The sequence below is a fragment of the Mobula birostris genome, chromosome 8, assembly GCF_030028105.1.
Source record: "Mobula birostris isolate sMobBir1 chromosome 8, sMobBir1.hap1, whole genome shotgun sequence".
NCBI classification, from domain to species: domain Eukaryota; kingdom Metazoa; phylum Chordata; class Chondrichthyes; order Myliobatiformes; family Myliobatidae; genus Mobula; species Mobula birostris.
The window spans coordinates 95343419-95487597 of NC_092377.1; the positions used below are offsets into that span (position 1 = coordinate 95343419).

The window sequence follows — 144179 nt, forward strand, 5'->3', positions numbered from 1 at the left end:
TATTTCTTGGCACTGAGATGTAACAGGGTAGCAAATTACACAGCATCCACACAAACTGGGGTTCGGGAAGCAGGGAGAGCTGTCTCAATCTCATGGGTTTGGCGGGACCGGAGCGCATGTTTCCAAGACTTACGCAGCCAAGGAAACCAGTGCGGTTTCACAAAGAAAATGGAACAGGCATGTCGACCCCTAAATCCCCCCTCCCCGCACAAAAACTATGAACAAAAATGGAGCAGGCACATCAATCCCCAAAACCCCACTCCGCACAAAAACCAAACAAAACAGAAAACGCCCATCAACCCATACACCCCTCCTCCCACACTAAAAAACAAACAAAACGGAACAGGCATGTTGACCCCCAAATCCCCCTCCCCGCACAAAAAATTGAATAAAAATGGATCAGGGACATCTACTCCCAAATCCCCTCCCTGCACAAAAACCAAACAAAACGGAACAGGCATGTCGACTTCTAAATCCCCCTCCCCGGACAAAGAAACCTATCAATATCCCTCTGCAGACTCTCCACATCCTCTGTACAATTTGCTTTTCCACTCAGTTTAGTGTCATCAGTAAATTTTGCTATGCTACACTCAGTCCCCTCTTCCAAATCATCAATGTAAATGGTAAACAGCTGCGGGCCCAGCACCGACCCCTGCAACACCCCACTCACCACCGACTGCCAACTGGAGAAACACCCATTTATACCAACTCTCTGCCTTCTATTGGTTAACCAATCCATTATTCATGCCAATACACTTCCTCTGACTCCATGCATCTGTATCTCATTTATAAGTCTCTTGTGTGACACCTTATCAAGCGCCTTCTGGAAATCCAAGTGTATGACATCCACCTGTTCCCCTCTATCCACTGCATTCATTATGTCCTCAAAGAACTCCAGTAAGTTTGTCAAACAGGACCTGCCGTTTCTGAATCCATGCTGTGTCTGTCTAATAGACCCACTCCTTCCTAAATGTTTCACTATTTCTTCCTTAATGACAGCTTCAAGCATTTTCCCGACTACAGATTATGAAAAGTTACGAAACCTTTCTTACCTGACATTAAGAAATTAAAACGTTAAGAAAAAATTCAATGAGGCTCGTAAGGCACGATCTGCCTTTGACAAAGCCATGCTGACTATTCCTAATCATATTGTGCCTCTCCAAATGTTCATAAATCCTGCCTCTCAGGATCTTCTCCATCAACTTACCAACCACTGAAGTAAGACTCACTGGTCTATAATTTCCTGGGCTATCTCTCCTCCCTTTCTTGAAAAAGGAAGCAGCGTCTGCAACCCTCCAATCCTCCGGAACCTCTCCCATCCCCATTGATGGTGCAAAGTTCATTGTCAGAGGCTCAGCAATCTCCTCCCTCACCTCCCACAGTTGCCTTGTGTACATCTCGTCCGGTCCCAGAGACTTATCCAACTTGATGCTTTCCAAAAGCTCCAGCACATCCTCTTTCTTAATGTCTATATACTCAAGCTTTTCAAACTGCTATAAGTCATCCCTACAATTGCCAAGGTCCTTTTCCATAGTGAATACTGAAGCAAAGTATTCATTAAGTACGTCTGCTATCTCCTCCGGTTGCATACACACTTTTCCACTGTCACACTTGATTGGTCCTATTCTGTTACGTCTTATCCTCTTGCTCTTCACATACTTGTAGAATGCCTTGGAGTTTTCTTTAATCCTGCTTGCCAAGGCCTTCGCATGGCCCCTTCTGGCTCTCCTAATTTCATTCTTAAGCTCCTTTCTGCTAGCCTCATAATCTTCTAGATCTCTATCATCACCTAGCTTCTTGAACCTTTCGTAAGCTTTTCTTTTCTTCTTGACTAGATTTTCAATGGCCTTTGTACACCACAGTTCCTGTACCCTACCATCCTTTCCCTGTCTCATTGGAACATACTTATGCAGAACACCATGCAAATATCCTCTGAACATTTGCCATATTTCTTCCGTATGTTTTCCTGAGAACATCTGTTTCCAATTTATGCTTCCAAGTTCCTGCCTGATAGCCTCATATTTCCTCTTACTCCAATTAAACACTTCCCTAACTTGACTGTTCCTATCCCACTCCAATGCTATGGTAAGGAAAATAGATAGATTTATGATCACTATCTCCAAAATGCTCTCGCACTGAGAGACCTGACACCTGACCAGGTTCATTTCCCAATACCAGATCAAATACAGCCTCTGCTCTTGTAGGCTTAACTACATATTGTATCAGGAAACTCCACCCCATCTAAACCACATCCTAATATGATTAGGAATAGTCAGCATGGCTTTGTCAAAGACAAGTTGTGCCTTATGAGCCTGATTGAATTTTTTGAGGATGTGACTAAACACATTGATGGAGGTAGAACAGTAGATGTAGTGTATATGGATTTCAGCAAAGTATTTGACAAAGTACTCCATGCAAAGCGTATTGAGAAAGTAAGGAGGCACGGGATCCAAGGGGACATTGCTTTGTGGATCCAGAACTGGCTTGCCCAGAGAAAGCAAAGAGTGGTTGTAGACGGGTCATATTCTGCATGGAGGTCAGTGACCAGTGGTGTGCCTCAGGGATCTGTTCTGGAACCCCTACTCTTTGTGATTTTTATAAATGACCTGGATGAAGAAGTGGAGGGGTGGGTTAATACATTTGCTGATGACACAAAGGTTGGAGGTGTTGTGGATAGTGTGGAGGGCTGTCAGAGGTTACAGCAGGACATCGATAGGATGCAAAACTGGGCTGAGAAGTGGTAGATGGAGTTCAACCCAGATCAGTGTGAGGTGGTTCATTTTGGTAGGTCAAATATGATGACAGAATATAGTATTAATGGTAAGACTCTTGGCAGTGTGGAGGATGAGAGGGATCTTGGGGTCCGAGTCCATAGGACACTCAAAGCAGCTGCGCAGGTTGACTCTGTGGTTAAGAAAGCATATGATAGAGATGTATAAGATGATGAGAGGCATTGATTGTGTGGATAGTCAGAGGCTTTTTCCCAGATCTGAAATGGCTAGCACGAGGGGGCACAGTTTTAAGGTGCTTGGAAGTAGGTACAGAGGAGATGTCAGAGGTAAGTTTTTTACACAGTGAGTGGTGAGTGCGTGGAGTGGGGCTGCCGGCAATGGTGGTGGAGGCGGATATGATACGGTCTTTTAAGAGACTCCTGGATAGGTACATGGAGCTCAGAAAAATAGAGGGCTATGAGAAACCTTAGATAATTTCTCAGGTAAGGACATGTTCGGCACAGCTTTGTAGGCCGAAGGGCCTGTATTGTGCTGTAGGTTTTCTATGTTCTATGTTCTATGTTATAGCAGGTGGTGTGCAGAAGAGTATCTATGTATGCAAAACACTTCGAACCCTGAAGTGGCAGCAGACTGCAGACAGACACTCAGTGGCCACTTTATTAGGTAGAGGAGGCACATTTATTATACAGGAGTAGTGATTATCTTTTTACAAAATCAAAAAGTGATGAAGGGTCTTGATCCAAAACATTAATTAACCCTTTTCTTCCACAGATGCTACCTGACTTGGATCCCTCCAGCAGCTTTTTATTTATTTACCTCATAAAGTGGTAGCTAATAAAGTGGTAACTAATAAAGTCATAATAATAAAGTCATAGCTAATAAAGTTGTCGCTCATAAAGTCCTAACTAGTAAAGTCGTAACTAATAAAATTGTAACTAATAAAATCATAGCTAATAAAGCGGTAACTAATAAAGTCATAACTAATAAAATCGTAACTAATAAAGTCGTAACTAATAAAATTGTAGCTGATAAAGTCGTAATTAATAAAGTCGTAACTAATAAAGTTATAACTAATAAAGTCGTAACTAATAAAGTCATAACAAATAAAGTTGTAGCTAATAAAGCCATAACTAATAAAGTTGTATGTAATAAAGTGGTAACTAATGAAATGGTAACTAATAAAGTCGTAACTAATAAAGTCGTAACTAATAAAATCGTAACTAATAAAGTTGTAACTAACAAAGTCGTAACTAATAAAATCGTAACTAATAAAGTTGTAACTAATAAAGTCGTAACTAATAAAATCGTAGCTGATAAAATCGTAGCTGCTAAAGCCATAACTAATAAAGTGGACACTGAGTTGATGTCATTTTCTTTCCTTTCTTTTTCTGTCTGCCATTGGCACCAACAGGAATAGGTTTGGTCCAGTGGTTTCTCACAGCACGCAAACACAAAACTATATGGAATGCAGAGATACCATTAACTCCCCTATCACAAGGGACTGAATGGAGTAATGGACACAGCCCAGTCTATCATGGGCACGGCCTTCCCCACCACTCACAGCATCCACAGGAGGTGCTGCCTCCGGAAGGCTCCACCCTACCATCCAATCATGCCCTCTTCTTGCTGTCGCACTCAGACAGAAAACACAGAAGCCTGAAGTCACCCAACACCAGGTTTCCTATAACCATCAACACAAGAGATTCTGCAGATGCTGGAATTCCAGGGTATTCAGAGTCCCAATGAAATGTTTTGGCCTGAATTATTGACTGTTTATTCCTCTCCATCGATGTTGCCTGGCCTGCTGAGTTCCTCCAGCATTCTGTGTTTCTTACAATCATCAGCTTCTTCAAGTGACCTGCACAACCCTTACCTTACCTGAGGAACAGAACACCAGGGATTGTGTCTCATTTTTAATTAATGTTCTGTTGTGCACAGACTTCTCTGCTTCACTGTGGTATATAATTTATGTTTAATTTATAATCTTGTGTGCTGTCTGAGCCTATGTGCCTGTGACGTATACATGTACCTCACTGTACTTTTGCACGTCACAATAAATTCAGCTTGACTTGACTGAAGTGAACTTGAACACTGGGAATTCCTCCCCAGGGTACTAGAAACTGAAAGACATGTTCTGATCTGTCTCTGGCTTCCCACTGTTTCTCCTCATGTACTGACTGACCTGACCCCTGCTTCTAAGCACCCGTGTACAGCTAGGAACTGACCATGGGGCCGAATGGTCACGCATTGTCAGCTTGCAATCTTCCACTCTGTGGGACTCCATCACTCTTTTCCGGGGGACAGGAACGTTGCAAATGGCACTTCACTCTTTAAGAAGGGAGGGAGGCAGAAGAAAGGAAATTATTGGGAGAATGGGCAAAGAAATGGCAGATGGAATTTAGTGCAGGTAAGTACATGATCATTCACTTTGGTAGAAGGGAAAAAGGCATAGACTATTTCCACAAAAGGAAGGACTCCTCTATAGCGATTAAATCTTTAGGCCTGAATGGGACAACCTCAAATTTACTACGCTGCAGGTGTCTATATAATAGTTGGACTATATAGTATATTGTGTATGTAAGATAACTAGACATCTATGTGACATAAACACCAAGCAAAGGGCATATAATGTAGCAAAAGTGAGTGGGACATTGGATGACAGGGAAGCTTTTAAAACCCAACAAAAGGCAATTAAAAGGCTATAAGAAGGGAAAAGATTAAATATGAGGGCAAACTAGCCAATAATATAAAGCAAGGTACTAAAAGTTTTTTCAGTTATATGAAGAGTAAAAGAAATGACAGATAAACTTAATGGGTACTTTGTATCAGTCTTCGCTGTGGAAGACACGAGCAGTGTGCCAGAGGTCCGTGAGTGTCAGGGAGCAGGAATGAGTGTCATTGCTATTACAAAGGAAAAAGTGTTTGGCAAAGTCAAAGGTCTTAAGGTGGATAAGTCACCTGGACCAGATGGCCTACACCCCAGAGTCCTGAGAGAGGTTGCTGAAGAGATAACAGATGCATTGGTCAAGATCTTTCAAGAATCACTTGATTCTGGCATAGTCCCCATGGAGGTGGAGGAGGGGTAGGCAGTGCTGAGGAAGCAATGTGATTGCAGCAGGACTTAGATAAATTGGAAGAATGGGCAAAAAAGTGGCAGATGGAATATAGTGTTGGGAAACTGTATAACAGACACCATGGTATTTCTATGTTATATTTGTTATCCTGTTGTACATAATATTTAATATAAATTACTATAAATTGCACATTGCACATTTAGATGGAGACATAACATAAAGATTTTTACTCCTGATGTTTATGAAGGACGTAAATAATAAAGTCAATTCAATTCAATTCAAAAGTATGATAATGCATTGTGGTGAAAGGAACAATAGTGCAGACTATTATCTAAATGGGGAGAAGGTTCAAACATCAGAGGTGCAGAGGGACTTAGGAGTCCTTGTACCAGACTCCCAGAAGGTTAACTTACAGCTTAAGTCTGTGGTAAAGAAGGCAAGTGCATTGTTGGCATTTATTTCAAGGGGAATAGAATATAAAAATAATGAGATAATGCTGAGGCTTTATAAGACACAAGTCAGGCCACGCTTGGAGTATTGTCAACAGTTTTGGGCCTCATATCTCAGAAAGGATGTGTTGTCGTTGGAGAGAGTCCAGAGGAGGTTCATGAGGATGATTCCGGTAATGAAGGGGTTAACATATGAGGAGTGTTTGGCAGCTTTGTGCCTGTACTCACTAGAATTTAGAAGAATGTAGGGGGGATCTCATTGAAGCCTACTGAATGTTGAAAGGACTAGATAGGGTGGATGTGGAGAGGATATGTCCTATGGTGGGGATATCCAGAACTAGAGGGCACAGCCTCAAAGTTGAGGGGCAATGTTTTGGAACAGAGGTAAGAAAGAGTTTTTTTCAGCCAGAGAGTAGCAAATCTGAGGAATGCTCTGCCACAGACTGAGGTGGAGGCCACGTAAGCGTGTATATTTATGGCAGAAGTTGATAGTTTCCTGATCGGTCAGAGCATCAAAGGATACAGTGAGAAGGCAGGTGTATGGGGTTGAGTGGGATCTGGGATCAGGCATAATGAAATGGTGGAGCAGACTCGATGGGCTGAATGGCCTAATTCTGCTCCTATGCCTTTTGGTATTATGGTCTTATGGTTTAATACATTACATATCTGAGTTGAGATGCATTCTCCATTCTATATTGGGTTGGAGTTTATAGCTGATCACGGAGGAGTGTAGTATTTTAATATTTGAGTAATATTGTAAATATATAGTTTAATTAAGCATTGTTTGTTTACATAATTTCTTATGGGTTATATGAAAGAAGTACATAAATGTCATGTGTTATTATGCTACCACATCATTTGCGCACATCTCACTCAAAGTAAAAACACAGTCCCTGGTTCCATGGTTTTCTTTTGATTAGTTTGATGTTTTGGAGTTAGAAAGCATAACAAAAATGATTGTGTTATGATTTTGAATTATAAGATTAGAGATCCATTAGAAACGATTAACTTTATTCAACTCTCCTTGCTGGCAAACAAGATCACAGGAATGATTGACCACACAGTTGGGAAGCTTTGTTAAAGTCCTGAGGTGTGCATACAGTACTTAGTCCATTGCCAAGTTAACTGTTCAGCATCAAACAATCTGCTGGAAGACTTGCTGGATCAACAAAGCATCCATAGGGAGGAAGAAGTAGTCAACATTTCGGGTTGAAACCCTGAATTGGGACAGAGATTGGGCAGTAGGCTGTACGAGGGGTGATTGATAAGTTTGTGGCCTAAGGTGGAAGGAGTCAATTTTAGAAAACCTAGCACATTTATTTTTCATCATAGTCCCCTCCTACATTTACACACTTAGTCCAGCGGTCAAGGAGCATACGGATCTTGGACCTCTCGGAAGTGTCCACAGCAGGGGTGATTGATAAGTTTGATGGCCTAGGGTAGAAGGAGATGAGTTATACAGCTCTTGTTAAATGCACATGCAGTTCAACTCTTTGAGTGATTATGCAGAAAGTTTGAAGTTAATAACTCATCAGTTAATAACTCATCTGGGGTGATTGATAAGTTTGTGGCCCAAAGCAGATGGAGATGAGTTATTAACTTCAAACTTTCTGCATAATCACTCAAAGAGTTGAACTGCATGTAACGAGAGCTGTATAACTCATCTCCTTCTATCTTAGGCCACAAACTTATCACTCACCCATCTGTGGACACTTTCTGGAGGTCCCAGATCCGTGTGCTCCACGACCGCTGGACTAAATGTGTAAATGTAGGAGGGGACTATGCTGAAAAATAAATGTGCTAGGCTTTCTGAAATTGACTCCTTCTACCTTAGGCCACAAACTTATCAATCACCCCTCGTATATGAATGAGAGGGGAGACCTGTGACAGGGGCCCTTAAGTGACAGGTGGGGTGATGGACAGTGGACTGATAGAGCCCAGGGCTGGGGGTGGGATGGGATGGGTGACAGAGACTGGTGGGGTATTACTGGAAGCAGACAAAGGCAAATCAAAGGGGCAGATGGAGCGAGGGGAGAGGAGGGGAGTGTGAAGGTTGGAGACAGCTGTTGGAGGAGATAAGCAGAAGCACAGAGACATTGGTCAGAGCAGGTTTGGTGTATTGTGAGTAGCTTTGGGCCTCTTATCTATGGTCTGGCATTGGAGAGCATTCAGAGAATGAAAGGGTAAGCATATGAGCAGTGCTTAATGGCGCAGGGCCTGTACTCACTGCAGTTCAGGCAATGAATGGGGATATCATTGAAACCTATCCAATATTGAAAGCCCCAGAGAGAGTGGATGTGGAAATGATGTTTCCTACAGTGGGGAAGTCTAGGACCAGAGGGCACTGTCTCAGAATAGAGGGACAACCTTCAGTTGGGATGAATTTTTTAGCTAGAGGATGGTGAATCTGTGGGAATCATTGCCACAAATAGCTGTGGATGTCAAGACATTGGGTATATGTAAAGTGGAAATTGATAGGTTCTTGATTAGTAAGGGTATCAAAGGTTATGGGGAGAAGTTGGGCAATAGTGTTGAAAAGGATAATAAATCCGCCATGATGGAATGGCAGAGCAGATTCAATGGGCCAAATGGCCTAAATCTGCTCCTATGTCTTATGGTCTGGAGGCTTTATGTTTGAGCTGGACTCTGATGAATAACGAAGGTGGAAATGGGAATGTTAGGGGAGAGAGAAAGGCAGATGGAATCAGATTTGGTGGGTGGCAGAATGGATGGGACCAGGAGGGGACAGGGAATGAAAATGGGTGTTGTGGGTGCTAGAAGAGGAGGGGATGAGAAAGGGGATGGGAATGAGAGTACTGCAGGTGGATCAGCGAGAAGGAGAGATGGGAAGATAGGAGGGAAGGGTTATCTGAAGTTGGAAAATTCAATGGATGGTGGTCTATCCAAGTGGAACATGAGCTGCTTGCTCTCTGGTTTCTCTTGGGCGTTGTCCTGGCGCTGGAGGAGCTGTGGTTGGGCAGCTCAGCATGAGAATGGGAAGGAGAATGGGGATGGAAAGCAACAGGGGGCTTGGGATGGCCGTGGTTAACCCCGCGTCAGTGATTGTCGAACAGTCTGCTCTCAGTCTGGCTGATGTCGAGGAGTCTACAGAGGGAGCTACTGTCCTGTGCGGGCGGGAGTGTGGATTATTCTATTTGTCAAAAGATGCTTCCGTTGTGATCGGTTAGCTCAGAAACTGCAGGTGCTCTTCCTGTTGGTTAGCAGCCTGGTTTCCAGTTTCAAATATCCCGGGTATAAGACACCACGTGAAAGAGGCTTGCTCTCTTCTTCCATTGTTTAAGGTAAGTGATGCACATAACCATTGGGGAGGTATGCTCTGCACGTTCTTTTAACTATGTAAGTATATTTATTGAATATTCAGCTTTATCATTTCTATAACCTGGGGAACATGAGAATTCAGTCAAATTTTTACTGCTTGTAAATATTTACACAGTATACGCAGGAGTAAGGAAAACCCCAAGGCATTCTACAATTATGTGAAGAGCAAGAGAATAAGACGTGAGAGAATAGGACCAATTAAGTGTGACAGTGGAAAAGTGTGTATGGAACTGGAGGAGATAGCAGAGGTACTTAATGAGTACTTTGCTTCAGTATTCACTATGGAAAAGAATCTTGGTGATTGAAGGGATGACTTACAGCGGATTGAAAAGCTTGAGGATGTAGATATTAAGAAAGAGGATGTTCTGGAGCTTTTGGAAAGCATCAAGTTGGATAATTCTCTGGGACCGGACGAGATGTACACAAGGCTACTGTGGGAGGCGAGGGAGAAGATTGCTGAGCATCTAGCAATGACCTTTGCATCATCAATGGGGACGGGAGAGGTTCCGAAGGATTGGAGGGTTGCAGATGTTGTTTCTTTATTCAAGAAAGGGAGTAGGGATAGTCCAGGAAATTATAGACCAGTGAGTCTTACTTCAGTGGTTGGTAAGTTGATGGAAAAGATCCTGAGAGGCAGGATTTATGAACATTTGAAGAGGCATAATATGATTAGGAATAGTCAGCATGGCTTTATCAAAGGTAGGTCGTGCCTTATGAGCCTGATTGAATTTTTTGAGGATGTGACTAAACACATAGAGCAGTAGATGTAGTGTATATGGATTTCAGCAAGGCATTTGATAAGATACCCCATGCAAGACTTAGTGAGAAAGTAAGGAGGCATGGGATCCAAGGGGACATTGCTTTGTGGATCCAGAACTGGCTTGCCCACTGAAAGCAAAGAGTGGTTGTAGATGGGTCATATTCTGCATGGAGGTCGGTGACCAGTGGTATGCCTCAGGGATCCGTTCTGGGACACCTTCTCTTTGTGATTTTTATAAATAACCCGGATGAGGAAGTGGAGGGATGGGTTAGTAAATTTGCTGATGACACAAAGGTTGGGGGTGTTGTGGATAGTGTGGAGGGCTGTCAGAGGTTACAGCGGGACATCAATAGGATGCAAAACCGGGCTGAGAAGTGGCAGATGGAGTTCAACCCAAATAAGTGTGAGGTGGTTCATTTTGGTAGGTCAAATACGATGGCAGAATATAGTATTAATGGTGAGACTCCTGGCGGTGTGGAGGATCAGAGGGATCTTCCGGTCTGTGTCCATAGACACTCAAAGCAGGTTGACTATGTGGTTAAGAAGGCATACAGTGCATTGGCCTTCATCAACCGTGAGATTGAGTTTAAGAGCCGAGAGGTAATGTTACAGCTATATAGGACCCAGGTCAGACCCCACTTGGAGTACTGTGCTCAGTTCTGGTCGCCTCACTACAGGAAGGATGTGGAAACTATAGAAAGGGTGCAGAGGAGATTTACAAGGATGTTGCCTGGATTGGGGAGCATGCCTTATGAGAATAGGTTGAGTGAACTCGACCTTTTTTCCTTGGAGTGACGGAGGATGAGAGGTGACCTGACAGAGATGTACAAGATGATGAGAGGCATTAATTGTATGGATAGTCAGAGGATTTACCCGAGGGCTGAAATGGCTAGCACGAGAGGGCACAATTTAAAGGTGCTTGGAAGTAGGCACAGAGGAGATATCAGGGGTAAGTTTTTTACACAGAGAGTGGTGAGTGCGTGGAATGGGCTGCCGGCAACGGTGGTGGAGGCGGATATGATAGGGTCTTTTAAGAGACTCCTAGATAGGTACATGGAGCTTACATAAATAGAGGGCTATGGATAACCAGAGGTAATTTCTAAAGTAAGTACATGTTTGGCACAGCATTGTGGGTGAAATGCCTGTATTGTGCTGTAGGTTTTCTATCTTTTTAAATAAATGCTTAATATACTTATTCGCAGCCAGTGATGTCTGTTCAGTGGCCAGACCGGTGAATCTGACAGGCACGAAACAGAACAGATGAGGTTAGAAGAGCTGCATGTGAATTTCGCGTCACTGGAAAGGCTTTTTTCAGAGAATACGCAGTGTGTATACCCAGTGACGCCCAGTGTTTGGTTCTATCGTAGTGCTGAACAGGTTTGCAATGTATGTTCAGATGGGGCTCTTTTGCCATTTCTGAATGTACAGATTTGCTTTTCCACTCAATTTAGTGTCATCAGCAAACTTAGATACACTACAGTCAGTCCTCACTTCCAGACCGTTAATGTATATTGTGAACAGTTGCAGGCCCAGCACAGACTCCTGTGGCACACCGCTCACCACTGATTGCCAACCAGAGTAGCACCCATGTATCCCAACCCTCTGCTTTCTATTAGTTAACCAATCCTCTGTCCATGCTAATACATCACCCCCAACTCTTTTATGTGGCATCCTTGTCTTATGGGTAAGTGTTTTATGTGGCACCTTATAGAATGCCTTCTGGAAATCCAAGCAAATAATGTCTATCTGTTTCCTTCTATCCACTTTGTGTGTTATATCCTCAAAAAACTCTAGTAAGTTTGTCAAACAGGACCTGCCTTTGCAGAATCCATGCTGCATCTGTCTGATGGATCCATTTCTTTCCAGATGCCTTGCTATTTCTTCTTTAATGATAGCTTCAAACATTTTCCCAACTATGGATGTTAAACCAACTGGCCTGTTGTTACCTGCCTTTCGCCTACACCTTTTTTGAATAGTTGTGTGACATTCGCCTTCTTCCAATCCAGAGGCACCCTCCTAAGTCCAAAGAATTTTGGTAAATCATCACCAAAGCCTCAACTATAACTTCTGCCACTTCTTTCAGTACCCTGGGACGCATTCCATCAGGACCAGGGGACTTGTCTATCTTCAGACCCACAAGTTCGCTCAGCACTACCTCTTCAGTAATAGTTATTGTATGGAGGTCCTCACCTCCCATTACACCCATAACATCTCTCTTTGGCATGTTAGATATGTCCTCCACCATGAAGACTGACACCAAATAGTCATTCAAAGCCTTGGCCATTTCCTCATTCCCAATATCAATTCCCCTTTCTCATCCTCCAAGGGACCTACGTTCACTTAAGCCACTCTTTTCCACTTTACAGTATATAATTATAAAACTTTTACTATCCATTTTTATATTTTGTGCTAGTTTATTTTCATAATCTATCTTCCCTTTCTTTATTGCCTACTTAGTGGTTCCTTGTTGCTTTTTAAAGTTTTCCCAATCTTCCAGTTTCCCACTACTCTTGGTGACTTTGTATGCATGAGCTTGTAGTTTGATGCCTTCTTTTATTTCCTTAGGTATCCAAGGCAAGCTCTCCTCACTCTCACTGTCCTTGCTTTTAACTGGAATATAGTTTCATTGAGCACTGTGAAAAATCTCTTTGAAAGCCTTCCACTGTTCCTCAACCATCCCACCATATAGCCTACGTGCCCAGTCTACACTAACCAAATCCTTCCTCATCCCCTTGTAGTCTCCATTGTTTAGGCATAATACGCTGGTTTTAGATTGAACTATTGCACCCTCCATTTGTATGAGAAATTCAATCACTCTTTCCAAGAGGATATTTTACCTGTCTCATTGCACAGGACCAGATCTAAGATAGCACGTTCCCTTGTAGGTTCAGTAACATGCTGTTCAAAAAGCCATCACAGATGCACTTTATGAAGTCCTCCTCAAGGCTGCCTCGACCAACTTGATTCACCTGATCTTTGGACAACTCTCTTGTATTTGCCTCCAGCACCACCACTGGCAATACATTCCAGGCACCCACCTCTCCCCGAGTAAAACTTGTCCTGCTCATTTCCTTTGAACTTGACCCCACTCATCCTGAGTACTCGTGCTCTAGTATTGGACATTTCAACCCTAGGGAATCGACACCAGCTGTCTACCAATCTGTGCCTCCTGTAAGATTATAAGCCTCTACCAGATCTCCCCTCAGCTTCCAACCCTCCAGTGAAAACTCATTTGTCCAATGTCTCCTTATAACACATGCCCTCTAATCCAGTCAGCATCCTGGCAAACCCCTTCTGCACCCTCTCCAAAGTCTCTACATCCTCCCTAAAATGGGGCACGAGAATGGAACTCCAGATGTGGCCTAACTAGGGGTTTATGATGCTCAAAGTCAAAATCAAAGTTATTTTCAAAGTATGTTCATATAACAATGGATTCCAGTTGATTGGGACACATTGGGACCAGTACATTTTGACCCAATTAAGCAGCTACCCCAATTTTCCAGTTTCATGGAAATAGTTACAAAAAATTAAAAAGTCAAAATACTGTTCAACTGAGTAACCATTTAAGTATTTCAATGAAATACAGAACAAATTTAAACATTACCAATACTACTACAGTACTATAAAACTGTGCATTAGTTCCTAATGTAATTAATGAATGAATTCATCCAGTTTGATTGAACAAAACCAGCACAGACACCTAGTGCAGATAATGGACCGCCTTCATACAATGATTTTGACAATTGCATCCTTCAAATCTTCATCTTCATTGTAACATTCAAGATGATTTTTGATACCTTCAAATTCTTTGTAGTCCCTAACTTGTTGAAATAGTGAAATTGTTTCATTTTCACTCCCAGCTCTTTCTATCACCTCTGAGTCTGAATGCTTGAAACCGCAGTGAGCGAAACAGTTCTGAATTGTCTTACTACTTATTTCTGAAGAGCTAGCAGTGAGAAAGTTCACTGTCTTTTGAACACAAACACACACAACTGACGCTATTTAAAAGTTGTTTGCTCTAAGCATGGTGTAGTATCTAACGGCCACTGAAGTGTAAGTGACTGAATATAATAGAGTTTAAGAAAAGGTATACGTAAACAAAACAGACAAACAGCCAATATGCAAAAGGCAAACTGTGCATATAAAAACTAAACAATACTGAGAACATAAGTTGTAGAGTCCATGAAAGTGGGTCTGTTGGTTGTGGAATCCATTCAGAGTTGTGGTGAGTGAAGTTATTCATGCTGCAACATAGCTTCCGGAGTTTTTCCAACTTAGTGCCTCATCTACAAAAGGGAAACATGGCACATGTTTTACAACTCTATTGGGCTGTGGGGTCACTTTCAGGGAGCTTTGGACTTAGACCCCAAGATACATCCACTGTTGCTGCTACAGTTTCTGCCATTAACTGTGTACTGTTCCTTTTGTTACGTAAACGGCAATAATGAATATCAATCGAGACAGGTTATATAAAAACAACCAAACATTTATTAAACACGGATAAACAACAAGGAAAAAAAAACAAACAAAAACTTTAACAGGAAGTTAACCGTTATGTAGCCGTTCAACAAATTGTCACTCGGCACTGGTTCTTAAAGCGTAAATGCGAAAACAGTTCTTAAAGCGATAAAGTCAGATATAGTTCTTAAAATGGTAAATTCGAAAGTCCAACAGATTTATACGTTCACTTGGGAGAGACTTCCCTGGAGAAGGATTTCTTCATAGACACGACTTTCCTGCTGGTTCTGTCCACAGGATTCATGATGCCGAAAATAAACAGTTTAAAACAACTGACCTTAAGTTCTTTTAGAGAGAGAGCAAACCTTTGCATGAACTCTTTGCTCTTTTTGGCAAGAGTTTTCTTCGATGCAGGTTGCTACTCCTCCAACGAAGACTCAATAAGGTTGATCCTTTATTAAACTGCCAAACGATGCCGACTCCTCTCGATCCTTCGATCCTGTACTTCGTTAAAGTCTTCACTCTCCCTTCTACTGTTGGAATTGAGTAAATCAGCACATCTAGCAAAAATTTCCAGTCCAATAATATTGTATCTTGCAATAGAACTCAACACTCCGTTTTAAAAATGAAACTGCGTCACAAAAATAAACACGCAACAGAAACGGAGACACGGCACATTCAACCCGGGAATCTACAAACTAAAAACCTACTGCGTCATCTGGGATCTTCCCTTATTCCCATGGTGCTCATGTCATCACGTGACCTCACATCGGCAGGAAAGTCACATCAGGTGACCTCCAAAAGACCATTACATCATTCTCACAAAAAAAAACACAGATCTCCTTGAGCATGTAACACTTTATATTTAATCTTTCTAAGCACAAACCTCACACTTGGCTGCATTAGATGCCCAGATTTCAGTGTCCCGGTGAGACAGCCGTTGATAATTGATAAGCCTGATGTGAAATGGTTAGCCCGAATGTGAAATACAGTTAGTTCTTTATCTATTAACTTCATTATTTGCTCAAACACTTTGAAGACCTTTGAGCCAGACTCACATCAGCTCCCCTTCTGTGTGGACAGCACACTCACTGGTAGCAAAAGGACTACAGGGCCGGGGAAATGGCCACCTTTGACGACCTCTTGGAGGAAGCTGGAGAATTTGGAGTCTTCCAGAAGACGGCCTTCACTCTGTCCTGCATAGCATCAGCAGTGTTCTCCTATTTGTACGTTGGGATTGTTTTCCTGGCCTTCACTCCTCGGCACTGGTGCAGAAGCCCAGGGGTATCGGAGCTGAGGGCTAACTGCGGCTGGTCCCAGGAAGAGGAGTGGAACTATACAGTGCCCCCTGCTGCTGGTGGGGTCCCATCACATAGCCACTGCCTCAGGTACGATGTGGAGTGGGAGTGGACCCCGTCAGGCCACTGTGAGACCCCGCTCTCGTTCCTGCCAAACACCTCGGCACAGGAGCTCCCCCTCACCCTCTGCCAGGGGGGGTGGGTTTTCGAGGAAGGCTCATATCCCAGCATTGTCACCGAGGTAGGTCACCCCTCGCGAGCCCGGCCCTCAGCAGGTAAGTGTCATCCAGTTGCCAAGCCAACACAAGTGAGGAGACCGCAGTCCCCCCCCCCCCCCCGTTAGAGGACCGCGCACCGTATGCGCGTAGGAGGGAAGGAAGAACAGGTCTTGTTTCACTGCTGTTGCTTTGTCGCTTGGTATGTTCCGTTCTGCTGCGTTCCGTGTGGCCCTGCTGAGCACAGTAGGCACGCTATGTTGGCGACACTAGCAGGCTGCCCCCAGCTCGTCCTTTGGTCCGGGGCATTTCACCACCTGTTTTAAAGTGACAAATGAACCTGAATCTGAATCCACGTCCTGACATCCAGCCCAGCGCACGGCGATGCCAGCACCCCGCTCCCTGGGTTTCACCAGATACTCAGCTTCGGTTTAAGCCAAGTAGCTGAATTTAACCGAGATCCTGACCTGAGCTTGCAGAACCTACTCATCAGATCAGTCAGAGCCCGAGGCCAAACAAGCAGCTAGCAGCCCAGCGACTCACCCTCACTGGAATCCAGGAAGAGCGGGAGCAGGTTCAGACACACGTGAGCTGGTGCTTCTAGACCAGATCTTATTGCTCTGATTCTATGCCTTGTAGAATGTGGAAGATATCCTTCGGCTCGGCACAGTGCTAAATTAAACTAATTCTCTTCTGCCCACATGCAATCCATATCGCCCCATGCCCTGCACTTTCATATCCCTAAAGAACAGCCTCTTAAATGCCACTGTCGTATCTTCTTTCACCTCTCCCACTGGCATGCTAGGCAGCTGCAACTCACTGTGTCAAATTCAATATCTTTCAATGTTTTAGTAAGTTTTTATTCCATTGTTTTTAGAAGGTGCAATGTTATTTGGAATCTGGCCCTCAACGGGGGAGCTTTTGACTTCCAAAGTAGAATGGATCCATGCATTAAACTGACATTTACCCTAACCACAGGGGCATTGGGATGGCTGATTCCTGGAATATTCCTGTCTCTGTTCTATTCACTTCCTTCCAGCCATCTTCCACCTCCCTTCATACCTAGAAACTGGATCTTCATCGTTTGATGTGTTAAGTGTGTGCTGCTTATAGTGTGAACATGGATTTAGATCACTATGATCATATAAGTGAGCAGCTCCCTGAAGTTCAAAGTTCAAAATAAACTTATTATCAACGTTACTGGATACTATCTTGAGATTTGTTTTCTTGCAGGCAATTTTCAAGAAATTTTCAATACTGAAACCTATCAAATATCGAAAGGCTAAGATAAAGTGAACGAGGAACACACATAAAAGTTGCTGGTGAACGCAGCAGGCCAGGCAGCATCTCTAGGAAGAGGTGCAGTCCACGTTTCAGGCCGAGACCCTTCGTCAGTTAGTCTTGACGAAGGGTCTCGGCCTGAAACGTCGACTGCACCTCTTCCTAGAGATGCTGCCTGGCCTGCTGCGTTCACCAGCAACTTTTATGTGTGTTGCTTGAATTTCCAGCATCTGCAGAATTCCTGTTGCTTGCGTTTAAAGTGAATGAGGAGATGTTTCCAATAGTAGGAGAATCTAGCACCAGCGGGCAAAGCCTCAGAATAGAAGGATGTCCCTTTAGAACAGAGATGAGGAGGAATTTCTTTAGCCGGGGGTGGTGAATCTGTGGAATTCATTGTCACAGACGGCTGTGGAGACCAAGTTATTAAAGCAGAGGTTGATAGGTTTTTGATTAGTTGGGGCATCAAAGGTTATGGAGAAAAGGCAGGAGAATGGGGGTTGAGAGGGATAATAAATCAGCCATGATGGAATGGCAGAGCAGACTCAATGGGCTGAATGGCCTATTTGCGATCAGTTATTCTTAAACGAGGGGTGATTGATAAGTTCATGGCCTAAGGTAGAAGAATTCAGTTTTAAAAAACGGCACATTTATTTTTCCTACATTTAGTCCAGCGGTTGTGGAGCATATGGATCCCTTCTTTGTAGAAGTCGGTGTCTTGGACCTCCAGAAGTGGTCCACAGCAGGGGTGATTGATAAGTTTGTGGCCTAAGATAGAAGGAAATGAGGAGAAACTTCAAACTTTCTGCATTTTCACTCAGAGTTGAACTGCATGTGCATGTAACGAGAGCCGTATAACTCATCTCCTTCTACCTTAGGCCACGAACTTATCAATCACCCCTGCTGTGGCCCACCTGGAGGTCCAAGACACTCTCATTACATGCACATGCAGATCAACTCGTTGAGTGATTCTGCAGAAAGTTTGAAGTTAATAACTCATCTCCTTCTACTTTAGGCCACAAATTTATCAATCACCCCTGCTGTGGACCCCTTCTACAAAGAAGGGATCCGTATGCTCCACGACTGCTGGACTAAGTGTGTAGATGTAGGAGGGGACTATGTTGAAAAATAAATGTGCTAGGTTTTCTAAAATGGACTCCTACCTTAGGCCACGAACTTATCAATCACCCCCCATGCCCCCGTATATAAACAACCAAGCAATGTACAAAAGACAAATTGTACAAAGGAAAAATGATCCTGAGAAAATGAATGGTAGAGAATCCCTGAACGGAAGTCTGTAGGCTGTGGGATCAGTTCAAAGTTGTGGTGAATAGAGTTATCCACACCAGTCAGGAGCCTGTAAGCTAATAACTGCTTCTGAACCTGGTGGTGTGGGACCTAAGACTCCTCTACCTCCTGTCTGATGGTAGCAATGAGAAGAGCGCACGGCCTGGATGGTAGGGAAACACTGACGATGGATGCTGCTTTCCTGTGGCAGTGCTGTGTGTAGATGTGCTGAACGGTGGGGAGGGCTCTGCCTGCGATGGACTGGACCGTGCCCAGCACAGACTGTGGAGGTGCGAAGGTGAGTTCTGCAGTTCGCCTTACAGCTGGAACACACTGAGCCAAGGCTGGTGGGGAGGGAAGTGGGGTGGGTTAGGGGAGGTTCAGTTTTTAGGGGAAGCTCATGAACTGGTCTGCCTTTTACTGGATGGTGTTGGGTCTGCACTCATCCAGGCAAGTGGAGACTGTTCCATCGCTCTCCTGACTTGTGCCTGACACCTAGTGGAGAGGCTCTGGGATGCCAGGAGCTGAGTCACTCACTGTAGACCATCCTACCTTGTTTCTGCCCTTGCAACGAGAGTGTGTCCATGGCAGGTCCAGTGCATTTTCCAGCCATTGATGACCGGCAGTATGGTGATGGTGGGGGTCTCAGTGATAGTGAGGATCTTGAACATATTGGGTAGGTGGCTACATACTCTCTTTGCTGGAGATCAGCGTTACCTGGCTCTTCCGTGGCACAAATATGTCCCTCCGGAGCAATGCACACAAAATGCTGGAGGAACTCTGCAGGTCAGTCAGCATCTGTGGAGAGGAATAGCCAGTAGACGTTTTGGACCAAGGCCCTTCATCAGAACTGGAAAGGAAGGGGCACAAGCCGGAATAAGAAGGTGGTGGGCGGAAGAAGTGGAAGGAGCATAAGCTAGTGTGACAGGTGAGACCAGGTGAGGGTGATGGTAAATTATAGAATCCATTGTTCTATTACAACAATAGATGCACGCTATAACATCATTTATGAAGTTCCTGAAACTTTTTGTGTCGTTGCTGTTGCATCCCATGTCTCTACTTTTGTCTCCGGTTCCCTGTCATCATATTTGGATACCAACAGTTACTTCAGGTATGTAAAGTGTAGGATCCCAAAAGTTTGTTCAGATACGTAAAGTGTAGGATACTAAAATATTCTTCAATACATAAAGTGTAAAAGAGAGGTGAGAGTGGATATTGGATTGCTGGAAAACAATGCTAGAGAGGTAGTAATTGGGGACAAGGAAATGGCAGATGAACTGAATAAGTATTTTTACTCAGTCTTCACTGTGGAAAACACTAGCAGTATGGTGGAAGTTCCAGGTGTCAGGGGTCATGAAGTGTGTGAAGTTACCATTACTGGGGCGAAGGATTGTGAGAAACTGAAAGGTCTGAAGGTAAATAAGTCACCTGGACCGGATGGTGTACACTCCCTGGGTTCTGAAAGAGGTGGATGAAGAGATAATGGAGGCATTATTAATGATTTTTCAAGAATCACTAGATTTTGGAATGGTTCCAGAAAACTGGAAAATTGCAGATGACACTCCACTCTTCAAGAATGGAGAGAGGCAGAAGAAAGAAAATTATAGACCAGTTAGTCTGACCTCAGTGGTTGGGAGGGTGTTGGAGTCCATTATTAAGGATGAGGTTTCAGGGTACTTGGAGGCACATGATAAAATCAGCCATAGTCAGCGTGGTTTCCTCAAAGGAAAATCTCGCCCTACAAATCTGTTGGGATTCTTTGAAAAAATGACAAACAGGATAGACAAAAGAGAACGGTTAATGTTGTGTACTTGGATTTTCAGAAGGCCTTTAATATGGTGCCTCACAAGAGTCTGCTTGACAAGCTACAAGCCCATGGTATTACAGGAAAGATTCTAGCATGGATAAAGCAATGGGTGATTGGCAGGAGGCAAAGAGTGGGAATAAAGAGACTGCTGGTGACTAGTGGTGTTTCACAGGGGTCTGTGTTGGGACCGATTCATCTTACTTTATATGTCAATGATTTGGATAACGGAGGTGATGGCTTTGTTGCAACGTTTGCAGGCAATACGAAGATAGATGGAGAACAGATAGTTTTGAGGAAGTAGAGAGATTACAGAAGGACTTAGATTAGGAGAATGGGCAAAGAAGTGGCAGATGGAATACAGTATCGTGAAGTGTATGGTCATGCACTTTGGTCAAAGAAATGAAAGGGTTGACTATTTTCTAAATGGAGAGAAAATACAAAAATCTGAAGCTCGAGGGGACTTGGGAGTCCTTGTGCAGGATTCCCTACAGGCCAATTTCAGGTTGAGTCTGTGGTGAGGAAGGCAAATGTGATGTTAGCACTCATTTTGAAAGGACTAGAACATAAAAGCAAGGATGTAACGTTGAGACTTTATAAACCACTGGTGAGGCCTCTCTTGGAGTATTTTGAGCAGGTTTGGACCCCTTATCTTAGAAAGGATGTGCTGAAACTGGAGAGGGTTTAAAGGCGGTTCACAAAAATGATTCCAGGATTGAATGGCCTGTCATATAAAGAGCATTTGATGGCTCTGGATCTGCACTCACTAAAATTCTGAAGAATGAGGAATGACCTAATTGAAACCTATCAAATGATGAAAGGTCCTGATAGAGTGGATGTGGAGAGGATGTTTCTTATGGTGGGAGAGTCTAAGACTAGATGACACAATCTCAGAATACAGGGGTGTCCTTTTAGAATGAAGATGAGGAGGAATTTTGTTAGCCAGAGAGTGGTGAATTTATGGAATCTGTTGCCACAGGAGGCTGTGGAGGCCAAGTCTTTATGTATATTTAAGGCAGAGGTTGATAGATTCTTGATTGGTCAGGGCATGAACGGAAATGGGAGAAGGTAGCAGAATGGGGCTGAGAGGAAAAACGGATTAGCCATGATGAAATGGCGGAGCAGACTCGATAGACCAAATGGCCTAATTTTGCTCCTATATCTTATGGTCTTATTAGCACAATCCACATCCCTGTTGACTAGGTATTTGCCCTCTCTATTCTTTCCCCTTCAACAGTTACAATGTTATAAGACAGAATATGAACAAAAAATAAAGAGGAGCCATGAGAACAAAGGAAAAGATGAAGGAAAAAGTAGTTGTGGTCATCTCATAATCACACTGGAGATAAAACGAATTCCCGTGGTAATAAGTAGAAAGCAGTCAGATTCCAGTCCTGTGACACCTGCTACTGAAAAATACAGAAGCAACAATACTGTAATTACTGGAAAATTTGCAGACAATTGCATGGATTACATTAAAATTCAAGAAAGTTAAACTACAAGAAAAATAACAGTTCTATATGCCAATACAACTTGGGCATGCAGTGAAACTCATAATTTATACCCAAGAGCTCTAATGAATGGTGGTAAGGATGCCTTGCACGACTGGTGGTATAATCTGTTGTTCCTCTGAGACGTGCTTTCAGCTGAATCTGATTGCCAGTGTAACCCAGTTAATGTTGATTCTGGATGTGTCTTGAATGTAATGAAAGGGTGTTAATTGTTCAGTGTCTGGGTGTTAATGTTATAATTCTCACTAAAATATTTGATGGACTCTGTCTTCAGCAGTGGCTTCACCACCACCAAATAAAATTCCTGTGTCAATATTTAAGTTACCAAATTCTTCGTGGCATTGTCTTAACTCTACGCTTTTTCACTGCCAGAGGATCAACTTCCCCTGTTATATTATTTCCCCCATTTTATTCCCCCAACTGCAGCTATATTACAGCTATATAGGATCCTGGTCAGACCCCACTTGGAGTACTGTGCTCAGTTCTGGTCGCCTCACTACAGGAAGGATGTGGAAACCATAGAAAGGGTGCAGAGGAGATTTACAAGGATGTTACCTGGATTGGGGAACATGCCTTATGAGAATAGGTTGAGTGAACTCGGCCTTTTCTCCTTGGAGCGACGGAGGATGAGAGGTGACCTGATAGAGGTGTACAAGATAATGAGAGGCATTGATCGTGTGGATAGTCAGAGGCTTTTTCCCAGGGCTGAAATGGCTAGCACGGGAGGGCACAGTTTTAAGGTGCTTGAAAGTAGGCACAGAGGAGATGTCAGGGGTAAGTTTTTTACACAGAGAGTGGTGAGTGCGTGGAATGCGCTGCTGGCAGCGGTGGCAGAGGCGAAAATGACAGGGTCTTTTAAGAGACTCCATGATGGCTATATGGAGCTTAGAAAAATAGAGGGCTATGGGTAAAGCCTAGGTAGTTCTAAGGTAGGGACATGTTTGGCACAGATTTGTGGGCCAAAGGGCCTGTATTGTGCTGTAGGTTTTCTATGTTTCTTTGTTTAACCTCTCCATGCTCTATCAGGTCTACTCTTAACAGACCTGAGAACAATACAAAAGGTCCCAGCAATTCTCAATAGTTGCCCCAACCCTGTTTTTCATGGTTATGTCCCAGTGAATGAAATTCAGAAAGAAAACTGCAGGTGAAATTCTCCAATAAAAGCAGAAAATGCAAGAGTCACTGAAAAGTGATGAAGGCTTTCAACACGAAATGTTCACTCTGTCCTCTCACAGATAAGGCTGAGTGCATCCAGCGTGTTATGTTTCGAGTTGAATCCCGTGAATCAATCGATGCTGTGCTTTTGGCTTTGCTTTGTCCTGGTGGAGGAAGGGCTTCAATGCGTTGCTACCATTACACCAACATGGATCTAATTAAGTGTGCATTAGTTCACCGTCACCTCTGATTGCAACCTTTGCCGCTGGCCCTACAGCCAACAAGTCAAGCCATCTTATAGGCTCATTGAGGGATAGAGCCTGGAAAAAAGGCCCTTTGGCCTACTGAGTCCATGCTGGCCAGCGACCGCCAATTACACCCCCCCCCCCCCCCCCCGGGCAGTACAGTCGCTTAGCGGCTAGCGCATAACTCGACCGCACTAGTGAGCCAGGTTTAAGTCACGCCACTGTCCGTAACCAGTTTGTAACTTATCTGCGTGACCAGAAGGGTTTCCTCTAGGTGCTCTGGCTTCCTCTCGTAGCAGTAGGTCACGTGGTGTGGCTGGGCAGCGTGGACTTGCTGAGTTGGAAGGACCTGTTACTGAGCTGGACTTCTAAGTGTTAAAATGTTCATTCGCCCCACTTTCCCATCGGGTCCCAGCACCCGCTGAACGTCAGGAACAAGTTACCGCAAAAGGTTAACCCATCAAGCTGTGTGCGTTTGGGATGTGGTGTTGGGGGTGGGGGCGTGGCTGCAGCCCTCTAAGAAATCGGTACAATCTCAGGGAGGATATGCAGACTCCACACAGAGAGCACCGGGAGTCAGGATTGAACCTGGGTCTCAGGTACTTTGACCACGGTAGAAGGAAAAACCCTCCTGATGAGGGGTTCTGGCCCGAAACATTGACTGATCATTTCCACAGATGCTGCCCGACCTGCTGAGTTCCTCCAGCATGTTGTGAGTGTTGCTTTGACCCCAGCATCTGCGGAGTATTTTGTGTTTATGATGGCTCTGAGCCTGTACTGTACTTGCTGGAGTTTAGAGGATTGAAGGGGGATCTGACTGAAACCCAATGGAAAGGGCTTGATAGAGTGGACATGGAGAGGATGTTTTCAATAGTGGAAAAGTCTAGGACTAGAAGGATGAACCTTTAGAACAGAGGTGTAGAGCAATTTCTTTCGCTGGTGGGTGGTGAATCTGAGGAATCCATTGCCATTGATGACATGGAGGCCAAGTCATTGGGTGTATTTAAAACGGAGGTTGGTAGATCCTCAATTAGTAAGGGTGTCAAAGGTTATGAGGAGAAGGCAACAGAATGGGGTTCAGGGAGAAAAATAAATTAGCCATGATCGAATGGCAGAGTAGACTCAACAGACTAAATGACCTGATTCTGCTCGTTTGTATTATGGTCTTCCCACTGCACCTGCTTTTCAATGCATTTGCTATTACCTGGTTTAATAACTGGCATTATCTACACACCATGGCCCCATTTCCCTCCACTTCTTGAAAAACTATTGACACTTTATTGTACTGTTCTCATTTTTACTTTGTGTATTATTTATCTGCAGTGAACAGCGACACACATTAGTAAGCTGAGCTACTTACTGTCTCCAGCACAATTTGATGATGGGCCTCTGGTTCTGTGCCAAAGTCGGGCCTTTTCCGCAATTTAGTTCCCCACATTCAGTCCCTCTCCTCACGATACTAGATTCCTTCCATGACATGCCTCCTTCATCTGTTCCCCCGAGGCCTCATCTCTGATATCTTATCAAAAGCATCAAAGACTATTTGGCTTTCGCTAATTGATGCTGTCTGACATAAACTGACCTTTACCTCAGTCTGCAACCACAGACACAGGACAAGATCCAACAACTGAACTAAGGCCAATGACGTCCCACCCCGCCCTACACGATGAACATAAGGGTATTTGGAACCTACCCAAATAATTTTTCTTTTATTATTTTAAGTCAAAGCTTCCGTTCAAGATGTCACTGAGCTGCAGTCTCTGCTTAAGTGGCTCAGTCTTGGTGTCTTTTTTTAGATAGGGGTCAGGTGAGCGTCTGGGGATGGGGCTGTTTGGGGAATCAGGGTTCAGACTGGAGCCTAGTTCAAAGATCAGCGGCATGGGCATGGGACATCCGCGGGTGGACGTTGGGATGGCAAGGACTGGTGCCATGCACCCCCCGACTCTGGATCGGCGAGTCAGCAAGTTACCAGTGGGTTCCAGGATTGGGGTTTTGCACGTGTCACTACCTGTGACACCACTTTTAGGGAATTTTGTATCTGTATTCCCAGATAGCTCTGTTCCACTGCACTCCTCAGTGCCTTACCATATACCCTGTATGTTCTACCTCGGTTTGTCCTTCCAAAGTGCAATACCTCACACTTGTCTGTATTAAACTCCATCTGCCATTTTTCAGCCCATTTTTTACAGCTGGTCCAAATCCTTCTGCAAGCTTTGAAAACCTTCCTCACTGTCTACTACACCTCCAATCTTTGTATCATCAGCAAACTTGCTGATCCAATTTACCACATTATCATCCAGATCATTGATATAGATAACAAATAACAATGGACCCAGCACTGATCCCTGTGGCACACCACTAGTCACAGGCCTCCACTCTGAGAAGCAATCCTCTACTACCACTCTTGGGCTTCTTCCATTGAGCCAATATCTAATCCAATTTACCACCTCTCCATGTATACCTAGCGACTGAATTTTCCTAATTAACCTCCCATGCGGGACCTTGTCAAAGGCCTTACTGAAGTCCATGTAGACAACATCCACTGCCTTCTCTTCATCCACTTTCCTGGTAACCTCCGCGAAGAACTCCAATAGATTGGTCAAACATGACCTACCACGCACAAAGCCATGTTGACTCTCCCTAATAAGTCCCTGTCTATCCAAATGCTTGTATATTCTGTCTCTTAGTACTCCCTCCAATAACTTACCCACTACCGACGTCAAACTTACCGATCTATAATTTCCTGGATTACTTTTCAATCCTTTTTTAAACAACGGAACAACATGAGCCACTCTCCAATCCTCCGACACCTCACCCGTAGACACCGACATTTTAAATATTTCTGCCAGGGCCCCCGCAATTTCAACACTAGTCTCCTTCAAGGTCCAAGGGAACACCCTGTCAGGTCCTGAGGATTTATCCACTTTAATTTTCCTCAAGGTAGCAAGCACCTCTTCCTTTTCAATCTGTACATTTTCCATGACCTCACTACTTGTTTCCCTTAATTCCATAGACTTCATGCCAGTTTCCTTAGTAAATACAGACACAAAAAACCCATTTAAGATCTCTCCCATTTCTTTTGGTTCCGCACATAGCCAACCACTCTGATCTTCAAGAGGACCAATTTTATCCCTTACAATTCTTTTACTCTTAATATATCTGTAAAAGCTCTTTGGATTATCCTTCACTTTGACTGCCAAGGCAACCTCATGTCTTCTTTTAGCCCTCCTGATTTCCTTCTTAAGTATTTTCTTGCACTTTTTATACTCCTCAAGCACCTTATTCACTCCGTTTCCTATACATGTCATACAACTCTCTCTTCTTCTTTATCAACTCTCTCTTCTTCTTTATCAGAGTTGCAATATCCCTTGAGAACCAAGGTTCCTTATTCCTATTCACTTTGCCTTTAATCCTGACAGGAACATACAAGCTCTGCACTCTCAAAATTTCTCCTTTGAAGGCTTCCCACTTACCGATCACATCCTTGCCAGAGAACAACCTGTCCCAATCCATGCTTTTTAGATCCTTTCTCATTTCTTCAAATTTGGCCTTCTTCCAGTTTAGAACCTTAACCCTAGGACCAGATCGATCTTTATCCATGATCAAGTTGAAACTAATGGTGTTATGATCACTGGAACCAAAGTGCTCCCCTACACAGACTTCCATCACTTGTCCTAACTCGTTTCCTAGCAGGAGATCTAATATTGCATCCTCTCTAGTTGGTACCTCTATATATTGATTTAGAAAACTTTCCTGAACACATTTTACAAACTCTAACTCATCTAGACCCCTAACAGTATGGGAGTCCCAATCAATATGTGGAAAATTAAAATCCCCTACCACCACAACTTTATGTTTCCTACAGTTGCCTGCTAGCTCTCTGCAGATTTGCTCCTCCAATTCTTGCCGACTATTGGGTGGTCTATAATACAACCCCACTAATGTGGCCATACCTTTCCTGTTTCTCAGCTCCACCTATAAGGACTCAGTAGACAAGCCCTCTAATCTGTCCTGCCTGAGCACTGCTGTAACATTTTCCCTGACGAGCAATGCCACTCCCCCACCTTTCATTCCTCTGCCTCTATCACATCTGAAACATCAGAACCCTGGAATATTAAGCTGATGAGGTAATGTTCTCTGTAGCAGCGTGTTTGGGTTATAATTAGTGATAACGGGACTTGTATTCATTTGCTAACCAATTGGGATAGATGTTATTCTTTCTGTCTGTGTGAAAGCTGTTAGTTTGCGCGGGCTTGGGGGAGAAGGCGCGAAGAGGATGAAGAGAGAAGATGTGGCTTGAGGAGATGGTGGCTGGACCCGTTGGTCCCGGGCTTGGGACAGGAGCCCAGGGATCGACAGCCAGCGAAGGACGATCAGTGAAAGTGAATCCGTGAGCTTCAACGTTTGTGCACTGGACATGTTTATGAGATTATTGGCGCCTTTTATTTGTTTTCCTTTTCTTTTGTTTCTCTACTAACCCCATACTTAGATATAAAATTTTAATCGTTTAACCGCACATTGTGGACTGAATGTTATTTTGGGGTACGGATGTTACACAAGGGACACAACATGTAGCATCCACCCAAAGAAGTGTGCTAAAGTTTGGCTGGGTAGGGGGTGCCACCCCCGAGATCATGCCACTAGGCAAAGTGAGTCTTACATAAACAAGGTATTTTCACCCACAGAAGTGCTGATCATTGGATTTTTTTTTTGTTTTTCACACCATTTTCTGTAAACTCTAGAGGCTGTTGTGTGTGAAAATCCCAGAGGATCATCAGTTTCTGAGATACTCAAACCAACCCGTCTGGCACCAACAATCATTCCACAGTCAAAATCATTTATATCACATTTCTCCCCATTCTGATGTTTGATCTGAACAGCAACTGAACCTCTTGACCATGTCTGTATGCTTTAATACATTGAGCTGCTGCCACGTGATTGGCTGATTAGATATTTTCCACTGAGCGTATATGCAATGGAAGAACAATATTGATATATTGCTATGTTTCTCTTCTTCCGCCAATGGTACAGTTTGGACTTGTGTGTACTGATGCCTGGAAGGTGGATTTGTCTCAAGCTTGCCTAAATTTGGGATTTATGATTGGAACTGTAATCCTGGGTTTTGTGGCAGACTTGTAAGTATCACTCCACGTCTACACTATGTGAAAAGTAACATTCAACAATGTTTACCAATTGCAAATCTGAGTGTTTTCCCTCCTCTTTTTGTAGATATGGTAGGAAACTCGGCTTCTTATTTTCCCAGTTTGTGACGACAGTGGCAGGGATTGCGGTGGCGCTTGCTCCGAATTACCTTTGGTTCCTCATCTTCCGCACACTGCAGGGAATACTGAGCAAAGGGGGCTGGATCAGTATCTATGTCTTAAGTAAGACACTCTTTTATTTCTGCTAAATAGTTAAGTGAGATATGTGTGCTCCTTCAGTCCTGGAATTTTGCATCTCCCAAGATTTAATCGCCTAAGACTTGTTACTCATTCCTAAACTCCCTGTAAACCCCTGTAATTCCCTGTAAACCCTCCCTTACCTTTCAACTTCTCTGCTTTTATGAATGAGTAAGTCCAATAAAGGTCCTAGTGTCTGCATATATAAATAAGTGTTTTTTATGTTGATAATAATGTCATAAAGGCACGGCTGGGAACGGACCCAAGTGCAAGACACAGACACTGAAGTACTAGGACGGGACTACAGGACTAGGATACAGGGCGATGGCAAAGACATGGACAGGAAAACCAGGAACCTGGAACAGGAACGGATAAGAGAGCTAGGAGCCTGGGCTTGGACTTCGAGCCAGAGACGGGACAAGGACCCAGTACCTGGGTTTTGCCTCTGGCTTGGACCCCAGAACTAGGCAAGGACGAGGCTTGGCAGGCAGGCAGGATGAGGCTGGAGTCTTCAGGCTAGAAGCTAGAGGCTAGAGACTAGGCTTGGCTTGGCAAGAGGCTAGAGACTTGGCTTGGCAAGAGGCTAGAGGCTAGAGGCTAGAGGCTAGAAGTTAGGCAAGAGACAAGGCGAGGCTTGGCAGGAGGCTGGAGACTTGAGACCAGAGGCAAGGCTGGAGGCTGGAGGCTGGAGACTTGAGGCAAGGCTTGGCAGGCTCCTCCTGGGCAGGGCGCAGATCACCCCCCGACAGAGGCAAGGGACAGGAAGGGACAGAATCAACCCCAGTTAACGGCAAGACGGCCTGGCTTACCTGGGCAGAGGCAAGGGACAGGAAGGGAGCTAGGTACGGGTTGGCTCCAGGACCAGACTGCAAGACTAGGCAAGGCTACAGGCAAAGCAAGGCAAGACAAGAACTTTAGGCAAGGCGAGAGTTACCGGCAAGACAAGGCAGGGCTTCAGGTGAGGAAACAGAAGGCAGAGGAAGCGATCCAAGGAGTAGAGACAAGAACAATCCAGCCACCACGCCCTGGTCTCTGGAGGTATTTATGCAGCCAGCCCCAACTAGCATCAGCTGACTCAATTAGCTCAACAAGGACAGAAACAGGGTAGATAGGAAAACCTGGAGCAAGGGTCGATGGACCGGACCGTGAACTGGAATATGGACTTCATGGATCGGACGATGACAGTATCCCCCCGCTCTACGGGAGCCTCCGGGCGACCAAACAGGGTTCCAGACTATGGACGACCTGGGAGGGTGAGAGGGTATGTAACAAAGGAACCCTGGGTGGCAAAAGGAAAACGACAGTGTCTGTGTCGCTGGGTGCATGGTTGGTTGGATCGTTCTGTCATAAGGGCACGGCTGGGAACGGACCCAAGTGCAAGACACAGACACTGAAGTACCAGGGATAGGACTAGGATACAGGGCGATGGCAAGGACATGGACAGGAAAACCAGGAACCTGGAACAGGACAGGACAAGAGAGCTAGGAGCCCGGGCTTGGACTCCAAGCCAGAGACTGGACAAGGACCCAGTACCTGGGTCTTGCCTCTGGCTTGGACCCCAGAACTAGGTAACGACGAGGCTGGAGTCTTCAGGCTAGAAGCTAGAGGCTTGGCTTGGCAAGAGGCTCGAAGCTAGAGACTTGGCTTGGGTTGGCAAGAGGCTAGAGGCTGGAGTCTACAGACTCAAGGCTAGGCAAGAGACGAGGTGAGGCATGGCAGGAGGCTGGAGACTTGAGACTAGAGGCGAGGCTGGAGGCTGGAGACTAGAGGCGAGGCTGGAGGCTGGAGACTAGAGGCGAGGCTGGAGGCTGGAGGCTGGAGATGAGACTAGAGGCGAGGCTGGAGGCTGGAGATGAGACTAGAGGCGAGGCTGGAGGCTGGAGATGAGACTAGAGGCGAGGCTGGAGGCTGGAGATGAGACTAGAGGCGAGGCTGGAGGCTGGAGATGAGACTAGAGGCGAGGCTGGAGGCTGGAGATGAGACTAGAGGCGAGGCTGGAGGCTGGAGATGAGACTAGAGGCGAGGCTGGAGGCTGGAGATGAGACTAGAGGCGAGGCTGGAGGCTGGAGATGAGACTAGAGGCGAGGCTGGAGGCTGGAGATGAGACTAGAGGCGAGGCTGGAGGCTGGAGATGAGACTAGAGGCGAGGCTGGAGGCTGGAGATGAGACTAGAGGCGAGGCTGGAGGCTGGAGATGAGACTAGAGGCGAGGCTGGAGGCTGGAGATGAGACTAGAGGCGAGGCTGGAGGCTGGAGATGAGACTAGAGGCGAGGCTGGAGGCTGGAGATGAGACTAGAGGCGAGGCTGGAGGCTGGAGATGAGACTAGAGGCGAGGCTGGAGGCTGGAGATGAGACTAGAGGCGAGGCTGGAGGCTGGAGATGAGACTAGAGGCGAGGCTGGAGGCTGGAGATGAGACTAGAGGCGAGGCTGGAGGCTGGAGATGAGACTAGAGGCGAGGTTGGAGGCTGGAGATGAGACTAGAGGCGAGGCTGGAGGCTGGAGATGAGACTAGAGGCGAGGCTGGAGGTGCGAGGCGAGACTAGAGGTGAGGCTGGAGGTGCGAGGCTGGAGACTTGAGGCGAGGCTGGAGACTGGAGACTAGAGGCGAGGCTGGAGACTTGAGGCGAGGCTGGAGACTAGAGACTAGAGGCGAGGCTGGAGGCTGGAGACTAGAGGCGAGGCTGGAGTCTAGAGGTGAGGCTGGAGACTTGAGGCGAGGCTGGAGACTAGAGGCGAGGCTGGAGACTAGAGACTAGAGGTGAGGCTGGAGGTGCGAGGCTGGAGATTTGAGGCGAGGTGAGGCTGGAGGCTGGAGACTAGAGGCGAGGCTGGAGACTAGAGACTAGAGGCGAGGCTGGAGACTAGAGGCGAGGCTGGAGACTAGAGACTAGAGGCGAGGCTGGAGACTAGAGACTAGAGGCGAGGCTGGAGACTAGAGACTAGAGGCGAGGCTGGAGACTAGAGACTAGAGGCGAGGCTGGAGGTGCGAGGCTGGAGATTTGAGGCGAGGTGAGGCTGGAGGCTGGAGACTAGAGGCGAGGCTGGAGTCTAGAGGTGAGGCTGGAGACTTGAGGCGAGGCTGGAGACTTGAGGCGAGGCTGGAGATTTGAGGCGAGGCTGGAGATTTGAGGCGAGGCTGGAGATTTGAGGCGAGGCTGGAGATTTGAGGCGAGGTGAGGCTGGAGGCTTGAGGCGAGGTGAGGCTGGAGGCTTGAGGCGAGGCTGGAGACTAGAGGCGAGGCTGGAGACTAGAGACTTGAGGTGAGGCTGGAGACTGGAGACTTGAGGCTAGAGCCGAGGCTGGAGGTGTGAGGCTGGAGACTAGAGGTGAGGCTGGAGACTAGAGGTGAGGCTGGAGACTTGAGGCGAGGCTGGAGACTAGAGACTTGAGGTGAGGCTGGAGACTAGAGACTTGAGGTGAGGCTGGAGGTGCGAGGCTGGAGACTAGAGGTGAGGCTGGAGACTTGAGGCGAGGCTGGAGACTTGAGGCGAGGCTGGAGACTTGAGACTTGAGGCTAGAGCCGAGGCTGGAGGTGCGAGGCTGGAGACTAGAGGTGAGGCTGGAGACTAGAGGTGAGGCTGGAGACTAGAGGTGAGGCTGGAGGCTGGAGGCGAGGCTGGAGGCTGGAGACTTGAGGTGAGGCTGGAGGCTGGAGACTTGAGGTGAGGCTGGAGGCTGGAGACTTGAGGTGAGGCTGGAGACTTGAGGCGAGGCTGGAGGCTGGAGGCTTGAGGCGAGGTGAGGCTGGAGACTGGAGACTTGAGGCGAGGCTGGAGACTAGAGGTGAGGCTGGAGACTTGAGGCGAGGCTGGAGACTTGAGGCGAGGCTGGAGGCTGGAGGATTGAGGCGAGACGAGGCTGGAGTCTTGAGGAGAGGCTGGAGGCTGGAGACTAGAGGTGAGGCTGGAGGCTGGAGACTAGAGGAGAGGCTGGAGGCTGGAGACTAGAGGCGAGGCTGGAGGCTGGAGACTGGAGGCGAGGCTGGAGGCTGGAGACTAGAGGTGAGGCTGGAGGCTGGAGACTAGAGGTGAGGCTGGAGGCTGGAGACTAGAGGCGAGGCTGGAGGCTGGAGGTGAGGCTGGAGACTTGAGGTGAGGCTGGAGACTTGAGGCGAGGCTGGAGGCTGGAGGCTTGAGGCGAGGTGAGGCTGGAGACTGGAGACTTGAGGCGAGGCTGGAGACTAGAGGTGAGGCTGGAGACTTGAGGCGAGGCTGGAGACTTGAGGCGAGGCTGGAGGCTGGAGGATTGAGGCGAGACGAGGCTGGAGTCTTGAGGAGAGGCTGGAGGCTGGAGACTAGAGGTGAGGCTGGAGGCTGGAGACTAGAGGCGAGGCTGGAGGCTGGAGACTGGAGGCGAGGCTGGAGGCTGGAGACTAGAGGTGAGGCTGGAGGCTGGAGACTGGAGGCGAGGCTGGAGGCTGGAGACTAGAGGTGAGGCTGGAGGCTGGAGACTAGAGGCGAGGCTGGAGGCTGGAGACTGGAGGCGAGGCTGGAGGCTGGAGACTAGAGGTGAGGCTGGAGGCTGGAGACTGGAGGCGAGGCTGGAGGCTGGAGACTTGAGGTGAGGCTGAAGGCTGGAGACTAGAGGCGAGGCTGGAGGCTGGAGGTGAGGCTGGAGACTTGAGGTGAGGCTGGAGACTTGAGGCGAGGTGAGGCTGGAGACTGGAGACTTGAGGCGAGGCTGGAGGTGAGGCTAGAGGCTGGAGGCGAGGCTGGAGACTTGAGGCGAGGCTGGAGACTTGAGGCGAGGTGAGGCTGGAGACTGGAGACTTGCGGTGAGGCTGGAGGCTGGAAACTGGAGGCTGGAGAGTAGAGGCGAGACTTGGCAGGCTCCTCCTGGGCAGGGTGCGGATCACTTGGGCAGGGCACGTATCACCTCCGCCCCCCGACAGAGGCAAGGGACAGGAAGGGACAGAATCAACCCCAGTTAACGGCAAGACGGCCTGACTTAACTGGGCAGAGGCAAGGGACAGGAAGGGAGCTAGGTACGGGTTGGCTCCAGGACCAGACAGCAAGACTAGGCAAGGCTACAGGCAAAGCAAGGCAAGACAAGAACTTTAGGCAAGGCGAGAGTTACCGGCAAGACAAGGCAGGGCTTCAGGTGAGGAAACAGAAGGCAGAGGAAGCGATCCAAGGAGTAAGGACAAGAACAATCCAGCAGCCACGCCCTGGTCTCTGAATGTATTTATGCAGCCAGCCCCAACGAGCATCAGCTGCCTCAATTAGCTCAACAAGGACAGAAACAGGGTAGATAGGAAAACCTGGAGCAAGGGTCGATGGACCGGACCGTGAACCGGAATATGGACTTCACGGACTGGACTATGACAAATAACCCTTAAATAATTCCGCTATTTTAAAGATACTGGATGTTGCTATGGAGATGTCTGCAAAACTCATTAACAATGGAAGAATTTGTTACTAATGCATGCTCCAGTTTCGGATGTCCTCATCAAACACACAAAAAAGACTTTCCCTTCTTCTCTCTGGTTCTAACTTATTATTGGTTTGGTGTCACTGGTTATTTGTAGACCTTACTTTTCAGAATTGGATTTATTTTCACTGACTTACCTGACGTGAAACTTGTCATTTTGCCACAACAGAGAATCGGTGTGTGAGCCTGTATGTGTGTGTGTGTGTGTGCGTGTGTGTGTGTGAGTGTATGCGTGTGTGTGTGAGTATGTATATGTGTGTGCATGTATGAGTATGTGTATATGTGTTTGTGTGTGTGCATGTGTATGTATGTGTGTGTGGTGTGTGTGTCTGTGTGATGCTTATGTAAGTGTATGTTTGTGTGTGTATGGCATTGTGTGGGTGTGAGTGAGTGTGTGTGAATGTGTGTATGTGAGTGTGTTTGCATGTGTGTTTGTGTGTTGTTTATGTGTGAGTATATGTGTGTGTTTGCATGTGTGTGTGTGAGTGCGTGTGTATGGTGTGTATGAGTGTGAGTGCATGTGTATATGAGTCTGTATGTGTGTGTGAGTGTGTATATGTGTGTGCATGTGTATGTATGGTGTGTGTGTGTCTGTGTGATGCTTATGTAGGAGTATGTTTGTGTGTGTGTGGTGCTGTGTGGGTGTGAGAGTATGTGTTATGTGTGTGAACGTGTGAATGTGATCATGTTTTTGTGTGAGTTTGTGTGTGTATATGAGTCTGTATGTGTGTGTGAGTGAGTGTGAGCGTGTATGAGTGTGTGTGTGAGTGTGGGTGTGAGTGTGTATGTCTGTGTATGTGTGTGGTGTATGCGCATGTGAGCATGTGTGGGTGGTGTGTATGAGTGTGTGTATGTGTGAGTGTGTGTATGTATATGAGTGTGTGTGATTGTGTGTGTTTATGTGTGAGTGTGTGTGTGAGTGTGTATGAGTGTGAGTTTGTGTGTAAGTATGTGAGTGTGTGTTTGATTGTGTATGTGTGTGTGAGTATGTGTGTGTATGTGTATGTATGAGTGTGTGTGTGAGAGTGTGTGTGTGTTTATGAGTGTGTGAGTGTGTGTCTGAGAGTGCGTGTGTTTATGAGTGTGTGTGTGAGTGTGTGTGTTTATGAGTGTGTGTGTTTATGAGTGTGTGTGTGTGAGAGTGTGTGTGAGTGTGTGTGTTTATGAGTGTGTGTGTGAGTGTGTGTGTGTTTATGTGTGTGTGTGTGAGAGAGTGCATGTGTTTATGAGTGTGTGTGTGAGTGTGTGTGTGTTTGTGAGTGTGTGTGTTTATGAGTGTGTGTGTGTGTGTGAGTGTGTGTGTGTGTTTGTGTGTGAGAGAGTGTGTGTGCTTATGAGTGTGTGTGAGTGTGTGTGTTTATGAGTGTGTGTGTGTGTGTGTGTGTGTGTGTGTGTGGTGTGTCAGCTGAGGGACCCTGCGCCATGCAGTAATGTTTGAGTGTGTTTGATGGGCACAGCTGCAATGTGCTTTATCTGGAGAACGCCGCAGCAGATGCTGCAATATCCCACAGCTGTCACAAGCTGCACCGTGACCCGCTCACCATGACAGGTGATGCACGCTAACTGGAGCAGCCTGGCAGTCCAATCAGGAACATGAACAAACTGGCGTTATACCAGTGTTGCCAGACTGTTGTCCGGGCTGGCAGAGAACACCATGAATTCCACCCAGTCATCAAGGCGCAGTGGCAGGTGGACAGGGGCAACGAGAATGTGCGAGTCAGAGTGAGCGGGACCTGAGAGGGTACTGGTCAGACCCTGTGGTGGGACACCTCTGTACTGTTGTCCCATGGCTGGGGCTCTCTGATCTCCACAACGTGACGGACTGGGAGGGGTTATGGCTCTTGCAGGGAGTGTCTGATTCAGGAAGTTGCCTTTGAAGGTCCTGTAAGATGTTTATTTTCACCCAACCCTAGTTTCTGAGCTAGTCGGAATGAAGCACAGAAGAACAGTGGGGATTGTAACCCAGACATGTTTCAGCTTTGGGATGATGTTGCTTTCTGCTATCGCTTACCTGGCGCCAGCCTGGAGGACCCTGCAGCTGGTGACTACCGTACCCAACTTCATTTTCATGACCTACTACTGGTAAAGTCAGTCAGAATAATCATTATTGCTTGCTCAAGAGTGTGGACACACAGCGTGGAGACAACAACGGCTGTTTTATAATTGCAGGCTGCTGCCAGAGTCTCCGAGGTGGTTACTGTCAAGAAATAAACAAAAAAAAGCCGTCGAAGTCCTTCAGAAAATAGCAAAAAGGAACAAGAAGTTTTTCTCGATAAATATTGAGGTAACTATGCCACAGTAACCCACACTTTGTACCCCTTTCAACACCCTTGCTCTCCTGATGTAAAAGGCTATAAAATCGATGTCCACCCTTAACCTTTGATGCCTTTACAAATCAAGAACCTATCAACCTCCACTTTAAATATACCCGATGACTTGGCCTCCACAGCTGCCTGTGGCAATGAATTCCACAGATTCACCACCCTCGGGGTGAAGGAGCTTCTCGTCATCTGGCTCTGCTACCGTGAGGCAGCACTGCTACCAAATGGGAGTCTGCTTCACTCGACATCGGTGCCCAGCCTCTCCTCAGACGTGGCCCATGGGCGCCAGAATCTGAGCTGACACCAGTCTGTATCCTTGAACTACCTCAGTTCACTGTTAAAATATCCATGTCCCTGTAACAAAAACAAAATTACGCGATCACAATGCCTGGACCAAAGAACCAAAGTTCTGAGCACCCTGGTAAAACATTTCCAGTATTTTGTGAGTTCCTTTTCAAAACCAATGCTTATTACGAGTTGTGCCCTGAAACTGCTGGGTCTGAAGTTCGTAACAATTGCTTTAGGTTAAGCCTGTTGCTTTCAGAATCAGACCATTAGACCATAAGACATAGGAGAAGAACTAGACCATTTGGCCCATCAAGTCTGCTCTGCCATTCCATCATGGCTGACTTATTGTCCCTTGAGGAAACCACACTGACTTCAACCTATTTTATCAGGCACCTCCAACTTCTTCAAAACCCCATCCTTAATAATGAATTCCAACATCTTCCGAACCACTGTAGTCAGGCTAACTGCCCTTTTATTTCCTGTCTTTTGCCTCACTCCCTTCTTAAAGAGCAGAGTGATGTTTCCAATTTTCCAATCTTCTGGAACCATTCCAGAGTCTACTGATCCTTGAAACATCATTACTAATACTTCCACAATCTCTTCAGCCACCTCTTTCAGAACCCTGGGTTGTAGTCCATCTGGTCCAGGTGACTTATCTGCCTTCAGACCCCTCAGCTTCCCAAGCACCTTCTCCTTAGTAATAGCAGCTACACTCACTTCTGCCCCTTGTCATTCTTGAATTTCTGACATACTGCTGGTGTCTTCCACAGTGAAGACTGACACAAAATACTTATTCAGTTCATCCGCCATTTCTTTCTGCCTCCATTACTATCTCTCCAGCCTCATTTTCCTTTGTTCCAATATCCACTCTCATCTCTCTTTTACTCTGAAAAGACTTTAGGCATCCTCTTTTATATTATTGGCTAGTTTACCTTCATATTTCATCCTTTCTCGCCTTGTTTTTCCAGTTGCCTTTTGCTGCTTTTTTAAAGTTTCCCAATCCTCTAGCTTCCCATTAATTTTTGCTTTTATGCTGCCTGTGACTTGCCTCGTCAGCCATGGTTTCCTCACCCTCCCTTTAGAATATTTCTTCATCTTTGGGATGAATCTATCCTGCTCCTTCTAAATTGCTCCCAGAAACTCCAGCCAATGCCATTCTGCTGTCAGCCCTGCTAGTGTTCCCTTGTAATCATCTATGGCCAGTACCTCTCCCTTGCCTCTGTAGTTCCATTAATTCCACTGTTTTTTTTCTTGGTGGCACAGTTGCAGTTGAATCAATCGAGGAGGCCTCGTGCAGGTCTGGGAGCGAAAGATTTAATAAAGGAGCTTTAGCGGGAGTTTGACTTTTTTGGCAGTGCATTCACAACTCATTAGCAAGAGAAAATAAAATCGAGGCAGGCAAAAGTGGAGCAGCCATTGTGTGAGTAGACCTGGGTTAGAGTGGGGAGGTTTTAGCTTATCAGGCTTATGCGAGAACAGACTTGGGTGAGGTACATATCTGATAAGTTTCTTCTTTCTTCTTCGCTCTTCATTCTTCATCTGTTAGCGCTTTAGTTAGCGCAGTGAGGACGGCTCCAGGGTCTGTTTTTCTGAGATGTTGGGATTCTGGGAGACCTCCAGCCTCCCTGATAACCACATCAGCACCGGATCAGAACTGCAGCGCCTCAGAGAACGTGTTAAGGAACTGGAGCTACAGCTCGATGACCTTCGTCTCGTACAGAAAGCTGAGGAGGTGATAGGTAGAAGCTACAGGAAAGTAGTCACCCCTAAGTTGTAGGGTGACTGTTTGGACAGGGAGCAGAAATGGGCAGCCAGTACAGAGTACCCCTGTGGCTGTTCCCCTACTGGGGGGGGGCGCACAGCCAGGTCTCTGGCCCCGACTTTGGCACTGTGGCTCAGAAAGGAAAAAAGGGAGAAGAGGACTGCAGTACTAATAGGGGCTTCCATAGTCAGGACTAGACAGGAGATTCTGTGGACACAATAGAGACACCTGGATGGGATGTTGCCTCCCAAGTGCCAGGATCAGGGATGTCTCACATCGGGTCCATGTCATTCTAAAGGGGGAGGGTGAGCAGCCAGAAGCCTTGGTACATTTTGGCACCAATGGCATAGGTAGGGAAGGTGAGCAGGTCATGCAGAGAGAATTTAAGGAGCTAGGTAGAAAGCTGAAAGGCAGGGCCTCCAGGGTAGCAATCTCTGGATTGCGACTGGTGCCATGCGCCAGCGAGGGTAAGAAGAGGATGATTTGGCAGATGAATGTGGTCTGAGGAACTGGTGCAGGGGGCAGGGGTTCAGATTTATGGATCATTGGGATCTTTTCTGGAGAAGGTATGACCTGTACAAAAGGAACGGGCTATCCTTACATGCAAGTTCGAAAGAACTGTTGGGGATGGTTTAAACTAACTTGGCAGGGGGATGGTTGCTGGAGTGATGGGGCTGTTGATAGAGAGTAGTGGACTGTCAGGGAGGACAGGCAGATGACAGAGCAAAATTGCAGTCAGTGGGATGAGATGCAGTGTAAAATGGGGACAAAATTGAAAAGGGTGACAGATACAGACTGAAAGTGAATGCACACAATATATGGAATAAGGTAGACGATCTTGTAGTGCAGAAAGAGATTGGCAGTTCTAATGTTGTGGGCATCACTGAATCGAGGCTGAAAGAAGATTATCGTTGGGACCTTAACATCTAGCAATATACCTTGTACCAAAAGGACAGGCAGGTAGGCAGTCAGACTGGTGAGGCTCTGTCGGTAAAAATTGAGACAAATCCTTAGAAAGAGGTGACATAGGATTGGAAGATGTAGAATCCCTTTGAGTGGATTTAAGAAACTGCAAGGGTAAAAAGACCCTGAAGGGAGTTATATTCAGGCTTCCAAACAGTAGCCAGGATGTGGGCTACAATTTACAGTGGGGGATAGAAAAGGGATGTCAAAAGGGCAATTTTACGATAGTCATGGGATTTCACTATGCAGATAGATTGGATACCAAGAGAGGGAATTTGCGGAATGCCTATGAGATGGGTTTTTAGAGCAGCTTGTGTTTGAGCCCACTGGGGAATCAGCTCTTCTGGATTGGGTGTTGTGTAATGAACTGGATTTGATTAGGGAGATTAAGGTAAAAGAACCCTTAGGAGACAGTGATCATTAAATGATATGAATTCACCCTGCAATTTGAGCGAGAGAAACTAAAGTCAGACGTATCAGTACTCAGTGGAGTAAAGGGAATTACGGAGGTGTGAGAGAGGAAGTGGCTAAAGTTGATTGGAAGGGGACACTAGCAGCAGAGGTGATGGCAGAGAAGCAGTGGCTGGAGCTTCTGCGAGCAATTTGGAAGGTGCAAGATAGATACATCCCAAAGAAGACCAAGTATTCTGTAGGCAGGATGATGCAAGAGAAGTCAAAACCAACATTAAAGCAAAAGAGAGGCCATATAATAAAGCAAAAATTAGTGGGAAGTTAGAGGATTGGGAAACTTTTTAAAACCTACAGAAGGCAACTTAAGAGCCATAAGGAAAAAGATTGAATATGAAGTAAGCTAGTGGATGATATGAAAAAGGATACCAAATACTTTTTCAGATATATAAGGAGTAAAAGAGGGGTGAGAATAGATGTCGGACCGCTGGAAAATGATGTTGGATAAGTAGTAATGGGGACAAGGAAATGGCAGATTAATTGAATAAATATTTTGCATCAGTTTTCACTGTGGAAGACACTAACAGAATGCCAGCAGTTCATGAGTGTCAGGAGGCAGAGGTGTGTGAAGTTGCCATTACTAGTGAGAAGGTGCTTGGGAAGCTAAAAGGTCTGAAGGTAGATAAGTCACCTGGACCAAATAGACTAGATCCCAGGGTCCTGAAAGAAGCAGGAGAAGAGATTGTGGAGACATTAGCAATGTTCTTTCAAGAATCAATGGATTCGGACATGGTCCTGGAGGATTGGAAAATTGCAAATGTCACTCCACTCTTCAGGAAGGGAGGGAGGCAGAAGAAAAGAAACTGTAGGCCAGTTAGTCTGACCTCAGTGGTTGGGAAAATGTTGGAGTTGATTGTTAAGGATGTGGTTTCGGGTACTTAGAGGCACATGATAAAATAGGCCAAAATCAACATGGTCTTCTTAAGGGAAAGTCTTGTCTGACAAATATGTTGGGATTCTTTGAGAAAATAACAAGCAGGATAGACAAAGAAGAATCGGTGGATGTCATGCACTTAAATTTTCAGATGGTCTTTGACAAGATCCTTAACAATATAAGAGCCCATGGTATTACAGGAAAGATACTAGTATGGATAGAGCACTGGCTGATTGGAAGGAGGCAAAGAGTGGAAGTAAAAGGAGCCTTTTCTGATTGGCTGCTTGTGAGTAGTGGTGTTCCACAGGAGTTTGGTGTTGGGAATCACTTTTTTTTATGTTATTTGCCAATGATTTGGATGACGGAATTGATGGCTTTGTGGTCAAATTCGTGGATGATACAAAGATAGGTGGAGGGCCAGGTATCGTTAAGGAAGCAGGGAGGCTTCAGAAGGACATAGACAGATTAGGAGAATGGGTGTAGAAGTGGCAGATAGAATACAGTGTTGGAAAATGTATTGGTAGATGGAATAAAAACAAAGACTATTTTCTAAATGGGGAGAAAATTCAGAACTCCGAGGTGCAAAGGGACTTGCGAGTCCTTGTGCAGAATTCCCTAAAGATTAATTTGCAGGTTAGGGTTAGGATGCTGAGGAAGGCAGCTGCAATTTTAACACTCATTTCCAAAGGACTAGAATATAAAAGCAATGATGTAATGCTGAGGCTTTATAAGGTACTTGTGAGCGGTTTTGGATCCCTTATTTATGAAAGGATGTGCTGTCATTGGAGAAGGTTCAGAGGAGGTTTACGAGAATTATTCCAGCAATGAAAGGCTTATCATATGAGGTTCTTGGCCTTTACTCACTGGAATTTAGAAGAGTGAGGAGGGAAAAAAGCATACAGTGCATTGGCCTTCATCAATCATGGGATTGAGTTTAGGAGCCGAGAGGTAATGTTGCAGCTATATCGGACCCTGGTCAGACCCCACTTGGAGTACTGTGCTCAGTTCTGGTCGCCTCACTATAGAAAGGATGTCGAAACTATAGAAAGGGTGCAGAGGAGATTTACAAGGATGTTGCCTGGATTGGGGAGCATGCCTTATGAGAATGGGTTGAGTGAACTCGGCCTTTTCTCCTTGGAGCGATGGAGGATGAGAGGTAACATGATAGAGGTGTACAAGATAATGAGAGGCATTGATCGTGTGGCTAGTCAGAGGCTTTTCCTCAGGGCTGAAATGGCTAGCATGCGAGGGCACAGTTTTAAGGTGCTTGGAAGTAGGTACAGAGGAGATATCAGGGGTAAGTTTTTTTACGCAGAGAGTGGTGAGTGCGTGGAATGGGCTACCGGGGATGGTGGTAGAGGTGGATACAATAGGGTCTTTTAAGAGACTCCTGGACAGGTACAAGGAGCTCAGAAAAATAGAGGGCTATGGGTAACCCTAGGTCATTTCTAAGGTAAGGACATGCTTGGCACAGCTTTGTGGGCCAAAGGGCCTGTATTGTGCTGTAGGTTTTCTATGTTTCTATAAAATCTCATTGAAACCTATCAACTGTTGAATAGTCTATATAGAGTGGATAGGGAGAAGATGTTTCCTCTGGTGGGAGAGTCTAGGATCAGATGGCAGAGACTCAGAACAAAGGAATGCTGTACGGCCTCTCTGACGGTAGCAATGAGAAGAGGGCATGTCCGAGGTGGAGGGGGTCCTCAATGATGGACGCTGCCCTTCTGAGGCACCACCTTTTGATTTCCTCGATACTGGGGAGCCTAATGGCTGAGTTTACAACCCTCTGCAGCTTTTTCTAATCCTGTGCAGTGGCCCCTCCACACCAGGCACTGAAGCAAATGGTCAGAATGCTCTCCACTGTATGTACGTCTGTTGAAATTTGCAGCAGTCTTTGGTGACATATCAAATCTCCTCAAACATCAAATGAGGTATAGCCACTGGTGTGCCATCTTCATAATTACATCAATATACTGGGTCCAGGATAGAGCTTCAGAGACGTTGACACCCAGGTGCTCAGCCTTTCCACTGCCGATCCCTCGAAGAGGACTGGTGTCCCTCGACTTCCCCTTCCTGAAATCCACAATCAATTCCCTGGTCCTACTGGTGTTGAGAGCAAGGTTGTTGTTGTGACACCACTCAAACAGCTGATCTATTTTTTTAATCTGCAATATTTGAATTGCAGTGACTTTTTGTACAGTTAATTAATAAGTAGATGGTTTTCTAGGTCATTTTGTCATTTTGGGATTCTCCTAACTGCAGACGGTCAAAATTGAAAATTCTGAAGATGAGCTAAGAAAGCCAGCTTTCACGGACCTGGTGAAAACACCACAGATAAGGAAGCACACTCTTATTCTGATGTACAGCTGGTAAGAGCTTTTTTATAATTCCTCTGTTTCAACATGAATTAGCTTTCGCGTCCAAGTGTTGCTGGGAAGTGTGCTGAGGACTCCGCTGTGCAAAGAGGCAACAAGACACAATGAAGATTGGGTTGCTACAGCATCCCCACCACCTTGCAGTCATTAGAATGAGGTCCAAGCCCAAAGCTTGCTCACCTCTGTAAGTTCAAATTTGTGCTTAGTGCTGACGTGACTTTCACCCGAAACCAATTGTGATTCTGTTAAAGATAAAGGTTAGCACTATTTGTCACATGGACACCGAAACATGCAGCAGAATGCGCTGTTTTTTGTTAAAATCGAATCAGCGAGGATTGTGTTGGGGACAACCTACAAGCCCGTTACTCACCAATCTTAATTGTACGTCTTTGGACTGTGGGAGGAAACTGGAGCACCCGGAGGAAACCCATGCAGTCAAGGGGAGAACGTTCAAAATCCTTACAGGCAGTGGCGGGTCCTGAACCCCGATCTGACAGCTGGTGTTATAAAGCATTGCACTTACTGCTGTGCTATCGTGCCACCCCTATCATTCATCATCTACCTTCTCATGTCCCTTGGGTTTTATTGTCTACCTGTACCACACTTTCTCTGCAACTGTAACACTATATTCTGCATTCTGTAATTGCTTTTTCCTTGTACTACCTCAATGCTTTGAAACGTTCCAGATAGAAAGCTTGCAAAACCTGTATCTCATTACGTGTGACAGCCCCCCTACCTTTACCGTCCCACACCTGCTGCTCATTAGGTGAGCTGGAAGAGGACAGAGGGTCAAGGGTTAGAGGTCAGTAGGGATATTAACTTTATATTGCCTACCGCCATCTCTGCCTTTAGCGATGGGCCCTTCTGCAACACCCTCAATACATTTCAAAAGATTAAACGAAAGGGATCTCCAGAATTTGACCAAAGCCTTTGCCCTAACAGGATTTTGGTGATGTCCCAAGTGCAGAGGGAGAGACACAGACCCGGAATGAACCGTTCACTGAGTTTTAATAAGAAATGCACAGAACAAAGGAAAATAACTCTCAGACAAAGCTAACACCGCCACTGTGGCTCGGAAGCAGTAACTTAATACTAAGTTAATGCAGCGCCTTTACAGTGTCTATCTAAATTATTAATTTCTTTTCCTGGAACGTGGCTTCAGGTAAGCAGGGCCCATAGTCATCACTGTGCTTTGATCAAGATTTAGCAAGACTGAATTGAAAGTAAGGGAGTTAAATACAGTTACTGAGAAATCCAAACTGGCTGGAATGTGCATTCTCACATGTGTGATAACCGATTTCTTCCACTGCCCACTTGTGAGAGTACCCAGATTCCACAGCAGTCTCCACAGCTGTGATTTGCCCCCAGTGAATTTGACTAGAGTCCTTTCCCCACACTCGAGACATCCCAGAACTTCACTCCGAAGGTATTTTAAGATTGTCTTTGTATGTCAGATGTACATCAGAACATACGGTGAAATGCATTGTTTGCATCAAATCCAATCAGTGGGATTGTGCTGGGCAGCCCACAAGTGTCACTACCCCTCCCCCCTCCCCCGGCACCAACTTAGCACGCTCACAACTTACCAACACTTGCGCCTTTGGTCTGTGGGAGGAAACCGGAGCACCTGGAGGAAACTCACGCGGTCACGGGATGTACGTACAGACTCCCCACAGACTGCGGCGGGAATCGAACCGCGATCTTACCGCTGGCGCTGTAAAGCGACGTGCTAACCACGATGCCGCCATGCCACCCGTTTCTTGTTCATGTGACAGTTTCTGGCCAGCAAGATCCAAGAGGTATCGAAAGGAAGCAAGGAGAAGGCCACAGTATCCTTCCACGTCTCCATGTACGGGACAGGGCCGGGCCCTGAATTAAGTGGTAATTGGCTCATTATTGTCCCGTGTACAGGGACACAGTGAAACAATTTTGTTTTTGTGTCAGCCAGCGAGACCACGGTTCACATAACTGCATCGAGGCAGTACAAAAGGAAACGAGATTGCAGAATAAAGTATTATAGTTCTAGAGGAAGTGCAGTGCAGGCAGACAATAAAGTACAGGAATCGCGAAGAGGTAGACTGAGAGATCAAGAAATCACCTCTATCACCTAAAAGGTTCACTCAAGGATCTGATAACAGTTATCCTTGAGCATGGTGGAATTGGCTCTCAAACTTGCTTATCTTCTACCCAACAGGAAGGGGGAGGGAAGAGAGAGCAGCCAGGGTAGGAGGGGATCTGAAATTACGTCGCCTACTTTCCTGAGGCAGCAGGAAGTGTAGTTGGGGTCCATGTAGGGGAAGCTGAGGGATTCAGAGATGGGATAGAAGTCTCTGTGGTTACTGAGCCAGCACATCGCCTCAACGGGAAGCTCCTTTGTTTCAGGTTTGTCAGTGCTATGGTGTATCTCGGCCTCGTGATGCGCCTGGGAGTTATAGGAGGGGACGTTTACCTCAACTTCTTCTTCTCTGGATTGATGGAAATCCCTTCGGCGATCTTCATTGTGCTGCTGGTCGATCGAGTCGGGCGCCGCTGGCCTTTTGCAGCCAGCTACCTGTTGGCAGGGGTAACCTGCCTGGTGACTGCCTTCATCCCTGATGGTAAGCTCAACATTGAACTGGGTCCAAGTCCAGAAGGTGCAGTCACATCAGTGTTGTGACCAAGGTGCAGCTTAACAGTCTAAATATTACTGCCCATCCTGGTGTTTTGCAGGAGAAAGATAAGGTGACCATGTTAATCTCTAGTCATCATCATCGTCATGTGCCTTGTCGTATGATGTAGGTGATCATGGTGACTGTGATCATTCTTGTCAAGTTTTTCTACAGAAGTAGCCTGCCTTTACAAGATGGGTGGCTCCAGCCATTATCAATACTCTTCAGAGATTGTCTGCCTGTGTCAGTGGTCGCATAACCAGGACTTGTGATCTGCACCAGCTGCTCATACAACCATCCACCACCTCCTCCCATAGCTTCATGTGACCCTGATCGGGGGCGGGGGGGCTAAACAGGGTGCTACACCTCACCCAAGGGTGACCTGCAGGCTTTTGGAGGGAAGGAGAACCCTGCAGCTCCTTTGGTAGAGATGCATCTCCACCCTGCCACCCAATAACTTCTAGTACCAGTTTAAAATAAGTTACATCTTCTCTCAAAGGTTAACATTATATTCACTTTTATGTGTGTTGCTTGAAATTCCAGCATCTGCAGTTTTCCTCATGTTTACATTATATTCACGTTTGGCTGAGATTGATATCGATGCAGGAATGTATAGAGTGATACAAACAAAACACTGGAGGAACTCAGTAGGTCAATTTCAAAAGTTCAAAGTAAATCTATTATCAGAGTATGTATATCTTACCATGTACTACTGAGAGATTCCTTTACTTGCAGGCTCTCACAATAGAACAAAGAAATACAACAGAATCAATGAAAGGCTATACACAAGCAAGGACTGACAAACAATCAATGTGCAAAAGAAGAAAAACTTCGCAAATACAAAAAAGAATAATAATAATAATAAACCGAGGCATTTTCCAGGGTAACTCTCTAAACTCACTATGGGTCTGTCTAGCTTTAATCCCGCTCTCTAATTTATTGAATTGGATGAAAACAGCATATCCAATCGGAGACAACCAAACGAATTATACCTTGACACACCTTCTACACCTGAACCATTTGAAATTATACGCTCCTTCATCAGTAAAGCTAAAGCAATTAGTTCAAATAGTAGAAAAAAATTCTATTAAGATATAAACATGAACTTTGTATTAGATAAGTGCAGGATGTTAAACATAAAGGAAGGTGCATTAGAGTTGGTAGAATATAAAACAGAGCATCAGGATACAATACAACTCGTGAATGAATATGAACATGTAAGTATCTAGGATATCAACAAGCAAAGAAAATAGTTGATAGTGTGATAAGGGGAAAGCTTTTGACAGAATTTACTCCAAGGCTTAAGAAAATGAGCTCATCAGTAAAAATATAACCAAGGAAATAAACAGTTTCACTCTACCTATATTAACGTATTCTTTTGACATAATATCTTGGTCTGTAAACAATCTAGAATAGAAAACCTACAGCACAATACAGGCCCTTCGGCCCACAATGTTGTGCTGAACATGTACTTACTGGAAAACATGTAAAACATATAAAATCTGGAAATTTTATAAAGAAAAATAAGAACTGAAATGACAAATTTTAGAAACCACTCTGTGTACTTGAATGTACTTACAGATCTAAGGATATACAGTACAGTATTTTCAGCAATGAAAACAGGATTCAGCCCTCTATGTGGGCAGATGCAATTTCAATAAGAAGTACGCACCACTAAGCTTAGATGAAAGCACCACCCAGAAAAATGTCAACACAACAGAAGAAAAAATTAACCAATGGAAGAGCATGGCCCTCCATGAAAGACGTCCCCACAATCTAAGCAGGCTAGATGTCGATAAGGAAGTGTCGAATGCCCAGCTCAGAGGTGTTTTGTATCCTTCTGAAGATTTACATAAATATTACAGTGTAGACTTAATAGTTTAAACTGAAGGATTTCCTTGTGGCAATGCAGAACCAGGAGGTTAACCAAAAAATTATCAAAAATACATAATTAAATGCCAACAAATTCAAACCAAAGAATGCAGAAACAATCCAACACATTACAGGATCCTGTAGCAGTTTAACTCAATCTGATTACTTACACAGGCACAATCAAGTGGCAAAGATCATTCAACAAGATCTTGCTTTAAAATACAAACTGATAAAAAAACACCATACCTTACTGTAAATACATGCCTGATCCAGTTTTAGAGTCAGAATCCTACAAATTATATTTCAACCGATCCACTATTACAGACAGGACAATCCATAGTAACCATCTGGATATAATATTACAGGATAAACAAGCAACTTATTTAAGAGATATAGCCATTTCAAACACACACAACTTATAGAAATCAATAAATGAAAAACATCAGAAATATGCTGAATCAAAAGAGGAAATTGAAAGACTATGGAACATGAACAGGGTATACATTGTCCCGACAGTAATATTTGTAACTGGTATCATTCCAAAGTCACTACACAATAACATTTACAATTAAGCCTCACAGGAATATCTATATAAATCATCATAAAGATACTAAACACCACTAGAATAGTCTGAAAGTCCCTAGCAATACTGGGTGGGCACAGGAGTACATTCAGCCAGAGACTCGTTCCACCGAGATGCAGCACAGAGCGTCATAGGAAGTCATTCCTGCCTGTGGCCATCAAACTTTACAACTCCTCCCTTGGAGGATCAGACACCCTGTGCTGATAGGCTGGTCCTGGACTTATTTCATAATTTACTGCCATAATTTACATATTACTATTTGACTATTTATGGTTCTATTACTATTTATTATTTATGGTGCAACTGTAATGAAAACCAATTTCCCCCTGGGATCAATAAACTATGACTATGACTTTGACAATGAGAAATGAGTGTGTTTAGCCATGCCCATACCGCAGAAAAATAAATAAATAAATAAATCTGAGAGCATGAGTTAAGAGTGAGTCCATAGGTTGTGGAGTCAGTTCAGAGTTGAGGTGAGTGAAGTTACCCAGACTGGTTCAGGAGCCTGATGGTAGAGGGGTAATAACTGTTCCTGAACCCGGTGGTGTGAGTTCCGATGCTCCTTTCCGATGGCAGCAGCAGTGGCCTGGATGGTTGGCGGGGGAGGGGGTCGTTGATAATGGATGCTGCTTTTTTGTGGCAGGGCAGTTCCCCTTGTAGATATGACAAATGGTGGGGAGGGCTTTACGTGTGACGGACTGGGCTGTATTCACCTCTTTTTGTAGGCTGCTTCGTTCTGGGGCATTAGTGTTTCCATACCAAACCACAGTACAGACAGTCAGGATCTTCTCCACGATCAGGCAGGCAGCGTCTACGGAGAGGAATGAGCGGTCAGCATTTCGGGCCGAGACCCTTCATCGGGAATGTATAGACGCAGTATTCCCGAAAAACTTCTCAGTGTTCCCTGCCTACCATCCAGTACATAATAAATGCTTTGTTTTTAAAAAAAAAAGTGCAACAGAGGTCTGTGAAAGTTTTAAATATTCACACAAGAAAAAGAGTTTGATGAGTACTTAACTAGGTGGTGCCTAACCAACCCAGGAGCTGGGTGGTCGTGAAGGGCAGTGGTGTGTCACTACAGAATCTGCCGGAGGAACCGAGCAGGTCATGTCGTATCTGTGGGAGGAACGGATGGAATGTTCGCCAGCACTGTAGTATGCTTCGGCTAGGAAACCTCGAGTGGATTGGACATTGTACACCTGCAGAGAACTGCTCCCTCTGACAGGGTTGTGAAGAGGGCACGTGGTACAGCCTCCTTCATAAGTCAGGGTCCCAAGTCCAGCAGTCAGGATGTCACATCACAGCGGTGAGAAGGGCACACTGGGATGGCTGTGCACAGTTCCGGTCACCCTGCTACAGGAAGGGTATCAATACACTGGCAAAGATCCAGTGGACCTGAGCAGTACCACAGACAGAGTTAGACCAACTTCCCCACATCATGGTAATTTCAAACCAATGTGTACAAACATGGAGTGACAAAGGAAACATCCTTTAATCTTTGCAAGTTTATAAAATTAACTCTTGGAAGTAAACAAATCTAAATATTCATTAATTCTTTGCATGCTTCAAATAACAGATGAATAGACGTTTTCCTCAATAGAAATAAAACTAAGATGACACTACAGAACTATGGATTGATAAAGTACAGGTAATAGTTTGGTGTCCCATTTTATTTTCAATTCCCATAGCTGCTGTCTGGCCTGCTGAGTTCCTCCAGCATTTTGTGTGTGTTGCTCGGATTTCCAGCATCTGCAGATTTTCTCTTGTTTACGAAAGTTAAAATGTTTGATTTTGTTTGAGAAAATTCTTATTTTTCTTTCGCAAATTGTACATCTAACCTATTTCTAATTCAGATATCTTCTGGCTGAAAACAGTAATCACATCTTTGGGCAAGCTAGGAATTACGACAGCCTTTTTAATGGTCTGTTTTGTAAACACTGAATTATACCCAACGTTTTCAAGGTGAGCACAGATTTTACTCATTGCAATGGACAACTTTTAGTTTATCTGTTCAATGTCAAATGGCAGAGAAGGTTCATTTAATGGTAACCCTTTCTCTTCACTGGTTAGAGTAATATAGAACAGGAAGTCAATTTTTGTAGGAGTCTCGACATTTAAAGCATTAATAAATAGTTTAACGAAATACTTAAGTAATTTTGGCAAATGGTAAGACTGGGTTTTTCTGTACAATATAGAAGGATCAACAACTAACCTGCTAGAGAAACTCAGTATCTGAGGGGACAAAGGAATTGTCAACATTTGGGGGTCAAGTCCTTCATCAGGACTGAGAATTGAGAAGGAAGATCACTGGTGTAAAGAGGACGGGGAGGGGGGATGAGACAGGGGCCAGTCATTGACAGATGAACAAGAACAGTGAGAGGTGAGGGGAAAGGTGGAGCCAGGTGAGGGGAAAGGTGGAACCAGGTGAGGGGGAAGGTGGAACCAACCTATTTTACCCTGCAGGTCTATGGCAGCACACAGACCAATCTGAACCCCTCACAGAGTTTCCCTGCAACGTTCTGGTCCGCTCTCCGGGATTCTACCTCTCACGCTCACACCTGGGGGGCAATTTAGGACAGCCGACCGACCTACCAGCCTGCACGTCTTTGGGAATGTCGGAGGGAACTGGAGCAGCCGGAGGAAAACAAGGGGGTACAGGGGGAACACTCCGCGCTACCAGCAGCCAAGGCCGGTATTGAACCAGGGCCTCAGGAGCTGAGTGGCAGCGGCTTTGCACGCTGTGCCACTGTGCTGTTGTCAAGAGTGAAAGACGGGGATCCCAATTAATCCAGAACTTTCCTCTTAATTAAATAAACAGTTAAAAAATCAGAATGTATTTTTAACCCTCACCCCACCCCCCACACACACACACACATTCTGCATACTTGCAATTAATTATAAATCCAAGCAAGACAATATCTCTATGGAGAGTCCATGTTATATAAAATTAAATGTTGCTCTTTGATTTGGAAAGAATTTCTGAAGCTAATTTATGATCCAAATAGAAAGTAAATGCTTGTTTCCTTCAACAGAAACTTTGCTGTTTCAATATGCTCAGCAACGTCTGACCTTGGAGGGGTGGTGGCTCCGTTCGCTTTGTACAGGTTGGCGGTGGTGTGGACAGAGTTGCCCCTTGTCGTGTTTGGTGAGTTGGCTGCCTTGACTTTGAATGACTTAAGCCTGCATTCAATGGAATATGTTTTTTTAATTCTTCGGGGGAACTGGACAGTTGAGCGACAGTATATTGTAAATGAAAACAAGCTGGAATGGCAAATGGATTACCAAGTGACCCATATTGGACAGTCAGACCAGGAGAGAAGGCAGGAGAATGAGGATGACAGGGATAATAAATCAGCCATGATAGAATGGCAGAGCAGACTCGATGGGCTGAGTGGCCTATATCTGTTCCTGTGTCTTATGGTCTTCCCTCCGCTGCCTGTAAAGGGTTTGTACTTTCTCCCCGTGATCGCGTGTGTTTGGGAGTGGGGTATCACCGCACTTGTGTTCAGATTCGAAATACAAGATTGTCATCATCGTCCATCTGTACGTGAGTGCAAAGGAGAACCAAACGATTGTTACTCCGGATCCAATGCAGCATTAATAAAAAGCACAATAAATACAAAAAAACTGAACAATAAAGGATCCCCAAAGAATACAATAGGTATAAAAGTAAACTCATGAAGCACAGTGTACAAGTAACTGAATGAGTGGGACTGAGGAGGGGAAAAAAGGTTCAGCCCTGATAGAATGTCAGAGCAGACTCGATGGGCCAAATGGCCTGATTCTGTTCCTATGTCTTATGGTCTTATATACATAAGATTATCTGATGTACAAAGACTGATCGTACGTACGTTAGGTGATGCTCGGTAGTCGTGGTTGGGGGGTGGTGGGGTGGATTAATGGGTGGAGGTGTTGATCAGCTTGTCAGCTTGGGTGAAGTAAACGTGTTTTTTAAGTGTAGTCCACACAGAATTGCACCGTTCAGATGGGGCCATCCGTTCAAGTTGAATTGTCATTCAGCTATACAGGAACACAGCCGGACAAAGCAGCGTTCCTCTGGGGCAAACGGCAGCGTGGTAGCGCAGGGGTTAGCACAAACGCTTCACAGTACCAATGACCTGGGTTCAATTCCCGCCACTGCCTGTAAGGAGATTGTACGTTCTCCTCGTGACCACGTGGGTTTCCTCCGGATGCTCTGGTTTCCTCCCACAGTCTGGATGTACTGGTTGGTCGGTTAATTGGCCATTGTAAATTGTCCCAGGATCAGGCTAGGATTAAATCAGAGGAATTGCGAGACGTTGTGGTTCGAAAGGCTGGAAGAGCCTGTTTCAAACTGTATTCCAATAAATTTAAAAAAGTCATACAAGTCATATACAGCACACATAATTATGATAGCAGTAAAAATAGTCACACAAAAAATATCAAATAGCCCAAGTCCCTGAGTGTCAAGATCTATAGCTAGATGTCGTCAGCAAGAAGAAGCCCTCAGCAGATCGATCATCACGCAGACTGGCACAGTTCAGCTTGTCTTCCACGAAGCGAACACTGGGAGGGGCCAGCTCCCACCCATCATGGAAGCCCGCCATCTCCGCCATCCTCTCACCTGGGCGACTGCGGCACGAGGGACTGGTCCGCGCTACAACCGAGGCCAGTCTCGCCAATGAACCAGTGAACCAAGCTTGCAGTATTTTACGTTGCCAGGGCCCAACCGGGCCTTGTGATCAAAGGATAAACGTCCAGGACAATCACTCACTCTATTTGTTAGACCATGCACTGCCTCCATCGTCTTCTTGTAACAGGCACCAGCATGGTGCAGCAACAAGACCAGCTCCTCCACTAATGAGATGGGGTAGACCTGCAGTACTTGGTGTTCAGAATAGCCAGCAGTGCCTAAAGTAGCAGCAGTAGTAGTAGTAGTCATACTTTATTGATCCCGGGGGAAATTGGTTTTTGTTACAGTTGCACCATAAATAATAAATAGTAATAGAACCATAAATAGTTAAATAGTAATATGTAAGTTATGAAATAAGTCCAGGACCAGCTTATTGGCTCAGGGTACATCTCGGTGGAATGAGTCTCTGGCTGAATGTACTCCTGTGCCCACCCAGAACATTATGTAGTGGGTGGGAGACATTGACCAAGATGGCATGCAACTTGGACAGCATCCTCTTTTCAGACACCACTGTGAGAGAGTCCAGTTCCATCCCCACAACATCACTGGCCTTACGAATGAGTTTGTTGATTCTGTTGGTGTCTGCTACCCTCAGCCTGCTGCCCCAGCACACAAAAGCAAACATGATAGCACTGGCCACCACAGACTCGTTCACCAAAGACCTAAAGGACCTTAATTACACAATGTGCACTGCTATCTTACCGGAAATGAGTGTAATCATCTTGTAATGGAGTGTAATGGATATAAGTCCCGCCAATAGTAATAGTGAATGTCCACTCTGGTAAACCTAATCTTGAGCTAACACGCCCTCACTGTCCCGATATGGTGCAGTTCCAGGGAGGTACCAGCAGATGGCAGTGTTGCTAACCGGGCCTGGCTGTAAGTTTGCCTGGTGAACAACAGCCCTTTCACAGCATGAGACAGGCCACTTGATGTTTGTCATCCGGGCTGCAGAATTTTTCAGCTAAGGCCTTCAGCACAGTGTGCTCTGGTGGAAAGAAGCACACCAACATGCCACTCTCGTCACAGCCTCTTTGCAACCCACTCATTGGGTATAGTCTACCATCACTGCAGGACTTCTATGTGTCCAGGGCAAAAAAGCGGGCAGGAAAAGCCACGGCGGAAACTCTACGCAGCCAGTAAATTGCCTTGTCCAAAAGCTCTCTTGTGGAAAGTGCTATAGAGCTATTAAAACTTCAAACCATTTAAAAAAAGTTTCTTGCCCCCTGGGGCAGTTAATGTGATCAACTATTCTAGTTAGCCACCCCACCCCACTCTATGTATTGCTTCAGTTACTGCGCTCCACCGTAAACACTTTGAACCACTTTATTATAAGGCTGTTTACATTCTAAGTAGGTGTTAGAGAATGTATTTATGCACATTTTATTCTAGCTATTTTTACATAATCCCTAATTCCATACATTTGTTGAAAGTTGTTGATTTTGTTGCCTGCTGCCTCCTGACCAACACGCCACAGCAATGCGTGTAAATGCAAATGGTGAATGAAGTTGACCCTTGATCTTTGATTCTTAATCAGGCTGGTTAATGGGAGAGACTCCAAACAGCCTTTACTAATTCAGTGGCCAATACAAATTCCCAAAGCTCACTTATTAAAGTCTGGATTGTCTTCTTCGCGAGCGAATGTGTCGTCCAGTCCTCACACACAGTGTGCCTGTTCACTTCCAGGGGTGATCGCGCTGCTCGCAGGGGGGCTTGTCTTGTACCTGCCTGAAACCAAGGGCATCCGATTACCAGAGACCATCGAAGAAGCGGAAACCCTTGGCCGGTAGGTACCCAGGGAACGGTGGGAGACTCACCTGAGGCAGAAGTCAATCTGAGCACAAAGCGTAAGGAACAAGGGCAGGATAGGCCACCTGGGCTGCTCCTGTACCACAGCGCCACCTACTGTCATTGAAGTCATAGAGTTATACAGCAGGGAAAAAGGTCCTTCAGCCCAAAAGGTCGATACTAACATTAGCATCTAAGTTAGTCCCATTTCCCCCCCTTTAGCCCATATCCCTCTAAACCTTTCCTGGGATTTTCATGCACAACCGTCTCTAGGATTTACAGAGAATGGTGTAAAAAAACAAAAAACCCCACCCAGTGAGCGACAGTTCTGTGGGTGAAAACGCCTTGTTAATGAGACAGGTCAGAGGAGAATGGCCAGACTGGTTCAAGCTGACAGGAGAGCGACAGTAACTCAAATAACCATGCATTACAACAGTGGTGTGCAGAAGAGCATCTCTGAATGCACAACACGTGGTATCATGAAGTGGATGGGCTAAAGCAGCAGATGTCACAAACGTACACTCAGTGGACTCTTTATCAGGTACAGGAGGTACCCTTAAATATCTCACCTTTCATCTTTAACCTATAACCTCTAGTTCTAGTCTAATCCAACCTTGGTGGTAAAAAGCCTGCTTGCATTTACCCTATCTGTACCCCTCATAATATAGTATATCTTTATCAGATCTCTCCTCATTCTCCTAAACTCCAGGGAATAAATTCCTAACCTATTTAACATTTCCCTAAAAGTCAGTCCTCAGCTCCTGGCAATATCTTTGTAAATTTTCTCTGCATTCTTTCAATCTTATTGATATATTTCATGCAGGTAGGTGACCAGAATTGCACAAACTACTCCAAATTAGGCTTCACCAGTCTTATACAACTTCAACATAACATCCCAACTCCTGTACAGAGTACTTTGATTTATGAAGGCCAATTTGCCACCTTTATGACTCCATCTACCTGTGGCACCATTTTCAAGGAATTATGGGTCTGTTTTCCCAGACTCCTCTGTCCTACCTCACTCCTCAGTGCGCTATCACAGTGTTAGTCCTACCCTGGTGTGTCCTTCCAAAGTGCAACACCTCAGTCATGCCTGCATTAAGTTCCATTTGCCGTATTCCAGCCCATTTTACCAGCTGGTCCAGATCCCACTGCAAAATTTGAAAGCCCTCCTTGCCCTCCCCCCCCCCCACCCCCAGTCTTGGTGCTGTCTGTCAATCTGCTGACCTATCTTCCAGATGATGGATATACTGTGGAGGACAAGCTACAATCAACTCAGCACTGATCCCTGCGGCACAGCCCTGTCCCTTCTAAGTAACCAGTGTCATGGTACCTAATCGAAGGTCAGTGACTATCCCTCGGAACAAAATACACAGGAAACTTTCTTGCCTGTTGTATCAGGCTCTCATCCCCTTGGAGATGAAGTTCCTCGAAGTGAAGACACCTTTTGCCGATATAGCCACCATGCATCGTGACTCCTGCAAACAACAGCTCCTATACACACGATCTGCTTTGCCCTTCTTCTCTTTTAAGTAATTTCTTTTTATTCAGAATTATTAATTTATTTACTTCTTTCGCCTTTATTCACCCAAGTCCCTGACTCACCAAGGCCCTCCCTCTGCCAGTCATCGTGGAAGGAACACGCTTGCGTTTTCGCTTCCTCCACGGATCAACTCCCTCTCTCGAATGACTAGAACCAGAGGTTATAGGTTTAGGGTGAAAGGTGGAATATTTAGGGGGGAGTATTGCCACTCATCATCACCCCAGGGTGCAGGAAGAGCCGCCAGAGGAAGTGGGGGATGCAGGTTCGAATGCAACATTTAAGAGAGGTACATGGATGAGAGAGGTGTGCAGGACTATGGGACAGGTGCATGTTGATGGGATTAGGCAGAGCACCAGGCAGGCACAGACTAGACGGGCCGAAAGGCTTGTTTCTGTGCCGTAGTGCTCTGTGATTCCATGACCTGACTCTCAGGCACCACTTTAAGTTGGTTTCCTAATTACCACGGGGAGTATCAGCTGCTTGTAACAGTATCACTTACACCACAAGGAGAAGAGAATCTGAATGTAAACCTTATACAAGACAAAATGCCTGGCATGCTTTGATAAAGTGGCTTCCTCGTGTTTCTCCAGAAAGAAGAAAGTCACCCCTCAGACGAGCTATCAGATGGCAGTACCACATTCCGCAGCAGAAACAAGTAACGAGAAGGAGCCTGCCTCAGAGATCATCATATGATGAGATTAAATCATCGAAAGCAAATACGGTGTATATTTACTGATCAATAATATTCGATGCTTTAAACTCTGCAGTGCCGAGAACTTTGAAAAGTGCTTAACTTTCAGTCTTTCTGTAATTATATATACTAATGACTTATGATTATGCCTTTTTCTATGTTATGCGGCATTTCGATGTACCCTTAATGTTTATATCCAAGGGATTTGCGTTCAATAGATTATTCATCAGAGTCTCTGGCAGAATGCACACCTTTGCGTACCCTTTTGGCATTTCAGGGCGGGTCCCTTGGCAGGTCCCTGGTCCACCGTTCCTTTCCTGCCCACCACTCCCCGCCCACATGCAGGTACAGGAGGTGCAGCATCTCTCTGCTCACCTCTTCCCTTCCCGCTGTCCAGGGACCCAGATGGGCGTGGCAGCCGTTCACATGCAGGTCTCATGAAGATAGGTTGAGTGAGCTAGTGTGACCATGAGAGGCTGGGCAAACTTGGGTTCCTTTCTCTGGAGTGGCGGAGGTTGAGGGAAGATCTGAAAGAGTAGACTGGGAGCATCTTTTCCCCAGGGTTGAAATGTCTAATACCAGAGGGCACGCGTTGAAGGTGACAGCGGGTAGGGATGTGAGGGGGATGCCTGGAGTGCACTGCCTGGTATGGTGGTAGAGGCAAACACATTAGATACTTCTAAGGACTTTTAGACAGGCTCATAAATATGAGGAAGATGGAGGGATATGGACATTGTGGGTAGGAGGAATTAGTTTTTTTGGGGTTCTTTGCTTTACTCTTTAGCTGGTTCAGCACAACATTGTGAGCTGAAGGGCTTGTTCCTGTGCTGCACTGTCCTATGTGTTTGAACACTGGCCTGAGGAGTGAACTAGGTCTGATCCAATTCACCTTCCACCACAACAATCAACAGCAAACATCCTTCCATTGGCTCTGGAGCAATTGGACAGTGGAAATGCACACATCAGAAAGCTCTTCACTGACTACAGCTCATCCCCTCGAAACCCAGTCCAAGACCTGGGCCTTGGCATCTCCCTGCACAGCCGGATCCTCACAAACAGAATCCTGTTAGTTTAGACTTGCAACAACATCTCCTCCCACGATCTCCATCAGCACTAGTGCACCATGTAGCTGTTGGGGCTAGATTCCTGCCGCTGTCTATACGGAGTTTGTACGTCCTCCCTGTGACCGTCCGTGTTTCCTCTGGGTGCCCCAGTTTTCTCCCCACAATCCAAAGACGTACGGGTAAGTGTGAATGAGCTGTGGTGCCGACACTTGTGGGCTGCCCCCAGCGCATCTTTGGTCCATGATGTTTGTTCGCCGCAAACGACGCCTTTCGCTGTACGTTTTGATGTACACATAATAAATAAAGCTAATCTAGTCTGTTTGGAGCCACTTGTCAAATCCAGTTGAGTCTTTTGTCATATGCACAACATCACAGGCACATAGCATCAGATAAGCAGCACTCACACAAAAACATAAATTACCCACAATTTTTCCAAGAAAGAACACAATTGGAGCAAGAACCAGCAGAGTCCATTTTAGTGCAAAGTGATTGAAGTGACCATAAAGTCATAGAAAAGATCAGCCTTTCAGTCTGTCTAGCCCATGTCAATCAATTTAAACTGCCTAGTCCCATCGACCTGCCCCGGGACCATAACCTTTCATACCCCTGTCATCCATGTACCAACCCAAACTTCTCTTAAATGTTGATATTGAGCTTGAATGTATGCACCACTTGTGCTGGCAGCTCATTCCACACAGTCACCACCCTATGAGTGAAGAAGAAGGGGAGGGAGGGAACGTCGACTCAGACCATGAGAGGCCTGCATTGGGCATTTTCATGCCTTACAAGACACAGATTGGAAGTCTGTGTGGGGCGCCACTCCTTGCACAGACACTAGAGCAACGTGTGATTAAGTGCCTTGCTCAAGGGCACAAACACGCTGCCACAGCTAAGGCTCGAACTAGCGACCTTCAGATCACTAGATGAACGCCTTAACCACTTGGCCACACGCCCAACACTTAAGTGAAGAAGCTTCCCCTTAAAACATTTTACCTCTCACCCTTAATCCATGACCTCTAGTTGTAGTCCCACACAACCTTAGTGGAAAAGGCCTGTTTGCATTTACCCTATCTATAACCCTCATAATTTTGTATACAGTACCTCTATCAAATTTCCTCTCAATTTTCTAAGTTCTAAAGAAAACAGTCCTGACCTGTTCAATCTTTCCTTATAACTCTAGTCCCAGTCACATCTTTGTAGATTTTCTCTGCACTCTTTCAACCTTATTTACATCTTTCCAGTTGGTATGTGACCAAAACTGCAGACAATACTCCAAATTAGGCCTCACCGATGTCTTATACAACTTCAACATAACGTCCCATCTCCTGTACTCAATACATTGATTTATGAAAGCCAATGTACCAAAAACTTTCTTTATGACCCTATCTACCTGTGACACCATTTTCAACAAATTATGGACCTGTATTCCCAGATCCCTTTGTTCTACCACACTCAATGCTCTACCGTTCACTGAGTAAGACCTACCTTGTTTGGTCCTACTGAAGTGCAACACCTGGCATTTATCTGCATTAAGTTCCATCTGCCATTTCTCAGCCCGTTTTTCCAGCTGGTCCCGAAGACCATAAGACATAAGTAAACAATTAGGCCATTTGGCCCATCGAGTCTGCTCTGTCATTTCATCATGACTGATCCATTTCCCTCTTAACCCCGTTCTCCTACCTTCTTGCCGTAACCTTACATACCCCAACTAATCAAGAACCTATCAATCTCTGCCTTGAATTCACTCAGTGACCTGGCCTCCCTAGCCAGTTATGGCAATGAATTCCAGACTTAGCACCCTCTGGCGAAAGAAATTCCTCCTCATCTCTGTTCTAAGTGGACGCCCCTCTATTTTGAGGCTGTGCCCTCTGGTCCCAGATTCCCCAATTATAGGAAACATCTTCTCCAAATCCATTCTATCGAGACCTTTCAACATTCAATAGGTTTCAATCAGATCCCTGTCATTCTTCTGAATTCCAGCGAGTACTAGCCCAGAGCCTTCAATCTCTGATCGTATGATAACCCTTTCATGATAAATATGAGGCGTTGCACATCAGCAAGGAGACGGTACACTGTTAAGGGCAAGATGCTTAACAGTGTTCCTGAGCAGAGAGATCTTGGGGTTAAGTTCACAGCTCCTTGAAAGTGGCCGCACAGGTCAATAGGGTGGTTAGGAAAGCTTATGGGCTGCTTGCTTTTATTAGTTGAAGCATGAGTTCAAAAGTCATGGAGGTTATGTCGCAACTTTATAAAACTCTTTTTAGGCCTCATCTCGGGTATTGCATGCTGTCTGATCGCCCACTGTAGGAAGGATGTTGAGGCTTCAGACAGGGTGTAGAAGAGGTTTACGTTTAGAGCAGGGGTCCCCAACCCTTTTTGCACTGCGGACCGGCCGATCGGCGGGGGGAGGGGTGGGGTAGGGTTGCCAACGGACAAAAGTAGCAGTCAAATACGTTGAGTTTACCCCGAGAGACTACAATGACCATGAAGCTTTGCGCGGGCACCAGTGCGCACGCGTGATTTGTGCATGCATGTACGTGCCGATTTTTCCTACAAATCATTTTTGGCATTCTGTTCGGGGCGGGGGGGTGTTAATCATGCCCGGAAATATAGGTGATAAGTGGCTAATACACTCAATTTCGTCTCTAAAAGGGTTTATCTAACGAATTTTATATTAAACACACAGCGCATATTTTCCTCGCATGAATATAGTGATAAGTCAATTATCAGGGGAGGACAGGGGAGCTTGAAGTAAGTGTTGAATGAACTTCCAGCAGAAGTGGTAGAGGTAGGTTCGATATTATCATTTAAAGAAAAATTGGATAGGTATATGGACCAGAAAGGAATGGAGGGCAGGTCGGTGGGACTAGGTGAGAATAGCGTTCGGCACGGTCTAGAAGGAGCGAGATCGCCTGTTTCCGTGCTGTAATTGTTATATGGTTATATAAGTCAATAGCATCATAACATTTTAACTAACGTTTGGATATTAAACACACAGCACATATTTTGCCCATATGATGATATAAAATCATTGCAACGCACCAATATCGCTGAATCAGTGGGAGCCCTGGGCTTGTTTTCCTGCAACAACGCGGTCCTATCGAGGGGTGATGGGAGACAGCGATACTCGAAGGGGGATCCTTATGTCCAGTCTATTCCGCAATTTAGTTTTCGTTGCATTCATTGCAGAGATATGTTGGAAATGGAAGCAATGTTTTCAGTGCTTTTATGGCTATCTCAGGATATTTAGCCTTGACCTTGATCCAGAATGCCGGCAGAGATGTTATGTCAAACATACTTTTCAGCCTGCCGTCATTTGCAAGCTCGAGGAGTTGATCTTCTTCCCGCGCTGACATGGATGACGCGTGAGTAATGACCTCGTGTGCATTCAACCTCAAATGTGGCCGTGACAGGGAATGAGGAAAGGTGCAGCTGACTCATATCGTCAAATCATATCGTTTCTTCGCGGCCCAGTAGCGCATGCTTTGCGGCCCGGTACCAGTCCGCGGCCTGCTGGTTGGGGACCACTGGTTTAGAGGGCATGTGCTGTCACGAGAGGCTCGACAGACTTGGGTTGTTTTCTCTGGAGTGGTGGAGGCTGACGGGAGATCTGACAGAAGTTTATCAGATTGTGAGAGGCATAGAGAGACGGGGAGCATCTATTTCCCAGAGTAGAGATGTCTAATACCAGAGGGCATGTATTGAAGGTGAGAGGGGGTAGGTTCAAAGATGATGTGAGGGTAAGGTTTTTACGCAGATTGTGGTAGATGCCTGGAATGCGTTGCCTGGTATGGTGGTGCAGGCAAATACATTAGAGGCTTTTAAGAGACATTTAGGTAGGCACATGGATGAGAAAGATGGAGGGATATGGAGATTGTGTAGGTAGGAGGGATTAGTTTTGGGGGGGTTTTGATTTACCTTTTAAGTGGTTCGGCACAGTATTGCAAGCCGAAGAGCCTGTTCCCAAACCGTACTGTTCTATGAAAGGGTTAACATATGAGGCATGTTTGATGGCTGGAGCTCAGAAGAATGAGGGGGTATCTCATTGAAGCCTATCAAATACTGAAAGGTTTAGACAGAATGGATGTTTCCCATAGTGGGGGAATCCAGCATCAGAGGACACAATCTCAGAATAGAGGAAAACCCATTTCTTTAGCCAGAGGGTGGTGAATCTGTGGAATTTGTTGCCACAGATGTCTGTGGACGCCAAGTCATTGGTTACGTTTAATGTGGAGGTTGATAGGTTCCTGATTACTAAGGGCGTCACAGGTTACAGGGAGAAGGCAGGAGAATGAGTTTGAGAGGAATAATAAATCAGCCATGATGAATTGATGGAACAAATTCAATGGGCCTAATTCAGCTCCTATGACTTATGGTCATGATCTTATAATATGATTGCTGTTTCTAATGCTTCCACTAGGGTTATGTAAACTGTAATTAAGAACTTCACAATAGAATTAGTTTTCACTCGAGCAGGAAATCTCAGTAGAGCAGGAAGAATGATTAACTGAGTAAATGTTTGTGGCAAAAGCTCTGAATGGAACACTGAGGCTGTTTCTACTGATTCACTCAAATGCAAATTCGATACATCAGCCAGGGAGTAACATGCTGCAACAACGTGAGTGGGAGGTTTCAGACATGACCGAATCAGAGCAGCTGGCTTGGGAGGAGCATTTGATACTGGAGCTTAAAGCCATTGAGCCATAGAGCTCTACAGTTTGGAAACAGGCCCTTCAGCCCATCTAGTCCATGCCAAATTCTGCATAGACCCATTGACCTGCATCTTGCCCCCTTACCCCTCTCAATCATGGACTTATCCAAATTTCTCTTAAATGTTGAAATTAGGGTTGCCAACTGTCCTGTATTAGCTGGGACATCCCGTATATTGGGCTAAATTGGTTTGTCCCATACGGGACCGCCTTTGTCCCGTATTTCCCCCACTAAGGTAAAGCGTTCCTATGAAACCTTTTGTGCTGAAATGACGTGAAGCAAAGAAGCAATTACCATTAATTTATATGGGAAAAATTTTTGAGCGTTCCCAGACCCAAAAAATAACCTACCAAATCATACCAAATAACATATAAAACCTAAAACAACACTAACATATAGTACAAGCAGGAATGATATGAGAAATACACAGCCCATATAAAGTAGAAATAATGTATGTACAGTGTAGTTGGGAAGATTAAACCAAAACCGATTTGTGGAAAAAAAATCAGCACGTACGCGCATGCGCACGCAGGTGCCCGCGCAAGGCTTCATGGTCATGGTAGTCTTTCTTGGGGTAAACACAAGTGTCCCATATTTGACTGTTACTTATGTCCCTTATTTGGGAGTTAGAAATTTGGCGACCCTAGTTGAAATTGAATCCACATGCACCATTTCTACTGACAGCTCAAAGCACACTCGCTCCACCTTCTGATTGAAGAGATTACACTTCCAATATTTTACCCGTCACCCTTAACCTCTGACCTCTAGTTCTAGTCTCACCTGACTTCAGTGGAGAAAGCCAGCTTGCGTTTACCCCTCATAATTTTGTATATCTCTATTAAATCTTCCCTCATCCTCCTCCAGGGAATAAACTCCTAACTCAGGTCCTCATTTCCAGCAACATCCTTGTAAATTTGCTCTAGACTCTCACAATCTCAGTGATAACTTTTCCTGTTGGTAGGTGACCAGAACTGCACATAATTCTCCAAATTAGGCTTCAGAATCAGAATCAGATTTATTATCACCGGCATGTGTCGTGAAGTTTGTTAACTCAGCAGCAGCAGCTCAGTGCAATGCATAACATAGAAGAAGAGGGAAAAAAAATAATAATAAATAAGTAAATCAATTACAGTATATGTATACTGAAAGGATTAAAAATCGTGCAAAAAAACAGAAATAATATATTTGTTAAAAAGTGAGGTAGTATTCAGAGGCTCAATGTCCATTTAGGAATCGGATGGCAGAGGGGAAGAAGCTGTTCCTGAATCGCTGAGTGTGTGCCATCAGGCTTCTGTACCTCCTACCAGATGGTAACAGTGAGAAAAGGGCATGCCCTGGGTGCTGGAGGTCCTGAATAATGGATGCTGCCTTTCTGAGACACCACTCCTTGAAGATGTCCTGGGAACTTTGCAGGCTATTAGCCAAGATGGAGCTGACTAAATTTACAACCCTCTGCAGCTTCTTTCGGTTCTGTGCAGAAGCTCCTCCCCCCCACCATAGCAGACTGATGCAACCTGTCAGAATGCTCTCCACTTCAATGCAACGTCCCAACAGCTGTATTCAATACTTTGACATATGAAGGGCAATGTGCCAAAAGCTCTCTTTTCTTCCTACTTACCTGTGATGCCACTTCTAAGGAATTGTGGACCTGTATTCTTGATCCCTCTGTTCTGCCACACTCCTCAGAGCCCCTCTGTTTACTATGTCCAGTCCTACTCTGGCTTGTCCTCCTAAACCTACACTTGTCTGCATTAAATCTAACCTGCCACTTTTTCAGCCTACTTTTCCAGCCGGTCCAAATCCCGCTTCAAGCTTTGATAGTCTTCCTCATGGTCTACTACAGCCCCCAATCTTGGTGTCGTTCGCAAACTTGCTGATCTATTTGACCATAGTCATAGTCATACTTTATTGATCCCGGGGGAAATTGGTTTTCGTTACAGTTGCACGATAAATAACTAAATAGTAATAAAACCATAAATAGTTAAATAGTAATATGTAAATATGTAAATTATGCCAGGAAATAAGTCCAGGACCAGCCTATTGGCTCAGGGTGTCTGACCCTCCAAGGGAGGAATTGTAAAGTTTGATGGCCACAGGCAGGAATGACTTCCTATGACGCTCTGTGTTGCATCTCGATGGAATGAGTCTCTGGTTGAATGTACTCCTGTGCCCACCCAGTACATTATGTAGTGGATGGGAGATATTGTCCAAGATGCAACTTGGACAGCATCCTCTTTTCAGACACCACCATCAGAAAGTCCAGTTCCATCCCCACAACATCATTGGACTTATGAATGAGTTTGTTGATTCTGTTGGTATCTGCTACCCTCAGCCTGCTGCCCCAGCGCACAACAGCAAACATGATCGCACTGGCCACCACAGACTTATAGAACATCTTCAGCATCGTCCGGCAGATGTTAAAGGACCTCAGTCTCCTCTGGAAATAGAGACAGCTCTGACCCTTCTTGTAGACAGCCTCAGTGTTCTTTGACCAGTCCAGTTTATTGTCAATTCGTATCCCCAGGTATCTGTAATCCTCCACCATTTCTACACTGACCCCCTGGAGGAAACAGGGGTCACCGGTGCCTTAGCTCTCCTCAGGTCTACCACCAGCTCCTTAGTCTTTTTCACATTAAGCTGCAGATAATTCTGCTCACACCATGTGACAAAGTTTCCTACCGTAGCCCTGTACTCAGCCTTATCTCCCTTGCTGATGCATCCAACTATGGCAGAGTCATCAGAAAACTTCTGAAGATGACAAGACTCTGTGCAGTAGTTGAAGTCCGAGGTGTAAATGGTGAAGAGAAAGGGAGACAAGACAGTCCCCTGTGGAGCCCCAGTGCTGCTGATCACTCTATTGGATACACAGTGTTGCAAGCACACGTACTGTGGTCTGCCTGTCAGGTAATCAAGAATCCATGACACCAGGAAAGCATCCACCTGCATCGCTGTCAGCTTCTCCCTCAGCAGAGCAGGGCGGATGGTGTTGAACGCACTGGAGAAGTCAAATTACCACATTATCATCCAGATTGTTGATATCGATAACAAACAACAACGGACCCAATACTGATTCCTGCGGCACACCGCTAGTCACAGGCCTCCAATGAGAGAGCCAATCATCTCTCGCTTCAATCGCTCTCTAGCTTCTCCCTTGAAGCCAGTGTCCAATCCAACTGGCTACCTCATCCTGAAAGACAAGCAGCTGAACCTTCATGACCAATCTCCCATGTGGGACCTTGTCCATGTAGACAACATCCACTGCTTTTCCTTTATCACCTTTGCTGTATGGATGCTGAATTTCCCCTCTCTGTGTTGTAATTTGATTGACAGATGATGACTATGATTTCAGTTCCATTATTGTCATCTCACTGAACCAGGTGGATAGTGTTTCATGTCACATGGCACTTCAATACTTCTCAGCTCTCCTACGCTCTCACTCTATTAGCCTTCTTGTCAATTTTATGGAAAAATGGTCTTCAAAATAAGATCATAAGATCGTTAGATATAGGGGCAGAATTAGGCCATTTGGCCCATCTAGTCTGTTCCACCACTTCATTTTGGCTGATCTAATTTTTCTCTCAGTCCCAGTCTCCTGTCTCCTCTCCATATCCCTTCATGCCCCCACCAATTAAGAATCTATCAACCATTGCCTTAAATATACACAAATATCTGGCCTCCCTCTGTGGCAAAGAATTCCACAGATTCACCACTCCCTGGCTAAAGAAATTTCTCCTCATCTCTGTTCTAAAAGGACGCCTCTTTATTCTCAGGCTGTGTCCTCTGGTCTTAGACTCTCCCACCACAGGAAACATCCTCTCCACATCCACTCTATCAAGACCTTTCACCATTCAATAGGTTTCAATGAGGTCAGTCCTCATTCTTCTGAATTCTAGTGAATACAGGCCCAGAGCCATCAAACGCTTCCCATATGACAAGCCGTTCAATCCTGGAATCATTTTTGTGAACCTCCTTTGAACTCTCTCGAGTTTCAGCTCATCCTAGATAAGATAAGGAGCCCAAAACTGCTCACAATAGTCCAAGTGAGGCCTCACCAGTGCTTTATAAAGTTTCAACATTACATCCTTGCTTTTATATTCTAGTCCTCTTGAAATGAATGCTAACTTCACATTTACCTTCCTCACCACAGACTCAACTTGCAAATTAACATTTAGGGAATCCTGCACAAGGACTCTCAAGTCCCTTTGTGCCTCAATTTTTTGTATTTTCTCTTCATTTAGAAAATAGTCAACCCTTCATTTCTTCTACCAAAGTACATGACCATATACTTCCCGACACTGTATTCCATCTGCCACTTCTTTGCCATTCTCCTAATCTGTCTAAGTCCTTCTGTAGCCTCTCTACTTCCTCAAAACTACCTGCCCTTCCACCTATCTTCATACCGCCTACAAACTTTGGAACAAAGCTATCAATTCCATTATCCAAATCATTGAAATATAATGTAAAAAAGTCAGTCTGAACACAGACCCCTGTGAAACACCACTAGTCGCTGGCAGCCAAGCAGAAAAGGCTCCATTTATTCCCACTCTTTGTCTCCTGTAAATATGATAGCCATTCTTAAATATTTTCTATTTATTAAAAACTGAACTTATAGACACAAGAGGTAACAGATGCTGGAATCTGGAGCAACAAAAAAAGATGCTGGAAGAACTCAGGAGGTCAGGCAGTATCTGCAGAGGGAAATGTATAGTCGACATTTCAGGATGACACCATTCATTGGATTACATGAATGAAAGGTTTCACTCCAAAATGTCTACTCTCCATTTCCCTCTACAGCTTCTGCATGACCCAGTATCATCCTCCAACATTTTGTCTGGACTTAACTTATACACTTACTCCTTAATCTCTGGGACATCCTGAAAGATGTTCTCAGGACAATACATGTACATATGACAATAATAAGCCAATTAAATAATTTATTTACTGATTTATTGTAAATTCATTGTTGCTGTGTCTAAATCCTGAAACACCCTTCACTACCAGCACTGAAGCAATTCACGCTATCTTCTCGAGGGCAGTTAGGAATGAGCACGAGGCATAGGCACTGGGGTGCGCTGGAACTGTGTGAGCTTTGTTTGATGAGTGGAAGCTGTTTGTGGAAACTTTGCAAGCCGCTATGCATATGAACTCTGGCCCAGCTCCACTCTGCACCAGTGAACCGCAAAGATTCAGAGGAAGGAACACGAGCCTGCGAGGTTGAAGATAAACCCGGCCCTGTCTTTCCACACAAGGCACAGTGTCAGGCAGCCAGGCAAGATGCTGACATTCGACAATCTCCTAAGGGACATCGGAGAGTTTGGAAGATGTCAGAAGTGGATTGTTCTGCTTTTGTCTTTGTGCGGGCTGACATTTTCCTTCATGGTCGCCGTGTTTGTTTTCCTGGGAGTGATTCCAATCCACTGGTGCCGGGCCCCGCTTGTCCTCATGGGACTGCGGGAGAAGTGTGGGTGGTCCGTGGAAGAGGAGCGGAATTTCACCGTACCTCCGGAGAAGCCTGGGAGCTTCACATACAGCCAGTGTGAAGGCTACGATACGGACTGGAACCTGACCTCACTCAGTTGCGAGTACCCAGAAGCATTAATCGCAAACAGCTCTGGCGAGGTACACCGTACGTCCTGTAAGAACGGCTGGTTCTTTGACAGTTCGCGTACAACAATCATAAGTGAGGTAAATGATATTTCACTAAGATATGCCAGGATTTACATTCTTATTTTAGTAATATTTTCACCGGTTTCTTTTGGTACGTAGTTGCTTAGTCATAAAAGTCTTCGTAAAATTGAACAGAATTTACGTGGAAGTTAAATTTCCTGGAACCACAGCATTGTAGATGCACAGGTTGAGGCCCCTCAGCTCATTGTGCCCGGGCCAGCCCTTTGAAAAGCTGCCTAACCTGTTCCCCATAGCCATGCACAATCATTTCCTTGAGAACTCAGCAGGTCAGGCAGCATCTACCGAGAGGAACAAGCATTTGACATTTTGGGTCAAGAGATTCCTCTCCATGGATGCTGCCTGACCTGCTGAATTCCTCCAGCGTTTTGTGTGTGTTGCTCTGGATTTCCAGCACCTGCAGAATCTTTTGAGCTTAAAGATATTTAGTGGATTCCAGATCTTTTAAATTTTTTATTAGTTTTCCAGGTTCTAATGATATTTAATTGGGTGACATAGTTTTCGAAGGCTGTTTTTTTCTTTTATCAAAGGAGTGGGTCCACTTAGCCAATGCTATTGAGCCAGAGCTCAAGTTCATTGTTGTCATAGGCATACAGACAATCAATTCCATAAACATTAGCTTTTTGATGAGTACAAACATGTTAATATAAACTCAGATTAGCATAAATTATAAATAATTTGCATGTTAACAAAGCAACACCGATGCAAGATTGAGAGAGAGAGAGAGAGAGAGAGAGAGAGAGTGAAGTAGTCCGAGGTAGTGTTAAGGTTTTTCAGGTGGGTTGAGTATCCTGTTGGCAATGGGGAAGAAGTCACTGAGAAGTGGGTCTTCAGGCTCCTGAACCCTCTGCCTGATGTTAGCGATGAGAAGAGGGCATGCCCTGCTTGGTGGGGGTCTCAGATGATGGATACTATCTTCCCGAGATGTTGCGTCTTGTAGAGGTCCTTTGGTAGGGGGAGCTGTACCCATGATGGATCTGGCTGGGTCCACCACTTCTGCTTTTCTGTGTGTAAAAGAATCCCAGGGTAGTACACGGTGACTTATACGTACGTTGATAATAAATTTACTTTGAACTTTGAACTTTATTAGAGTGTCACATATTCACTTTTCTTCTATTCACAATGCCCTGCGAAATTTCTAGAATTTTCCATACTCTATTTATAGCAGTTAATGCTTGTGATAACATTCAAAATCCTTCTAAACGCTGAACGATGGTTTTACTTCCCTCTGCTTGCCTCCTGCAAAGTATGAGCTCGTATGCAATGATGCCTGGAAGGTGGGCATGTCCCAAGGCTGCATTCAAGTCGGCTTTTTCCTTGGAGTACTAATCACGGGCTATGCTGCGGATAGGTATGTGGCACCTGCAATCTGAGCATTCATTTGTCCCCCCTGCCCCCACACCCCCGACCCCTTCCTTAACTAAGCAAAACAAATGCTTCTGTTTCAAGGTTTGGTCGCAAGCTCTGTTTACTGACCTGCCTGGGTGGGACAGGAGTCGCCGGGATCTTGGTCACCGTTGCACCCGTTTACCCGATGTTTGTGGTTTTCCGGCTCCTGCAAGGCTTGTTTGGAAGGGGGATATCTCTCATCATTGCCGTTATGGGTAAGCCTCAGAGCTGAGTGCAATTGACTAAAGTGAATGCTGTCAAAGAGATCACTGGTGTTTGTGACAAAATGCAATCTTAAAGCTAAGCTGAACATTCTCACTGATTCACAAAGACAACAGCCTTCAATCAACAAAGTTCACATATGTCACCATATACTACCCTAAGATTCATTTTCTTGCAGGCATTCCAGTAGATCAAAGAATAGGATCAATGGAAAACAACACACAAACCACAATAGAATCAACGGAAAATGACACACAAACACTGACAAACAACCAATGTGCAAAATAAGCAAATTAATAATATTGAGAACATGAGTTGTAGAGTCTTTGAGAGGGAGTCCATCTGTTTAGAATCAGTTCAGAGTTGAGGTGAGTAAAGTTATTCAAGCTGGTTTAGGAGCCTGATGATTGAGGGGTAATAACTGTTCCTGAACCTGGTGCTGTGGGACCTAAGGCTCTTGTACCTCCTTCCTGGTGAGAGCAGTGAGAAGAGAGCGTGGCCTGAATGGTGGGCGTTCTTGACGATGGACGCTGCTCTCCTGTTTCTGCGCTCGTTGACGATGTGCTCATTGGTGGGGAGGGCCTTTCCTGTGATGGGCTGGGCTGTATCCACTATGTTTTGTGGGCTTTTCCATTCCTGAGCATTGATGTTTCCACACCAGGCTGTCCTCCTACCAGTCAATATACTCTTCAGTATGCATCTATAGATGTTTGCCCAGGCTTTGCATGGCAAGCCGAACCTACACAAACTTCAAAGTCAGATGTCCTCTAAGTCAACTTCTAAGGCTGCTGTGCCTTCTTTGTGATGGCACTCGCATCCCAGCCCCAGGACAGAATCTCGGAAATGATAATGCTGGGGAATTGAACATTACTGACCTCTGATCCCCTGATGAGGACTGGCTCATGGACCTCTGCTTTCCTCTTCCTGCTGTTGATAATCAGCTTTTTGGTTTTGTGAACGTTGAGTGAGAGGTTGTTGTTGTGGCTCCGTTCCAGCAGATTTTCAGTCTCCCTCCTGCTGATCAACATATTGGTCATTCATTTTCCTAATCGGGTGTATTGATCGAGTTACAACCTAGACAGGGTAAAAACACAATGATGCGACGATGAGGTAGCAATTACCTGGCATGAAATTGGTTATTATCTTGTCTTTGTCATGACTCAAGCATTTGGGATACCATCAGGCAGGCTCAGGTCTCAGTTACCTTGTCCTATACTTGAGTTACCATTTCAATATTGATAAATCAATAATGAGCCATCTGAAGAATATAGCAATGTGTTTTGCTTTTCTGTGTGCACTATTTTATAACTTTGCTAAAAAGACAAATTGAACTTATTGTGATGTGCACAGCTATGGTGAGGTGATTGATGCAATGAAAAGCTTGCTTGCACCAGCGCCAGGCATGTAGGTACAGACAATACACTGAATGTGCATCATAACACGCTGAGAAAAAGACAATGAGAGACTACCCAGTTACAAGCCCTTAGTGGAAGAGAAAGCAAGTTCATGCTGGTGTAAGGGGTGCTTGTAGACTTTCATTGCTGAGGTGGTTAGGGTTGTGCAGGTTAGTTCAAGCAGCTGGTGGTTGCAGGAAAGGAGCAATTCCTGAAGCTGGTGGTGTGGGATTTTAGCTTCTGTATCCCTTGCCTGTTGGTAGCATCGAGAAGAGGGCATGACCTAGAGGGTGATGATAGGTGTCATTAGTCCTGATGAACGTTGACTGTTCATTCCTCTCCATAGATGCTGCCTGACCTGCTGAGTTCCTCCAGCATCTGCAGGATCTCTCGTGAATATATTGGATCTTCATTCACTTTTACCCCAATGACTAAATGGATATCAGTAGCACCTATGGCAAGCTACGGTCTCTGGCAAGGTTGTGGCTCAGAATTAGTTGTTATCTTAATTTCATAGGGATGGTTTTGAAGACAGAAAGAGGAGTTAGGGGTCAGGCAAGGATTTAGGGACAAGAATGTGGGGGAGTTAGAGGTCAGATTAGGGTTTAGGGATAGGGATGTGGAGGAGTTAGGCCTCCGCTCTGCGCTCTGCATTTGAAGCCTAGTGATATGGACATGGGGCAAAGGACATCCAGAGTCCAGGCCTCCACTCCATGCTCGAAGGCCAGAGATGTGGACATGCAATGGAAGGTTCACAGATGTCGGGCTGGCAAGCACTGTGGACGAGAATCAGTGAAGGCAATGGCTGGAGGCCCACTGGGTCAGCGAGCAAGACCCCCAGGTCAGTTGTCCCAAGAACGGATGTCCATGTGAGCAGGGAGCATGAGAGCCAGTACACATAACTTCAGACATCCCTTCCCCTCTCCCCGATACATGAGTCAGCAAGACCAGAGATTAAGGCCAGGAATTCGTGGTCCCGTAATCAGCTAGTCCTGGGGCTGATACCGAAGGTCAGTCAGAAATCTGGAAGTCAAGGTCTGGAGAAGCCAGAGGGCTGTTGTCTGAGTCCACTGGGGGGCCAGCGGCTGGCCTGTGCTGGGGTTGGAGGACTCAGGGGGTGGGTTTGTGCAGGGTGAGGAAAGAGGCTTGTTTTTGCTGTTGTTGTTTTGCTTCTTGTTAGATTCTGTTTTGTTGTGTTCTGTGAGCTTCTGCTGAACATTGTGAGCAGACTATGTTGGCCTGGCGGTGGTACTTGCCGGCTGCCCCCCAGCACATCTTTAGGCTGTGCTGGTCGTTAACGCAAATGACACAATTTGCTGTCTATTTGGATGTACACATGATAAATAAATTAATTTGAAATCCGAATCTGACTGAGTCATCTTCATACAGCTGCTTATAATAGTGGTGCTTCACGCTTTGTAGCTCCTGTAATTATTGCCATAGCAACACTAAATATTGTCACCTGGAAGACTTCGGGTAATCAATTGTTCTTTCTTCTGGAGTTGGCTTACTGTCTGAAGGAGGTTATTATATACATGATCAGCTTTTGGTGATTGGCTTTGGGATCCCAGGATCCAGCACATTCAGCACTGGGGACAATGTCAGAGACAGCAGAAGCTGGACAATCTCCTTCCCCCACCACCAGCTAAAGCAAATTCCACTGGGAGACCAGCAATGATGTCAAAACTGATATTCAGGCAGAGCAACAATCGGCATGGATTCAGGAATGATGTTCCCGGAACGCCAGGATAACACACCAGCCTGATAACCCCTTTGTGCCAATGTGACGTTGCAACAGGAGGCATCAACATCTCTACAGATCTACCCCAGGCCCAACATATTGATGCAACTACAAAGAGAGCACCACAACGGCTAAATTTCATTAGGAGTTTGGGGAGGTTTGTTATGTCACTAAGGACTCTAGCAAATTTCTACAGATGTACTATGGAGAACATTCTAGCTGGTCACATTACCATTTGGTACGGAGGGGCCACTGGACAGGATTGGAAAACACTGCAGAGGGATGTAAACAGGAGAAAGTCTGTGGATGCTGGAAATCCAAAGCAATGCAAACAAAACACTAGGGGAGCTCAGTAGGTCAGGCAGCAGCTCTAGACACGAATAAACAGTCGATGTTTCGGGCCGAGACCCATCTTCAGGACTAGAAAGGAAGATGGAAGGTGCCGGAATAAAAAAAGGAATAAAAGGAAGAGAAGGAGGATAGCTCGAAGGTGATGGGTGAAACCAGATGGGAAGGGAAGATAAAGGGCTGGAGAAGAAGGAATCTGACAGGAGAGGAGAGTGGACAATAGGAGAAAGGGAAGGAGGAGGGGCACCGGAGGGAGGTGATAGGCAGCTGAGAAGAGGTAAGAGGCCAGAGTGGGGAATAGAAGAAGAGGGGAGGGGGAGGGAAAACTTATTTTATCAGAAAGAGAAGTCAATGTTTATGCCATCAGGCTGGAGGCTACCCAGACCTCCTCCACCCTGAGGGTGGCCTCATCTTGGAACACGAGGAGACTATGGACCGACATGTCAGAACGGGAGTGGGGATGGGAATTAAAATGCTTGGCCAATGAAAAGTTCCACTTTTTGGCAGATGGAGTGGAGGTGCTTGACGAAGCTGTCTCCCAATTTACAATGGGTCTCACCAGTGTAGAGGAGCCCACGTTGGGAGCGCTGGACACAATGGACGACCCCAGCAGACTCACAAGTGAAGTGTTGCCTCACCTGGAAGGATTGTTTGGGGTCCTGAGTGAAGTTACGGACGAGGTGAAGGGGCTGATGTAATTTGCACGGGTAAGTGTTGGGAGGGAGATTAGTGGGGAGGGACAAATGGACAAGGGAATCATGGGTGGAGCAATCTTTGCAGACAGTGGGTGGGAGGAGGTAAAGATATGTTGGGTGGTAGGATCCCTTTGGAGATGGTGGAGGCAGCGGAGGATGATGTGTTGGATGAGGAACCTCGTGGGGTGGTAGGTAAGGACAGGAGGAATTCTGTCACTGCTAAGGTGGTGGGAAGATAGGGCAAGAGCGGATGGTTGGGAAGTGGAGGAGATGTGAGTGAGGGCAGCCTCAATGCTGGAGGAAGGAAACCGCTCGTTCTTTGAAGAAGGAAGCCTCCTTTGATGTCCTGGAATTGAAAGCTGTGTTCTGGGAACAAACGTGGCGAGGGTGGTAAACTCAGTTGGCTGCATCACGGGCGCTAGCCACCCAACTGTCAAGAACATCTTCAATAGGCGATGCCTCAGGAAGACGGCATTCATCATTAAAGACCCCCACCACCCAGGACATGCCCACAAACAAAACTTGACTATCTTGCTCTCTTTGTGCTACTTACAGTGTATATATACTCTGTATATTTCTTCTTGTAATTTATAGTATATTGTATGTTTTGCTCTGCACTGCTGATGCACATTTCAAGACACATGTTAGTGATAATAAGTCTGATTCTGATGTGACCCAAATTCAAAATTCTTTTCATGACCATCAAAAAAAAACTGGTCGTGGATGTGATAATCTCCTTCGAAGAGCCGAGCTGCAGCAAGCAAGCATACGCAAGACGGGGGAATTGATCAGAAACCTTCCGGATGACAAATCTGAGCACTTCATAACTTCCTGGTTCCTAACTTTCTCGGCTTGACTCCACATATCAGCAATCCCGATTGCGTGTGTTGCTCTGGATTTCCAGCATCTGCAGAACCTCTCGTGTTTATGTCAGTAATTCCATTTTGTTGGGGGTTGGTGGTAAAGTCATTCTGCTTCCTGGCCTTTAATGCTCTCCATGTCTTGTTCCAGAAAATGAACTTGTTGCTTTAATTCTTTATTCACTCTCTTCCCTTTTCATTGATCCTGGATTTAGTGCAATTATAATACAGCAATTCAACCAAATTCACTGCACGTCTTGCCGTCTGAAGATACCTGCTTTTTGTCCTTCATTCTATAGTTTTAGAGTCATAGGCTCCTCCAGTACAGACAGAGGTGCTTTGGCTCACTAAGCCCACACTGATCACCAACACATTTACACTAATCCACCCTTTAAAGCCATTTTATTCTTCCCACCCCCACATTCTCTCCAACTCCCAACCCCCAGATTCTACCACTCACCCACATGCTAGAGACAAGTTACTTTTCTCAATTTACCTACCTGCCTTTGGCATGTGGGTGAGAAACCAGAGCACCCAGAGGAAACCCACACACTCACGGGGAGAACTTGCAAACTCCACACTGACAGCTCCCGATGTCAGAATGGAACCTGGCTAGATGGAGTTGTGAGGTATCAGCACTACCTGATGTTCCACCCTACCAATGATTGATTGGCTGTCTGCACCAGTCTGCCTGTGATTGATTGGTTGTCTGCACCACTCTGCCTGTGATTGATTGGTTGTCTGCACCACTCTGCTTATGATTGATTGGTTGTCTGCACCACCTTGCCTATGATTGATTGGCTGTCTGTTTTATGGGGGTTTCTACAGTGGAAAAGCAATTGCATTGGGGCAGTCCCACTATCTCAACCTCGGATAACCAGGTCTAGTTGTACAAGCAGTTATCACAACAGGGGTCGTCCTCAGTTGCAGTGAATAATCATGACCTCTTCTGTTCCTTGTCATGCCCTTCGCTTTCCATGGAGTGCTGCAGAACTTCCTTCTTGACTGTCGAATCTCACTGTTGATCTCATCCTCCCAGTCTGCCAGAGACGGCTTCACTTGCTGGGCCCCTGTATTACTGGTGTACATAAGGCCCACCAGCTACCCTCAACCAGCTTAGCCCTCCTGTCGAAGCGGTGTTCCCCATGCAGCCGCTGTCACATGGAAACAGTTACCTGGAGCCACAGGTGAGAGCTGAGTGACCAGTGGGGACCAAAGGTGAGTGAGCTGCCCCAGAATGGGCACAACAAGCCCGTTGACTAGAGGTTCTCCCCCTCCCTCGGTACCCCGTACACCCCATCTGTCAGCTATACAGCCTTTGGATCAAGCATCAGTCGCTCATATAATCAATTCTGCTCTCAGCTTAAAACTGGAATGGTTCAATCTTGTATTTTTCCAGTATAAACTGGTCTGATTTCTTCAATTAGCTTGCGACTCACTGTGTTAAATATCTAGTTATTCTTTAGCCATACTGTTTAGCATTTTGCAAAAGGATGTCCAAGTGGCATTGATTACGCTCAAGGATCACTTGTCAAGTGTTCCCACGAATAAATAGAAAGTTTCTAGCAACAATCATTACTGGGCTTCCCAGGTTAATTGTGGGATAGAATGGCAAAACAAAATGCTTCATTGATTGTCAAGCTAATTGTAACATTGGTTGCTAGTTAAACAGAGCAAAAGGTTAAAAATGCGCTGATTCCAACATCAGGAAACTGTTATAAATTATTAATTTCTTTCTCCAATGCTGTCTTGCTTTGGTGGGGGAGGTGGGTAGATGGCGAGGGAGAGAGGCAGTTTAGATCACAACCAATGTTCCCTCTAAATTGTAATGACCAGTGTGCACAAAAATCTTGTGCTGTCAAACTTTTTGCCCAATGACAACAACATGTGCACACTGAATAATTTCTTCAATAAAAAGCAGCATAAATAAACCAGCTCTAAGACCTGCAGACAGATCATCACAAACTCCATGTTGTCAACACTGTCCGCATCAGAAACCGGAAAAGGAAGTGTGATTGTGTACGATCGTGAGATATACTTAACATGCTAACGTTTTGTGCACAGCTTAAATCCCTTCATGCGTTAGTAGCAAAAGATGTGTGCGTGCGCGCATACACACACACACACACGCACGCACACACGCTCACCTCGGAGGGAGCATTGATCACAAGTGTATGGAGTCATCGACTAACCGAGGCATGTGGTGAATATGAAGTGAGAAGAAAGGGTTCTTCTCAGATTCTGGGTTAACAAAAGGGTAATAGTAGCGTAGCGCTATACCGTGCCAGATGTAAGACTGGGTTTCCATTCCCAGTCTGTAATGAGATTCCCTTCCATGTCTGTAAGGACATTTGCATGTTCTCCCCGTGACCATGTTGGTCTCCTCCAGGTGCTCTGGTTTCCTCCCACATTCCAAAGACCTACGGGTAGTCTTAGCAGTCATGGGCAAGCTTTTTTAGTGTGGGGAGCTGGTGACACTTGCAGGCTGCCCCCAGCAAGTCCCGAGTGCGTTAGTCATTGACTTAAGTGATGTGTTTCGATGCACATGTGACAAATAAAAATAATCTTAAAAAGTCTTAGGAGTGAATTTCGGGGATGTCTCAAATGTGGGGAAAGGACACCAGTCAAATTCTGGATGTCTCAGGGTGCCAGTCAGCAGCTTGGAGCCATTTGCAGAAGGTTGTGTAGGGGACTTGAGAAGAGAGGTGCCCACGCAGTGGAGCGTTTCCATAGAGGGCTTCCAGACCGTTCGAGCTGACCGGAATTGCACTGAGAGCGGTAAGCGTAAAGGTGGGGGGCTGGCGGTTCCGGTAAAGAACAGATGGTGCAATCCTGGGCATATTACGATCAAGGAACATGTTTGTAGCCCGGATATTGAACTTTTTGCTGTTGGACTCCAGCCGTATTATTTACCAAGGGAAATATAGCATGCAATTGTGGTTGTTGTGTACATCCTTCCCTCTGCCAACCCGACGTCGGCGTGTAACATCATTTACACCGTCATAGCCAGATTACAAACCCAGCACCCGAGTGCCCTCATTACCATCTCGGGTGACTTCAACCAGGTTACCGTGGCTAGAACACTGCCCAACTTCACGCAGTATGTGAGCTGTACCACCAGAGGGGAGAGGACCCTGGATTTGATGTACGCTAACGCTAAGGATGCGTACAGCTCCTTTCCCCTCCCCCCACTGGGAAGGTCAGATCACAACCTGGTGCATCTAAAACCCTGCTACGTGCCTCTGGTGAAGAGTAAACCTGCAACCTCGAGGACAGTGAGGAAATGGTTGGAGGAGGCTTATGAGGCGCTCCAGGGTTGTTTTGAGGTGACAGACTGGCAGGCACTCTGAGCCACATGGAGAGGATATTGATGGGCTCACAGAGCGCATCACTGATTACATCAACTTCTGTGTGGACTGCAATGTTCTGACAAGAACTGTCCTTTGTTATTCAAATAACAAGCCATGGGTGACAAAGGACATTAAGGACATCCTGAACGCTAAAAAGAGGGCATTTAGAGATGGAAATAGGGAGGAGCTGAGGGCAATACAGAGGGACCTGAAAGCCAGGATCAGGGAGGCTAAAGACAGGTACAGGAGAAAGCTTGAGTGGAAACTCCAGCAGAACAACATGAGAGAGGTCTGGAGGGGGATGAGGACCATCACTGGGTTCCGGCAAACTAGCAACAGAGGAGCTGAAGCCAGTGTGGGCAGGGCCAATGAACTTAACCTGTTCTTTAACAGATTTGACATTGTGGCCCCTGCCCATCCCCCACATGAACCATCTGTTGTTGGCCCCCAACCAACACATATTCCACTCTCCCCTCCTACCCCTCCTCACAGTCCCCCACCCTGCTGTCATGACCATACCCCTTCCCCACACGAAACCACCATGGTGGGCTTCACAGCTGAACAGGTGAGAAGACAGCTGAAACGTCTCAACCCAAGCAGGGCGGATGGTGTCAGTACCAGGGTGCTCAAAGCCTGTTCCCCTCAGCTATGTGGATTACTTCGCCATGTATTCAACCTGAGCCTGAGGCTCCGGAGGGTTCCTGTTTTGTGGAAGACGTCCTGCCTCGTCCCTGTGCCGAAGACGCCACGCCCCAGCGGCCTCAATGACTACAGATCCGTGGCATTGACCTCCCACAACATGAAGACCCTGGAGAGACTTGCTCTGGAGCTGCTCCAGCCTATGGTCAGGCCACACTTAGATCCCCTCCAGTTCGCCTAACAGCCCCGACTAAGAGTTGAGGATGCCATCGTCTACCTGCTGAACTGTGTCTACGCCCACCGGGACAAGCCAGCGAGCACTGTGAGGGTCATGTTTTGTGACTTCTCCAGTGCATTCAACACCATCCGCCCTGCTCTGCTGGGGGAGAAGCTGACAGTGATGCAGGTGGATGCTTCCCTGGTATCATGGATTCTTGATCACCTGACTGGCAGACCACAGTACGTGTGCTTGCAACACTGTGTGTCTGACAGAGTGATCAGCAGCACTGGGGCTCCACAGGGGACTGTCTTGTCTCCCTTTCTCTTCATCATTTACACCTCGGACTTCAACTACTGCACAGAGTCTTGTCATCTTCAGAAGTTTTCTGATGACTCTGCCATAGTTGGATGCATCAGCAAGGGAGATGAGGCTGAGTACAGGGCTACGGTAGGAAACTTTGTCACATGGTGTGAGCAGAATTATCTGCAGCTTAATGTAAAAAAGACTAAGGAGCTGGTGGTAGACCTGAGGAGAGCTAAGGTACCGGTGACCCCTGTTTCCATCCAGGGGGTCAGTGTGGACATGGTGGAGGATTACAAATACCTGGGGATACGAATTGACAATAAACTGGACTGGTCAAGGAACACTGAGGCTGTCTACAAGAAGAGTCAGAGCCGTCTCTATTTCCTGAGAAGACTGAGGTCCTTTAACATCTAACGGACGATGCTGAGGATGTTCTACGAGTCTGTGGTGGCCAGCGCGATCATGTTTGCTGTTGTGTGCTGGGGCAGCAGGCTGGGGGTAGCAGACACCAACGGAATCAACAAACTCATTCGTAAGGCCAGTGATGTTGTGGGGATGGAACTGGACTCTCTGACGGTGGTGTCTGAAAAGAGGATGCTGTCTAAGTTGCATGCCATCTTGGTCAATGTCTCCCATCCACTACATAATGGACTGGGCGGACACAGGAGTACATTCAGCCAGAGACTCATTCCACCGAGATGCAGCACAGAACGTCATAGGAAGTCATTCCTGCCTGTGGCCATCAAACTTTACAACTCCTCCCTTGGAGGGTCAGACACCTTGAGCCAATAGGCTGGTCCTGAACATTTCATAATTTACTAGCATAATTTACATATTACTATTTAACTATTTATGGTTCTATTACTATTTATTATTTATGGTGCTACGGTAATGAAAACCAATTTCCCCCGGGACCAATAAAGTGTGACTATGACTGTGACTATTTGAGAGGTGTTTGTGTTTCTGTGGGAGAGTACTCTGCTGGGGATTACGACAAAGCACCACAATAAGTCTCTGCATTTATCACTTCACTCAGTCACTGCCTAGAGTTACTTCATCTGGGTTGAGTTAGCACCCTACGGCTGAGTTCTGTAGATTATGCTGAGTACACGCTGGATCTTTGACAACGAGGTCCTGAGCCTACTTGAGGTTTTTAGTGTGGTTTTTGCTTGTATATTTCCCGACAAATTAGTCACAAAGCTGCTTTCTTCAAGACCATAGGACATAGAAGCAGAATTAGGCCACTCAGCCCATCGAATCTGCTCTGCCATTCTATCATGGTTGATTTATTATCCCTCTCAACCGCATTCCCCTGCCTTCTCCACATAACCTTTGGGGGGGGGAACGTCAACTCAGACCATGAGAGGCCTGCATCAGGCATTTTCATGCCTTACAAGGCGCAGATTGGAAGTCTGTGTGGGGCGCCACTCCTCGCACAGACTAGAGCAATGTGTGATTAAGTGCCTTGCTCAGGGACACAAACACCCTGCCACAGCCGAGGCTCGAACTAGCGACCTTGAGATAACTAGACAAACGCCTTAACCTTTGACACCCTTATTAATCAAGAGCCTATCAATCCCCGCTTTAAATATACTCAATAACTTGGCCGCCTCCACAACAGTTTATGACAATGAATTCAACAGATTCACCACCCTCTGACAAAAGAAATTTCTCCTCATCTCCGTTCAAAAGGGCTATACGTATTCTGAGGCTGTGCCCTCTGGTCCTAAACACCCTCACTATTGGAAGGATCCTCTGCACGCCCATTTTGTCTAGGCCTTTCAACATTTGGTAGGTTTCAATGAGATCCCCCCTTCTTCTTCTAAGCTCCAGTGGGTACAGACCCAGAACTATCAAAGGCTCTTCATACTTTAACCCTTTCATTCCCAGGACCATTCTCATGTACGCCTAGACCTTCTCCGATGCCAGTTCACCCCCTTTTAGATAACGGGCCTACAACTGCTCACAGTACTCCGTGCGGTCTGATCAAAGCCTTATAAAACCTCAGCTACCCATTACTAGCAATGACGGTTCACTTTCTGCAATTATATCTCTTAGCCACATCAACTCTCAGCCGCTTAACACAACGGATTTTTAAAGTCTCCACCAGGATGAGATGAGAGTGTCATTTGCCTTTGCCATGGTGATGGCAGTGCAGGGAATGCCTGGAGGGGCAGATTCACTGCCGGGCACTTGGTCTCCTGGTATGTGGCTGGGATCCTGGGTCACTTGATCTGTGGGATAACAGGTCAACAGAGTAGAAACGGGAGACTTCATGAAGAAGCTCATTCCTGATGCATTTCACAATGAGCAATGCAATTTAATCATAAAGGTGAGTGTGCCACTCAGCACTAACCTGACAGCATGTGAAGTCACAAACCCAGGGGCGGTATGGCATTGCTGTAACAAAAATATTTTTAAAATCCTTGTCTTGTCCTTTACTGAGAGATATTCACAAACAAAGGAAGCATTGTGTATGTGTTAAAGTAATAATAAATTATTTTATATATTTATATAAAGAATAAATTGCCAAAAGAAAGAAAAATGATAAACAAAGTAGCAAAGGAGACAAACTAATACTTCGTAATCAGTCACTAAGCCACTCCACACAATATAATCTAGCCAAGGTAGAAAATGAATCTGAAGGTAGGATATGGCGACATATAAGCAGCACACACAAAATGCTGGAGGAGCTCAGCGGTGTCAATGGAAAAGAGAAAACAGCTGATGGAAGACTGACAGCCTTCATCAGGACTGGAAAAAGATGAGAAGTCAGACTAAGGAGGTGGGGGAGGAAGAACCACAAGGTGATAGGGGAAGGGGCTGAGGTAAAGAGCCGGGAAGTCGATTGGTGAAAGAGATAAAGGGCTGGATAAGGGGGAATCTGATGGGAGAGGACAGAAGGCCACGGAAGAAAGAGAAGAGGGAAGAGCACCAGAGGGAGGTGATGGGCAGGTGAGGAGATGGTGAGAGAGGAAAATGGTGAAGGAGAGGGGGTGAGGCAATATCGGATGGAGAGATCAATGTTCATGCCATCAGGTTGGAGACTACCCAGGTGGAATATAAGATGTTGTTCCTCCACTCTGAGGGTGGCCTCATCCTGCATCTGCAGATGCTCTCTTCTCTGTGGTGACAGACATGTTCTTTAATAATGAATTTACTTTGAACTTCAATACACTGCTGGTGGGAATCAGATGTGCCAGTGGCTTTTCCTGTCTCTCTTTCTCTTTCTCTCATCTTCTCTCTCTCTTGTCCTCCTTCGCTGTCATTCTCTCTCTCTCTCTCTCTGTTGTCCCCCCCCACCCTCTCTCTCTCTCATTATTTTGTCTTACAAACTTCTATTTTGTGTCACACATTTCAGAATGTACTAAGGCAAATGTAACCCCTTCCTTACAAATGCTCCAAACAGCTAAAGCACCTGCACATAAGGTGAACTCAGTGAATGAATGTGCAATACAGCTCACAGATACACAGCCTCTCCAGCAGGCGAACGAGACCAGGGTTAATTACGTGGGTTGCGGACCTGCAGAGGGATGTAGGGCACGTAGGTCAGTGGGACAGTCTCCATCCAGTTAATCTCAAACTTGTTACTTCAACCACCTGTTTTTGCTGTCACTTCATCCAATAGGGTACCTCCTGGCCCTGCCAAATGTCATCCACATAAGCCAACAAAGATGGGTGTTATCAGCTCCTCCAAGTTCATGATGATATTGTCGTAGTAAAGGAGGAGTGCTGGTGGGTTTACATGATGGACAGATTAGAAAATAAGGATTATGAGATAATGCCCTTCAACTCCCACCATGGCATGGGTGAGTAGACCCTGTATGGACAGCAAGGTCTTGAATGGACTCAAGCTTAGAAGAAGTCCAGAGGAAACTGGGCAAGTATTCTCCTATGTTGGAATTCATGGGTTTTATCGTCTGCTAGAACAGTGGAATTTGTGTAACTTGACAGTATGTTCTATTTGAGTTCAGTCCTCTGTCTGACCATCGTTAAAGGCGGCACAATATCCCAGTATACTGAAACCAAGAACCAGAAACTTCTATCCACAAGATGAATGGTATCATCATTATAAATCCAACTAATTGATGTTAACAGAATTCAAGCTTATAGTGTTTATTTTTAAATATTTACACTTTCATTGATTTAGATCTTCAAATTTAAGTGGGCAAGTCACAATATATAACATTTTCATTTAATCGAATGTCAAAGTATATAAGTTTAAATATATCAATAAATCACACCCGCTTTAATTCATCTTGTTCATTTGACAGAAAGTTATGTTCATAACAGAACCAAATTTAAAATACGAAAAGTTTTTGTTACAATTTCTAGGGTGCTCATTCTTAATAAACATGATTATTAATAATAGAGATACTTAAGGGTTAAGGTGAAATTGTTATCTATTGCCAATCAAAATCTCAAATTTAGTTATAGCCAAATACAATTAACCATATATACAATAGACTCAGTGACCACTTTATTAGCTACCTCCTGTACCTAATCAAGTGGCCACTGAGTGTTTGTTTGTGGTCTTCTGCTGCTGTAGCCCATCCACGTCAAGGTTTGACGTACTGTGCATTCAGAGATGCTCTTGCATAGATCACACATGGTGATTTGAGTTACTGTCACCTTTCAGTCAGCTTGAACCAGTCTGACCATTCTGCTCTGACCTCTCTCATCAACAAGGCATTTTCATCCACAGAACTGGATAATTTTTGTATTTTGCACCATTCTCTGAAAATACGAGACACTGTGTGCGTGACAATCCCAGGAGATCAGCAGTTTCTGAGATACTCAAACTACCCTTTCTTCAATAGTCATTTCACGGTCAAAGTCACTTAGATCACATTTCTTCCCCATTCTAATGTTTGGTCTGAACAACAACTGTACCTCTTGACCATGTCTGCATGCTTTTATGCATTCAGTTGCTGCTGCATGATTGGCTGATTAGATATTTGCATTAATGAGCAGGTGTGCAGGTGTACCTAATGAAGTGGCCACTGAGTGTATGTCGTTGATTGACCATAATCATCTCTAAAGCAAATTATATTGTTATTTATTTTCAGCCACAGAAGTTGTTGGATGCAGGTACAGAAGATTTGCAATAGTCGTAACCCAAGCAGTTTTCTCCTTGGGTGCAATGTTACTTCCTGGTTTTGCCTACATGATCAAATCCTGGAAAGGAATCCAAATGGCCATTACTGTTCCCAACTTTGTCTTGCTGCTTTACTGCTGGTAATATCAATTTACTGCAAACTTTCCCCGTCAGTGAATGATGCACGAGGGCTGTGGTGTTGATTGATTTTACAGACTTGACCTTTTCCACTTTTAGCCTAATCCCAGAGTCTCCTCGGTGGCTGTTATCCCGCAAGAGAACCAAGGAAGCATTGAAAGTTGCCCAGGTGATGGCAGAACAGAACGGAAAGTGTCTCCCGATCATCTACAAAGAGGTAATTAATTTGAGGCAAGGAACACGGGAAAACCACGGTAGAAGCTCAAATCCTCCACTACTGATTGTACATAGAACATGAACACAACATTGGTTCAAACTTTTTAACACATGGATGTGCCAAGTTTGAATTTTGAATTTTTTGTCTTTTGTCAAAGCTCCTTTCTAGAAAGCACTATAGGGCTATTAAAGCAAAAACTTTACATCATCTTAAAAGTTTCTTCCCCATGTAGTTAATCAGATCAACTATTCCAGTTAACCCCCACCCTCTCTATTTATTACCTCAGTCACTGTAAGCCCTTTAAACCATTTTTCATAAAGCTGTTTACATTGTAAATACATGCTGGTATTTATGTATTTATGCACATTTTATTCCAAATCCACACTTTATCCTCTAACTTTATTTTTATATAACTCTCTGTTCTTTATAATTGTTGAATGTTGTTTTTTTGTTCCATGTTGTGCCCTGACCAACACACCACAGCAAAATTCCTAATACGTGTAAATGTACATGGTGAATAAAGTTGATCCTTGGTGAGGTAACATGGGATTAAATGCAAATAAAGATTAATATCATAGCTTTTCAACTAACAATTCCTATGATGATGATATACTTGGATACATAGAACATGGAACACAGAACAAACCACATCACATCACATTACAGGCTCTTCGATCCATGCTATCGTGTCAATCTTTTAGGATAATCTAAGATCAACCTGACCCTTCCCTCCTGCATAAGCCTCCATTTTTTTACATCGTTATCAAACATACATTTGTTGACCTTGAATACTTTGAGGGTAATTCTTGTGTTGCTGCAGCATAAACTGGGCAGTGGCAGTATTGACATAACGATTAGCCACACCGTCCTCAATCCCTTTCCAAGTACATGACAAGGTGACCCTCCCACCAGAAGTAATTGTGAGTCTCACAGCTATCAGCTACTGAAGCTAGCAATGTTGTTACAATCCTCATTCCTACATGGCTGATGCAGGCTCACGCTCCCACCTTCCAAAAATGTGCGACTGGAATGGGGTAAAGGGGTAGCCATTAGTGAGACCTTTAACATTCAGACAAGCCTGGCACTTGTCCTTACTGTGGCCTCTTTCGGACTGTGTGGCAATAATTCATCTTGCTCAGAACCCCTGCCTGCCTTTATTGCTGATCTTTCTGCCCCTGATAATATGGTGTAGTGGGGGAGGAGGTACGGTGGACAGCAAAGCAGCACAGGAGAGCTACTGACCCTCGGGGACGGAGACCTGGGTTCAGCAGGAATTTAGCAGGATGCTACCAGGGAAGGGAGACTGTCTTCAGGCGAAGTGGAATTGGAAAGGTGGGTTCATGAGTTTGCAGATGACACAAAGGTTGGTGCAGTCGTGGAGAGGAGTAGAAGGTAGGGTGCAATGGGACATTGACAGGACGCAGAGGTGATAGATGGAGCTCAACCCAGAAAAGTGTGAAGTGATTCACTTTGGAAGGTTGAATTTGAAGGCAGGATATAGAATTAATGACAGGATTCTTGGCAGTGTGGAGGGAATTCGGGGTTCATGGGACGTAGCTCACTCAAAGTTGCCGCACAAGTTGAGAAGGTGTATGGTGTGTTGGTCTTCATTGGTCAGGGCAATTGACCTCAAGTTATTATGTTCTTATGCTCAAGAGCCGTGAGGTAATGTTGCAGCTCTATGAAACCCTGATTAGACCACACGGTGTTCAGTTCTGGTCACCTCATTACAGGAAGGATGTGGAATAACATGTGGATAAATACATAAATCCCAGCATGTATTCACAATGTAAACAGCATTATAAAAAGTGGTTTAAAGTGTTTACAGTGCAGTGACTGAGTTAATGGAAAGGGTTAATGGGTCTAACTATAATGGTTGATCAGATTAACTGTCTGGGAAGAAACTTTTAACGTGGCATGAAAATTTTGTTTTAATAGCCCCAGAACACTTTCCAGAAGGGAAGCTAGTTCGGCAGGTGGGAGGTGTCTGCAGTGATTTTTCCGCCCACTTCCTTGTCACTGACAAAGTCCTCCAGTGATGGTGAACTGCAGCCAATCACCTTTTCTGCTGACCTAACAGTTCACTGTAGATGTTGGGTAGTGTGAGAGGATGCTGCATCAAGCCAAAGTTCCAAGTTCAAAGTTAAAAGTAAATTTAGTATCCGAGTACGTAGTGTATGTGTCACTGTATTCTGTACAGCCCAGAGATTTATTTTCCTGCGGGCGTTCGCAGTAAATACGAAGAAACACAATAGAATCAATGAGAGGCTGCACACAACAGGATGGACAACAACCACTGTGCAAAAAGACAACAAACTGTGCGAATACAAAAGGAAAAACATAATAAATAATTAAGCAATAAATATCGAGAAGAGATCAAGACTCCTTGAAAGCGAGTCCATGGCTTCTGTTCCGTTCAGTGATGAGCAAGTGAAATTGAATGAAGTTCTCCTCTCTGGTTCAAGAGCCTGATGGATGTAGGGTAATAATTGTTCCTGAAGCCAGCGTTGTGGGTTCTGAGGCTTCTGTACCACGATCCTAAGCCAGCAGTGAGAAGAGACATGACATGGGTGGAGGGGGTCCTTGATGATGGAGGCTGCTTTCCTGCGAAAATGCTCTGTGTAGATGTACTCAATGGTGGGGAGGGACTTTCTGGGGATGGACTGGGCTGTATCCACTACTTTTTGTAGGCGTTTCCGTTCAAGGGCATTGATGCTTCCATACCAAGCTGTGATGCAGCCAGATAATATACTCTCCACCACACAGCTATAGAAGTTTGTCGAAGTTTTAGATGATGTGCTGAATGGATGCAAACTTCTGAGAAAGTAGAGGTGCTGTTGTGCCGTCTTTGTAAAGGCTCTTACATGCTGAACCCAGGACAGATCTTCTGAAACGATACAGTGAGGAACTTCAACTTGCTGACCTCCACCTTTGATTCCCCTGTGAGAACTGGCTAATAGACCTCTGGTTTCCTCCTCCTGTAGTGAATAATCAGCTCCCTGGTCTTGCCGATATTGAGTGAGAGGTTGTTGTTGTGGCACCACTCAGCCAGATTTTCATCTCCCTCTTACATGCTGATTTGTCACCACCTTTGATTTGGCCCACAACAGTGGTATCATCAGTGAACTTAAATATGGCATTGGAGTTGTGCCTAGCCTCACAGTCATAAAGTGATTAGAGCAGGGGCTAAACACACAGGCTTGTGGTGCACCTCTGCTGATGCTAACACCAATGAATCTAAAGTGACTGACCCTCTCCTTCTCTGATCCCCTGATGAGGACTAGCTCAATGGATCTCCAGCTTCTTCCTGCTGTAGTTGATAATCAGCTCTTTGGTTTTGTTGATGTTGAGTGAGAGGTCGTTGTTGTGTCGTCATTCAGCCAGATCCTCCCATGTACCGATTCACCACCACCTTTGATTCGGCCAACAACAGTGGTGTTGTCAGCAGACATTGGAGCTGGACTTAGTCTCATGTCATAAGTACAAAGTGAGTAGAGCAGGGGGCTATGTACACACACAGCCTTGTGGTGCACCAGTGCCGATGATGATTGTGGAGGAGATGTTGTTGTCAATCTGTACTGAATTGGGTCTGCAAGTGAGGAAATCGAGGATCCAGTTACACAAAGAGGCACTGGCACCTAGGTCTTGGAGCTTATTGATTAGTTTCAAGGGTGTGATAGTGTTGAATGATGAGCTGTAGTCAATGAAGTAGGCATCTTCTTTGTCCAGATGTTCCAGAGCTGAGAGAAGAGCCAAAGGAATGGCATCTTCTGTGACGGTGGGCAAATTGAAGCAAATCCAAGTCATTTCTCAGGCAAGAGTTGATATGCTTCATCACCAACCTTTCAAAGCACCTCATCACAGTGGATATAAGAGTGACTGGACGATAGTCACTGCGGCAGGTTACCATGTTCTTCTTAGGCACTGGTATAATTGAAGCCTGCTTGAAGCAGGAGGGTAAATCAGACTGCCAAAGCGAGAGGTTAAAGATATTAGTCAACACTCCAGGCAGCTGATCAGCACAGATCTTTAGTACTTGACCAGATACCATGTCTGGGCTGGATGCTTTCTGTGGGCTCACCCTTGTGAAGGATGCTTCAGGCTGGCCTCAGAGACTGAGGTCACAGGATTGTAGGGAGCTGTGGGTGTTCATGAAGGTGCCTCCATGTTCAGATGGTCAAAGGGAGCATAAAAGGCATTGAGCTCATCTGGGAGTGAAGCCTTCTGGTCCCCTGTGCTGCTCGGTTTCACTTTGTAGGAGGTGCTTGATTCAAGTCCTGTCGCAGCTGTTGAATATCCTTCCGTAGTTCAGGTTTGGTCTGGAATTGCCTCTCTGCATGTGAAATGGCTTTCCAGAGATCATACCTGGACCACTTCTGTTTTGGTCGTCTCTGATCTGGCCCTCAGCAGATTGCGAATCTCATGGTTCATCCAGGGATTCTGGTTGGGGAGGACTCTGAATGACTTTGTGCGAAGACACTCATCTACAGCTGCTTTTATAAAGTCTGTGACCACTATGGCGTATTGAAGACTGGTGAGTCCTTGAATACCGCTCAGTCCTCTAACAGTAATGGCTGATGTGAGGATGCTGCCTGTGATGGCAGTGTAGAATTACACCAGGATGTTCTGGGGAAGGTGGAAATTTACCAGCTGTCCCAACAAGTACATCCTCTGCTGAGCCTTTTTGTTAGAGGAGGAGATATTATTCTCCCGCAGGAGGTCCTGTGAAATAATGATGGCCAGGAATCTGAATGTTTCCGAAACACCTCCCCTCCAACCAACACGCTATCCTGCATCCACAGTCCTCCTTTGTCACATGCCCCACATCCTGGGCCTTCCTGCCCAGCCACTCCACAAGCACCTTCACTGCGATGGCTTGGGATGCAGCTCACTCCCACCTTCACAAGGAGAGCAAACTTTTGCCTTGTCAGTGACATTCAGATCTGGAGAAGGAATAAACAAGAACTCCCTGCTGTTCTTAGGGGGTTTGGACTGTCATAGAAATATATCAGGAAATGAGGAGCTGGTCTGACAGGATACCTGATTGAGACCAAGTTCACTTTCTCCCTGGGATCATCATGAAACCCTATGGACATACAGCAACGCTGAACACAAGAATCAACTAGATCAAACTACAGCACCTGTGTTAATCTTTCCTAAAGACAACTTTTTTATTGATTCAAACCAGAAGGTGTGATTTAGCATCATCCAGGTTGACTCAATCTAATGTTTTTAGCCAAGAGAGATTCTGCAGATGCTGAAAATGCAGAGTAACACACACACCAAAAGCTGGAAGAACTCTGCAGGTCAGGCAGCATCTGTGGAGAGGAGTAATCAGCTGACGCTTCAGGCTACATCGGGAAAGCAGCGGGAAAGAAACCAGAATAGGGAAAAAGGGCGAGGGCATGGAGTACAAGCTGGCAGGTGGTAGGTGAAACCAGCTGAGGGAGAAGGTGAGTCAGTGGGGTTTGGGGCAGTGGTGAGAAGCTGGGAGGTGATCGATGAATGAGGTAAAGGGCAGAGGAAGAAGGGATCTGATAGAAGAGTAGAGTAGACCATGGGAGAAAGGGAAGGAGGAGGGGCAACAAGGGGGAGGTGATGGCCAAGTGAGTAGAAGAGAAGGGGTTAGATGGGAGGCAGAATGGGGAATGGAAAATTACTGGAAGTTAGAAAAATCGAAGTTCATGCCATCAGGTTGGAGGCTACTCAGATGGAGTATGAGGTATTGCTCCTCCAACCTGACTCATCGTAATGGTAGAGGAGGTCATGGACCAACACGTCGGAATGGGAATGTGGTCTCATGTTTGGCTGCCTTAGTATGAGGCAAGTATGGAATTTTGTGGGATCTCTCTTCTGAAAACATGACTCACCTGTGTCTTCCAGATGGTGATGGGGGAGAACAGCCCTGAAGAGGTGAAGAATCCTTCCTTCCTGGACTTGTTTAGGACACCGCAGATGAGAAGACACGCACTAATCTTAATGTACTCCTGGTAGGTTTATAAACTGGGTTCCGTTAGTCAGAGGGAAACTCGGAGTGTGCAGGCCCTTCAACCCATTGTGTCCACACGGAGCTTTTTGCTCATCTACACTAATCCCATGTGGGACCACATCCTTTCATGCCTGGCCTATGTAAGTGTCCGTCATAGTGATTCCATCTGATTCCACTTCCTCCCCGGCAGCACGTTCCAGATGTCAACAACTTCAGGTAAGAAATCCTACCACTCAGCTTAAACTCCCTCCTCTCACCTTTAACCTACGCCCTCTTGTTTTCTAAACACCTCCACTGCAGTTGAATGTAATAGGTACAATCGCTTATTTGGGGGTGGAAAGGTGATGGTTAAGATTCGAGATTGTTTAATGTCATTTCCAGTACACAAGTGTAAAGGCAAACAAAATCTGGATCTGATGCAGCACAATAAAAAACACAATAAGATAAAGAACACAATAATAAAAAAACATATTAACTATAAATGCATATATTGTTTGTATGTCCCTAAGGTGAAGCTAGGCACAGGAATGTCTGCACATAATGTGACTCTGACAGGAAATAATAAAGTAGTGGTGGTTGGGGTGGGTTAAATGAGGGACGTATTGATCAGCCTTACTTCCTGGAGAAAGTAACTGTTTTTGAGTCTAGTGGTCCTGGCTTGGATGCAGTGTAACCCCCTTCCTGATGGGAGTGGGACAACCAGTCCATGAGCAGGGTGGGTAGGATCCTTTATGACATTGCTGGCACCTTTCTGAATATACGTCCTTGATGGTGGGTAGGCTGGTGCCAGTGACGCGTTGGGCACCTTTGACTGCCCATTGTAGATCCTTTCTGTCCACCACAGTGCAGTTTCCGTACCAAGCGGTGATGCAGCAGGTTAGGATGCTCTCCACTGCGCATATGTAGAAGGTCTTGAGTATGGATGGGAAACTGTGTAAGTATTTTGTGTCAAAACCTCTCAGAATCTGGAATAAATGAGGAACTGAATGAAATTAGCAGGAAACCATTAGCATTCAGGAAATTAATGGGACTGATATGTGGTGCAGACCCTGCTGCCCTGCCCCCTAAGGGCTGGCTCTGGTGATAACAGGAACACCGATTACTGACTTCCAAACTTCCCGTGGATTCAAGAACTGCTCCCACAGAAGAGAAAGTGGAAAATAAAACCTAATATTTAAGAAAGAAGGAAAGGAGAAAACACAGGGATCTATAGACTGGATAGCCTAACTTTAGTGGAAGGGAAAATGCTGAAGTATGTTAGATTAAGATTATATTAGTTTATTGTCATATACACCAGGGTGTAATAAAATTCCTTACTCGTGTGAAGCTCAGAGAATAACTAGTACTGGTACACACAAATCAGAATTAGGTATATTATCACTGATAGACGTTGTGAAATTTGTTAAATTAGTGATAGCAGTACAATGTAATACAGATAAATACAGAAAACTATGTAAAGTAATTAAAGTAAATATATATATATATATCAAATAGTTAAATTAAAAATAGTGCAAAAATAGAAACAATAAAAAGGTGGTGAGGCAGTGTTCACAGATTCAATGTCCATTCAGGAATCACATGGCAGAGGGGAAGAAGCTGTTCCTGAATCACTGAGGGTGTGCCTTCAGGGTCCTGTACCTCCTACCTGGTGGTAACAGTGAGAAAAGGACATGCCCTGGGTGCTGGAGGACCTTAATAATGGATGCTGCCTTTCTGAGACACCGCTCCCTGAAGACGTCCTGGGTACTGTGGAGACTAGCACCCATGATGTCGCTGACTAATTTTACAACGTTCTGCAGCCTCTTTCAGTCCTGTGCTGCAGCTCCTCACCCGCGAGCGGACAGTGATGCTGCCTGTCAGAAGGTTGTCCATGGTACACCTGTAGAAGTTTTAGAGTATTTCAGGTGACAAAACTAATCTCCTCTACATCCCAACTAAATACTACAATAAATTACAATAAGAAATATAAAATATAAATAGTGCAAAAATTGAGAATAGTGTTAATGAGGACCATTCATAAATCTGATGACAGAGGGGAAGAAGCAGTGTGTGTCCTCAGGCTCCTGTACCTCCTTTCTGACGGTAGTAATGAGAAACAGACATGTCCTGGGTGATGAGGGTCCTCAATGATGGATGCCACCTCCTTGAGGCATCGCCTATTGAAGATGTCCTTGATGGTGAGGAAGCTAGTGCCCGTGAGGGAGCTGGCTGGGTTTACTGCCCTCTGCAGTCCAATACATTAGTGCCTCCATACAGATGGTGATGCTGTCCATAGTCCACCTGTAGAAATTTACTAGAGTCTTTGGCGACATACCAAATCTCCTCAAACTCCTAATGAAAAACAGCCACTAGTATGACTTCTTCATTATTGCTCCAATTAGTTAGGACCAGGATAAATCTTCGGTGATGTTGTCACCCAGGAACTTAATGCTGCTGCCGCGAAGAGGACTGGTGTGTGTTCCCTTGACTTCCTCCTCCTGAAGCCCACAATCAATCCCTTGGCCTTACTGACACTGAGTGACAAGTTGTCGTTGCGACAGCACTCAGCCAGCAGATCAATCTCGCTCCTGCATGCCTCCTCATCACCATCTGAGATAACCATGATGTACCTGCCTCTGCTTATTATTACCACGAGGTTATGATTAGCCTGTGATCACCGCATAATAATAATAAACCGTCAAAAAACACCAAAAGATTCCTCAAACATGATTTTCTTTTTATAAATCCATTTAGACAAGTACCTAATCAACCTGTCACTTGCTGTTGTGGTAATGATAAATGCAACAACAAGTGACAGGTTGATTAGCTACTTGTCTAAATGGATTTATAAAAAGAAAATCATGTTTGAGAAATCGTTTGGAATTTTTTGATGATTTAACCAGCAGGATAGATGAGGACAAACCAATTGATGTCAATTTGGACGTAAAGAAGGCTTTTTGTAATGGAGTCACAGAAGAGATTAGCGTGCATTGCTCTGGTGGTGATATAGTGGTATGAATGGAAGATTGGTTCATGAAGGAAGCAACAGACAGGTTGGAGTCATCGAGCTGTAGAGCACAGAAACAGGCCTTTTAACTCATCTAGTCTGTGCCAAACTATTCCTCTGCTCAGTTCCACTGACCTACGCCTGGACCATTGCCCACCATACCCCGACCACTCATGCACTTATCCAAACTTCTCCCAAACGCTGAAATTGAACCACTTCTGCCAGCAGCTCATTCCACACTCGCACCACCCTCTGGGTGAGAACATCTCCCCCTTATGTTTCTCTTAAATATTTCACCTTCCACACTTAGCCTATGACCTCTAGTTCTTGTCTCACCCAATCTCAGTGGAAAAAAGTTGCCTACTTTTATCCTGTCTATACTCTTCATAATTTTGTATACTTTATCAAATTTCCCCTCGCTCTCCTGCACGCCAGCGAATAAAGTCCTAACCTATTCAACCTTTCCCCATCCCTATGGTGGGATCAGTGTAGGCTTTTATTGTAATTGGGTGCTGTCTAATGGCTGGTATGAACTGAGTGGGCTGAATGGCCTTGCTTTGTGCAGAATGGCTTTGAACTGAGTTTGTATTTGAGCACGGTCTGGATGTGGAGGGAATTATGAAGTGCAGGATGTTCCACGTGTCAGCCGGGCATCACGAGAACCAGGGATTCACAGGGGAGTCTGCTGTAACAGTGTCTTTGTTCCTCTTCCACAATGCTCAGGTTCACAAGCAGCGTGGTGTACATGGGGCTTATCTTACGCCTGGGGTTCCAGGGCAGTGAGAGTTACGGTGATATCTTCGTAGCCGGGGCAGTGGAACTGCCAGCGACAATGCTCGGCCTCCTGGTTGTGCACCGTGTGGGCCGGCGCTGTCCCTTCGTGGCCTCCAGCGTCCTGGCAGGAGCCTTCTGCCTGATAGCGGCATGCATTTCTGGAGGTAGGCACATTGCTTTCCACAGGGGGATGTAGACAGGCAGACTGCAATATTCAGCTGCTGAGTGTTATGTTCAGGGCTGAGGTATTTCTCTCACATACTGTCCTCTCTGTTGAGTATCTTTTTAACCATGTCTTATAACAAACAGTTAACTCTGAGTGGATCAATCGTAAGTATGTTTATTTTACTTGTGACAATGGAAGACTAGCACTGGCACAAGAACTGGTGATAGCTTCAAAAAAAGAGACAATATAATCTCTTCTTTATACACACGTACAGCTACTGTATATCAGTTCAAGGAGAGGATGCATTCTATTTGTCTGCTTAATCTTCCAGTAACCAAATCCACCTGCCTTTCTGCAGTTTGTCGAGGACTCAGGCTTCATCAGCATAATGTTGTATGAACACTGTTAGCAAAGCCCTGTGGTACAATACAGGTTCCATTTTGTGACAGACAAAAATGCCATTTTGTTACTACAAGTAAAGTATATTTCCATATCTCTCACTTTTTCTCTCCTCACTATCTCTCTCTCTTTCCTCTCTCCTCTCTCCCCACTCCCCAAGCCTCTGACCCCACCACAGAAGGCACAATGTTACTGCTGTCTGGCTGGCATGGGGAGTGTGCACTGCCTTGGCTAGATGCCAACAACTGCATTGAGTTGCTAAGTTACCCCTTTGGGCAGGTGTCGCCAATTGGCAAAGGCACTCACGTGAAATCTGGCTTCTAAAGATGTCATTGGGGAAAACATTTGATGATTGGTCCAGGAAATGGCCAAGCCAAGAAACACTGAAAATGTGGGAAATCGGGGACAAGACACAAAATGCTGGAGGAATTCAGCAGGACGGGCAGTATCAGTGGAGTTGATGTTTTGGGTCCTTCTGGGGTCGATAGTTGGTATAAAAAGATGGGGGGGGATGGGGTGGAACAAGAGCTGGTAGGTGATGGCTAGATCCGTGTAAGAGGGGAAGGGGAGTCTAGAGCATCAACCCACCCGAAGTAATGTCCTGGGGAATAGGGACCCATGTCCAGGGTCCTTATTGCCATCATTGTATCAGAATCTGCGATGGGACCTCTGTTTTACCTCAGCAGTCTCATTCCATTGTTTCCCTGCTGAAGTTCTCACAGGGCTGGAATATTTTCAATTCTGAATCAAAAATTGGCCGCTGAATTCAGAATGAAACGTTGGATACGCAGCTGATCAGGCAGCATCCGCAGGGGAGAGAGAAACAGAGCTTCTCTCTGAGCTTCCTCGTTGAAGGATGAAACGGTGACTGTTGCTCCCACCACAGATGCTGCTTGACCTGCTGAGTCATTTTTCCCAGCATTTTTGATTATTATTTCAGATTTACAACTTCTGGAGATTTTCCTTAATTTCACATCAATGTTGGGGGTGGCCACTACAGTAAATACTGGGCACTGGAAAAGAAATGGGGTGAGAGGGGAGAGTTCACCACTTTACTGAGCGCAAGTGTTATTCGCCTTGGACCCCACTACATCATGTAGAATAAATAATCATGGTGGTAGGTGGAAGGCACACAATGATGGGAGAGCTCAGCAGGTCAGGTAGCGTCTGCGGAGAGGAACAAATAATTGACATTTCGGGCCGAGACCTTTCTTCAGGACTGGAAAGGAATGGGGGGAGCGGGGAGGATAAAGTCGGAATAAGAAAGTGGGAGTAGGGGAAGGAGTACTAGCTGCCAGGTGATAGGTGAATTGGGAAGGTAGTAAGAAGCTGGGAGGTGATAGGTGGAAGAGGTAAAGGGCTGAAGAAGGAGGAATCTGATAGGAGAGGACAGTGGACCATGGGAGAAAGAGAAGGAAGAGAGGAACCAGAGGGAGAACAAGGTCAAGCGCGTAAATACATACCCAGGGAATAAACGCCATGAAAATTAACTCCTTGCAGCAGCAGCTCAGTACATCAGAAACAAGAGTTAACATAAACTTAATTTGATATTAATTATACATAACTTACATGTGCAAAATATAGTGACACTTGTGCAAATTGTGAGAGAGAAAGACATACAGTCTGATACCATAAACCTAGATATGATATAAGTTCAAGGTAAAGCCACCACCAGGTAAGTTCAAAACCAAGCAGGTTGGAGGAGGAATTGGGTTATAGCTGGAACATGTCGTTACCTGCCACATGTGGCACTGATGAAATTTCCTTCTAACCCTCGTGATTAATACCTGTAGAACAGGAAATGTAAATCTGAGAGGAACGTAGAACATTGAGCACTAAAACACAGTATAGGCTTTTTATTCTACTCAAAGATCAATCTAACCCTTCCCTCCTACATAGCCCTCCATTTTTCTATCATCCATGTGCCTATCTAAGAGTTTCTTAAACGTCCCTAATGTATCGGCCTCTACCACCACTCGTGACGATGTGTTCCACGCACCCACCACTCTCAGAGATGACAGCTTCCTTAAAAGTCATTCATCTTGGTGTGGGTTTACCTTTGGGCGTTCTATTCATCACCCACTCTAAGGGTGAGCTTTCAAGGTAAGTCTGGGTTTAGAGGCTGGGTTTGTTATTTGGAGGTAGTCTTATTACTGATGCAAGTATTGTGGAGTAAACTTTGGCTTTTTGCTTGTGTTTTACTCCCCTCGAAGAAATGCACAGGCTCAAGACTGCCATCACTACACTGGCCAGATTTGGAATAACAATCTCACTCAGCATACTCTTCCTCATGACCAACGAGCTGCATCCTACATCCGTCAGGTAACAAAGAGAAGTTGAACGTGATCTTGAGTCACCCGAGGAGTCCTCGATTCAGATACAGGCCCTTCGGCCCACCGAGTTCAACCTAACTATCAAATCATTCATTTGCACTAATCCTCCACTAATAGGAACACATAGGATCAGAATTAGGCCATCCGGCCCATCAAGTTTTCTCTGACGTTCAATCATGGCTGATTTATTGTCCCTTTCAACCATATTCTCCTGTCTTCTCTCTGTAACCTTTGACGCCATTACTAGTTAATAACCTATCAACCTCCGCTTTAAATATACTCAATGATTTTAGCCCACACAGCTATCTGTGACAATGAATTCCTCAGATTCATCACCCTCTGGTTAAAATAATTCCTCCTCATCTCTGTTCTAAAGGGACATCCTTCTATTCCAAGGCTGTGCCCTCTGGTCCTAGACTCTCCCACTATTGGAAACATCCTCTCCACGTCCACTTTATATAGGCCTTTAAATACTCGGGGAGATCCCATCTAATTCTTCTAAACTCCAGTGTGTTCAGACCCAGAGCCATCAAGTGCTTCTCGTACGTTAACCCTTTTATTTCCGGGATCATTCTCGTGAATCTCATCTGGACTTTCTCCGATGCCAGTACATCCTCTATTAGATAAGAGGCCGAACATTGTTCACAATACTCCAAGTGCAGGCTGACCAATGCCTTATAAAGCCTCAGCATTACCTCCTTCATTTTATATTCTAATCCTCTCGAAATTAACGTTAACATTAATTTGCCTTCCTTACTGCCAACTAATGCCAACATTACATTTGCCTTCTTTACTAATTATCCCATTATTTTTACCCTACCCACCTTCCCATCAAATCTACACCTCACTGCACACTAGGGGCACCTTTTACACTGGATAAATAAACCACCAGCCCAGAGAGGACACCAGAGCCCCCAGGGGAAACCCACACAGGACATGCAAACTCCGCAGAGGCAGCACCAGCAGTCAGGATCTCTGATATTGTGAGGTAGTGGTTCTACCAGCTGCATGACTGGGGCACCCCGAAGGCTGAATGATTCCAGGGATGATTGTGTCACTGCCAGGATCTCAGCACTGATGTTACTGCCCTGGCTCACTGTCTCCGCAGTGGTGAACAGAGCCATTTATTCCAGCTCCCCACTGGGTCTGTCCACACCATCAGAACATGACAGATCTCGCCACTCGGTCCGTGAGAAAACCCTCCTCATTCACTGCTTAGTGTTCTCTCTGTTTTTTTTTCACAAAGACTAGCTTTTCAAACGATTCACTTAATTTATCACATGATCATCAAAACATACAGTGAATTGCAACATTTTTGTGTCAAATCAAATCAGCCAGAATTGCCTAGGCAGCCCGCAAGTGTCGCCATGCCCCCAGTGCCAACACAGCATGCCCACAACTCACTAATCCTAACGTGCACGCCCTTTGGAAGGTAAGAGGAACCCAGAGCGGCTGGAGGAGATCCACGATGTCACAGGGAGAACATACAAACTCCTTACTGGCAGTGGCGGGAATTGAACCCAGAGTGGCCCGTATGGTAAAGTGTTGTGCTAACCGCTATGCCACCATGTTGCCCCCATGAGATTTGTTAGCTAATGTAAGGCTTACCCATGCTCTTGTGAACTTTCCCCACAGAACACCCCATTAAAGTCAGACAATCATCTTCAAAGTAAATTTATTACCGAATTATCCATACGTCACTATAGAATCAATGAAAAACTAAGAGCAATTCTTAGAGTAGTACACATCTTTATGTGAGATCCCTTTTAAATGTTTCCTTTATGAGATTTGAATTTGCATGTAGGTTTGTCTTGGGTCTAACTGCACTGTGTTTTCTGCACATGAACAAAGAAAGCAGAAACAAGATGGAGGAACCCAGTGGATCGGGCTGTGAACGCTGATGTAAACATTGCACTCACTGCTAACACACCCGTCCCGGTTACTCGCCCTGCAGCCAATCAAAACGTTTCTTCCCATTGGCTCTCTCATAACTTGAGCAGCCGATAGGCCCAGCTCTTCACCTGCACTGGGAATTAATGGGAACAGAACACCAGGGTTTCAAAGAGGAACCAGTCATGCCACGTAAGGTGGCTGAACGTGACCGGCGTGGTTGCACAACAACAACCTGCTGCAGGAGCTCAGCATTTGTGGGGGGGGGGGGGGAATGGACACTCGGTGATTCGGTCAGAGTCCCTTCAGCTTGAGGAGAGTTGGTCACTGGATAGAAATGGAAGCGGCAATCGTCTGGTTATTTCGAGTTGGAGGCTGTGATGACACAGGGATTGGGCTGGGGCCTTAGCTGCTCAATTCAATATCAATGATTTGGATGAGGGGAGGCCCGGTAATATAGAGGTTAGCGTTACGCTTTACCTCACCAGCGACCCGGGTTCAATTCCTGCCACTGTCTGTAAGGAGTTTGTACATTCTCCCCGTGACTGCGTGGGTTCCCTCCGGGTGCTCTGGTTTCCTCCCACTTTCCGAAAATGTAGGGGTTAGTAAATTAATTGGTGTAATAGGGTGGGGAGATCTCAATGGGCTGGAAGGGCCTTTTTCTGTGCTGTATCTCTAAATTTAAAAAAATATATAATATATCCAAGTCTTCTGGGGATCAAACGCCAATATGGGCTGTGAGGGGGATGCGGAGAGGATTCAGGGGGATATGAACAGGCTAAGTGAATGGGTGCCGGCGTGGCAAAAAGGTAAGGTCATCCGCATTGTGATAAGGGGAGGGGAGTGTGGGTGACAAGAGGTGATAGGTGGGGTGACAAGGAGCAGGAGTTGATGGAATCTGATAGGAGAGGGGGGAGCATGGAATGAAGTGGGAGAGGGCAGATGGAAACATTGGGGAGAGGACACTAAGTGAGAAGGGTGACGGCAGGTGGAGTGGGTGGAGGAGGGTGGGGGTGAGGGACTTGGAAGTGACCCATCTCCTCTGGGGTAATCAGAGGATAAGTTTGAACATAGAACATAGAACAGTACAGCGCAGTACAGGCCCTTTGGCCCACAATGTTGTGCCGACCCTTAAACCCCTCACCTTAAATTCCTCCATATACCTGTCTAGTAGTCTCTTAAACTTCACTAGTGTATCTGCCTCCATCACTGACTCAGGTAGTGCATTCCACGCACCAACCAGTCTCTGAGTAAAAAACCTTCCTCTAATATCCCCCTTGAACTTCCCACCCCTTACCTTAAAGCCATGTCCTCTTGTATTGAGCAGTGGTGCCCTGGGGAAGAGGCGCTGGCTATCCACTCTATCTATTCCTCTTATTATCTTGTACACCTCTATGATGCCTCCTCTCATCCTCCTCCTCTCCAGAGGGTAAAGTTTGGTGTAAGAGGAGCTCGGCAAGGGCACAGTTTGAGACAGGTGTGAAAAGCAAGAAGGACGGAGGAAAGTTTTGAATGATACATGCAAACGGGACTAGCTCGCAAGGATATCTTGGTTGGCATGGCCCAGATGGGCTGAATGGCCTGTTTCCGTGTAGTATGATTTTATAACTGTATGACTCTATCTGCTTTGAATCATTAATTTGCTGATATAACTCTTTTTAATAAAAATTGTCCGGTATATACTGTAACTGAACCTGTGCCTGGCATCACACATCTCATGCCCCCGAGCCTCTCCCTCTCTCTCTTCCTTTTTTTCTCCTGTCTCCTGCTCCCTTGGGCTTCTCTTGCTGCCCCTATTCCCGCTCCCTCTCTCTCCGGTTTGGTGTCTCTTCCCCACCAGGAATGGGAGTAGCAGTTTGTGATCGGATCATTATTTCCCTTCAACAAATGACACAGGAGTCTGGGAGCTTCGGCGTGCCTGTCTATGAGTGACGTAGGTGGGATTGCAGCTCCTTTTATGCTCGACACGTTAACGACTGTGTGGACGGAACTCCCTCTTGTGATTTTTGGTGAGTTTTCAGAAGCAATCGAAGGAACAGATGAGCATCTTATCGACTTCCTGGAGAGTGGTACAGACTTGAAATTCAAAGTAAATTTATTTTCAATGTTCACATATGTCACCATATACAGGAGGATGTGCGTAGGTCCGGAGCTGCCTCAGGTCCTAAAGTCCACTGCACTGAGACAGGTTAATTTATCAATATAATTATCAATTTTCTGAAATCCGAAAAATTCTGAATTCCGAAATGCAACTGGCCCCAGGGATTTTCGATAAGGAATTGTGGACCTGCACTGTCTTAAGATTTGTTTTCTTACAGGCACTTACAAGGAAATAAAGAAGTACAATAAATTTATGAAAAAGCTATAAATAATAAAAACTGACAAACAATCAATGTGTAAAAGAAGACAAATCATACAAATGATAAAGAGTAAATAAATATTACTTTATTGAGCGATGGAGGATGAGAGGTGAACTGACAGAGGTGTACAAGATGACGAGAGGCATTGATTGTGTGGATAGTCAGTGGCTTTTTCCTAGGGCTGAAATGGATAGCATGAGAGGGCACAGTTCTAAGGTGCTGGGAAGTAGGTACAGAGGAGATGTGGGTTTTCTATGTTTCTATGTTTCTAGTACTGTGTTGTAGAGTCCTTGAAAGTGAGTCTAAGGTTTGTGGAATCAGTTCAGTGTTGGGGTGAGTGAAGTTATCCACTCTGGTTCAGGAGCCTGATGGTTGTAGGGTGATAACCGTCCTAAACTTGCTGGTGTAGGACCTAAGGTTCCTGCAAGGTAGAGAGGGGATAGATGAATTAGGGCCATTTCATTTCTCAGGCCAGAATCCCCAGCACTGAGGTCACAGTTGGTGTGACTGGCTCGGACATCGAGTCAAGCCAAATTTATTGTCGTGCGCACAAGTATGGTGAAGTAGAAGACAGATGGAAAACTTGCGTACAGCACTGAGGGGGGAAGTGTGCAAAACAAAATATTAGTGCAAAAAAAATCTACAATGAGAGACAAATCTGTGGCAGTGCAAGAGATGGTTCATATTGTTTCATTGCTGAGATAAGGGTTGCGCAGGTCAGTTCGAGAACCTGATGGCTGTAGGAAGGTAACTGTTCCTGAATCTGGCAGCATGGGACTTCAGGGTTCTGTACCTCCTACCTGATGGTAGGAACAGGAAGGGGGCATAATGTGGATGTAGGGGTCCTGGACGTCAGGCGTTGCCTTTTTGAGGCAGCACCTCGTGTAGATGCACAGGGAAAGATGTTATTGGTGCCCTGAGGAAGTGCAGGGAACCTCTGGGCCCAGCTCCATGCGGAGTGTGGACGGCACCGCGAGCACACAGCGGTTCTGAGTGAGAGAACCACCTCACACCCAATGTCACAACCACCGATTTGGCAGCGCATCAGATTCAGCAATTGCGCTCGTGAATATGTATGTGTCAGCTAATTATTATTCCATTGTGATAGTATTTAACTCCATTCATTCCGTTGTAGTATTTATCGAGATTTGGACACAATACTGCTTCATTATCTGTGTTCCGCCTTGCCTGAGAAATTGGACTGTTGAGTCAACTGACTCTGAAGACTGCTAGTATTCATTTTATTATGTGTTCCTTTGACAACAGCGTCTGCAGATTATTTTGTGTTTACATTTTATTCTTAGTTGTTCTTTTCAGCCCCAGTGTAGGCTTCGTTTTCCATGTGGATGTTTTAGTCAATGGCCCTGTTTGGCCTAGCGTTTATGGTTTTCTTTTCCCTTTAACACTGTTCGCATTAAAGTCTGTGAAATATCATCCCGCCTCAGTGTCTCTCACGCCGCGGTTGGGCCGTGTCCGAACCCGGTGACAGCAAGTCTCGAACCAGGCGAAGATGGACCCAGCTGACCTTGGCCATGAGATTCATTGCTCAGAGTGATTCGTCGAGGCAGTAATGTTCCGCTGGAATTCCTATGTATGAACTCTTGTTTGTCTCCTTGCGACAGAAGGATCTTGCCAAGTAATGGACCCAGAGAAGTTTGAACAGTGACGTTTTGACATTGGTGGCTTGAGAAGAGGGTCCCTTCTATTCTCAGTGCATGTCCCGACTCCACATTCTGGGAGTCCCGAGTCTACATACTGAACTTCTCTTGTCTACATTGAGTTTCTCCAGCATCTGTTCCAAGCTTTTTAAGTCACAAGTACCCAGGTTCACAGCATTGTGGTCCTGTGACAGATCCGCAAACAATTGAGCGCTTCAAGCAAGCTTATCAATTGTTTCAACATTCAAGTCAAGTGTAAATTCTGGAAGAACCCTACTCCAAAAGCTGATCCCTGACTGGAGTGTGCGAATACACAAGTCAAGTAACCCTATCAAGAGTATTTTTAACCCCTTAGAAACCATAGAAAAACTACAGCACAGAAACAGGCCTTTTGGCCCTTCTTGGCTGTGCCGAACTATTTTCTGCCTAGTCCCACTGACCTGCACACGGACCATATCCCTCCATACACCTCCCATCCATGTATCTGTCCAATTTATTCTTAAATGTTAAAAAAAGAACCCGCATTTACCACCTTGTCTGGCAGCTCATTCCACACTCCCACCACTCTCTGTGTGAAGAAGCCCCCGCTAATGTTCCCTTTAAACTTTCCCCCCCTCACCCTTAACCTATGTCCTCTGGTTTTTTTTCTCCCCTTGCCTCAGTGGAAAAAGCCTGCTTGCATTCACTCTATCTATACCCATCATAATTTTATATACCTCTATCAAATCTCCCCTCATTCTTCTACGCTCCAGGGAATAAAGTCCTAACCTATTCAACCTTTCTCTGTAACTGAGTTTCTCAAGTCCCGGCAACATCCTTGTAAACCTTCTCTGCACTCTTTCAACCTTATTAATATCCTTCCTGTAATTTGGTGACCAAAACTGAACATAATACTCCAGATTCGGCCTCACCAATGCCTTATACAACCTCATCATAACATTCCAGCTCTTATACTCAATACTTTGATTAATAAAGGCCAATGTACCAAAAGCTCTCTTTACGACCCTATCTACCTGTGACGCCACTTTTAGGGAATTTTGTATCTGTATTCCCAGATCCCTGTGTTCTACTGCACTCCTCAGTGCCTTACCATTTACCCTGTATGTTCTACCTTGGTTTGTCCTTCCAAAGTGCAATACCTCACACTTGTCTGTATTAAACTCCATCTGCCATTTTTCAGCCCATTTTTCCAGTTGGTCCAAGTCCCTCTGCAAGCTTTGAAAACCTTCCTCACTGTCCACTACACCTCCAATCTTTGTATCATCAGCAAACTTGCTGATCCAGTTTACCACATTATCATCCAGATCATTGATATAGATAACAAATAACAATGGACCCTGATCCCTGTGGCACACCACTAGTCACAGGCCTCCACTCTGAGAAGCAGTTCTCTACTACCACTCTTCGGCTTCTTCCATTGAGCCAATGTCTAATCCAATTTACCACCTCTTGATGGAAGTCATGGTACCGACTGGGAAAATTGAACTTTCATGTAACAAATTAAACAAATCTACAGAGAACCTCCTAGCTTAGTGATGAAAGAAACCTGTCAATGCTGTCTTGATCTGTAAAATTGAGAGTATATCCTAATTGCCTTTGGAAAAATTGTGAAAGATAAAATGCTGAGCAAGATTTGAAAAGGTTCCTTCTCTAGGTTTCAAGGTTTCCCAAGGACTTTTCTCTATGTCCCCAGGGTTTTCTTTTTCCGATCGTTTCCAAGGCTTATTCAACATGTTTAGGGTTTTTCAATGTCCTCTTCATCTTGAGGACTCCGAAGCCTCCCTCTCGGCCCTGCCTGAGGTTTCTTGATCTCAGTCTGTTGGGGTTTCCAGGTCTCAGTCTCTCTGGATCTCCAAGTATCCCTGACTCTTGAGTTCCCCAAGTCTCTCGAGTCTTCCTTGGACCTCGAGTTTTCAGGTCTTCCAGGGCCATCAAGTGCCAGCTATAGGGAGGGGGGGTCCTGTAGTGACTACTTCAGGCCTGTGCAGGGCACTAGTTGTTTCGTTTTAAGAGCACCTGAATTGGTTAATTGTTGCTTACAGTTAATAATGGTTCTAGAGTTTCTTGTGTTTTTTTTCTTGAGCGACTCACTCTTTGTAATGCGGTTTCCTGGTGCTTTCTGTTCAAGTTTATTTTGATAAACTCAGATTCTGTTAGTTTTATTCTTGAAGCAGGTGCTGGATTAGCTCCAATCAGAATGTCCTCATTTTAAGAATGATTTGTCTCATGGTGGAACTTGGTCCAGATACATCCGTCTAAGCTTTTGTTTGTCTCTACATGGAAGTCTTTGGCTCCGATATTGGCAGTGCACACCATGGCACTTATCTGGCAGCATTACTGAGCGACATCTTGGACAAGTCCCTCATTCGGGACTTCCAGCGTTCACAGGTCCATGGCGCCTCAGGGACCCCTGTCACAACCACGGATTCAGCAGCACGGTAGATTCCGCAATTGTGCTTGTGAATATGCATGTGTCAGCTAATTATTATTTAATTGTGATAGTATTCATTCCGTCGTAGTATTTGTCGAGACTTGCACATAGCTATGCTTTGTTATCTGCAATCTGCCTTGCCTGAGAAATTGGACTGTTGAGTCAACTGACTCTGAAGACTGCCGGTATTCGTTTTGTTCTTAGTTGTTCTTTTCAGCCGCAGTGTAAGCGTTGTTTTCCATTTGAGTGTTTTAGTCAACGGCCCTGTTTGGCCTAGCATTTATTATTTTCTTTTTCCCCTTTAACTTCGTTCGCTTTAAAGTCTGTGAAATATCAACCCACTTCAGTGTCTCTCACTCCACACACGGGCCATGTCTGAACCTGGTGACACCCAATCCCTCAGTCACTTCCTGACCCTCCTGTGGAAGTCTGCAGGTCCCACATTGACCTCATCAGTCACCACACAGCCCACAGAGCAGATAGAGTACAAACGAGTTATCCTCAGTCCAAGAAGATAGTCATAAAGTCACACAATGCAGAAACAGGCCCTTCCCACACGGTGTCATTGCTGCCCGTTTTGTCCATCTGCACTGAACCCATTGTCTGCATTACGACTATATCCATCAATGTGTTTGCCTATTTAAGTAACTATCTCAATACCTTTGAACATGTTAAATATCTCCAACATTACCACCTCTGGTATCAAGGTCTAGAAGTCCACCATTCATTATGTGGGAAGAAAAATTATTCTAAAGGTCCTTAAACACCTTCCTCTCACCTTAAACGTACGCTGTCTGTTTACCATGGGGTAAAGGTTCTGACTATCTACCTTATCTGTTTTTTTTAATATACATTCCTCAGCCTTCTTCACTCTAGGGAAAACTAACCCAGTTTATCCAATCTCTTCTCATAACTAAAGTCGTCAGCTCCAGGTAACACCTTGGTGAGTCTCATCGGCACTCCCTCCAGTACAATCACATCCTTTCTGTACTCTGGCTGTGACTTATCTGGTCTTTTGTAATGTGTTTGCAAAATGTTGTGAAACTGTCTATTTGTTCACAACCTGAAACTTGGAGAGACAGCACTGAGATACCCCTAAAAAGCAGCCAAGGCTGGATCGGCTCAGAGCTTCAAAGCAAAAACTGGTATAGTTTTATAGACCATAAGATATAGGAGCAGAATTAGGCCATTTGGCCCATCAAGTTTGCTTTGCCATTTCATCATGGCTGATACATTTTTTCTCTCAGCCCCAATCTGCCTGTATCACTTCATGTCTTGACTAATCAAGAATCTATCAACCTCTACCTTAAATATACTCATTGACTTGGCCTCCACAGCTGCCTGTGATAACAAATTCCACAGATTCACCACTCTCTGGCTAAATAAATTCCTTCCTCATCTCCTATTCTGAGGCCGTGTCGTCTGGTCTTAGACTCCCCTACCATAGCAAACGTCCTCTCCACATCCACCTTATTTAGGCATTTCAACATTCAATAGGTTTCAGTGCCATTTCGCCGCCCCCTCCCCCCCCCCCCCATTCTTCTAAGTTCAGGCCTAGAGCCATCAGACTCTCCTCATATGACAAGCTGTTTAATCCTGGAATAATTTTCGTGAACCTCCTTTGAACCCTCTCCGGTTTCAGCACATCCTTTCTAAGAAAAGGGGCCAAAAACTGCTCATAATACTCCAAGTGGGGCTTCACCAGTGCTTTATAAAGTCTCAGTGTTACATCCTTGCTTTTATATTCTAGTCCTTTCAAATTGAATACTAACCTTGCATTTGCCTTCCCCATCACCTTTGCAACTCATTTTTGAATTTTCTTTCCATTTAGAAAATGCTCTTATTTCTTCTACCAAAATTCATGACCATACGCTTCCCGAGTCAGTATTCCACCTGCCACTACTTTGCCCATTCCCCTAATCTGCGTAAGTCCTTCTGTGGTCTATATGCTTCCTCAAGGCTACCTGCCCCTCCATCTATCTTCATATCATCTGCAAACTTGGCCACAAAGCCATCAATTCCATTATCCAAATCATTGACATATAACATGAAAAGAATTGGTCCCAACACAGACCCCTGTGGAACACCACTAGTCACCAGCATCCAAATAGAAAAGGCTCCCTTTATTCCCACTCCTGCCAATCTGTCAATGCTCAGTCCATGCCGGAACCTCTCCTGTAATACCATGGGCCCTTAACTTGTTAAGCAGTCTCATGTGTAGCACCTCGTCAAAGGCCTTCTGAAAATCAAACTACATGATATTCTCTGATTCTCCTCTGTCTATCTTGCTTGATATTTCTTCAAAGAATTCCAACAGATAGTAGGGCAAGATTTTCCCTTGAGGAAACCATGCTGACTTTGGCTTATTTTATCATGTGCCTCGAAGTACCCTGAAACCATATCCTTAATAATCAACTCCAACATCTTCCCAACCACTGAGGTCAGGCTAATGCCCATAATTTCCTTTCTTCTGCCTCTCTCCCTTCTTGAGGAGTGGAGCGACATTTGCAATCTTTCATTTTTCTGGAACAATGCCAGAATCTGTTGATTCTTGAAAGATTATTACTAATGCCTCCACAATTTCTTCAGCCACCTCATTCAGCACCTTGGGATGTAGACCATCTGAACCAGGTGACTTATCTACCTTCTGACTATCATGTTTCCCAAGCACCTTCTCTCTAGAAGGCAACTGGATACACTTCTGCCCTTGACATTCTCGAACTTCCAGCATTTGGCTAGTGTCTTCCACAGTGAATACAAAATACTTATTTAGTTCATCTGCCATTTCCTTGTCCTCCATTACTACCTCTCTAGCATCATTTTCCAGCAGTCCAACATCTACTCTCGCCTCTCTTTTACTCTTTATATATCTGAAGAAACCTTTTGTATTCTCTTTAATATTATTGGCTAGCTTACCTTCATATTCCATCTATGCCTTCTTTATAACCGTTTTAGTTACCTTCAGTTGGTTTTTAAAAGCTTCCCAAGCCTCTGACTTCCAACTAATTTTTACTGAATTATATGCCCTCTCTTTGGCTTTTATGTCAGCAACAGTTGCATCACCCTGCCTTTAGAATACTGCTTCTAGAATACTTCCTTTTCTTTGGGATGTTTCTATCCTGCGCCTTCCAAATTGCTTCCAAAAATTCCAGCCATTGTTGCACTGCCGTCATCCCTGCTTGTGTTCCCTGCCAATCAATTTTGTCCAGCTTTTCTCTCATACTTCTGTAATTCCCTTTACTTCACTGTAACACTGATATATCTGACTTCAGCTTCTCCTTCTCAAATTGCAGGGTTATATTACTGCATAATATAATCCTATCATATTATAATCACTGCTTCCTAAGAGCTCCTTTACCTTAAACTCTAACAATTTTGGTTCATTGCACAACACCCAAACCAGAATATCTGATTCCCTGGTGGGCCCAACCATGAGATGCTCTAAAAAGCCATCTTGTAGGCATTCTACAAATTCTCCCTCTAGGGATCCAGCATCAACCTGATTTTCCCAATCTCCCCACATATTGAAATCCTCCACGACTATTGTAGCATTTCTCTTTTGACATGCATTTTCTAAGTTCCATTGCCATTCGTAGACTACATCTTTACTATTGTCTGCAGGTCCCATCAGGGTCTTTTTACCCTTGCAGCAGCTTAACTCTACCCACAACAATTCTACACCTTCTGATCCTATGTCACCTCTTTCTCATGATTTGATTTCATTTTTTGACCCACAGAGCCACCCCACCCCCTCTGGCTACCTGCCTGTCCTTTTGATTCAACGTCTATCCTTGGATGTTAAACTCCCAGCTATAATCTTCTTTCAGCCATGATTCAGTGATGCCCACAAAGTCATACATGCCAATCTGTAACTGCTACGAGTTCATCTGTCTTGTTCCATATACTGACTGTGTGCATTCAAACATAACACCTTCAGTCCTGTATTCACCCTTTTTGATTTTGTCCGCCTTTTACATTGCAACTCATCGTGTTGACTGTAATTTTGACTTATCAGTAGCCTCTCCTTGCTAGCAATCTCACTACACACTGCCTGTTTGTAAGCCAACTGCCCCATCCTCAGCACGCTCACTCCGGTTCCCATTCCTCTGCCAAATTAGTTTTAACCTTTCCAAACAGCTCTAACAAACCTGCCCACAACAATATCGGTCCCCCTCAGGTTCAGGTGTAACCTGTCCCTTTTGTAAAGGTCCTACCTTCCCAGAAGAGATCCAAATAATCCATAAATCTGAACCCCTGCCCCCTGCACCAGTTCCTCAGCCAAACATTTATCTACCAAATCATCTTATTCTTATCCCCACTGGTGCGTGGCACAGGCAGCAATCCGGAGATTACTACCCTGGAGGTCCTGCATTTCAGCTCCCTAAAATCTTTCTTCAGGACCTCCTCACATTTCCTTCCTATGTCACTGGTGCTAATATGTACCAAGACTTCTGGCTGCTCACCCTCCCCCTTTAGAATGCCATGAACCTGATCCGAGACATCCCTAACCCTGGCATCTGAGAGGCAACATACCATCCGGGTGTCTCTATTGTGCCCAAAGAATCTGGTCTTTATTCCTCTGACTATGGATCTCCTATCACCACTGCAGTCCTCTTCACCACTCTTCTCCTCTAGGCCACAGCACCATATTTAGTGCCAGAGACCCAGCCATGCGGCTCTCCTTGGTGGGTCATCCCCCTCGATAGTCTCCAAAGCAGTATACTTATTATTGAGGGGAACGGCCACAGGTATACTCTGCACTGGCTGCCTATTTCCCTTCCTTCTCCTGCCAATCACACAGTTACTTGTCTCCTGCAACCTAGGGGTAGCTACCATCCAGTAGCTCCTATCTATCACCTCATCAGTCTCCTGTATGAGCTGCAGTTCCATTTCCTTAACATGTTCTCTCAGAATCAGAATCAGGTTTATTATCACCAGCATGTGATGTGTAATTTGTTAACTTAGTAGCAGCAGTTCAATGCAATACATAATATAGAAGGAAAAGAAACAGAATAAAATAATAATAATAATAAATAAGTAAATCAATTACAGTAGACATATATTGGAAATATTAAAAATCGTGCAAAAGAACAGAAATACTATATATTAAAAAGTGAGGTAGTGTCCAAGGGTTCAATGTCCATTTAGGAATCGGATGGCAGAGAGGAAGAAGCTGTTCCTTAATCGCTGAGCGTGTACCTTCAGGCTTCTGTATCTCCTACCTGATGGTAACAGTGAGAAAAGGGCATGCCCTGGGTGCTGGAGATCCTTAATAATGGACACTGCCTTTCTGAGACACCGCTCCCTGAAGATGTCCTGGGTACTTTGTAGGCTAGTGCCCAAGATGGAGCCGATTAAATTTACAAACTTCTGCAGCTTCTTTTGGTCCTGTGCAGTAGCCCCTCCATACCAGACAGTGATGCAGCCTGTCAGAATGCTCTCCACAGCACAACTATAGAAGCTTTTGAGTGTATTTGTTGATATACCAAATCTCTTCAAACTCCTAATGAAGTACAGCCGCTGTCTTGCCTTCTTTATAACTGCATCGATATGTTGGGACCAGGTTATGTCCTCAGAGATCTTGACACCCAGGAACTTGAAACTGCTCACTCTCTCCACTTCTGCAGCTTATTCAGTGCAGATGTGGTTATCCGGGAGTCTGGAGGTCTGCCAGACTCCTCACATCCCACACACAGAACAAAACACAGCCCCTGTGCCCTGTCAGGTGAGGAGTGAAGAATGTAAAGAGGAGGAAGAAACTTACCAGATACTTACCTCATCCAAGTCTGATCTTACCAAAGCGTGACGAGGCAAAGTCATTCCAACACTACCCACTCATGCAAAGACCCCTCCAACAGTCCAGCTCACTGGAGTGAAGATATTCATTACAGCTGTAGAAATCTCTGGTCAAAATATATCTGAACCACTTCTCCGTCCCACAATGCAATGTCCATAGCCTTTCTACTGGCAATTTGAGGCTAGATACAGGAAAAACACCTCATATTCCTTCTTGCTAATTTCTTCAACCTGAAGAAATAATCATCACATTCTCTAAATTCTGGTATCCACTTCCGTCTGTTTCCACCTTATCCCACCAGATACACTTCAGATCAGAGAGGATAATGGCTGTGATGTGAGGTCTCTGTGAGGTTTGAATACACTCTCTGGTTACCTTATTAGATACCTCCCGCTCCTAATAAAATGGCATTGAGTGTATGTTCATGGTCTTCTGCCTATGTAGCCCATCCACTTCAAAGTTTGACATGTTGTGCATCCTGACATACTCTCCTGCCCACCACTGTTGTAACTCATGTTCATTTGAGGTGCTGCCACACGATTTGCCGATTAGATTTTTGCATCAATGAGCAGGTGTACAGGTGTACCTAAAAAAGTGGCCACTGAATGTACATCAGGTTTGCATAATTTGGAATGTGAAAGGCCTTGGGATCTGTCTGAGACTTTTGCCAATTTGGAAAGATCAGCTGGGGTAAATTAAACGATCCTCTGTGAATGAAATGTCTTGTGTGGGATGGGATAGAACACATCCTTGGAAACAGAGCCAGGAGAAAACAGGAAGGAATTGCACTCTGATCAACTGAAGGATTCCACAATAACTGGCAGGGATCAAGGATCAAGGATCAACTTTATTCACATTTCCATGTATTAGGAATTTTCTGTGATGTGTTGGTCAGGGCACAACATGCAACAAAAATGCAACGCTCAATGATTATAAAGATAAAGATTTATATAAAAATAAAGTTAGAGGGTAAATTATGGATATGGAATAAAATGTGCATAAATTAATAAATACCAGCATGTATTTACAAATGCATTATAAAGTGTTTACAGTGCAGTGATGGGAGTAATAGACAGAGGGGGTTGGGGTGGGCTAACTGGAATGATTGATCAGATTAACTGGCTGATGAAAGAAACTTTTAAGATGGTGTGAAGTTTTTATTTTATTAGCGCTGTAGTGCTGTCCAGAAAGGAGCTTTTGGAGAAGTCAGTTTGCTGGGTGAGTAGTGTCCACGTTGGTTTTTCCTGCTTGCATCTTTGCCTTGTCCTGCAGTGATAGTACAATGCAGCCAGTGACCTTTTCTGCTGACCTGACAGTTCACCGTAGTTTCCGTATATTGTGAGAGGATGTTGCACAAACCAGGCAGTAGTGACTGATGTGAAGGTGCTCTCTATGATGGCAGTGAGGAACTGCAGCAGTATATTCTGGGGAAGATGGAATTTTACCAATTGCTGTAAGACTCTGCATTTATCCCTGGACTAACGGTGCCGTGGACTATTGGTTTGAAACAATTGACTAACTTACTGAGCTGTTTCAGAAGATAAACAGGAGTCGGCCACATTGACCATTGTTCCTTACAAGCAATACTTTAACTTAGTTGTGGCAACCAAGGTTATGCATTAATCTTTTACACATTCGATAGTCAATAAATTAGATGTGTTCCCTAAGCTAGCCTATCCATGTCAGTGTGTTGAAAAGCAAATAAAGAAGATTATAATTGGTTTGCTCATTATCCCAGGTGTGCTTGCTCTGGTGGCTGGTGGATTAATGATGCTTTTACCTGAAACGAGGGGAATAAGGTTACCAGAAACTATCAGCGACGTGGAGAGCATCATGAGGTATTTATCAATTGGGCATGTTCTGAGGCAGTGTCTGCACTTCCTTCCAAACCTCTGACACATTGTTCATGCTCTGTTCCGCCTTGTACCCACAGACTTTACAGACATGACCAGGACGACTGTAAGGAGATGATCAACCTTCGAACGTCAGCCTAGGGAAAAGAAACACAGAGCACCTGGGAAAGAGTTCATAATCAGAGCTAACTAAAACAAGTTACTTATCAATCAAAATATAACCAATTGGTGGTCAATATTCAAGCAAATTGAACATTGAATGATAAACAGAATGATTGTAATTTTGATTACCAAATTGTATAGTATGCATGTGTATTATTCTAATAAAAGTAAAATCAATTTTCCTAATATAATAATGCTTGAATTGAATGATACTGTTATTTCCAGGAATTTGATTGTGTGGTTCTGACAGGTGGGATAATTGACTTTGTGGTGTTATTTTATTGTATAGTTCAGGCATGGTACTTTGAATATATGCCTGAAGAGTATTTGTGTGGGGCTGGTTAAAATACCATGTCTTGACACAGGTAGTATGGTCAACCACACTATCTGATAAGATGCGCAGTGGATAACAGCAGTTGTACGATCACTCGAGTCGAGTATGATGTTCTCCCAAAAGGTTATTCCCTTAAAGGAGAACGCATGTGCGTGACTTTGTTTAATGTGGGGAGGCTGATGCATGGGCATCCACCACCCGGTCCTTGACAGATCGGGGTCAGGGTCCAGTGACGCGGCATCCAAGACAACTAGGGACCCTTCACTGCTGCAACCTTCCTCCGCCTTCACCGCCATTGTAATAAGTCATCATCTTCCACCAGCTCCACCGCAGAGGTCTTGGCACAATAGAAATATTACAGGAACAGATGAATTGCCTGATATGACATAATAATAAGGAAATTAACTTTAATTATGAATTTTAACATTTTTGAGTTTAAGAAGAACCTGCTGAATAACAGTGGTCTTATGTTTTTTGTGAAGAGAACATGATGAATATTTTTCTAAAATTGAATACTATTCTAAAGCAAATGATAGAATAAGAATGAAAAGCCAAAGAAACAAAAATTGAAAAAGAAACCTGAAATGAAGATAAACATTTTGTACATGTTAAAATAAAATGTGTTGCTAATGATGTATTATGCCATTATTTTGCTGTGGGATTGGGATAGTAATCACATTTGGGATTGGGAATTGGATTATAATTAGGATTGGGATTTGAACTGGAATTAGAATTAGGATTGGGAGGGAATTAGGATTAGGATTGATATTGGTATTGGGATTGTGATTGGGATTGGGAATTTGACTAGGATTAGGAATGGGATTGGGACTGAGACTGGGACTGTGAGGTGTTTGGTGTTGTAGCTTCTCCCAGATTGTGTCTGTCCGTGTGACAGAGGGTGAAATAAATGAAATAGTGCAAGCTGACATGTCAAAGAGAGACACAATGAATCACACAGCCTCTGTCCACTGTACCTAAGTCTAAAGCACCAAACACCTCACAGTCCCAATCTCAGTCTCAGTCCCAATCCCAACCCTGATTATAATCCCAATCCAATTCCCAATCCCAATATCAATCCTAATCCCAGCCTCTCCATCCCAATCCCAATTCTTAGTAGAGGTGGGCCGTATACCGAAAGTGGGGATGCAAGGGTCCCCTGCTCCCCTGCTGCACCACACTGACAATAACAGTTCAGGCTCCAAGCTTGGAAAACATGGACCACCCCCAGTCCTGAGAAAGCCACCTCTCGATGATAGGTTCAGCACCATCTTCAAGTGGCCAGTGAGCCTGGTAGTTGATTTATTAATGTTAAGTGTACTGAGACAGAGTGAAAAGCTTTGTTTTACATAGCGTCCGCACAGATCATCAGCACACTGAAGCCGCACAAGGGAAAGCAATAACGAGAGTGCGGAATAAAGTGTTACAGTTACAGAGGAAGTGCCGTGCAGGCAGACTCCGAGGTGCCAGGGTGTAACGAAGGAGACTGTGAGGTTAAGACTCCATGTTATGGTACAAGGGGCTGTGCAATGGTCTTATAACAGTGGAATAGAAGCCTGGCGGAACTTGCTTTCTGACTTTTGTATCTCCTGCTGATGTGGGGGGTGGGGAGAAGAGAATGTGCAGGGTGAGTGGGGTCTTTGATTACATTGGCAGTGCGGTATGGACAAGTCTACGAAGGGGAGGCCGGTTTCTGTGATGTGCTGATCTGTACCCACCACTCTCTGCAGTTTTGTGCAGTCAAGGGCAGAGGCAAAATGCTTTCTATGCTGCACTGATCGAAGGGGGCATGCAAGTTCTGTAGCCTCCTGAGGAAATAGAGGCACTGGTGCACTTTTCAGGCCATGGTGTCTATTGTGGTTACAACAACACAGGCTATTGGTGATGCTAACTCCTAGGAATTTGGAGCACTTATTCCTCCCAAGCCCAACACGATTGATATAAACAGGAGCATGTGCACTCCCCGCCCTCCCCCCCCCGAAGTCAATGACCAGCTCTTTTGTTTTCCTGACCTGAGGGCAAGGTGGTTGTCCGCTCAACATGTCAGTAGGCTCTCCGTCTCCTTACCTTGATCTAAGGGAGCCAACGTCACTGTCCTCTCTCGGTTCAACATCGCCATCATTGGCACCTTCCGTGGACTTAGTGGAGCTGGCCGTGCTGCTCACAAAACTGACAAGAGCCACCAGCATGGTGATTGCTGAGAAGTTAATCCTGCAAATGTGGAAAGTGGACTCTGTGCCTACGTACGATCTGTGGCTGAGGGAACTGGCAAATACTTTACACTTGGAGAGACTGAGACTATGTAATGAAGACAGAGGGGATCATCTTTGAAAGGATATGGGGCCCTGTATTGGACTTTCTTATGGGGTGAGGACTGAGGTTTTTTGGTGCCATGAACCTCTGCTGTGTATGTTCACTTTTGCCTTTATATTTTTCTCCCTTTTGCTGATCAATATTTAACTAGATTTTGTTAAGGTCGTGGTTTTTGTAGATGTGCTGTTTTTGTTTTTGTTTTTTTGTTTGTAATTAAAAAAATAAAAAGAATACAAAAGTGTTGTTTGTAAGAGCCACCAGAAAAATTCTACTCTGGACTCCATTGTGGGAAGAAATTTCCAGCTGGAAAGTGGACCCTCATCATTTGGGATGTGCCCTGTTCTTGTTACTACCACCAGAGAGGAGGTACGGAAGCTCGAACACCAACATTCAATGTCTTAGGAGCAGCTTCTTCCTCTCTCCCCTCAGGTGTCTGAAGATCTATGAACCCAAGAACACTACCTCACTTTTCCTCTTTTGCAATATTTACCTTTCCACTTCCCTATTTATTTATTGTAACTTAGTCATTTTTTATGTCTTGCACCGTACTGTTATCACAAAGCAACATACAAGGGGTGATTGATAAGTTTGTGGCCTAAGGTAGAAGGAGTCAATTTTAGAAAACCTCGCACATTTATTTTCCAATATAGTTCCCTCCTACATTTACACATTTAGTCCAGTGGTCGTGGAGCATACGGATCTTGGATCTCCAGAAAGTGTCCACAACAGGGATGATTGATAAGTTCATGGCCTAAGGTAGAAGGAGATGAGTTATACAGCTCTCGTTACATGCACTTGCAGTTCAACTCTTTGAGTGATTATGCAGAAAGTTTGAAGTTAATAACTCATCTCCGTCTACCTTAGGCCATGAACGTATCAATCACCCCTGATGAGTTATTAACCTCAAACTTTCTGCATAATCACTCAAAGAGTTGAACTGCAAGTGCATGTAACGAGAGCTGTATAACTCATCTCCTTCTACCTTAGGCCATGAACTTATCAATCATCCCTGTTGTGGACACTTTCTGGAGATCCAAGATCCGTATGCTCCACGACCGCTGGACTAAATGTGTAAATGTAGGAGGGGACTATGTTGAAAAATAAATGTGCGAGGTTTTCTAAAATGGACTCCTTCTACCTTAGACCACGAACATATCAATCACCCCTCGTATGTCATGACAGGTGTCAGTGAAAACAATACTGATTCTGACTCAAGGACATTCTCAAAGTTTCCTCAGAAAAGCGTAAAACCTCTGCCGAGCTGAGGGAGCCTCCAGCCTGTGCCTGCACTTGGCTGAGGAGGGGCAGTTGGGTTGTCACTGACCCTCCAATGGGAACACACAGAGGCTTAGCACAAACTGTATGCGGAGTGGGCCTACCCTGTCAGGAACCTCCACCCACCGGTACCATGGTCTGCAGGGTGAGCATTGGGCTCCTCAGCACCCACAGAACCAAGTCACCCTTGGTTCAAAGGAAGTGAAGAGGCAGGAAACTGAGTGAGCACTACAGACTGTGGTGATTCCTACTCCCACTTACTGTGTCTGTGAGACAAGCTGTAAACTCAGAATCCCAGCTGCAGAGTTGCAACTTCAAGAAAATATTAAAATTCACCACACTTATAAATAAGTCCCTGTCCATTTCTCCTGCATTTTCATATTAAAATGTATGGAATTCATTGCTACAGATGTCCATAGAGGCCAAGGCATTGGGTATACAGTGGATTCCAGTTAACTGGGCCGCCAGTTAATCAGGGTAGCCAGATATTTACGACAACTACTAAAGAACAAAAACAAATCAAGAAAATTACCAGAGTTTCCTTTGCTTTCTTGGCACACTCTGCCGCTCTTTTGGGGCAGGAGACTGTTGCCGAGCAGGTTCTAACTAGTGTCAGTCGCATGTACGTCATCTGGCTGTTAGACACTACACTGGGCTTAGAGCCAACAGTTCTTAAGTAGCGTCACTTGCATGCTTGTGTCAAAAAAGCAGTGATTTTTGTCACTGATAGCTGGTGAGTTGTAAGTGATAAGACAATACAGAGCTATTTTGCTCACTGTGCTTTCAAGCATTTAGCCTTGTAGATGCCAGAAAGGGCCAGGTGTGAAAATGAAACTATTTCACTACTTCAACAAGTTAGGACCTATGAAGAATTTGACTGTCATCGTGAACATTACAACGAAAATGAAGATTTGGACAATGCAATCATTGAAAACACTGTTTGAGGGCAGTCCACTATCTGCACAAGGTATCTGTGCTGATTTTGTTCATTTACAATCAACCAAAAGAACACATCAGTGTACACTGGATGAATTCCTCTGTTGAAAACTATTAGGAACTAATACACAGTTTTACAGTACTGTAGTAGCTTTGGTAGTGTCCGAATTTGTTCTGTATTTCATTTAAATACATAATTTGCTACTCAATTAAACAGTGTCTTTTTTTATACCTTTTTAAGTATTTCTATGAAATTTCAGTAATTGGGGCAGTTGCTTAATTGGGACAAAGTGTACTGGTGCTGATATATCCCAATTAACCAGGATGCACTGTATTTAAAATGGAACTGACAGGTTCTTGATTAGTCAGGGCATCAAAGGTTACGAGGAGAAGTCAAGAGAATGGGGTTGAGAGGGATAAGAAATCAGCCACACACACAAAATGCCAGAGGAACTCAGCAGGCCAGGCAGCATCTACAGAAAAAAGCACAGTTGACTTTTGGGCTGAGACCCTTCCAAAGAATCGACTGTTCTCTTCTCCATAGATGCTGCCTGGCCTGCTGAGTTCCTCCAGCATTTTGTGTGTGTTGCTCAGATTTCCAGCATCTGCAGATTTTCTCTTGTTTGTGAATAAATCAGCCATGATTGAAGGGCTGAGCAGACCCCAATGACCTAATTGGGTCCAATGTCTTATGTTATTACAGTGTAAGTCTCTATGAACTTACTGTTGTGTTTGTAATGTACGGTGCTGCTGGTGCTGCGAGAAGCTAATTTTCATGCCATTTATACGCTGGGTATGTACAGCATGCACTTAAACAGTCCCTTTGCCCCATCTAGTCTGTGCTAAACCTTTATTCTGCCTAGTGCCATTGACCTGCACCTGGACAATAGTCCTCCATTCCCCTCCCATCCGCTACTTATCCTTATTTCTCTTAAATGCTGCAATCAAACCCGTATCCACCACTTCCACTCGCACCACCCCCTGAGTCAAAAGTTCCCCTTAAACATTTCACCTTTCACCCTTAACCAATGACCTCTATTTCTCATCCCACCCAACCTCAGTGGAAAAACCCTGCTTGCATTTACACTGTCTATACCCATCATAACTTTGTACACCTCAGTCAAATCTCCACTCATTCTCCTATGTTCCAAGGGATAAAGTCCTAAATGTAAACTTGGATCAGACCCTCGTTTTGATACAGATTCTTCACTTTTTATGTTCCTTTTGTGACCTCTATCCAGTTGCTGAGTTACTCTTAAATTTATCCCATTCCTTCCTTCCTGTCATAGTCTGTTCATCATTTCATCATTACCCTTCCCTCCTGTCTTTGTCTGCTCTTAATCACACTGTCCCAACTTTGACTCCTTGCCCCCACTATTGAGTGCAAAGTCCTTTACACCTCTAGTAACCCTAGGACCAGTGCACTGTCCCAGTTTCACCAATCCCCAACGAAACTGCCAGTGTCAAATAACAAGCACTTCAATCACTCACCCTGAGCCAAGAACAGAGTCAGTCTTATGACTTTGAAAAGAAATTTTTTAAAAAGCTGCAGATGCAGGAAATCTGCAATTAATGCATGAAATGCTGGAAGTGTTCTGCAGTTCAGATGGCATCTGAGGAGAGAGCAGAATTAACATTTCAGGTTGATGGTCTTTCAAAAAAATCTCCTCATCAGACATGTCTTGAAAGGATTGAGATGGGTGCAAAGCCAACAAGACAGCAGGTGCCAAAAGAAGTCTTGACCAAGCAAATGTCCAACGGTGTGCGGGATTTAGAGGAACAAATTTGTAGAGATCTGGTCATAAAGAAAGCTTTCAGCACATTGGTCTCAAAGATCAAAGTATTGAGTACAGGAATTGGGATGTTATGTTGAAGTTGTATAAGATGATGGAGATTGATGTGCTCTTTGTCCAGGTTTTCACGCAATCGTCTTCTCAAATGAACTGGTCTTTGTTCTAATAAAGTTAACCACTTTTGTAGCATAATCTAGAACTTTTTTCACTTCATCTCCAAGAGTTTTTGACATTAGCACCTCACTATGAAGAAAGCAGTGTGTTGTGACAAGGTCAGGAGTTTCTTTTTTTACAAGAGAAACAAAACCTCTCACTGAGTCAAGCAGTGATTGGGCACCATCAGTACTGATGCCTACACAGTTCCTCCAAGACAGTCCTTTTGTTTCCAAATACGAGGACAAAACATTAAATATATCTTGGCCTTTGCTTCTTTTGGGCAGTTCTTTGCAACAGAAAAAGTTTTCTTGAATTTCACGATCATTTACAAATCTCACAAATGTTAAATAATTTTTTTTATTGGTGAAATCTGTTGACTCATCAAACTGGATAGGGAAGCTATTGTTTTTTCAGTCTATCACACAAAACCTCTTCAGCATCATGTGACATAACATCAATACGTTGACTTATCATATTGTTTTTAGAGTGAAACCTTTTCAATTTCTCATACTGCATCTTGCCTTAGCATTTTACCCACTATAATTATACCTGCTGGCATTATTAGGTTCTCACCAACTGTGTGACCTTTCCTTTCCTGGGTAATAAGTTCTGCTACTAAATAACTTGCTTCCTAAGTTTTTTACTGACTGTGACTTTATTAACAAAAGCTTTACTCTGTTTTGAGATTCCAATAGCTGTTTAAAATAATCAGCACTTTCACATGTCATATGGCTGTGATTTGTAGTTAAGTGTCTTTTCAATTTACCTGAGGCCATTCCTACATTTGTAAGTTGTTTACCACAGACTAGGCACAATGGAATAGGGCAACTTGGAACATCCGTCCATGTAAAACCCATTGATAAGTAGCTTTCATTGTAAGGACGTACTTTTTTGTGTCCGTTGTTGCACTGGTGCAGTGAAATGACTCAGAAGATTGTAATTCATTGTTAACCTTATCAGAATTGTCCGTAGGTCTAAGCCTGGAATCCTTTTCAATCTCACACCTCCTCTTCAAAAATTGCCACACTGGACCTCCTTTGAATGAAAATTTTCCTCCAAATTTCTACAACACCGGTAGAGTTTGTTCGCTCCCATAAATCAGTTGGCTTAAGTAAGTAAGGGGAAGTTTGGGGAGGTAATTCGGGAGGGAGAGGATGACGTCACAACTCAAGTTGGTCAGGTGCATTCAATCCTTGGAAAACACACTTTCCATTCCTCAACACCTTACCGTCCTCCCCTCCTTGCAATACAGCACTGACCAGTTATCAACTGTCCCTTATCTCCCATCAAAAACTGAGGATAAAAACAGTCCTGCTGTGCACTGCCACACTGGGCTGAGAGATCTCTAACGAGATTGATAACTGGGCTGCTCGGTGACTGTTCACCACTGTGAGCTCTAGCATCGCGCGTCGCGTGAAGTTCAAAAAACAATATTTATTTATTTTTAATCATGATCTCTCACGGAACCCCTAGTCACCTCTCACGGAATCCCATTTGAGAAACTCTAAACCCTGCCCTAGGTTGAAGAAGACTGGGGTGGGGGAGATTTGACAGAGGTATACAAGATTATGAGGGGTATAGAAAGGGTAAATGCAAGCAGGCTTTCCCCACTGAGGCTGGCTGAGACTACAGCTAGAAGTCATGTGTTAAGGGTGAAAGGTGAAAAGTTGAAGGGGAACAGGAGGGGAAACTTCTGCACCTACAGGGTTGTGAGAGTGTGGAATGAACTAAGTGCAAGTGATGTATGAGAATTCGAAGTTTAGGTAGGTACATGGATGGTAGGGGTATGGAGGCCTGTGGTCCAATGGGACTAGGCTGTTTAAATGGTTCAGCACAGACTAGATGGGCCAAAGGGCCTGTTTCTACGCTGTAGTTGTTTATGACTCTACAACTCTGTGTTGCTTGAACTTCGCAATGAACAGATTTGCTAATATCTCGTAGAAGTACCAACCAGCTCCACGCTCTGACACCGGTTTCCTTCAGCAGATCTATCAATGCAATAGAGTCACAGAGCCATACAGCAGAGAAATAGGCCCTTCGTCCTCAACACGTTCATGCTTGTGGCTTCTACTGACTTTTAATCCCTTCATTGTGAATGACAATTGAGTTTGCAAATAAGAAATTTAAAATACACAATGTTATCAAATGATCAATATCCATAACTGCTAGTCAATTCTGTATACAAATGGCATTTAACATAGAAACATAGAAAACCTACAGCACAATACAGGCCCTTCGGTCCACAATACTGTGCCGAACATGTACTTACCTTAGAAATTACCTAGGGTTACCCATAGCCCTCTATTTTTCCAAGCTCCATGTACCTGTCCAGGAGCCTCTTAATTCTCGGAGAAAAGTTCAGAACAGCGTGGTGCCAGGTGCCAGGTCCTCCTCGTGCACAAGTGGGTAAACTGTGATTGAGGAATGAGTCGGAGATTTCAGCTAGCTGGTGATGTCACTGCTCTAGACTTTGAGTGACTAAGACTTTCCGGGTCACCTCAGTGTAAATACTTCTATACGCCAATGGGCCCCTCACTTAATCCACAGTGTATGACAGCATTACCAAAAAGACCATAGGGGGTATGACGTCAAAGACATTGCCCAGGTTAGCCTTCTTGATATGAATGTGAACTTTGATGGATCTCAGTGAAACACTGATACCCTGAGAGTTTGCATAGGGCAAGGGGATCACGGATGATTCTCAGAGGGCATTGACAAATGGATGTTGAGAGCATGCTTCTCCTAATGGGGTATCCAGAACTAAGCACATGGTTTCATTGAAAGAACAAGCCTCTCATCCAGGGGTTAGCCTGGTGAATTTCCCATCCTAGAAAACCAGTCCAGTTGATATTCTATCATCGGTATTTTGATATGGTGTTTGACTAGAACTCTGAGTACAGCCACAGCAGATATCTGCCCTGCTCCTGCTGGTGGGAGACAGGGTGAAATGAGCTGTCTAACCATGCCCAAGAGAAATATCCACACCGAGTGAAACAAGAGGGAATGTTACTGATCATTTTTAGAGGAAATTTGCTACCTTTGTTTTTTTCAGTCTCCACGACAAATAATAATAAACTCCAGCAACAGTCTGACCGGAACTACACAAGGAATATTATCAATATAAAGTGCACGATAGATATGTACTAATAACAATAACACACTGATGTTTCTGAAATCTCAATGTATTAACGGTCCAGTGATATCACGCCTCTGAGGGATGATGGCCCACCAACATGCTGTCGACTACATCACATGGATGTTTATTTTATCCCTGGAATTTTTTTTTATTTACTTATACAGCACAGTAAAAGGCACATCTGGCCCAACAATTGCACCCATGTGACCATTAACTTACTAACCCATACATCTTTGGAATGTGGGAGGAAACCAGAACATCAAAAGGAATGGCACAAGGTCACGGGAAGGTCATACAGACAGATGATACTTTGATTGTCCTTTCAGACAGTGCTGGGATTGAACCCATGTCACTGGTGCTTTAGTGGTGTTACACTAACCACTGTACTGAATCTATTTAGCATTTTTGACATTTACCAAGCACCTTTAACATGATATAAGATCTTTACTTTGCGGGATTACAGTCAGACAAGATCCACTAGCAGAGTGACGATAAGAGCAGGTTTTACGTGGCATTGTAAGGAGAACTGAAACAGGAAGCCTGTGAAAGGAATCCCACAGCTAAGGGCCTGAACCTTTGTAGGCACATCTACCAAAGCTTAAGGTTCAGAAAATCAGACCAGAACAATGCAGCCGGAGCTTTATACAGCATTGGTCAGGCCACACTTGGGGTATTGTGAGCAGTTTTGGGCCCCGTATCTAAGAAAAGATGTGCTGGCGATGGAGAAGGTCCAGAGGGAGTTCACGAGAATGATTCTGGGAATGAAAGGGTTAATGTATGAGGAGTGTTTGATAGCTCTAGGCCCGTACTCACTGGAGTTTAGGAGAATGGGGGTGGATCTCAATGAAACCTATCAAATGTTGAAAGTCCTAGATAGAGTGATCATGGAGAGTATGTTTCCAATTGTGGGGGAGTCTCGGACCAGAAGGCCCAGCCCTTGAATTCAAGGACATCCCTTTAGAAAAGAGATGAGGAGGAATTTCTTTAGCGAGTGGGTGGTGAATCTGTGGAATTCATTGCTACAGGTGGCTGTGGAGGCCAAGTCATTGGGTATATTTAAAGCGGAGGTTGATAGGTCCTGGATTAGTAAGGGCTTGGAAGGTTATGAGGAGAAGGCAGGAGAATGGGATTGAGGGGGTTAATAAATCAGCCATGATGGAATGGCAAAGCAGACACAAAGGGAAAAATGGCCTAATTCTGCTCCTGTGTCTTATGGTCTTATGGTCTAACTCTTGCAAGATTGGGGAGCTGACAAAGCTCACAGGGCATGGAGGAGAAGGTGACAGAATTTGAACAGTATGTTAAAGCTAGTTCAAAGTTCAAAGTACATTTATTATCTAAGTAGGTATACTATATGCAACCTTGAGATATGTCTCCTTACAGGGAGCCACAAAACAAAGAAACCCAATAGAACCCATTAACAAAAAAAAAACTCTCTAACATTGAATGTGCAGAAAAAACAAGTCGTGCAAACAATAAAAGTAAGCAAAAAACATTCAGAAATGAAGTTCACAAAAGTGAGTCCACATCTACAAAGCCTGCCATGGCTGATTCAGGAGCCTGTTACTTGCAGGCCACAGCCTCAGTTGAGCACAGACACCTCATGGCGCAGTGAACTGAACTGGACTGTCCTTCGCCTCCAGCCCTGACACCCTGACCTTTCCAATCTGGTCCGGCGCCTAAATCATCCAAACCTCAGATTGTTCATTGTTTCTGGACCTGGGCTCTACCCCTTCAATATGCTCCCGGGCCCGGCGGCTGCTGCCTTGATTTGGCCCGTGCCCGACCTTTCCAATTCAAATAGAAGCAGGTTAAGACAAAACAAGCCTTGTTTACAACTTTGGGGAATTGAAACCAGGGTGGCTATTGGGTTAAAAACCAAGTAGTGCGTTTAAAGACTTAACCGTGCATTGAAGCATGCACCACGCCCAGAGTGATCGACCTTTCTGAGAAAAGAATTTCAAACTGTAGACACACCAGAAGTGCAGCAGCTATTTTGAGCAGGCTAGCAACAACAGGTATCTGTCTCAGAAATCTAGGAGGTTGCACGGTAGCGTAGCGATAAACACAATGCCATGACAGCATCTGCGATTACCGATCAGGGTTCAAATCCCACTGCTGCCTGTATGTAGTGTGAGTGCTCTCCCTGTGAGCGTGTAGGTTATGTCTGGGTGCTATGTTTTCCACCCACACTCGAAAGACGTGTGGGTTTGGGTTGGTGAGTCCTGGCCATGCTGTGTAGGCACTGGGAGCATGGAAATATTTGTGGGCTGCCCAGCACAATTCTCGCTGATTTGAGTTGATGCATTCTGCTGTATATGTGACAAATAAAACTAATCTTAAAAAAAACCTCTTACTTGATTTGGTATTAGTTTTTTGGGATCTGTAGAGCTGGTTGTGAGATGGCAGTGATTAAGGCTGCAGCCTCTGTAGGTGCAGCATGAGATTGTTCATTTTTCCTTACAGTGTCGTATTAATTCCAGTGACTCTCCAACGGGGGAGCACTTACCAGTCCTCAGTGAGGATCAGCAGCTTCAGATTCCTGTGTACAGTTATTACCCTATGACCATCAGGCTCCTGAACCAATATAGACAACTTCACTCACCACAACGCTGAACTGACTCCACAACCTACACACTCACTTTCAAGGACTCGACAACTCTGTTTCAAATCTCTTACTATCTCTTCTTTCAGTTAGTCCTGACGAAGGGTCTCGGCCCGAAACGTCGACTGTGCTTCTTCCTATGGATGCTGCCTGGCCTGCTGCGTTCCACCAGCATTTTGTTGTTTTTTTAATTAATTTTTAAAATTCATTTCTACAATACAGCGATAGAAAAAAACACATCAACAAAATGGAGATTTATACAGTGCAAAACAAACGTGTCCAATATATAATTCATAACAATAAGGAAAAAGCACCCAAAATAAAATCATATAAAATTAATGTCCTCCCCACCCTCCCACTATAAAACCCCAGGCCAACCATTTCTATGTATAAAAGAAAAATTAATCAGAGCATTCAACCCCACAGAGCTGTAAATATGTATAAAAAAAGAAAATATAATGCCAACTATCAAAGCTATAATGTAATTCACAAAGCAGCATTTTGTGTATGTGTTGTCTGTGTTACTGACTTACTTTTTAAAATTATTTGCACAGTTTGCCTTTTGCAAGTCATCAGATTTTATTGTTGATAGGCTTTCATAAATTCTATTGTATTTCTTTATTTTCCTGTAACTCTCTGCATGAAAATGGATCTCAGGGTAGTATACGGTGAGAAACAGGGTACTTTGATAATTTCACTTTGAAGCTGTGAAGCAGAGGCTCCACCAGCTGTGCCACCGTCTCACCCTTTCCACGTTGTCTGGGACATCTGTGATGTGATCTCCACAGCTGCAGCAGAACTCAGAATGTAAACCTAGCACCATCGAGCTGGCTACTGGAGATCGAGATGTTTCCACTCACAGCGCTAGGGAAGCAAACCAAACTGCTTCAGAGCACCGGACCACAATGGCCAGATGGATGATGTTGAACTTGGGGTGTAGAATTGTTCTATTTCTTGTAGTCTAACTTTCTCATACTTGTTTGTGTTTTAACCTAATCACCTATAGACATGTGATTGTTCAGCAAGTTGTCTTGTAGTAACAGTTGCCTCTGTATTTTTCTGGAAACTTCTGGTTTCAGTAGTAGGTGTCACATTACTTGAATCTGTCCATCTGATTGTTTAACTCTTATCAATGGGATCTCTATTACCTCTAGCCTGGTATGAGAAAATCATGACAACCTTTTAGTCTTCCTTTGCTCTCTCTCGCCATGCCTCTCCTTCACTTTTGTTATATTGAATAAAACGATTGTCTGCAACAAGTTTTATGCCTCATCCTTGACTCCCGAAGAGCCTTTGGATTGCAAAATCATCAGGAGCCAGCAGCGCTGAAGGCCGAGATTCTCACAACATTTATAAATCTCAATGACCAGTTGAATCACCAAGGCTATGGACTGTGCACCAGAAAATAGGATTAATGTAGATCAGTGATTAACAGACAGCATTAACTTGCTCACTCAACTTCAACAAGGCCAAAGGATATTTATCCGGAGGCTGGTGAGCCAGTCCTCATCAGGGGGTCAGAGGTGGGGAAGGTCAGTAACTAAATTTCCTGGCATTATCACAATCAGAGGATCAGTCCTGCGAGTGCACGACAGTGCCTCTATCTTCTTAGAAGTCTGCTTACATTTGGCATGTCACCTAAAACTTTGCCAAATTTCTATAGACATGTAGTAGAGAGTATCTTAACTGGCTGCGTCACGGCCTGGTATGGAATGCCCTGGAATGAAGAAGTTTACTGGAAGCCCATCACCGTCAATGCCCTCCCCACCATTGAGCTCCTTTACATGGAACACTGGCACCATCATTGAGGATGCCCACCATGCAGACCATGGTCTCTTCTCACTACTACCCGTTACACAGGAGGTACAGGAGCCTGAGGAGCAATTGCACATTTGGCCTTCTTCTTTTGTACATTGGTTGTCAATCTCTGTTTATATACAGTTTCTCATAAATTCTATTGTATTTCGTTATATTCCTGTAAATGTCTACAAGAAAATGAAACTCAAGTTAGTATCATCATCATCATCGTCATTACGTGCTCTGTCGTATGACGTGGGCGATCGTGGTCTTTGACCACATTTGTTTTTGGCAAATTATTCAACAGAAGTTGGTTTGCCATCGCCTGCTTCTGGGCAGTGCCTTTATAAGATGGGTGACCCCAGTCATTATAGATACTCTTCAGAGATTGTCTGCCTGGCGCCAGTGACATTGCAACCAGCACTTGTGACATGTACCAACTGCTCACAGGACCCCCCACCGCCTGCTCCTGCGGCCTCACGTGACTCTGATCGGGGGTGGGGGGGGAAGCAGGAGCTACACCTTGCCCAACGGTGACCTGCAGGCTACTGGAGGGAGGGAGAACCTTACATCTCCTTTGGCAGAGATGTATCTCCACCCTGCCACCCTCAGGGTAGTATTTGGTAACATATACATACTTCGACAATAAATTTACCTTGCACTTTGAGTATAGTGGGCCAAAGGACCTGCAGTTAAACTATATGACTCCATGAAGATCTCATGGGATATGTGGTCAAACCCATGTCCCAGGGGAATTCCTGAAACTCCTGGGCGTCACTGTGATGCTCATGATGCTGGGATCTTAAGGATTGTCAACGATCCACTGGTAGAAAATGGAGGCTATCTAACCCGGACATTCTCCAGTTATTAAATACACTAACTAACAGCTTCCTTTCCATCAATGAACTCTAATTCTATGTTAGATTATGACATTCCAGGATTGTTCTTGCTCTTTGATTAATTTTTCTGTAAAAGTGGAGTATTTGGTGCCACGTGATATATGGACAGTTGGCAGATATTGATCCCAAGTGGTTCCGGTCTGTCTCTCATTGCACATCTATAGAGTATTTCGTCTATATTTTGTAAGTCTGACAGCTTCCTCTCTATGTACACCATCTACACTTCTAGCCACCTCAGTAGGGGGCGCTACAGGTCAGGCCATTACAGTTCAGAGTTCAAGCCCGACATCATTGGTAAGGAATCTGTACATCTTTCCCAAGGAATGCATAGGTTTTCTCTGGGTGCTCTGGTTGCCTCTCACAGTCTAAAAATGTACTGGTTAGTAGGTTCAAGGACTCTACAACTCATGCTCTCAGTATTATTTATTTATTTTATTTTTATTTTCACAGTTTGTCTTCTTTTGCACATTGATTGTTTGTCAGTCTTTGGTTATGTATAGTTTTTCATTAATTCTATTACATTTCTTTATTTTCCTGTAAATGCTAGCAAGAAAATAAATCTCAATGTTACATATATGTTCTTTGATAACTAATTCACTTCGATTTTTGACTTTTGGCTAGTGTGGGCACATAAGCGATTGTTGGGCAAGTGAGATTAAAGGGAAAACCTCCACAGCAATTAAATTTTTAGGCCTGGGTGGGATAATTTAAAATTTACTGTGCTGTGGATGTCTGTGTTGTAGTTGTATTATATAGTGTACGGTGTATGTACTGTATGCATACAATTTGAGATGCATTCTATATCATTGGAGTTTGTAGCTAAGCAGGAAGGTGTGTTGTGTATTTAATATTTCAGTAATATTGTAATTACATTGTTTGATTAAGCACTCGTTGTTTGCATAATGCATAGCAGGTTATATGTAAAAGTATGTAAATGGCACACGTCATCACGCCACCACATGATAAGGGCACGCCTCGTTTAAAGTGAAAACCGAAGCTAGTCACTCGGCTTCCTTGTTTTCCTTTCAATTTGGAGTTACAAAACATGACAGTGGTGACAGGACCCTGGAGAGAAGTGTAAGCATGTCACCTCTGAGCATCAGCTCATACCGTGCCCCTGCAGCCTGTCAGCAGCATTCCCTTACAGACACTCAGGCTCCTCTCTTACCCCTTACCCTCTCCTCACCTGCCTGCCCCCTCCCTCTGGTGACCCTCCACCACTCAGCAGCTTGAGTGTTCTGGGTTAACCATAAGATCAGGAGTGTGATCATCCAAACATGAGGGAGCGTGCCACTTACAGAAAGCTCAAGTCAACTTTTACCCATTCCTTTCTCCTCCCCCGGTGCCCATCTCCTCTCCTATCAGATTACTCCTTCTTCAGCCCTTTACCTCTTCCACCTATCAGCTCCTAGCTTCTTACTTCATCCCCTTCCCCCACCCAACCACCTAATTTTATCTATTATCTACCAGCTTGTACTCTTTCTCCTCCCCCCACCCCTACCTTCTTATTCTGGCTTCTGCCCCCGTCCTTTCCAGTCCTCAGCCCAAAACATCGACTGTTAATTCTTCTCCAAATTAGCTGCCTGTCCTGCTGAATTCCTCCAGCATTTTGTGTGCATTGCTCTGGATTTCCAGCATCCGCAGAATCTCGTGTTTATGATGTGTGACGAATGTTTTATTTTAAAGTTTCATAATATAAATCATTCATTAAAGATGAATAATTATGAAGACCAACAGTTTTTAACTTTGGGAAGATGAAGCCAGGGGAGACTGTCACCGCTAGCCTGGGTCACGCTCTGTAACAGTAGAGTGGTGTGCAGATCCTTTTCCTAAGAGGCCTGCTCGGGTCCTCATTCCCTGCACCATCTGGTGGCTCACACTTCACTGAGTAATGAACAGAGTATAGGGTTCCCCCACTACAGGAGAGGGTTGGGTGTGGAAGCCCCTCAATTGTTTATCTGGAGATACAGTGTGGACCAGGCCCTTCTGGCCCAATGAGCTGCATCATCCAGCAACCACCTATTTAACCCTGGCCTGATCACAGGGCAACGTGCGATGACCAATCAGCCTGCCGACAGGTACGTCTTTGGACTGTGGGAGGAAACCCATGCAGTCACCATCATCATCATCATCATCATCATCAAAATCATCGTCATCATCATCACCACCACCACCATCATCATCATCATCAACATCATCGTCATCATCACGGGGAGAAAGTACAAACTCTGAACAGACTGCAGCAGGAAGCCCTCTCACACATGCTCCCTGACCCACTGAGTGTTTCTGGCATTTTCTGTTCCTATTTGAGAGCCTGAGGGACTGTCAAAGGCTCCACTCAGGCTGGTCCATGTGCTAGAGCAGATGGAGACCCAAATATCCTCAACAGCCTGGAGATCACTTCTGTTTTGTTACTCCAAAATTAAAATAATTACAAATTAAACTGGTGAACGCAGCAGCAACTTTGATGTGTGTTGCTTAAATTCCCAGCATCTGCAGAATTCCTCGTGTTTGCAAAATTAAACTGTGCAATGCCTTTTCATTCTTATATTCATAGTCAATGTGTTATGTAGTTTTCTATCGGTCGAGGTTAATTGGCCATTGTAAATTGACCTGTGATTAGGCAAAGGTTAAATTGGGGATTGCTGGGTGGCGTGGCCCGTAGGGGTGGAAGAGCCTATTCCGCGCTGTGTCTCAATAAATAAATAAATTAAAGCAGGTGAAATGCTTACAGCCAAAATCCTTTCACAGTCTCCCAATCCCTGGGGCGAGCTGTGGATCGTTTTCGAATTTCAGTCATGAAGCATGTATCAAGGCGTTGGAACTGGTGGGATGACCAGCCAGAACGGCAAGTGTTGGCCTCCCAATGGACAGTGCCCCTGCTGGCAGCTACAGCACACTGCAGCTGAGGGGTGAGCAGGTACAACGTCGCCATCTACAGGCCTATCATCAAGATCCTGTTCATTGGATTCAGGTCTTGCTGCCAGAGGGAGCCTGAAATCCTGTGAATATTCCAGAATCTTAAGATTAGATCAATTATCAAACAGACTGCATCGCAATTAGCCAGGCTTTCTGGTCACTGCAGCCAGAGGTCAAAGCCTGGTGACTGAACCCTGGAGACTGGAGATACAAAGGTCTGTCCTGGGATTGGGGGACTGCATCAGATGTGGCCCACTGGGGTGGTGCTCTATTATAATAATTGAGAGGCTTCTTCACCCAACCCAGGCCCTTCCTCTCCGGTAGAGGAAGGACCCTACACTGTGGTTGGGTGGTTGGGAGGAAGGAAAGGGGCTTGCTTTGCTGCGGTTGGATTGTAGCTCGTGTGTTCCATTTTATTTGGTTTTGTGCCGTTCTGCTGAACGTTGTCAGCATGCTATGTTGGGGCTGGAATCTGAGGTGACCCTTGCGGGCAGCCCTCAGCACATCCACCGTTGGTGCTGCCCTCACCTGCTTCTGCTCCATTTCCCGGCCAACCGTGCTCACCCAATCTTCCCGCTGCTGTTAACAGTGATAGAGTTCCTCTTATCTTTACCTATCACCCCATCAGCCTCCCCGTCCAACACAACATCCTCAGCAACTTCTGCCATCTCCAAAGGGATCCCACAATAAACATATCTTTCCACCCCTCTCCACTTTCCACAGGGATCACTCCCTCTGCAATTCCCTAGTCCATTCGTTCGTCCCCACTAACCTCCCTCCCGGCTCTTATCCGGCAAGCGGCCTAGGTGTTACACCTGCCCATTCGCCTCCTCCCTCACCTCCATTCAGGGCCCGCGAGTAGCCCTTCTGGATGAGGCGACACTTCACCTGCAAGTCTGCCAGGTTGTCTATCAAGTCCGGTGCTCCTGACGTGGTCTCCTCTACAATGGTGAGACCCGTCGTAAATTGGGAGACCACTTTGTCGAGCACCTCTGCTCCATCCGCCACAAGTGAAACTTCCCGGTGGCCAAACATTTTAATTCCTATTCTGACATGTCGAGGCACAAGAAGAGGCCACCCTTGGGGTGGAGGAGCAACTTCTTATATTCCACCTGGGTAGCCTCCAACCTGATGGCACAATTATCGATTGTTCTTTCCAGTAATAAAATTTCCCCACCCACTTCCTCTCTTCCCCATTCTGATCTTTTACCTCTTATCTGCTTATCAGTCCCCCAGGGTTCCCTTCTCCTCCTCCCGTTTTTCACTTTCTTCTCCTATCAGATTCCTCCTTCTCCAGCGTTTGAGCTTTCCCACCCATCCCCTTCCAGCTAGCCTCCTTCCCCTCCCCCCACCTTCTTACTCTGACTTCTCATCTTTTTTTTCCAGTCCTGAAGAAAGGTCTCGGCCAAAAATGTTGGCTGTTTAATCCTCTCCGCAGATGCTGCCTGACCTGCCGAGTTCCTCCAGCATTTTGTGAGTGTTGCCGTGGGTTATGTTGGTTGTTAATGCAAGCGACACTTTTCACTGTGTGTTTTGGTGTATAGATGATAAACACATGGATCTGAATCTGACAAAACCTTGGAACTAGTTTTATAAACCACATTTGCACAAGGTGCTGCAGCCTCCATTGGATTGGATGAGTGGATCAGAAACAGTGGGGAAGAGGCAGCCAATAAGCATGACCCAAAAAGAGATGGCATCCTTGCTGGCAAACTGGACTCCAAAATTTCACTCTCGTTCCTCAATCACACTTCATTTCCTTGTGCACAAGAACATCCTGGCCCATGTTGCCCACACTGCTCTGAAGTTTGAGCAAAGAAATGCCATTTTTATACAGGTAGATGGAGACACCTGTTGGTAACCTTGTGTATGTTCAAAGTCCTTCTTTGCATGATCAATCAGTCTGTGATGAGACAGGTTTAATAGCCAGTAGGATCTCCACATTAGAGACCAATAATGCTCAGAATTAACGTCACCCTAGAATCCTCTGTTTACATCCTTACCTGGTTTCCTTACGCAAAATGGCTCCGGCCCCTTGTTCTGCAAAGGGAAATAGTGATGTGTAGTGGCTTATAAAATCTGAGGAACGTAGGTAAGGTGGATGGTATCTGTCTTTTTCCCAGGGAAAGGGGGTCTAAATCTAGAGGGCATAGATTCAAGATGAGAGGGATGGGATTTAACAGACACACTCACACAAAATGGCGGAGGAACTCAGTAAGTCACACAGCGTCGCTGGAACGGGATATACAATCGACGTTTCAGGCCGAGACCCTTCGTCAGGACTGGAGAGGAAGGGGTGAGATGCCAGAACAAGAAGGGGCAGAAGGAGTTTAAGCTGGTGGAAGGAGGCAGGTGGGTGGCTGGGGGAGGGGTCGAGGTGAGCAGCTGGGAGGCGAGAGGCTGACGGGGTAAAGACTGAAGACACGGTGAAGACAGAAACTGCACTTGCTGGACATCCGAGCAACAGGCACAAAATGCTGGAGGACCTCAGCAGGCCAGGCAGGACCTATGGAAAAAAAACACATCGACTCTACCTTTTTTCCATGGATGCTGCCTGGCCTGCTGAGTTCCTCCAGCAACTTGTGTGTGTTGCTCGGATGAAAAAGAGGATTGGAGAGTCAACTTTCTTGCACACAGAAGTGGGTATTGGCTATACAGAACAAGGTGCAAACGCAAGCAGTCGAAGCAGGTAGAATTAGAACATTTAGACAGGTGTGTGGATAAGAAAGAATTAGGGAGATGTGGGTCAAACGGGATTATCTTCATGGGGTACTTTGGTCAGCATGGATGAATTGATCTGAGGGGCCTGAGTCTGCACTGTAACCTCTGACTCTCTGTGTCACCCTTTCACCCTGAGCTCACTCCAAAATTCAAAGCGATGAGACCCACATCCCGAACCCGCCTTCACCTGGGTGTCTGGTGCACTCTCAGAGTAAAGGGCTGGATTTCCCGGTGGCCACCCATTTTAATTCCACTTCCCATTCCCATTCCGACATGTCGGTCCATGGCCTCCACTACTGCCAGGTTGGAGGACCAACACCTCATATTCCAACCATATGGCACGGAAGCTGATTTCTCTAACTTCTGGTAAGTTCTCCCTCTTTTTTTTGCATTCCACGTTCTGGCTCCCCTCCTACCCCTTCTCTTCTCTTCACCTGCCCATCACCACCACCCCCACCTTGGTGCCCCTCCTCCTTCCATCCCTCCCATGGTCCACTATCCTCTCTAATCAGATTCCTTCTTCTTCAGCCCTTTACCTCTTCCGCCTATCAGCTCCCAGCTTCTCATTTCAACCTCCCCCCTTCCTTCACCTACCCACCTTGTAACCTTCCCCTACCCCCCAACTTCTTACTCTAGTCTCCTCCCCTTTTCTTTCCAGTCCTCATGGAGGTTCTTGACCAGAAGCATCGACTGTTTGCTCCTCTCTGTAGAAGCTGCCTGACCTGCTGAGCTCCTCTAGCGTTTTGCTCTGGATTTCCAACATCTTGTGTTTACAGCTACCAAGGTATCAGGAACAGAAACTTAAAGCTATTACACAAACTATAAAGGTGAAGGATTTTGGTGTTACACGCAACGGGTGCCATTTAATACAATGTACAATATTCAGATCCTCTGTGTGGGGAGCTGAGGACACGGGTGCAGGGTTGTGCAGTGTGTGAAGGTGACACACAGTTGGATGACTTCCAACTAGGAAGTGTTGGAGAGTCGATCTTGTGCATAAGCTTCACTAGCCGGCAGGCAACCTAGATGGGTCGTTCAGGACTGGGTTGTTAACTCTTTTGCGTTCCTTTGCTCCTCTCTGCCACAATTCTGTTCTCTCTGCACTTTCTTCCTGATGTTCGTTCTCAAATCCTTGTTTTAGGCAACGGCTATTCATTGTCCAGGGCCTTGTTTTACCTTCAGGGAAACTATAATGGAGGAGGAATTAAGCAATTATGATCAGACAGAGGAACTGCACACTCCCACCATGTTGCAACACAAAGCAGGGACAGAGGGACCGTTCTGTTCTTTAGTTGTGTGGTTAGGCTTGGGAATTGTGCCTTCTTTTACATTGCTTTTACTTCTTTGCAAAATACACTCAGTGGTACTTTATCGAGGACCCCCTATATCTAATAAAGTGGCCATTGAGTGTATGTTTGTGGTCTTCTGCTGCTGTAGCCCATCAGTTTCAAAGTTTGATATGGTGTGCAAGCAGGGATATACTACTGCACGCCACTGGTGTTACATGTGGTTATTTGATTTGCTGACAACCTCCTGTCAGCTTAAACCAGTTTAACCATTCTTCTCTGTCCTCTCTCACCAACAAGGCATTTTTGCCCACACAGGATTTTTTTTTTGTTTTTTTGCACCATTCCCTGTAACTCTAGAGACTGCTGTGCTTGAAAATCCCAGGAGGTCAGCAGTCTCTAGATGCTCAAGCCACCCCATCTGGCACCAGCCCTCATTCCATGGTCAAAGTCACATTGCTTCTCCATTCCGATGTTTGGTCTGAACAACAACTGAACCTCTTGGCCATGTCTGCATGCTTTTATGCACTAAGTTGCTGCCACATGATTGGCTGATTAGATATTTGCATGAATGGGCGGGTGTACCTAATGAAGTGGCCAATGAGTGTATTTTTTTCCAATATTCCTGTTTATTGGAAATAGAACATAGAGCATTAAAGCACAGTACAGGCCCTTCTTCCCAGGATGTTGTGCCAACCTTTTAATCTACTCTCAGGTCAATCTAACCCTTCCCTCCAACATAGACCCCCATTCTCTACCATCCTTGTACTATCCAAATGCCCCTAATGTATCTGCCTCTACCACCACCTCTTGCAGAGCGTTCAACACACCCACCACTCTCTGTGTAAAGAACTACCTCTGACATTTCCATCTCTACTTCCCTTTAATCACCTTAAAATTATGCTCCCTCATAGTAGCCAATTCCACCCTGGGAGTAATGTCTCTGACAGTCCAATCGATCTATTCCTCTTACCAACTTGTACATCTCTATCAATTCACCTCTCATCTCCCTTCACTCCATAGAAAAGCCCTAGCTCACTCAACCTATTCCTATTCCTGGTAAAGACAAATGTAGGTCCCCTACAGACAGAAACAGGTGAATTGATTATGGGGAGCAAGGACATGGCAGACCAATTGAATAATTACTTTGGTTCTGTCTTCACTAAGGAGGACATAAATAATCTTCCAGAAATAGTAGGGGACAGAGGGTCCAGTGAGATGGAGGAACAGAGCGAAATACTTGTTAATAGGGAAGTGGTGTTAAGTAAATTGAAGGGATTAAAGGCAGATAAATCCCCAGGGCCAGATGGTCTGCATCCTAGAGTGCTTAAGGAAGTAGCCCAAGAAATAGTGGATGCATTAGTGATAATTTTTCAAAGCTCGTTAGATTCTGGACTAGTTCCTGAGGATTGGAGGGTGGCTAATGTAACCCCACTTTTTAAAAACGGAGGGAGAGAGAAACCGGGGAATTATAGACCGGTTAGCCTAACGTCGGTGGTGGGGAAACTGCTGGAGTCAGTTATCAAGGATGTGATAACAGCACATTTGGAAAGTGGTGAAATCATCGGACAAAGTCAGCATGGATTTGTGAAAGGAAAATCATGTCTGACGAATCTCATTGAATTTTTTGAGGATGTAACTAGTAGAGTTGATAGGGGAGAACCAGTGGATGTGGTATATTTGGATTTTCAAAAGGCTTTTGACAAGGTGCCACACAGGAGATTAGTGTGCAAACTTAAAGCACACGGTATTGGGGGTAAGGTATTGATGTGGTTAGAGAATTGGTTAGCAGACAGGAAGCAAAGAGTGGGAATAAACGGGACCTTTTCAGAATGGCAGGCGGTGACTAGTGGGGTACCGCAAGGCTCAGTGCTGGGACCCCAGTTGTTTACAATATATATTAATGACTTAGATGAGGGAATTAAATGCAGCATCTCCAAGTTTGTGGATGACACAAAGCTGGGTGGCAGTGTTAGCTGTGAGGAGGATGCTAAGAAGATGCAGAGTGACTTGGGTAGGTTGGGTGAGTGGGCAAATTCATGGCAGATGCAATTTAATGTGGATAAATGTGAAGTTATCCACTTTGGTGGCAAAAATAGGAAAACAGATTATTATCTGAATGGTGGCCAATTAGGAAAAGGGGAGGTGCAACGAGACCTGGGTGTCATTATACACCAGTCATTGAAAGTGGGCATGCAGGTACAGCAGGCGGTGAAAAAGGCGAATGGTATGCTGGCACTTATAGCGAGAGGATTCGAGTACAGGAGCAGGGAGGTACTACTGCAGTTGTACAAGGCCTTGGTGAGACCACACCTGGAGTATTGTGTGCAGTTTTGGTCCCCTAATCTGAGGAAAGACATCCTTGCCATAGAGGGAGTACAAAGAAGGTTCACCAGATTGATTCCTGGGATGGCAGGACTTTCATATGAAGAAAGATTGGATGAACTGGGCTTGTACTCGTTGGAATTTAGAAGATTGAGGGAGGATCTGATTGAAATGTATAAAATCCTAAAGGGATTGGACAGGCTAGATGCAGGAAGATTGTTCCTGATGTTGGGGAAGTCCAGAACGAGGGGCCACAGTTTGAGGATAGAGGGGAAGCCTTTTAGGACTGAGATTAGGAAAAACTTCTTCACACAGAGAGTGGTGAATCTGTGGAATTCTCTGCCACAGGAAACAGTTGAGGCCAGTTCATTGGCTATATTTAAGAGGGAGTTAGATATGGCCCTTGTGGCTACAGGGGTCAGGGGGTATGGAGGGAAGGCTGGGGCGGGGTTCTGAGTTGGATGATCAGCCATGATCATAATAAATGGCGGTGCAGGCTCGAAGGGCCGAATGGCCTACTCCTGCACCTATTTTCTATGTTTCTATGTTTCTATAAGGCATGTTGTCTAATGCTGGTAGATATCCTCTGCGCCTTCTGTAAAGCTTCTGCATCTTTTGTATAATGAACTGTACACAATATTCCTAGTATGGTCTAACTCGAGTTTTACAGAGCTGCATTGTCACCCATGAAAGATTTCACAATACTTCCAAGCATCTTCAAATTAAAACATCGTCATCTTTGTCTCAGGTGCACTCCGCCCTGATATGGAAGACCTCCACAGTATGTTGTATCAACGTCCAGTGCCTTTGCCTACCTGATGTTCCCACCGGACGGCAGGCTACACTCCCATTTCTTGGGGCTTCCCAAGACTCCTGGGCAAGCAGCAACAGCCAGGGTGTTGGTGAAGGGCGTCACACGTCAGAATGGGCAGGACTCCGTGATTGAGCAGTTCTCGCTGTTGGAATGTGTGCGTTACAGAGACAACGGGCGGAGTCAGGGTGTCTGGCCGTGTCTCACTGTTATCACCCTGATCAGCCCACAGTCACGCAGCACTGATTTTTCCGAGGGGGAAGGACGTCTCGACGTTAAAGTACATTCATAATCTGTACTTTACCGGGTAACCAGAGCACTGGGTCAGTCATCTACAAACTTGAATCAGGGATGGTGTTCCCCCTCACTGTCAAGTCGACAACCACAGGTCACGGCCTCAGAATAAAAGGCCAGGTGGACCTTTGGAATTCTCGGTCCCAAGTTCACTTGGAGCGGTTTTTATTCATTTATCTAGGGATGCAGTGTGGAACAGGCCCACCGCCCAACACCTCACCTATTTAAGCCTCGCCTCATCACAGGGCAACTTACATTGACCAGTTAACCCATTACAAGGTGCGTCTTTGGACTGTGGGAAGAACCCGGAGGACCCGGAGGAAACACACGAGGTCACAGAGGGAACGTACAGATGCCTTACAGATGAACCCCAAGTTAACCGTTAACCTCTGAACTCGAGACTGCTCTGAGTGGCAGTAGGGTCATGCTATCTGCTATGGCGTTTGGATGGGTTTCTAGATCTTGGGGACAGTGCAGCCATGACCCTGGTGAATGCTGCAACTAGCTTGAAGGTCAAAAATGGCCGGTCCCTCGACTTTTCTGAGTGGTGACGTCCTGCCTGCAAATGTCTCCCTGCCTGTATGTGCTGAGAACGGTTGAATGGCTGTTGGAGTGTGGTGTAATGCGACCATCCCTGACGCAGCGACTCAGCAAGTACAGCCCCTGCCTAGAAAGCTGGGTTCGTTCCTGACCTTGCGTGCTGTCTGCGTGGAGTTTGCATGCTCACTCTGTGACAGTATGGGTTTCCTCCAGAGCTCTAGCTTCCTCCCGCCTCTCAAGGGTGTTTCGGTTCATGGGTTAGTTGGCTATAGACCCCCTCAGCATGGTATGTGAGTGGTAGGAACTGGGGAGGAGTTGAGAGGAAAATGGGGACGGAAAAATGGGAAATACAAGGAATTCTACAGATGCTCAACAGGTCAGGCACCATCTATGGAGTGGAATAAGTAGCTCGTTCCATGGCCCTTCACCGGGCCAGGGAAGGAAGCGAGAAGAAGCCAGAATAAATGTCGGGGGAGGGGGGAAGGAACAGAAGCTGGCAGCCGGTGGCCGCGACCAGGTGAGGGAGAAGCTGGGTGGATGGAAGAGGAGCCCTGAAGTAAGAAGGTGATGGACAGGAAAGGTAAAGGAATGAAGACAAACAAGGGAAAGTCAGCAGATGCTGGAAATCCAAAAAATACACACAAGGTGCTGGAGGAACTCAGCAGGACAGGCAGCATCTATGGAAAAAAGTACAGTCGACGTTTCGGGCTGAAACCCTTTGGCAAGACTGGAGAAAAAAAGATTTATAAGGTGGGGGGGAAGGGAGAGAGAAACGCAGGGTGAAACTGGGAGGGGGGGTGAAGTGAAGATCTGGGAAGTTGATTGGTGAAAGAGATACAGGGCTGGAGAAGGGGGAACCTGATAGGAGAGGACAGAAGACCATGGAAGAAAGAAGGGGGGGGAGGAAAAGCAGACGGAGACAATGGGCAGGCAAGGAGATAAGGTGAGAGAGGGGAATGGTGAAGTGGGGGAAGGGCATTACTCAAAGTTCAAGAAATCGATGTTCATACCATCAGGTTGGATGTTACCCAGATGGAATCTAAGGTGTTGTTCCTCCAACCTGAGTGTGGCCTCATCTTTACAGTAGAGGAGGCCGTGGATAGACATATCAGAATGGGAATGGGATGTGGAATTAAAATGTTTGGCCACTGGGAGATCGCACTTCTTCCGGTGGACAGAGCATAGATGCTTGGTGAAGCAGTCTCCCAATCTACGTCGGGTCTCATCGATATACAGGAGGCTACACCTGGAGCACTGGACACAGTAGATGACCCCAACAGACTAACACGTGAAGTGGTGCTTCACGTGGAAGGACTGATTGGGGCCCTGAATGATAGTGAGGGAGGAGGTGTAGGGGCAGGTGTAGCACTTGTTCTGTTTGCAAGGATAAATGCCAGGAGGGAGACCGGTGGGGAGGGACGAATAGACAAGGGAGTTGCGTAGGGAGCGATCCCTGCAGAAAGCAGAAAGTGGGGGGAGGGAAAGATGTGCTTGGTGGTGGGACCCCAGTGGAGATGGCATAAGTTCTGGAGAATTATGTGCTGGACGCGGAGGCTGATGGGGTGGTAGGTGAGGACAAGAGGAACCCTATCCCTGGTGGGGTGGTGGAAGGATGGGGTAAGAGCAGGTGTGCGTGAAATGGAAGAGATGCAGCAATGTTGATGGTGGAGGGAGGGAAGCTCCTTCCTTTGAAAAAAGGAGGATCTGGAATGAAAAGCCTCATCCTGAGAGCAGATACGGCAGAGACAGAGGAATTGAGAGAAGGGGATGGCGTTTTCACAAGTAACAGGGTGGGAAGAGGTATAGTTCAGGTAACAGTAGGAGTCCATGTGTTTATAATAGATATCAGTAGATAAGCTGCCTCCAGAGATAGAGACAGAGAGATCGAGAAATGCGAGGCAGGTGTCGGAAATGAACCAGGTGAATTTGAGGGCAGGGCTGAAGTTGGAGGCAAAGTTGGTGAAGTCGATGAGCTCCACATGGGTGCAGGAAGCAGCATCAATGCAGAAGAAGGAATCTCGTAGGACAGGAGACTGGGCCATGGGATCAGTATAAAATAGTGGTTGTTAGACTGAAAGGTCTGTTTCAGTGGGGTATGATGGGGAGATTCAGCATGGAGTCTGTTGTGTCTGTGCACAAACACGTATCAATTAAATAAAAGCACGCACGTGGGAGATGGCTTTAACTGGTGCGTTCACGTTGCATCGAGAGAGAGAAACAATGCACATGTGCAGACAACAGATCAATACGTAGTGCTAAGGGGAGGGTCATTGCTCTAAAAGAAATAGATCCATACATTACACTTCCTACCCCTTTAGATTAATACAACATAAAACTATATGTGTACAAAACATTCAATTTGTCCTTCACAAACCAATGTTCCAAGTAAACATGTTTTCATAATAACAATCCATACCTAACTTCACAGTTCTAAAGATTCAGTCTTTTGGGTGGTGTTCTGTTTCTTTCAGGATTGTGGCTCCAGACCTGTGGAGGTGCATTAGGTTTGGTAGGTGTCTTGTCTAAGACAACGTTTTCGTTTTCTGGTGTCACATTGCTGTCAGTGACATCATCACTGACTGTAATTTGTTGGTCTTGTTGGATGCAAACGACTCAGGTGTGTTCTTCGGTTGAGCATCCAGTATCTGGTCCACATGATGTCTCCATGTCTGATCTCCAACATCCACTGAGTACATCAGTGACCCAGTTCTTGTAGCTATCCTATCGGATGTCCACTTGTCTTTTGGTAATCACGCGCTAGGACTTTCTGTCCAACCTTGAAGCTCCTTGCTGCTTCTCTTGGCAACCGGCTGAACTGTTCATTCTGCACTTCCCTCCATTGATCTGGTTTCAAAAGGTCTATGCGAGATCTCAGATTCATGTTAAAGAATACCATTGCATTTGATTTGTCATCACATGAACAGAGTTCTGATACACAAAAAGGAAGTTGTCACCTTCTGCTGTAGAGAAATGTTCTCCTTGTCCATCACTTTAATGGTTTGGATAAACCTTTCAGCTAATCCATTAATTGCTGGGTGGTGAGGAGATGTCTTGAAATGTCTGATGCCATTTTTCTTCTTGAACAGTCAGAATTCTTGTCACTCACAATTTGTTCTGGTAAGCTGTTTCTGGTGAAGATAGTCCCCAGAGCGGAGACAGTCTTTGCTGAGGTGGTTGACTTCATTGGTATAACCTCCGGCTGCTTCGAATGAGCATCCACAGCAATCAGAAACATGGAGTCCATGAGTGGCCCAGCAAAGTCAGTATGTACTCTTTGCCATGATGAAGATGGTCACTTCTATGGGTGTAATGGTGCCTGTGGGGGTGCATTTTGAACATTTTGGCATGCTGAACAGTTTTTGGCCAAGTCATCAATCTGATTATCTACCCCCCACCTCTGCAGGTAACTCCAGGCAAGACTCTTCATCTTGACTGTACCCAGGTATCCTTCATGTAGATTTTCTAACACTGGCGCACAGTTAGAGGGAACACCAACACGCGATCCACACATCAGAGTTCTTTGACATATTGTCAGTTGGTCTTGTCTCCCTGAGAATTCTGGAAACATAGGGTTACCATGAGCTAGCCACCCTTGCGTGGTGATTTCATAGACTTTTGACAATGTCAGATCATTCCTTGTTTCCCTTTATATTTTGGAGTTTGTTACTAGTAACTGGTCCACCAATGCAGTGTGGAACACTTCTGCTGGGTCACAGTATGAAGACTTTTCTTCTTCAGTTGCCAGCAGTGGAAGACATGACAAGTTATCAGAGTTGCTGTGTTGTTTGGTACCCTTGAACCGAAAGAGTGGGCTCCTAGGAACAGAGACCAATGTTGTAACCGGGGAGCAGTCATCACTGGAATTCCCTTCCTGGGATTGAAAA

The 144179-nt window shown here is 45.1% G+C and overlaps 2 protein-coding genes across 4 annotated transcripts; both read left to right on the plus strand.

Annotated features, from left to right (window-relative positions):
- The first annotated feature begins 15819 nt into the window (after positions 1–15819).
- LOC140202252 (solute carrier family 22 member 2-like) lies at positions 15820–58676 on the plus strand. Its single transcript, XM_072267129.1, has 11 exons — positions 15820–16351; positions 28637–28740; positions 28835–28989; positions 36350–36518; positions 36606–36720; positions 43375–43481; positions 45870–46084; positions 50447–50555; positions 51626–51738; positions 54952–55051; positions 57187–58676. Exons 1-11 carry the CDS (start codon positions 15935–15937, stop codon positions 57287–57289), a joined length of 1707 nt encoding a protein of 568 aa, XP_072123230.1. The 5' UTR covers positions 15820–15934; the 3' UTR covers positions 57290–58676.
- Positions 58677–68224: 9548 nt separating this feature from the next.
- Positions 68225–115058, plus strand: LOC140201503 (solute carrier family 22 member 3-like). Of its 3 annotated transcripts, XM_072265711.1 has the most exons (11): positions 68227–68746; positions 69994–70097; positions 70196–70350; positions 84977–85145; positions 85243–85360; positions 91244–91350; positions 95059–95273; positions 97888–97996; positions 101794–101906; positions 113882–113981; positions 114077–115058. In XM_072265711.1, exons 1-11 carry the CDS (start codon positions 68336–68338, stop codon positions 114135–114137), a joined length of 1662 nt encoding a protein of 553 aa, XP_072121812.1. In that variant the 5' UTR covers positions 68227–68335; the 3' UTR covers positions 114138–115058. The 3 variants fall into 3 exon arrangements, 2 of the variants coding, with proteins under 2 accessions (XP_072121813.1, XP_072121812.1); XR_011886886.1 differs by lacking the exon at positions 101794–101906 and having other exon boundaries at positions 68225–68746; XM_072265712.1 differs by lacking the exons at positions 97888–97996; positions 101794–101906 and having other exon boundaries at positions 68225–68746.
- The last annotated feature ends 29121 nt before the right edge of the window (positions 115059–144179 follow it).

Bases quoted from the DNA above. Each gene is read 5' to 3' on its own strand.
- LOC140202252 (XM_072267129.1), top strand. From the start codon at position 15,935: ATGGCCACCTTTGACGACCTCTTGGAGGAAGCTGGAGAATTTGGAGTC. The intron at 16,352-28,636 runs GTAGGTCACCCC...CCAATGGTACAG, and splicing joins ATCCCAGCATTGTCACCGAG to TTTGGACTTGTGTGTACTGA. The intron at 28,990-36,349 runs GTAAGACACTCT...ACCCAACCCTAG, and splicing joins GATCAGTATCTATGTCTTAA to TTTCTGAGCTAGTCGGAATG.
- LOC140201503 (XM_072265711.1), top strand. From the start codon at position 68,336: ATGCTGACATTCGACAATCTCCTAAGGGACATCGGAGAGTTTGGAAGA. The intron at 70,351-84,976 runs GTAAGCCTCAGA...ATTTATTTTCAG, and splicing joins TCTCATCATTGCCGTTATGG to CCACAGAAGTTGTTGGATGC. The intron at 85,146-85,242 runs GTAATATCAATT...TTCCACTTTTAG, and splicing joins GTCTTGCTGCTTTACTGCTG to CCTAATCCCAGAGTCTCCTC.